The sequence below is a fragment of the Cynocephalus volans genome, chromosome 17 (assembly GCF_027409185.1).
Source record: "Cynocephalus volans isolate mCynVol1 chromosome 17, mCynVol1.pri, whole genome shotgun sequence".
Classification (NCBI taxonomy): Eukaryota; Metazoa; Chordata; class Mammalia; order Dermoptera; family Cynocephalidae; genus Cynocephalus; species Cynocephalus volans.
Window position 1 is genome coordinate 43370416 of NC_084476.1, and position 143545 is coordinate 43513960.

At 42.8% G+C, this 143545-nt stretch overlaps 3 protein-coding genes and 2 pseudogenes across 4 annotated transcripts in view; 3 read left to right on the top strand and 2 right to left on the bottom strand.

The window, feature by feature from the left end:
- The first annotated feature begins 28678 nt into the window (after window positions 1-28678).
- Window positions 28679-76019, top strand: B4GALT1 (beta-1,4-galactosyltransferase 1). Its single transcript, XM_063081822.1, has 6 exons — window positions 28679-29251; window positions 56588-56823; window positions 69132-69319; window positions 72066-72188; window positions 72883-72987; window positions 73209-76019. The coding sequence occupies exons 1-6, from the start codon at window positions 28840-28842 to the stop codon at window positions 73339-73341; spliced, it is 1197 nt and encodes a 398-aa protein (XP_062937892.1). The 5' UTR covers window positions 28679-28839; the 3' UTR covers window positions 73342-76019.
- Window positions 76020-85870: 9851 nt separating this feature from the next.
- LOC134365405 (protein FAM133B-like) lies at window positions 85871-86721 on the top strand (annotated as a pseudogene).
- Window positions 86722-100038: 13317 nt separating this feature from the next.
- On the top strand, window positions 100039-125944 carry SMU1 (SMU1 DNA replication regulator and spliceosomal factor). The gene is made up of 12 exons (XM_063082093.1): window positions 100039-100149; window positions 104005-104215; window positions 105561-105713; window positions 106888-106998; window positions 112726-112854; window positions 114696-114815; window positions 116472-116588; window positions 117196-117323; window positions 117923-118049; window positions 120518-120685; window positions 124375-124527; window positions 125323-125944. Exons 1-12 carry the CDS (start codon window positions 100124-100126, stop codon window positions 125419-125421), a joined length of 1542 nt encoding a protein of 513 aa, XP_062938163.1. The 5' UTR covers window positions 100039-100123; the 3' UTR covers window positions 125422-125944.
- On the bottom strand, window positions 102907-103234 carry LOC134366237 (large ribosomal subunit protein eL33-like; annotated as a pseudogene).
- A 5628-nt stretch (window positions 125945-131572) lies between the features above and the next one.
- The window catches only part of DNAJA1 (DnaJ heat shock protein family (Hsp40) member A1), a 12050-nt gene continuing 77 nt past the window's right edge, over window positions 131573-143545 (bottom strand). Inside the window, exons 1-10 of one of the 2 annotated variants that reach the window (XM_063081926.1) lie at window positions 143506-143545; window positions 142947-143067; window positions 142272-142413; window positions 141946-142123; window positions 139380-139484; window positions 138365-138592; window positions 135519-135633; window positions 133618-133733; window positions 133183-133283; window positions 131573-132205 (exon numbers count right to left, since the gene is read on the bottom strand). The exon at window positions 143506-143545 is cut by the window's right edge and continues 77 nt beyond it. In XM_063081926.1, the coding sequence (XP_062937996.1) occupies window positions 131987-132205; window positions 133183-133283; window positions 133618-133733; window positions 135519-135633; window positions 138365-138592; window positions 139380-139484; window positions 141946-142123; window positions 142272-142403 (1194 nt within the window). In that variant the 5' untranslated portion in view covers window positions 142404-142413; window positions 142947-143067; window positions 143506-143545 and the 3' untranslated portion in view covers window positions 131573-131986. The remainder of the gene's footprint in view (window positions 132206-133182; window positions 133284-133617; window positions 133734-135518; window positions 135634-138364; window positions 138593-139379; window positions 139485-141945; window positions 142124-142271; window positions 142414-142946; window positions 143068-143505) is intronic. The other variant, XM_063081925.1, reaches the window with a different exon arrangement.

The window sequence follows — 143545 nt, forward strand, 5'->3', positions numbered from 1 at the left end:
TTTCTCTTCTGTCTTCCCTGTCTTTGTGACTGGCACCATATTTACCCATCACCCAAGCTACTTGGGTGTCATTCTTGACTCCTTTTCTTCCCCTTTCATCCAATCTGTCACCCGTCCTCCTTTCTTCTGCTCATCTGATTAGTTAATAATTACTCATTGTTAAAGAGGCAGTGTAGGTACCTGTTGGGAAAATATAGGAAAATGGTCAGGGCCCCTCAAATGTTCAGAATCTTGCCGAGCATTTGATGTAAATAGGCACATGCGCCCAGGTGTTCCTTGGTTATTGTCTAATGTAATTGTGCATGTGCACCCAGGTATCCTGGGTTATAGACTTAAGTATAAAGGATGATTGGCTCCGATCCACGGTGCCCCCCACTCCTGGGATGCCTCTGGGGGGACCATAGGAAGGCCACTACTGCTGCCGGAGGCTGTTGCTGCTGCTGCTAGTGCCCCTGCGACCCTCCATGAGGCCAGCACCACCACCAGACCTGTAAGCTGCTACTGCCATTGCTGAGGACTGGGCTTGTGTCTGCCAACAGCTCCCGGGTTCTTTCCCAATTACCTAGCATGGACCTGCGTGTGACGGGTCTGGGGACCAAGTCTGTACAATGGGTTTGAAGGATCTGAACCCTAGCTCTGACAATATAAATAGAAAATTAGCATAACTAAAACAATGAAATATTTTGGCTTTAGCTATGATTTGCTTTACTTGACAACTGGCGTAGTCGTGTAGCTTTTTTTTTTTCTTATGAATGAATCTGTTTTACCCACCACCATTGGGGTCTTATTCACTCTAAATCCCCAGCACCTAGCATAGGGAACTAACTCATTAGTTGACAGATGGGAGGGAACAAGGCAGGTGGGAGAGAGTGAGAACTCAAGTTTGTAAGCCTCCACCTTAAGAAGAAGCACTTTGGGCCGGCCCGTGGCTCACTCGGGAGAGTGCGGTGCTGATAACACCAAGGCCCCGGGTTCGGATCCCATATAGGGATGGCCGGTTTGCTCACTGGCTGAGCGTGGTGCTGACAACACCAAGTCAAGGGTTAAGATCCCCTTACCGGTCATCTTTTTTAAAAAAAAAAAAAGAAGCACTCTAGGGCCACCCGTGGCTCACTTGGGAGACTGTGGTGCTGATAACAGCTAAGGCCATGGGTTAGGATCCCTATATAGGGATGGCCAGTTAGCTCACATGGGAGAGCGTGGTGCTGACAACAGCAAGTCAAGGGTTAAGATCCCCTTACGGATATCTTTAAAAAAAAAAAAAAAGAGGAAGAATTCCGAGATGGTGAGAAATACGTGTTTACTCCACCCTTGGTTCAGGTGGCTGGGAACTACATTTTATAATTGGCTCCAAAGCATCACTCACTCAAATATGACTTTAGACAAAGAATTCAAGCAGGACTTTGGTGCACACTCCAGCATTGCTCTGGATGCCTCTCTATTAAGGGAGCACTCCAGTTTTGACACTTGCCAGGAAACTAGAGTGACTGCCTCCTTAAATTCTGAGCACTAGGCACTGTACTCACCTCACTCTAATCCTGGCCTTGCCAGGCTAGGAATCTCTCACCAACTTGCTGGAAATCAGAAATTAATACCTGATGTAAAATAAATTTCCACTTAGGGGAGTATATTAGTTTCTTAGGGCCATAACAAAGTAACACAAACTGTGTGGCTTAAAACAATAGAAACTTGTTCACTCAGTTCAGGAGGCTAGATGTTTAAAATCAAGGTGTCAGCAGGTTGGTTCCTTTTGAAGGCTCTGAGGACAAACTGTCTCATGCCCATCTCCTAGCTTCTGGTGATGGCTGGCAATCCTTGGCATTTCCTAGCCTATAGATGCATCACTCTAATCTCTGGCTTCATCTTCACCTGGAGCCTCCCTGTGTCTCTGTGTCTTCATGTGGCCAGTCAGATTAGATTAGGGCCAAACCTACTCCAGTATAACCCATCTTAACTTAAGTAATTACACCTGTAATGACCCTATTTCCAGATAAGGTCCCATTCTGAAGTACTGAGGGTTAGGATTTCAACATATCTTTTTTGTGTGTATGGAATTAAACTCATTACAGGAAGAAAAACAGGATTTTATTTCACATCAATTTTGAGAGCTGCTTTGCTCTAATTAACCTTATTTTTTGTTTAAAAATCTTCATTGCTTTACCATCTTAGCCTCAGAACTATCCTGAGAGGCAAAACAAATGTGCTCCCATTTCACTGACTGGGCAACTGAGGTTCATAAAGTAAAAATGACCTGTCAGGATCACACAGTTGAAAGTAGTGGAGCCAGGGCTCCAGCCCAAGTCTCCAGCCTCCCAGTCCTGGGCTTGTCCACTGATCAGTTCCATATGTCCATGTACCCTGAAAGGGGACACTAAAAGGTCACAGTGGGCTCTCATGACCACCCTCCTGCCCCCATGTCATTGGCTAGATCTTCAGAGTAACAAATGCTAACATTCTTGAGTCTTACAGACCTTTAAAAACATGCATATTCCTGAGGGAAAAACTTTGTAGATATTTCTCCCAGAGAGAAGAAAGTATAATAATATGCTGTCCAAGCTAAGGACAATCTTGTTTTGAGCTTTGCCAAACTTTCCTTCTCCAAGTGTGCAAAAAAAGAAAAAAGAAGGAAAGAAAGAAAAAGAAAAGAAAAAAAGAGTAAATGGAACTAGGTGTGGAGCAACCTTCAACAAGGGGAAGGTCTCACTTAGGGGTGGAAGGGATCCCCCTTCCCAGATCCCCTGTTTGGAGAAGCTGTCTTCATAGAGAACAGTGGTTCTTAGACTTCCTTTTTGGTTGTTCTTTTGAGAATTGGATAATTGTTCTGGATCCTTTTCTTAGAAAATGCACTTACAAATGTAAGGGAATAGAGAAAAATTGCTGGATATTTTCTTTATGCTTAGCATTCTGAAATCTGATAATTAATCTGGGTGTAGATCTTTTTTTCTTTTTAGTTCATTCTTCTTGGTGTTTGGTGGGTCATTTCAATGTAAAAGCTTATGTATTTCTTTACCTCTAGGAAATAGTCTGTTATTTATTTCTTTATTTTTCCCTTCTACTTCCTCTGTTCCCTTAGGCTAGAATTCCTATTAAATAGGATGGTAGAATTTCTGGATTTATCCTCCATGCTTCCCAACTTCTCTTGTATACTTCCCACCTCTGTCTTGAGCTGCATTTCAGGAGAGTTTCTCAGCTTGATCTTTCAACTCTCTTATTCACTCCTCAGTCGAATCTGTTTTGTTATTCAGCCCATTGGACTTTTATTTAGAAAATCAAGTTCTGAATTTCCAAAATCTCTAGTTGATTTATCTAAATAGATGAAATATCCTTTCACACATCTTGTGAAGATACTATAATTACACTTAATCTAAAGCCTTGTCCTGTTAGTGCTTCTGTTTCTTGGGTGTTGGTTTTTCTGATGGTGGTGTAGGGAAGGCAAATTAATTTTTATAAGTTTTTCCTCAACCCTCATAAGTTCTTAGTTGGGATGGACTCCTGTAACAAACGGCAGATTAACAAGAGAAAAACAAACAGAAGTTTATTAACATGTATGTTTCATATATATCTGGGAGATACCAAGGGAGCAACTAATTCTCAGAGAGGTGGCTTTGAATTCCAGCTTATATAGTATCTTCAACAAATAACAGTAAATTTTTAGAGAAGTGACAAAACAAAGGAAAAGGGCTTTGAATCTCTAGGGGCAGCAAATTGTGGAAAGGCAAATAAATGACAGGTAAAGGCTAGTTAGTAAAGCTTCTTATAGAGGCCTCTGGCTCTACCTCCAGGCTGTTAAACTCTAAAGCTGTCTTCAGTGGTTAGTCTTTGTCCTTCTTGATAGAGGGGAGGAGGACACCTTTGTCTTTGTAAATCTATATCCTGCTTCTAGCCAAACAGGGGGAGTGCAGAGAGCTCTTCTTGCATCTGCTTCTTTTCAATAGACTCAAGTTCAGAATAATCCTTATGCTAAAGTAGCATATGACTATTTTGGAGTGTCATTCTGGTCTCCCATAGTGGATTTTGATGGCCTTATTCCATAGTGTTGATTTTACTCAAACGTTTAGTAATTCTAGACATAAGTTTGTTTGTCTTTTAATTGTGTATTCTTGTTCTTGTCTGTTGTTTTTATTGAGTCTGTGTGTAGTTTTGTGGGAGAAGTGGGATGTGCTGTTTGGGAGTATATATTGGGGAAGAAGAGGATCTCTCTTGTCTCCTTCCATGGTAATTCTCTTCCCTGTGTGGGGGTTGGTTGTTGCCTACGGCACTCACTGGATTGGTCTGGAGTAAATCCCACTGCAGCTGGCTGATTAGTGCAAGTGTCAGGAGGAGGAAAGGGGTGATTGCCTCAGATACTACAAATGTAGTTGCCCAATTAACCATCCCAGGGAATGGCCCAGGGCCCTCTTTTCTTTGTACTATTAATCTTGGTTTTAGAGTTCTTTCTTTCTACCTATGCAATAGTCTTCTGGTGCAAGTTTTTTTTTTTTGTTTTGTTTTTAACTAGTGTCAATCTTTTCATTATTATCTGTCTTTGGTGTTAAACTTAGAATGGTCTTCTGTACTCCCCCTCCCTTCCAAAATTATAAATATTCACCCATTTTCTTCCTTTACTATTTTTATGATTTCATGTTTTACATTGAAATCTTTAAGCCATCTGGAATTTATTCTAATGTCAGCCATGACTGGTGGTTCTAACTTAATTTTTTTTCCTAATGGTGAGTCAGTTGTACCCACCCACCATGTTTCCATGTGTGGGCTTTTTTTTTTTTTTTTTTTAAAGATGACTGGTAAGGGGATCTTAACCCTTGACTTGGTGTTGTCAGCACCACGCTTACCCAGTGAGCTAACCGGCCATCCCTACATGGGATCTGAACCTGTGGCCTTGGTGTTATCAGCACCGCACTCTCCCGAGTGAGCCACAGGCCGGCCCTCCATGTGTGGGCTTTTAAAAGGCAGCTCAACCCTCAGAGCTACATAAAAGCCTAGGAGTTAAGAATAGAAAAGCTAGGACTACCACTCAGTCAGCTCCTAATTTTTGCTCCTTTACTGCTCACTCTGGGATTTGGGCAAATCAGCAGTGCTCCTTAGGGAAAAGGCTGTGACCAATGATTGAAGGTTGGGAGGGCTGAAGCAGAGAGAGGAGGATTTGCAGAGAACCCTCTAGAGGAAGATAATAGTTGCTGTGTCCCTGCCACTCGGCATGGCCTCATGGGAAAGAGTCACTTGGCCTTACAAGAAGCTACAGGGGCCCAAGCTCTATTCTTTAACTGCATATTCTTTCTTCACCCCTCATGTCCTTTCCCTACTGATCACTCAATGTCCAGCTCCAAATCAGTGAGGCTTAGATGTTTCTCCTCTTGGATTCCTACTGCATTTAGCACATATCTTTAGAGCTATTTTTTGGTTGTTTGTTGACATGTCTGTCACGGATGAATAAATTAGTAGATAAAGTTATCAGGCATGAAGGATGCTATCTGCCAGGTGCAGGGAGGAAAAACACACCAAGGGTATGGAGTTGCTGCAGCCCCTGTAGACATGCTCATCTGTGTCATTTGCTGAGGCTCCAGGTGTTTGTGGCACAGTGGTTGGCAATCCACAGTGGCTGTGACTCTCAACACATTTTATCTCAGTTAATCCTCACAAAAACAGGTGGCATTATTGGTTCCATTTGTAGATGAGGAGGGGAAATGATTTACCTAACGTCACAAAGCAGAAGGCACCATCTGAAGCCCAGGTAAAGGAAGGAGTTAACTTCAGAGAGCAGGAGGATCTAATCTTTGGCCAGTCTGTATTCCCTCTGTTGGAAAACCTCAAGATTAAAAATTATTTTGTGCTTATGCAGCGCCTCTGTGGCTAACTGTGCTTATCTGCCAAGGCCCCCAGAATTCAGGCCAGTTAGAAATCAGCTGCCTGCTCAAGTCACGTGAATTCGGAGAAACCGAAACTTAAAGAGCCCACCTAATCTGCCTATAAAAAGCCTTGTAAGATCCAGGGCAGGGTCCCAGGATTTCAGAACAGGAGTTTGCCTGGGTCCTGCTGTGTAATAAACTTCCTGACTCTCCTTCCCCCTGAGTGTCTGGCGCTTCCTTGCCGAGTCTGTTCCATAACACCTCCTCAGGGCCTTTGCTCTTGCAGTTTCCTCCGCCTGAAATGCCCTTCACAGCCCTTCTGTTCTAGTGAAATCTTAGCTTTCCATTTCAGGCCAGCTCCAATGTCCTGTCCCTGGTGCAGCCTCTTCCCCTTCCTTCTCCCCCTCCCAGGGCTCCTGTAGCCCCTCAGACAAGGGTCTAGACTAGCCCCTGGGTTCAAGTTCATATCACCTCCAGGGCCCTGCTTTCTCCCAGGCTGTTGCTCCTGGAGGAGAGAGACAAACTTGACCTTTTTTTCCATATCCAGGGCCTCATACAGGGTCTGGCACACATGCTTGTCAGATAAGCGTAGGAGGAAAACCAACATTTTTTGGAAACAGTAAATGTGTCAGTCTCAGAGCTTGCACTGGTCAGAATCTATCCCTCTGAATCCTCACCTGAAGAGTATGTGGGATGTAGCCAAGAATCATAAAAATGCCCACTCCTTTGGCTTGTCTTTTCATTATTTCCTTGGAAACCAACATTTTTTTATTATTATTATTTTTTATTTTTATTTTTTTGTCTTTTTCGTGACTGGCACTCAGCCAGTGAGTGCACGGCCATTCCTATATAGGATCCGAACCCGCGGCGGGAGCATCGCCGCGCTCCCAGCGCCGCACTCTCCCGACGCCGCACTCTCCCGACGCCGCACTCTCCCGAGTGCGCCATCGGCTCGGCCCATACCAACATTTTTTTAAAAAGATATTTTGCACTTTGAGAATTAATTGAGAGAGAAGTTCTTAATTTCCACTGTAGTTAAAAAAAAGTAGTAAAATACACATAACACAAAATTTATCATCTCAATAATTTCCATGTGTACAGTTCAGAACTGTTTAGTATATTTATATTGTTCTGTAAACAATCTCCAGAATTTTTTCATCTTGTAAAACTAAAACTCTGTACCCATTAAATAATAACTCCTCACTACCCACTATCCCCAACCCCTGGCAACCACCATCCCACTTTCTGTTTCTGTGAATTTGACTACTTTAAGTACCTCATATACATGGAATCATACAGTATTTGTCTCTTTGTGACTGGCTTATTTTACTTAGTGTAATGCTCTCAAGGTTCATCAGTGTTGTTGCATGTGTCAAAATCCCCCCCCCCTTTTTTTAAAGGCTGAATAATATTCTATCCAGGTGTAGTTTTTGTTTTAATTTTCAACTTTTCTATTATTTTTCAGTTTCTATTTTTGCTATTACTTTCTAGTTTTAGTGCATTGTGATCAGAGAATGTTATCTGTACTCTACTTTTTGAAATGTATTGCAATTTTTGTCTTTTGTTCATTTTTTGTTTTCTGTGGTCTTAACATGTGGTCATTTCTAAATGATCCATGGGCACTTACCTAGTATATTCTATGTTTTCAAGTTATGGAGTTTGATAGCTTTTAGTTCAATCTACCTTACTAATTAACAAATAATCAAGTTCTCTATATCCTTATTAATTGTATGGTTTATTGATTAGCCATGGTCTAAGAGAGGTGAATTAAAATTTCCTATTATTATTGTATTTCTGTCCATTTCTCCATGTATTTCCTGTCATCGCTTTTTCTGTTGCCTTGTGAATTCTGATGCTATATTTTGTGCATAAATATTTACGACACATTTTCATTGTAGCTCTCAACCTTTATCATTATAAATTGTTCTTCTATATCTTGTTTTCTGATATTTTGTTAATTTAACCATGTGTGACATTAATATTGTAACCTGTTTTCTTGTTGCTTGTATTTGCAGGTATGGCATTTGTTTTTGTTTTCTATTTTTTCCTACCCTTTTACTTTTGATCTTTCTGTTGACCACCATTTTAGATGTGTCTCTTGCCCAAGGCACTAGTTGCATTTTATTTTGTGACTCTGTCAAGCTCTGGCTCTTGTTGGAATTCTGCTGACATCGCCAATTGTAGATCTCTTAATCCTGTTCATGATGCCACTTGTCTAGCTACATGAACACGCCAGTTGCCAGCCTCTTTTACTTGCCCATAATCCCGCACCAACTGGGCCAATTGTTGAGCTAGGGCTCGGTCTGGAGCTCACAGACCCCTCAAGCCCATCGTCCAGACTGGGTCACAAACCCTTCACATGCCATGCTGGGTCCCCAGATCCCTCACACGCCAGATTGGGTCACCAGACCTCTCACACGCATGTCTATGAGCTAGGTAACCTGTAAACAGGTCCTTGGAAGTTGGAAAGCATGGCTACACAGAGCAGTTGCCCGAGGCAGAGAGGCAGACTCCAGGCAACTTGCAACACCTTGCATGTGCACTAACTCCACCCCCCCACACACAATTTGTTTACTGAACCATCCCCAACCAGCCCTAAGGTGAGCAGAGCCTGATTGAATTTTTCTATTTTCCCAGCAGACTCCATGAGCTATTTCTAAAGAGTGAGATTGTTGGGTCAAAAGTTTAAAAAAACTTTTGTAGCTCTTGATCTTCATGACCAAATAAATTGTTTTTTATAGGTTGGACCGCTATATTTTATTACCTGCCATTTAGTAGAAGCAAATCATTTCCCCTCCACTCCCAGCATGGCTATTATACTATTGCTTAAATTTTTAATAGGTAGAAATGGGACTTCAATGTTCTTTCATCTGCTTTTCTTGGCTTCATAAAATTCTACTTTAAGCAAATTATGATAGAAGAAAGATTAAGTCAAAATGAAATGTCTCTTTTCAGATCTCTCCAATGAGATTGATGGGTGGTGGGGTTTCTTATTTCTATTCCCATGGTGACATTGGATCAATCACTTCCCACAGGCTCCTCAGCCCAGCCCTTGGATTGTCCCAGGAGGAATTATCTATGTCCCTTCCTCATAGCCCTACACCTTGCTTTGTTTCCTTTTGCAGTGAATAGGCAATATAACACAATAGGAAGATATAGAGTCTGGAGGTAGATTGAATGGATTCAAATCCTGGCTCCATCTCTGCCTAGTCATTTACTAGCTAGTCATTTATTAAATCCTAGCCATTGGGTAATCTATGCCAGTTACTTAACCCTCTCTGTGTGCTGGTTTCCTGAGGTAATAATTCCCAAGGGTAATAAAGATTACAATAGTAATACCTATTGGAGTTGAGCAAATACTTAACATACGCAAAGGACTCAGGGCTAGTATTGTTGGCTCTGCCTCTGGAAAACACTCCTTTTCCCACTCCAACTAAGACATTTTGGTGGAAGCTATTTCCTTCTTACATGACCCTGCTTCCTTAGCTGCTGTGTTTAATCTTAGGCCAGGGGTAGGCTCCCGACACAAGCAGAGCCAATCAGAGCCCTTTCCTGGGATCTTTGACATTGGGACATGAGAAAGGAAGACTTTGGTACCTCTCTGGTGGGAGGCTCTCAGATGTGAGACCCATGCTGCTGGCAGCCATGTTTCCAGCCTGTGAAGGAGGCCAGGCTGCAAGAATCAGGTTGAAGTGTGGTGAGAGAAGCAGACATTAGAGATGGAAAGAGAATCTGGCATTGCCGGAATCCCTGGTTCCAGCTGTCCCTAAATGCATCTTATGAGTCAATTAACATCTCATTTTCTCCAGGCTCGCTTCTGTTGAATTTCTGTCACTTGCAATCATAAAAGAGCTTTAATACACCTCTTAAGGCACCTTAGGACAGAACAGACTATGAGGTCTCCCATCCATCTGTCCATTGCTCTCTTTAAAAGCCAAAAGCTCTTGCAAGCCCCTCCCTAATGCACACACACGCACACACACACAGTGACTTCCCACTCCAACTGAGGTGAGCTGCGGTTCCTTCCTGCACGCGCTGCCTGCACCTGCCTCTACTTCTCCACACACACCAAAAGACAGCTGTATTAATGCCCAGGCCTTAGGAACCACACTTGCTAAACAGGATGTTATCCTGGAAATCTGTGCCCTTCTCTGTACACCCCTTGTCCTTTTCTCATTGCCCTATTCAGTAACTCCTCAAATATATAATGAGCACCTGCCAAGAACCATGTCAGGCCTGGGGCCCCAGAGAGGCAGCAAAGAGTCCCTGCTGACAAGGAACCTGCAGGCTCATGGGCCGTCAGGCTGTCAAAAGTGTTGAACAGGTGTTTTTGCCAAGTGCTGCAGAAGCTTGGAGGAGGCTTCCTCAGTTGTTGCCTGGGACAGTCGTCTGCCTGGTCTACCCGCCTCTAGCTTCTCCCACCCCAGCCTGCCCTGCACGCTGCTGCCAGAATGTCTTCCTAAACACAGCTGTGCAAGTTTCTCTCCCCCTGCATGCCTGAACCCACATTCCTTAGCCTGGCAAAATCCTACTGTAGATATTGCCTCAACCTACTTTCTCAGCCACCGTTCCCCATTCACAAACCTTACCCACAAGTCTAACCAGCCCCCTCAGCTTCACCATATGCATTCAGCATTTCTCCCACCGTGCCTCTCCTCCCCCTGTTCCCTTTGCCTCCCATCCCTGCATGTGTCAATTGTACACACCTTCCAAGGTGTAGGATGGCAAATGGATTTCATTCTCATGGGACGACTCTGATCATCTGGCTGGAGTGTTATGTTGAGAAGAATTCCATGAATGTGCCTGGGTTCAGTGAAAGAGTAAAGGGATCAGTTTGGAAAATCTGCAAGGGACACCCAATTCAGTGTGTGTAGGAGGAACAGCACACTTGGGATGCATTCGTAGACCTTGTTCCAGGTCTAGAATGTCTCCCCATCCCCATGAAAACTTCCTTGTTCTTCCAAGTGAAATTGACCTCTTCCTTTTCTGAACGTTCATAACCCTCTCTCTACACCTCTGTGAGAGCACAGATTGCTCCTACCTTTTTACGGGTGTGCATGTTTTTTTGTTTTTTCTGTTTGAGGAGACAGATGGCATCCAATGGAGTGTGGTACAAGGTAGGGATTCAAAAGCTGTTTACTGAATAGATGTAACCATACGAAACACTGTTCGCCATTCAGCAGGATGGGTGCACAGCTGCTGAAGCGCCTCACGGTTCCCGGTGTGATGAGCCAGCTTTCCCTACAGGCCTTTGCCCAGCACTGCCTGTGGCCATGTTTTCGCTTCTGAATCCATATCCTGCATTGTTACCTGTCTGACCCATCATTTGTTGTCTTCTTGTGAATCTGTGACCATTGAAATTACACATTCAGTGGTCTGAGATCCCAGCCTCTCTCATTTATTCCTTTACTCAGGAAACCATTATTGATGCCTCCTTGGTGGCCAGTTCCATGCTCACTGTTAGTGACATAAGAATGATGTCCTGCCTTCAAACTGATCCCTGACTTGGGGAGAGTGGGGAAGAGGTGGAGGAAAGACAGACAGGAGACACAGGACATAAGGAGAAGCAATGAGAGTGCTGAGGGGGCACAGCAGGAGGCTTGGGGGTTGTTGAGAAAATAGAATAATTTAATCAGGCCCCTTCACCTCAGGGCAGGTTGGGGGTGGTGCATTCTTTATGGGCAGGTTGTGTGAGGGCGGAGTTAGTGGCTGGAGTTTACTACCTCGGGCTGCTGAGCCGTGAATGGCCGTGCTTTCCAACCTACAGCTTCCAAGGACCTGTTTGTGGGTTACCTAGCTCATAGACCTGCATGTAAAGGGTCTGGTGACCCAACCTGGCATGTGAGGGGTCTGGGGACCCAGCCTGGCATGTGAAGGGTTTGTGACCCAGTCTGGACAATGGGCTTGAGGGGTCTGTGAGCTCCAGACTGAGCCCTAGCTCGACAAGTGGCCCAGTTGGGGCAGGAGTACGGGCAGGTGAAAGAGCTCCACAATTGGCATCACAAACAGGATTAAGAGTGCTATGATTGGCGATGTCGGCAGGATTCCGACATTAGCCAGAGTGCCACAGGGGTGGGGAGCAACAGTAGAGTGGAGGTTGTTGACACATCCACCCGCAACCCCGCTAAATGTCCTCTTCCTCTACACTCCTCAGCACCTCACATCTGGGCCCTCTGATGGCCACAGCTGCAAGCTCTGTCCTTCCCAGTTCCAGGACCTGTGCTGATGGAATCAGGAAACATTTAAATGGCCTCAGTACATCTCACCAGCCCCTGCTCATACCCCATCCCACACAAACATGCAAACCTCAAGAGCTCAGCATTAGCAATCCTCCCAGACCTGGGATCCAAATGCTACCCACTGAACTCCTTTGAATCTCCTTTGCTGCAGTTCGTACCTGAGACTCTGGGCCTAGGTAACCTCCTGGGCTCCTGAGCTGTGTGGTGGCCCTAGTTCTTCTGTTCCCAGGTCTGGGTGACTACCATGGGCATCTGTGATGTCCCTAAATTATTACAGGGGCTACAGAACTATTGGCTGATTCACTAAGGCTGTCTGCCCCTCTGTCTCTCTGGGTTCTGGTCCCACCCTAGGCACTTCCCCTCTCCCCTCTCCCCAAACATGTTTAGGCTGCCAGACCCAGCTGGGGAGCTGTATAGTGCTATTGGCAGGAGACACGCTGGCTCCAGAGATTAGGCTGGAGGGGAATGCAGCAGATCACATTTCTTCAGCTCTTGCCAAATATTATTCAGACGTAGCTTTTCAGACAGACACAAATTGCTCATCCAATAAACACAGAAGGGCTAATCCCAGGACATTTATCAACGTGGGGAAAGATGAGAGAAAGGACAGTCACAAGAGACATTTGGAAGCCTGCCGGTGTGGCTGGCCTGAGGGGAGGTGGTGAGACCTCTGTGTACTCCTGGGGTTTTCTCCTTAGAGAACCTGAAACCCAGCACCAGGGCTTTGGGATTCACTGTCATCATGACATACAAAGCCCGTGTTGGAGTATACATTTCCCTGTGGTGAACAGTGATGAGGCAATCCACAGGGAATAGGCTGCCTTTGTGGGCAGACAGACCTCACCTGCAGATGACAATGGTCAATTGGGATAGCTGGCTGCACAGACACCATGAGCTGCCCCCACCATACATACGCAAAATGTGTTCATGCCTCTTCTGTATTTGCTGAGTTCTCAAGGGACAGTTCCCCCTGGCCTGGAACTTTTGACTTCTGGCTGACAGGTGTAAGAGCACGGCTGCTGAGAAAGCATGCTGAGGAACCAGGCCAACCACAGGGGCAGGGGACCAGAGACATAGGGTCCTCGGTCTACACCGGAGAGCTGGCCAAGTCACTGAAGTACTTTGCCTGTCCCTTTCCTGCTAGGCCCTTCTAACTGGCCCAAGGAGCTTTCCCCTCCAGGGACTCAGCCCAGAAATGAGAGAAATCAAGCCAACCTGTGGTCTAATCTGTGGAGGCCAAACAGAGGGAGGAGTAGGTGAAGCCAGGGTCCTCCTACTGCCCTGTGCCAGGGTCTGTGTCATGCCACTGGCACTCTGAAGTATACCCAGTGGACATGGCCCCCCACTGGGAAGAGGAGGCAATGCCAGATCAGGGTGTAAGTCTGAAAATAATCACCAACTTTAATATTGTGGGAATATTTTGGAAATTATAGCTGAGAGAACAAAACTCTGTGCAGGCGTAAACTATAATCTCTGGTGGCAATAAAGCAGAAACAGTGTGGTCCCCAGAGCTTGGTGGGAAAAAGGTGCCTCTGGCTTGGGTGGTCCTCACCCTATCAGGAGGGCTGAGGGGAATTCAAAGCAGTGTGAGGTAGGTGTACTATGTTTAATATTACATTTCAGATAAGGCTCTGAGAAGTTAGATAACTCGCCCAAAGCCACCTAGTTAATAAATGGGAGGCTTTAGAATCTTTTGTTTGTTTCTTTGTTTCAATACCTGGAGGTTTGAAGATGAATCTGTGCTCTTAATCTGACTATACTGCCTGCCTACAGGCCTATGGAGAGAGAGGGTAGTTTCAGAAACCAGTGTCAAAAGTATCCAGTTCTTTGGGAATCCTTAGGAAAGGGAGTTTGGAGGTCTGGTGTCCCAAGGCTTGGGATGACACCTTCAGGGTGCAATGCTCAGGTAGGTGTCCATGGAGGACCTGCCCATTGCCTCTACCTTATATAGAATCCTATCGTTTTCTCCTTTGCATTTTTGGTTGGGGCCTTGCTTACTCAAAGTGTGACAGACCAGCATCATTGGTATTGCCTAAGAGCTTAGAACTGCAAATCTACTCAAGCAGTAGCTGTATAACAGTTCCCCCCCACCCCCGTGATTCACATTAAAGTTTCCTAAGTGCTTGGAGGCAAGTGCTTGGAGGGGATGCTTATCTTATCTCTCCTACTAAATTGAAAATCCTGGTGGCAAGGATTCTATTCAGTAAAAAGTCAATTGTACACTTTCTATGTGCACAGAACCTTGCTTTGTCTTGCAGGGGACAGAATTCATCAAATGAGTTAGGAGGGGATTTGAAGCTCAGAATAGAGGTTAAACAGGATAAAGTAATTATATGGTATCTGAGCTTTGCTTTAAAACAATCCTGCAGAAGGTGGAGGGAAGTTGGGGATATAGACAAAGCAAATATGGCTATATGTTGATATTTTCTAAAGTGGGGTGATGGGAACTTGGGGATTTATACTATTCTCTCTACTTTTGTGTATTTTTGAATTTTTCCATAACAAAATTAAAAGAAAAGAATAATGGTTGAAAACCTTGTAACAGATCATCTAGCTGCTTGAAATAAATTTATTTCCTAGCCAAATGAAGTAAATCCAAGGCACTAAGAGAACTTACAAATGAAATTGTTCAAACCCTGTCGGAGATTTTTTGGGGGATGACTGCAATAAGGAGAAGTTCGGAACACTGGTCATGTGCAAATGATTTTCTAATTTTGCAAAAACAGGAGTGACGGTAAGTTTCTTTCTGTTACTTCAAACCAACTAAGGGAAAATGGGGAGAAGGAATTTGCCAGTCCAGGGGGAGTCAGCTATAGTACACAAGGTGCTATGGTTTGAATGTATCCCCCAAAACTCATGTGTTGGAAACTTAATCCCCATTGTAAGGGTATTAAGAGGTGTGGCCTTTAAGAGGTGATTAGATTAATGCCATTATTGCAGGAGTGGGCTCTTGGTAAAAGGATAAGTTTGGCCCACATCTGCTCACTCTTCTTGTGTGCTGGCTCCTTCCTTCTTTCTGCCATGGGATAATGCTCACCAGATGCCAGTGCTGTGCTCTTGGACTTCCCAGCCTCCAGAATTGTGAGCCAAATAAACTTCTATTGTTTATAAATTACCTAGTCTCAGATATTCTGTTATAGCAACCCAAAATGGATTAAGACACTAGAGCACCCTCTTGCTTCCTTGTTGGCTTCTCAGGTGGGCTCTTTCCACACGATGGCTATAGTGGGTTTAATAGTGTACCAAATTCATGTCTATCCAAAATCTCAGAATTGACCTCATTTGGAAACAAGGTCTTTGCAGATGTAATTAGTTAAGTCAAGATGAGGTCCTAGTGGATTAGGGTGGGCCCTAAATCCAGTGATTGGTGTCCTTATATGAAGAGGAGAGGACACATCAACAGGAGAGAATCATACACAGAGAGAAGGTCATGTGAAAACTGGAGGCCAGGATTAGAGTGATGCAGCTACAAGCCAAGGAATGTCAAGGATTGCTGGGAGCCACCAGAAGCTAGAAGAGGGAGGGAAGCATTCTACCTTGGAGCTTTCGGAAGGAGCATGGCCCTGCTTACACCTTGATTTTTGGACATTTAGCCTCCAGAACTGTGAGAGAATAAATTTCTGTTATTTTAAGAAACTAAGTCTGTGGCAATTTGTTACAGGAGTCCTAGAAAACTAATACAATACTCCCACTAACTCCAGGCTGGCAACTCCAGAGGAAAGGAAGAGGTTTTTTCTCAATAATTGAAGCAGAAGTCCTGGGGGAAGAGAGAACATTGCTCATTAGTCCTCCTTGGGCCAGGTGTTGTTTCCCGAGTCAATCACTGTGGCCAGAGGAATACAGTGCTCTGACTGGCCAGCTGTAAGTCCATTGAGAAGCCCACAGTTAGCCTGTTCCAACCACACTGGGAAAAATGGGAGTCTCCTACCAGGAGTAGTGAATACAAGGCAGACAAAATCAGCACTTGTCCATCACAGGGATAAAAAGATTCTGCAAACTACACTCTTATCCAAGAATATACTTTTAAGGATACAAAGAAAGTGGAGATTTCTCAGAACAAGCCATGGCAACAACAATCAAATTTCCATTTTTAACAGGTCCCTGAACTGACAGATCACAAAGCTGCATTTGATAGTCTGTTGGCAAATTGGGTCTTCAGCAAGGCCTTTAACAATCTCTGGCATGCTATTCTTGTGGATAAAATGGAAAATATGGGTTGCATGATAGTACAATTAAGAGGAAAAGCAAACTGCTAAATGAATGGAGTGAACCTTTGTTATTTGTCTACTCGGCATGCAACCCCTCATCTTATTTTGGAAGAATTTGGAAATTTTCCAAATTCCCAGTGAATATAGTATTGGAGGGCTGCAGTGCCCTGGCTCCCACCATGGAAACACAAAGGGCAAGATTCTTCCCTACCTGAGAGTTAGGGTTCAAACATGTGAACTGGGCTCAGCCACTCCCACTGAGGACTTTGAATTCTTAGAGGGTGATGCTAAGGGGTAGGATGGGTGTAGACATTATTCAAGGCAGCAGCATGAAGAGTCCTGAAGTGGTGGCATTGAGCAATCCCCAGCAGTGGTGGCCATGACAGAGAAGTATTGTAATTGACTGTTTTTGCAGACAAAAACCTTAATTGGTACAATAACTTTATTTATAGGATTCAAGTCAACTTATAGGTGTGTTTCCACTGTTCCAGGACTCTGCCTTCAGCCCTGTATTTTAGTTTAACACAAACATTAAAAAATGAATGTTGTTTTAGAAGGCATTGGTGACAGAATGATATTTGGAACTATGGAGGTGATGGTCATGCTCTATTCTGTTGCTCAAACCCCAGCTGTAATGCTGTATTCAGTCCTGGACACTACCAAATTCCCAGATAGTCAAAGTCTAATCAAAGGAAAATGATCAGGACAGGGAAGGAACTCAATTATGAAACATGAAGAACAGTAGAAGTGATAGATATTTGTCAGCCTAAAGAGGGGTTATCTTCAGATTGGGAGAAGGCACATGGTTGATCTTTTTAAATAACTGAAAGACTGTCAGGTGGAAGAGGATTCAGTTTATTTTCTGGCTCCACGGATCAGATCTGGTATTACTGGTAGAAGTTATAGGGATGGATTTCACCTTAATAGAAGACGATTTAACAGTTGGGTCCATGATACTCACAATGGAGCAGGCTGTCACCTGATATAGTGAGCTCCCTGTCACTGGAGGTATGCACACAAAGCTGGATGAACCCTCAGATGGTACATGTATATTGTGTGTGTGAATCCCTCATTGGAGAAGTACGGTTGGTATCTTTCCGTATTCCCGCTAATCCTACAATTTGAACAAGTCTATAGGGCACATTGGAAAGAGCAGGAAACTGAAGGTGGAGAATCCAGAGGTATTGCAAATTGTGAGCTGCTCTGGAGCACAATTCACAGCCATTATCCTAGCTCCAGCAAAAAAGTGTTATGGAGGATTGCACTATTCCCATTCTTCACCACTCCCCATATGCAGTTGCTTTGCCAAGTGACTTTGAAGTTTCTCCAACTAGAGACAGAATATAATTCCCTGCCCCATTAATGTTGGATTGCCCAAGCAACTTGTTTCGGCTTACAGAATGTGGGTGGAAGTGACCATTCCAACCACAGGCCTTACAAGGCATCAAGTATAGATGTTGCTGGGAATGAAGGGCCAAGGTCACTGAGTGGGGCCTGGACTCAGTGGTAGAGGCACCTTGTTGGGTTGGGGTAAAGGAGTAAGAGGAGGAAGCAGACCTCACTTCAGGCCATGGGAAGAAGGGTCAGCTGGGCACTCAGAACAAAGTGTGGCTGGGGGTAGCATCTTGGCAGGCAGTTTATTTGTGCCATAATGGATTAAATATAGCCACATATTCTTTGCCACATCTCTTATCAATATGTAGAGTCTATTTCCTCTCCCCTCAAATCTGGGCTGGCCTTGTGACTTATGCTGACGTATAGAATGCGGCGGATGTATCATTGTATAACTTCCAAGACTTGGCCTTATGAGATCTTCCACTCCCTCCTACGCATTTAGAATGCTCCTTCTAAGAACCTGTCTGCCATGTTGTGAGGAAGCCCAAGCAGCCATGCAGAGGTCCACATGGAGGAGAACTGAGAAACTGGCTAACAGTTTCAGGTGAGCTCCCAGCCAACTTTCACCAATGTGAATAAGCCATTTGTATGTACCTCCAGACATTTTATCACCCTAGCTAACACTATATAAAGCAGAAAACCATCTGGTTAATGCATAGAATTGTAAGAATTAATAAATTATTGTTGTTTTAAGAAACTAATTTTTGACTTCCAGTCAAGATGGCAGAATAGACAGTCCCCAGCATCACTCTCTCCCACAAATCAACCAATTACAACTATAAAAAAGCAATGACAGCCAAGCTGGGGCCGCTATAGCTCAGGGGAAGAGGAGGAGAGACCTATGGAGTGCATGAAGGTGGGAGAAGCCAAGAAGAGAGAAAGAAAATAACATTCTGACCGTTTTGAGCCCTGGCTGCATCTAGGCTGGAGCTGCTAAGTGTATGGAGCAGGAGCCAGCAAAAGCTGCAGCTGTGCCCTTTGGATGAAGTTGCTTGGAGGCAGCAGGGGAGAAGAGGGCCTTGGTGGCCCCCTGGCCAGCAAGACCACTAATAGGGTTCTCATGGACACACATAGGAGTGAGGAGCCACAACAACTGAAAAGCAGGAGCCACTCAGAGGCTGGTGAGTCATTGCAAGGAACTGGTGCATGGCCATCCCATGGGAAGTGTTTGGAGCACAGGTAGTGGGGAAGATCGGCCCACTGGGGGAACCCTGGGGCACAGCAAGGACAGCTGATCTGCCCCCCAATCAGCAAAGGACCACTCAGAGGAGACTTGTGAAGAATATAGAATTGCATGGGGTGCAGTTTGATGAAAAGACTCAGGCCCAGACCAGTGTCTACACAACCCAGGTGCACCAGATCTCTCGAGAGCTGGAAGTACCTATAAAGTCAACCATTAAAACCCGAGCTGCACAAAAAGCCTTATCCAGAGAATCAGCATTAAAGCAGCAATTTAGCTCAACCACAGAGCTCAAGTACTGGTCCCCACAGGAAATTCCCTTGTTTTAGAAGTAAGCAAAGGACAACAAATTAGATCCAGTACAGAGTTTAAGTAGTGGGAACAGCAAATAATTCAACACAGAACTGAAAGAAAAAACAAAGTACCTGAACCAGAGACAAAGTTTCATATTAACTAGTAAAGGTCTCATTTCACCAAAGAACATCTATAACACCTAGAAGGATGGGAAGTCCCCTAGGCTACCAAGCCAGAAAGGGGGGAGGGCCAGGGGCCTCAACAATGCCTCCCAACACCTGCAACCAATCCTGAGGATGGGGAAAGAGAGCCTTGGCCATGCCCCCCGACACACGCAGCCAGCCCAGTGATGACCACCAAGCTGCCGCAGGAAGCACCCCAGGCTCTCTCAGCTGGGATAGTGGAGGGCCCCAGGCCTTGGCCACCCCCCACCCCCCACATGCACAGCCAGCTCAGTGACAACCACTAAGCTGCCACAGGATGCGCCCTGGGCTCTCCCAAGCTGGGGTGGTGTCACCCTGACACCCGCTGTTGGGAAAACAATTTGGTCAGGTTCCCCTCACCTTTGAGCTGGTTCAGGGTCGTTCAGTAAACATTGTGTGTGTGGGTGGAGTAAGTGCACCTCCAAGGCAGTGCCACTTTGGCTGGTGTTTTACTGCCTCGGCACCTGCCCTGCATGGCCATGTTTTTTCCAGACCTGCAGCTTCCAAGGACCATGTGGCTGGTTGCCTAGCTTATAGACCTGCATGAAGGGGTCTGGTGACCCAGCCTGGCATGTGAAGGGTTTGTGACCCAGTCTGTGAATGGGCTTGAGGGGTCAGGGAGCTCCAGACCCAGCCCTAGCTCAACCCTCGGCCCAGTTGGTTACTGGCAGGTAAAAGAGCTGCTACAAATAGCGTGGTCACCTAGCTTTAGGTGGCGTCACAAACAGGATTAAGAACTAGACAATTGGTGCTGTGAGGACATTAGCCTTGCAGTAGCCCTTGTCGTAGCTAGACACCTGCAGCCAGCCCAGAGGTGACCACCGAGCTACCGCAGGAAGTGTCCCAGGCTCTCTCTAGCCAGGTTGGTGGTGGGGCCTCGGGCCTTGGCCACAGCCCCCAGACATGTGCAACCGGCCCAGTGACAACTACCAAGCCACAGCAAGAAGGGCCCCAGGTTCCTGAGCTGGGATGGTGGGGGGCGAGGGCTTTTGTCACACCCCTCTGACATCTGCACCCAGCCCAGCAATGACCAAGCCCCTGCTGGAAACTCCCTGGTCTCCCCTGTGGGAATGAGGGGGGTGCTACAGCCCTTAATCCCACACTTCCTCCTTCCTCCTTCTTCCAACCCATTTTCTTCTCCTTTCCCCTCTCCCCCTCCCAACTGCTCTGCAACAACATTCTAGAATGTAAAAAATAATATTAATGAAATGTCATTTTCTTTAAAAATAAAAACCAAACTCATTTTGGGGTAGGTTTTTTTTTTTTTCTTTTCTTTTTCATAGCAATAAATCAGGGGTTGGCAAACCTTTTCTGTAAAAGATCAGATAACATGGGCTGGCTGGTTAGCTCAGTTAGCTATAGCATAGCCTTGTAACGCCAAGGTCAAAGGTTCAGATCCCTATACCAGCCAGCTACCAAAAAAAAAAAAAAAAAAAAATCACATAGTAAATACTTCAGGCTTTGCAGACCATATGGTCTCCGTTGCAATGCTGCAATTATTTAACTCTGCCATTGTAGCATGAAAGCAACCACGATACACAAACAAAAGAACATAGCTGAATTCCAGTAAATTTTCATTTACAAAAACAGGTGGTGGGCTGGACTTGGTCCATGGGACCTGGTTTGCCAAACCCTGAAATAAAAAATTGAAACATAAATTGGTACCTGGAAGTGGGTTGCTTCCATAACAAAAACCTAAAACATAGAGTATTGACTCTGGGACAAGGAAGCTTTCAGAGTGTAGAAGGGTAGTGAGAGGATGCAAGCGCAGGAAGGAAATATTGTTACTGGAGGTTATTTGGTACTTTTTGTTTTTGTTTACATTTTTTTCTGCTGGAGGTTATTTGGAACCTAAGTTACACATTGGTAACATACAGTAACATAGATGAGAGAAAATGTAAGGAAATTGTTACTGCAGGATTTTTGGGACCTAAGTTACATACTGGTAACATGCAGTAACATAGAAGAGAGAAAATGTAAGGCAATTGTTACTGGAGGTTATTTGGGACATAAGTTATGTACTGGTAACATGCATTAATACAGACAAGAGAAAATGTATCAGTTGAACTTGTGGCCTTGGTGTGGAGATTTTCAGGCAAAATGTTCAAAGTTCCAACTGACTCCCTTTAGTTGCCTATGAAAATGTACAGGAAGAAGAAAGTATTTTGTTTCAGACAAAATCTGGAGGAGCTACAAATGGCCCAGGATAGTCTCTAAAGTCAGCAAAAGATGCTCAAAGTAAATTAAAACCTAGAGGGAACACTTAATTCTAGGACACTCCCAGTAAAATGTGGTCTCAGGATCAAGGATCTGACTATAAGACTCTTTAAGATATGGGAAGGATTTAAAGCAGTGCCTTCTAATCCTGTCATCTAGACAAAAGTGTGTCTAAAAATGTTAAGGATTTGTCACAGCACCCTGACTCACAACCTAAATGAGGAAAGGGCTTATCTTGAGATTTTGGGGGCTTGTTTTTTATCTAATGGAGTGAATGTCAATAAAATTCATGGAAAATCCACGGGGTTGTTTTTTTTTTCTTTTCCTAAGAGAATTGTATTTGGTATAAGCACCAGTGGCTTTGACTAAAACAGACAAAAATAGTTCAAAATGAAAAGAGAACACTAGGCACCCAATGAAGCATCTTGAACAAGTTACAAGGGCTAATTTTCATGGAAAGGGAGGAACGACTCAAAGAATGGAGCCAAGAGCCCAGAGGGCAGAAATAAAGAGCCACAAAGAATCATATTTCCTACCCCTAGAGTAGGAAGAACTGGCCAGTGCATAATTGCTTCTCAGATTTGCTAATGACTGTTATGTGCCTCTTATTAACCCCCTTTCTAAATGGGAGTGTCTATTGTGGCTTTCCAGTCCCTGACTTCCCAGTATGTGTTGAATGTGTGGGGGAAAGATAACTTACAGAGAAGTTACGAGTTTAGTACAAATAATTTTGGACTATTTGAGAGTAAGTTTCTGACATGATGCCATATTACTCCCAAATCTTTTAGTGCATATTTCCAGTATAACTACAATATAACTATCAAAATCAGGAAATTAACATTGATCTATTGTTGTCATCTTATCCGTAGTCCCCATTCAAGTTTCACTGGTTGTCCCAATCATATTCTTTATAGCAGAAAGATCCAGTGTAGAATCACGTGTTGCATTTAGTTGTCATTTCTCTTTATTCTCCTTCAATTGGGATGGGAACAGTTCCTCAGCCTTCCTTGACTATCATGATCTTGATATTTTGGAAGATTTCTGGATGGTTATTTTATAGAACACCTCACAATTTGGATTTCTCTGTTTCCTACTGAAATTATTAGTATTTCATGGGCAGTACTCTGAAATTATATAAATATTCTGCTACTCATCAAACTTCCATTGATTTATTTACATCATTATGGACTCATGGTTTTCTATTTTGTTCCATTGCTCATAAATAGTTCCCATCAATCTTTATTTTCAGGCTCAAATTGTTCCATATTTGATCAATGGGAGCTCCTTCAAGTAGATTTCTGTATTCCTTTGGCATATCCTCATCATCCTTTGAGCTCTTTTTTACTTTCTGGCAGAAGATTTCCAGGCTCATCTTGTAATATCCCTGGGTCATCCCTAGAATCGGCTTTTTTTTCAAGAATATCTAGGTAATTTTATTGGAGAATGGTATTTAAAAACTAAGATTTGGGTGCTAGATATGCTCATTGCATTGGGAAATTTCTGCTCCCAGGCACATATATAAACATTCACACATACACTTACATCTATATTTATTTCATTATCTATCTTTATATTGAAAACCATGCATTCATAACAATTTCTCAAATTAAAATGAAGTATCAAATGGTTCATTTTAGTTTTCTTCCTTGTTATAGAATTGGACTTGGCAAGGAAGTGGCAGATACTCGGAAGGTTGGAGAGTCAGAAAGTTTATTACGCTAGTGGGTCCAGATGAGCTAGGGCTCTGAAGTTCTGGACCCTAAACAAAGGTTTCACAAGGCCTTTTATAGGCAGGCCCTTTAAGTTTCAGTTTCTAAGCATATATCTTAAATAGGTAGTTGCTGGTTTCGGCTTCGAATTCACATGACTTGAGCAAGCATGTAAGCGAGATTACAGAAGCGAGGAATGCAGGCAGCTAATTATTAAGTGGGCTGATTTCTGGGGCCCCTGGTAGATAAGCACAGTTAGCCACAGAGGTACTGCATAAGCACAAAATAATTTTTAATTTTGAGTATTTCCAACACCCTGTCCATGTAAGTAACTCCCTTCTCTGACAGTCAGAAACTTGGGTAACTCTCACTGTCCATATATAGAGAGAGACTTCTAAAAATATTCAACAATCTCCTCATCTCACTTGGGTTCCAACACCCTGTACTGGGCTTCCCTCCTTCACAGAAGCACTCTATCATGCTCAGGTCCTGATACTCCATGGATGCCTTTTTACCCTGCTTGGGCTTTGACACTCTATGCTGGGCTACTCCCCTTTCCACCCCTGTCCCCACCCCTCCTCCTCATCCTGGCTGGGCTTTGACAACCTGTCTACCTTACTCAACCCTACCTAGTGGCTTTGGGACTGAATTACTCAGTGTAGGGAAAATATAGGAAAATGGTCAGGGCCCTTCAGGTGTTCAGAATCTTGCTGAGCATTTGATGTAAATGTCCACGTACACCCAGGTGATCCTTGGCTATTGACTAATGTAATTGCGCATGTGCACCCAGGTGTCCTGGGTTATGGACTTAAGTGTAAAGGACTAATGGCTCTGATACAGGAGGCCGCCGCCTCCTTGGAACACTTGGGAGGCTACTAGGGTGGCTGCTCTGAGCTCTGAATAAAGCCTGTTAATTTTTTACCCATGGCTCCCAGGATTTTTTCCTATTACCTAGTGACCCAGTCTGTACAATAGGCTTGAAGGGTTTGTGAACCCTAAGCCCTAGCTTGACACTCAGGAAGAGGGAAAAGAAGAGGAAGAGAAAGAAGGTTGTAAAGCTATGGGACTACGTCAATTGTCGGATTACAGCCAATAGCTATAGCTAATTGTATTGCTAAAGCAATTCACAGCTTAAGCCAAAATGTTTCATTATTCTAGTTATACTAAGTTTCCATTTGTATTGTTAGGGCTAGAAGTTAGGGCCCACAGATACTTCAAACCGGTTGTACAGACTAGGTCACAGACCCTTCACATGCCAGGCTGGGTCACCAGATCCCTCACACACAGGTCCACGCTAGGTAACTGGGAAAGATCCCAGGAGCCATTGGCAGACGACATGAGTTCAGTCCTTAGCAGCAGCGGTGATCATAGCCTCCCAGGGCAGGGGACGAGGGGGGGGGGGGGGCGCTGTGGATCAGAGCTGCTCCTCCTTTATACTTAAGTCATAACCCCAGACACCTGGGTGCACATGCGCAATTACATTAATAGCCAAGGAACACCTGGGTCCACATGCATATTTACATCAAATGCTCCACAAGATTCTGAACACCTGAAGGGCCCTGACCATTTTCCTATATTTTCCCAACAGAAGGTAACTGTTTTTATAACTCACAGGTCCCTGAACCTGAGGAACCATATGAGGGTACTTCAGAAAGTTTACGGAAAGGTTCATATTATCTTTTAATTCTATTTTTCCATGAATTTTTGAAGTACTTATATCTAGTCCTGATTTAGGTGATAAGATTCTGGACCTGAAGGCTTGATTGGATGATTGGGGTATCTTGGTAGGAGATTAATGTATTTTACCTATGGGAAGAATCCAAATAATTTGTGGCCACTGGGCAAAGATGCCTGCCAATTCATTGCCCCTCTGCCCATCAAGAGGTAGAGTCTGTTTTTACTCCTCTTGAATCTGGATGCCCCTGTAACTTGTTTTAACCAAAGGAATGCCTACAGAAGTGATGCTTAAGGCTGGACCTTAAGGGATCTGCATCTTCTGACCTTGTTTTTGAAATGCTCCTTTGTAGAATGCATCCTCCAGTTTGTGAGGAAACCCATGCAGCCAAGTAGAGAGAACTTTGTGGAGAGGTCCACATGGAGAATGAAGGCCCCATGACCCACAACCCATTCTGAGCTCCCAGCCCCCAGCCAGCTTCAACTGCCAGCCCTGTGAGTGAGGCCATTTTGCAATTTCCAACTCTGCTAGTGCCCCAGGTGATACCATGTGAGGCAGAACTGCCCAACTATGAGAAGTTGTTGTTGTTTTACTACACCAAGTTTTGGGGTGGTGTATTATGCTGCAATGGATAACTAAAATAACTGTCTACCATGTGCCAGGCACTATTCTATGCTCTTCTAATCTACCAGGGTAAAACAGAAATGTGGACAGGTGCAGAAAAGGGCACTGTGAGTGGGCAGAGGAAAGGCCACTAACCTGTCTAAGGCAAGCTGCAGGGAGAAGCAGAGAGCTGGTGATTCTGGGCAGATGAGCACTGATGGGCCAACTGGCAAACCCAAATCCCAGCTCTTGACCAGTCAGCACTGCAACTTCTTTCTCCAGGTATTTCACCTGATGGGATTAATTTTTCACCTGACAAAGTCCAGTGTGGAAAGAGCTGAAGACAGTGGAGAAGAAGGTTGTCTGCACCTGTCTGTCTCTCTCTGATACCAGTTCATGTTCAGACAGTGGGACAATATTGTCCTGAAGGTTTCTGGACCTTTTTGAAGCAAGAAATTTACTGATTCTGGTACCTTTGGATCAGGGACTGATGCAGCTGGTTCTCAGGCCTCAGTGGACTCTGCATGTTTCTGAGGGATAGACAAATAGCAAATGTGGTTGCTTTTCCTTGGTTTCTGCCCAAGGGTCCTGGGACAGGTCTGTGACCCTTAACCTCCCCTTAGTCCTGTCTCCTGCCCTATGGAAGACACATCTCCATTCCCCCCCCCCGCCTTCATTTTACAGATGGGGGACTAATCTGACCCATCCTCACTCATTGGCCAGGCAGAGTTTTCCCTTAGGCATAGGATGTTGGAGTCAGCTTCACCTTTACCAACTTCTTGGAGAATGACTCTTGACTTTGTGTCCTAAAATAGCTTAGCAATAATTTCTCCCTTCTTCCCTTTCCACAGTATTAAGATGATCATAACTATTCATTTATCAAGTATTTTAACAAATATTTATTCAGTGCCAACTATAGGCCAGGCTTATTTCTAGGGGTTGAGGACACAGTAGTAAATAAGAGAGAAAGTTTCTGTTGTCATGGAGCTGAGCTTCTAGTGAGGGAGACAAGACAACAGAAAATAAATGCATAATGTTGGGTAGTGATACACACTCTGAAAAAAATCAAGCAGATTTGGGCAGAAGACTATTCTACATAGGGTACTCTGAGAAGGTCTCTGTCATAAGATGACATTTGAGAGACCTGAATGAAATATGGGGGAAGAGTGTTTCAGGCTAAGGGAAAATCAAGTTCCTGAGGCAGGAAGAAATATGGCAAGTTCAAGGAATAGCCATTAGGTTAGTGTGGCTAAAGCAGATCCAGCATGGTAAATAGAGAGTGACTGGAGATGAGGGTGGGAAGGGAGATAGGAACGAGTTTAGAGAGGGCTTCTATTGATTTGGGCCTGTTTTTTTTTTTTTTTGTTTGTTTGTTTGTTTTGTTTTGTGGCTGGCCGGCATAGGGATTCGAACCCTTGACCTTGGTGTTACCGGATTTGGATTTTGTTCCGAATAAAATAGCATGATCTGATTTATGCTTACAAAGATCTTCCTGCATTCCCGGTGGAGGATGGATTTAGGTGGGCTCATGGCAGAGGTGGAAGCGCAGTGACCGGTTAGGAGGCTGTCATAGAACCCAGGCCAAGATGACAGTGGCGTGGTCCAGGGTGTCACAGCAGAGTTAGCCAGTGGTGAATTCTGGTGTTTTGAAGGAAGCACTGACAAGTCTTGCTGAGGAATTGGAAATGGCATTTGAGAGTAAGGCACATCAGGACACCTTTTAGGTTTTGGTTTGGGGGAACAATGGTATCGTCTCTGTGGGAGGTAAGAATGTGAATGCAGTGTAGGGAGAAGGTTGTTGGTAAAATAGGCAGTTGAATATATGAATCCAGAGGTCGGGAAGAGATCTAGGCTGGAGATAGAAATTTTGGACTCATCATCATACAGGTACTTATAAATCACTCCCAGGGAGTGAGCGTAGACAGAAAAGCATCATGGACTATGGTCTGGGGACTTCAACAACTGGAGAGAAGTCTAAAAAGTGGACATAAGATGTGGCTAGTAAAGTGAGGAAGATCAGAAGGATCTAATGTCCAGGAAGTTAAGTGAAGAAAGTAGATTCTGCATGATCACAACCAAGTGTCAACTCCTGAGCCTCAGTTTTCTCATCCGTGAAATGGGGACAGTAACAACGCCCACTTCATGGCATATAGTAAACTCTCAAAACACGGTAGCTATTGTTATTCCCCATTTCAGAGTAACAAAACGGGGACAATTTCTACTTCATGGGATTGTGTCTAGCCCAGTGTAAATTGTAAAGGTTGCTCTCCTGCATGCTAGCGGGGAGTTACTGAGGCTCCCATTGCGAGGTAGGATGCACTGGAAGGGTGCCTCTTCCAGTGCATCCCACCCCGCAATGGGAGCCTCAGTAACTTCCTTCACCCTCCCACCCCCACGAACGGAGCTGGGCTGGCCTCTGAGATACCCTAGCCCGGGCTCCATGACAGTGAGAGGAGAGGAAGGGCACTTCGTGCACTTCCCTTGCAGCAGGACCTCCACATAGCCTACCGTGGCCCAGCCAGGCGGGCAGGAGGGGGTGGGGTCCGAACCCGCCAGAGAATCCTTCCGCTGCCGTCCACCCTTCACCTGCATCGAAGCCTGTTGCCCGGGCAACCTTTCTCCGCCCCGCTTCCTCACCCCCGGGACAACCAAGACCCGCCGGCTGAAACGCCGCGGCGGCCCCCGACCCCTCCAGACCACGACCCCCTTGCTCTCCTCTCCGCCTTCTCTGCCGCCGCGCTGCAGCCCCGGGCCCGCACCCCAGTCCTTGTGCACCCCAGGAAGTGGCGGGGCCTCTCGAGAGCAGCGTGGAAGAGGAAGCGCAGGCGCGGCTTGGTAGCGACCGAAGCCCCACGGCGAAGGCTCGGGAGGAGGACGGTGCGCGGCGGTCGCCGCAACCGGAGCCGGCCTGGGGCACCCGCGCCGGCGGCCGACAGGGCCCGCCCCCGCGCCGCTCCGTCCCGCCCCAGACGGCCCCGCCCCGCGATCCGGCGCCCCGGAGGACCCGCCCTCCCCCTCCCTTCCCCGAAGCCCGCTCCCGGCCCCGCCTCCGCCGGCCGCCCCGCCCCGCCCGCGCCTCGGGCGCTCTTCTCGTTGCTCCCGGGTCCGGCCGGCCGGAGTCTCGGCGTCCCGCCGCCCGCCCCCCCGCCGGTGCGGCGCTCCCAGCAACCCTTCCCCCCATCGCCGTGGTCGGGCCGCGCCTGGCCGGTGGCCCGCGGGCGGGCCGCCCACCCCGCCTGTGGCCCACACCCCTCTTAAAGCGGCGGCGGGAAGATGAGGTTTCGCGAGCCTCTCCTGGGCGGCAGCGCCGCGATGCCGGGCGCCTCCCTGCAGCGGGCCTGCCGCCTGCTCGTGGCCGTCTGCGCGCTGCACCTTGCCGTCACCCTCGTCTACTACCTGGCCGGCCGCGACCTCAGACGCCTGCCCCAGCTGGTCGGAGTCCCCACGCCGCTGCAGAGCAGCTCGAACGGCGCCGCCGCCATCGGGCAGTTCTCCGGGGAGCCCCCGCACGGAAGGGCCCGTCCGCCGCCTGTGTTAGACGACGCGTCCGAGCCGCGCCCGGCTCGCGACTCCAGCCTTGCGGCGGATTCTGGCGCCGGCTCCGCAAGCAACTTGACTTCGGTCCCAGGGCTCTCCACCACGTTACTGTCGCTGCCCGCTTGCCCTGAGGAGTCCCCGCGGCTCGGTAAGGACTTGGCGCCAGTCCGAGGGCTGGGACTACACCGGATTTACCCAAAGCGTTCTCGGGACGTTTCTCCATGCCCTCTTCCACAACAGCCAGCCTCCCTATTCCGGGTCAGAGCCCTTAATCCCAAACAGAAGCTCCGGGCTGGATGGGAGAGACAGGTCGGGAGGTGGGTCCCTTTGCGGACGGTTGGAGGCTGGGGCCTGGACCTATAGAGAAGCCCGCAGGTCCCTCTGGCCCCCAAACCAGAGAAGGCCTTGGAGACTTCCTGCTCTGAACCGAGACTCAGGAAGTTTTGGAGTTTGCGTCTGCTTAGGGCTTGGAGCAGGCTTACTCTGCTAACTCCGGTAGGGACCTCGAGACAGCGCAGAGTAACCCACTCCCGTCTGGGGGACTGACGATGAGGCCCTCAGTGGGAAAGGAAGCTGACCTCTCAGTTCACATCTGTCTTCCCATAGAGCCAGTCTCCAGAGAGTGGGTTATTTTTTCTCTTGAGCCTTTGAGCAAGTGACTTAACTTCTTTCTACACCTCCAGTTTCTCTTCTGGTAAATAGGGATAATATATAGTACCTATTTCAAGGGGTTGTTTGGAAGATTAAATGAAATATCGTAAGGGTTTAATTAATGATGGTAAACCCTCAATAAGTTGTTACGTTCATTTTACGTTCATATTGCGTTCATTTCCTCCTCTGTGTAGTTCTCTGGCCTTGGGCCTTCCCCCCTCGCTTCCTCTCTGCATAGGTTCCCAGAACTGAAGAGCAGGGCCCTTCCAGGGACAGAGGGCATGTGTATCCTGGAGGCTGGAGGGCTAAAATATAACCAGTCAACATGGGGATACCCTTTCTTGGTACTTTTGGTATCAGCCACCGGATTCTCAGTTATTTTGCCCAGTTGGGCTGAACCCTGGCCTCTGTCCTGTTTCAGTGTACAAGTGGAGCTTGGGCAGGTGGGTTTGTATTCTTTATGGCAGGAGGAGGCTGAGCCCAGCCTGGACCTCTCCTTGAGCTATGACCCACAAGCCCGCAGGCCCAAGGCAGCCTCAGAATGCTTCCAAGGTTACTGGACAGGTGGCTGCTCATTCCTAACGCCAGGTTTTAGAGAACATTGTTCTGAGTGAGGGGCTCTGGCAGGCGGGCAGGCATCCTGCCAGCAGGAGCTCCGTCACTTTCCCTCAGACCCTGGCAGAGCAGGCCTTCCTATGCGCTCTTGCTCAGTTTCTCCAAGAATTACTTCAGTATTTTCATATCGAGTTTGGGAGGAACTTCTTGGAATTGGTCAGACATGAACTGTGGTAATGAGAGGAACTTTTTTTTAAGATCAGAAAGTTGAATTCCTTTACATTTGATGGTTAGTCTGGGAAGCAGACTAGCTCTATAAAATGTAGACTCTTTGCCCTACTGCTAAGTGTCTGACTTCAGGTGTGATACAGAGTTTCTTAGAGGTTCTTGTGTGTAAAATGGGGTTGAAAATGCTTACCTTACAGGGTTATTTTTAGGATTTAGTGAGATGTGTATATTAAGTATGTGGCACATAGTAGTACATAGCAGCAAATAATAATATAGTAATAATATATATATATATTTTTTTGTCTTTTTCGTGACCGGCACTCAGCCAGTGAGTGCACTGGCCATTCCTATATAGGATCCGAACCAGCGGTGGGAGCGTCACCGCGCTCCCAGCGCCGCACTCTCCCGAGTGCGCCATGGGCTTGGCCCATAATAATATTTTTTTAGGGGCTTGAAGTTCCATTTTCTCAGACTCCCATGGAGATGGTTGTGAACAGTAGAGAGAAGGGGGGAGACAGCGCATCCCTAGACCACAGAGAGGCCGGGTTTTTCTCTGTGGGTTTTGTGTGTGTGTGTGTGTGTGTGTGTGTGTGTGTGTGTGTGTGTGTGTGTGTGTGTGTGTGTGTGGCCACAGGGATCAAACCCTGGACCTTGGTGTTATCAGCGCCATGCTCTAACCAACTAACCAGCTAGCTTTGCTTTTGTTTTTAATTGCTGCCTGGATGTTGTGCAGAAAGAAAGAGAAATTAACTAGCAAATTAAAGTACCCCAAAGTTAATTAGATTGGTGTTTGAGGTATAGGGTCTTCTCACTGAAGCATGACAGACACGGTGGTGACCACAGCTCTGCTTTGTTTCATTTTGTAATGGTGTTACTGATGATCAGCTTGTCACCAGTTACTGGTGTTTCTAAAGTGACTCTGAACTGGCCGCAGGAGAAGACTTCCTGAGAGAGAATGTTTTAGAGGGGAGGAGAGAGGGCCTTTTCTAGCTTGGCTGCCCTCATGTGACATGCATGAGACCTGCATGCCTGATGTTTAGGCTGCTGCTGAGGCATCCCCAGAAATGAGGCTCATTTTAGTTGAGCCTTTAGATTTGAATGGTTGGGTGCAGCTCTTGGAGTGGAGACTTCTGGCTAGAAGGGCCCTTGAGAAAGCAGAAAGTCTCCCTAGGAGTGTGTGGGTTGGTGGAGGTCGAGCCCATCTGTTCATGGGCAGGTGTCAGCCAAAGCCCTTGTGGGGTGGTTTTGAGGTTGGTGGGAGAAACCATCTATGGGGTTTAGAGTTGTGGCCTTTTCACTACTTGCATTTCCTTTCCCCGACTTGGCTCTACTTTCTGGTGTCCAGGGGTCTGGCCAGATGCTGAGATCCCTCTCAGCTGCTAGGTGGTAGGTTATGGGCTAGCCCTTCCATGGAGGAAGTAAAACACCAGACTGGGCTGCTGATGGGTCATAGTTTGATCTGTCACTAGGTTGTCAGATAGACTTGGGTTAGAATCCTGCCTCTGTCTACACTATCTGTGTCACATGGGCAGGTTACAATGTTTGGCGCCATAGTAGGCCCTGTCCTGGTGCCCTCCTCTTCCCCATGGGCTAGTGTTAGGCCTCCTGGATCGAGTGCTGCTGGGGAGAGGTGGGCCTTTCTGGAGGATTCCTACAACTTTCCCCAGGGAGTTCTCCCAGGTAGTTTAGACCTTCAAGTGCCATCCTCTCAGCCCTGTGTCAGGCCCTCAGGGGGGCCATGTAGCATCCACTCCACTGACCCTGGCAGTAAGGTTCCCTTTTCTGGCCACCTGGGTGTTTGCCTGAGATGGGAGGAGCAGTGGCCTTGCATTTCTTTTCTTGGAATGTTTATCTCTGCTCAGGTTTGGTGGCAGCTCAAAGTGACTTGACTGGCTATGGCACTGCCAATCCAGAGAAGGATATAAGGCTGAACTAGTTAGCCAGCAGAGCTGGCTGGGGATTCAGCTGGGACCTGGTGAAGTTGGTACAGTCCTGTCTGTACCAGTGGGGGGTAGGGGTGGGGTTCTGGACTGCTTAAACCCCAGAGACCCCTCTTGCCCAGCTGTGCTTTGAGGAGATACTCTTCATTTGTTGGATTGAAGGGAAGATTCTGATCTAGAGGTGGGCACCTGAGCCAGCAAACAATAGCTGCTGGTAGCCAAGGCCCCCAGAGAGTACTTGTCCACGAATCAGTTTTCCTGGTTTTTATGGGGTCTTTCCTTCTGAGCCTCTGCCACAGTTTGTGCCCTAGCACTTGCTAGATCTCTGCTGGGCTCTTGGCTCTCAATTGTTTCTCTACCAGCATGCTTTCCCCCCTTCCCCCATGTGTACACATGTGGACACAAGCAGGTCACCTGGGACAGACTGTACTTTGAGGCTTGAGAAAGGGCTTTTTTGTCCCTTGGGATTGGGGGAGGCACAAGGAGCCTCACCTGTGTCTAGATCTTGAAGCTTAGGCTTAGGTAACTAATCCTTTAAACTAGTTTTGTCCTGTTGTTGTTTTCCGGGGAAAATAATTTACTGACATACACACATGCACTCTTTGTCCAACAGTGTGAGATTGAGAAATACCCTCCATGACTGTCTGACTCGTTTTCATGGTGAAGCACGGTTGCTTTCTCCCACACAGTCAGACAGTCCCTCCCTGTTGTAATTCATTCCAGACTCAGCAAGCGCAGGAGCTGTGTCCTTCTGCAGTAGGGCCTCTGATGAACCAAATGGAAACTCTATGGGGTATGGGGAGCACGTGCCAAATGTGGTATTGGTTTCAAACTACAGCTTCTTGGAACCATAGCTTCCCAGGACGGGACCATCCAGTATTCTTCCCTGAGGAGCCCAGTAGACTCCTAGTGCAGAGACTCAGGGGTAGCCTGATGTGGCCTGGAGTTTGGGAAGAAGATCCTTGTAAGGTGTGTCTGTGGGTCCATCAGAAATGTCTTGTATGGTGGTCTTATATGGATGTCTTTGATGGTTGAGGCATCTGGTAACTTTATTCATTCAATTCTGACAATGTGTCTGTACTGTGCCGGGCACTAGAGCTACAGAGAAGACAATATGCCTTCCCAGTAGCAATTCGCCATTTAGGCAGGGGAGGTGTAATTAAACAGTGCTGATGTCATTTAGGGACACCAAAGTGTGTGTGTTTGTTTTTTCCTCTCCCTTTCTCCTCCCTCCCTTCCTTTTTTCCTTTCTTCTTTCAGAAACCTAGAATTGATGTCAAAGTTCTCCAGTCCTAGTTTTATTCGATTGTGTGAAAATTTTCCTCTAATTTCTGAAGCTACGCATTAGCTCTGTTGGGTAATCTTTAACTTGCTACTTTGTAATGATTATAATGAGACATCAACAGCCATATGCCTGGATGTTTTGGTCTTTGGGTAGCAGCAGGGTAGGGATTTCCAGGCTAGAACTAGGCTAATTCATGGGTTGGGAATGATGGGGCAGTTAATGCCAAAGCAGTCCATGCCTTTCCACAGATTCCACCCTGGGGTCCATCCAGACTCTGGGAGCGGGGTCGGCTGGCTCATCCTCTTTGGGCTCAGCTGGACTATGGATATGTATGAAAGAGGCCCAGTTATTCTGTAGTTAAATGTGCTGATTTCTCCACTGCACATGTACCCAGTGCCTCCTCTACCTTTTCCCCACTCTTTGTTCCCTGCCTGTTCCTGCCGAGAATCAGAGACTAGAATTCTGCTTGACTCCATGTCCACCTGGAAATTCCAGTTTTTCTTATCCAGTAAAGCAGTAATCCAGTTGTCTTAGGACAAATGGTCTACCCTTGTAGTTTAAATCTTTGAGGGCCTGGCACTGTGACAATTTTACATTTGGCTCTGGCACAGCCTGGTGTGGTCTCTAGGCAGTGAGTTCACCGTAAAGGCCAGCCAACCAGACCCTGACTCCCAGGGGAGTTAAAAAGGCCCAGAATTGGACTCAGTGACCTTCACAGGCTCCTTCCTGTCCCTAAACTTCATGAGGGTTTTTGGGATCCAAACTGCAGCTGGATTGTAAAGACTTCAGTTGTGGAGGCCTCTGTGTTTGTCTGGGCCTATGCAGGGTGAGGTGAGGTGGTCACCAGCTTGAGGAGAGTCCTCAGGATCCTGTTTTAAAAGTCAGAGACCTCCAGGTTGGAGGGTTGTGGTAGCTTAGGGGTGGGGGACAGGGTTTGGCTGGGAGCTGGTTCTGGGTGAACGTGGCCTAAAGGGATTTGTCCTTAGAAGACAGCCGGGTGAGTCACACGTTCAGTGTTTCAGGTTCCACTTCCCAGCTTTGCCTCAGCCCACCCCTTCCCGACACAAATGAAGGCCAGGGGCTATGTAATTGGCTGTTGCTGAATTCTTTGGCAGTGATTTTAATGCCTGGTCTGGGTGTGTTATGTAGCTGCTTCTTTATCCCCACCCCACCGCCTCTCCAAAGCCCCTCACAAAACCCAGAGAGAGAAGAGAATGATTTGCCTCAAAGTGATGCTGGGAGCTAGGGCTTTTGCCTTTTTTTTTTTTTTTTTTTAAAGATGACCAGTAAGGGGATCTTAACCCTTGACTTGGTGTTGTCAGCACCACGCTCTCCCAAGTGAGCCACGGGCCGGTCCTGCCTTTTTGTTTTTGAGGAGAGGTAATCTCTTCCTCCTTTTTGTAAAAAGTAATGCAGGCTCATTGAAAATAATTTGAAAAGTTTAAAGAGATAGAAAAGCACATCCATAGTCCTATCACCTAAAAGAAACATATTGGCATGTTTCCTCCTAGTTTTTAAAAAATACATGTTTAAGGATATAGCTGATATCTTTGTAGATGGACAGATGGACTGACGTGGTTCATGTAGATGGCCTGGTGTTCAGCATTTTTCATTTAAGATTCTGTCAAACTCAGTCCTATACCTCTAAAAATCACAAAGGCAGTATCATTCTGTCCACTGAATATGCTGTAACTTTCTTTATCATTCAACTGTTGTTGAACACACATACATACACATATGAGTTTTAGTTTTTGTTTTTTCTTGGTGGTGTGGTGAAGCTTGTATGCACTTTTTGGGTGGTTTCTGTAGGAGAGCTTTATAAAAAGGAAAAAAAGGAGTGAATGCTTTTTGAGAAGGGCTAACTTTTTAAGCCAGTTTTACAAAGGGATAGACCCATCTGAAATGACAGGTTTGCTTAGTGCTGGCAGATGAGTATCGCTTATTGCTGAATGATGTGTCTAGAATTCTGATTCAAAAGGAAACGAGGTCCAGGAAGTGCCTGTGGCAGGGGCAGAGGGCCAGGCTGCATGATAGGCTCTTAAGGTCTGGCTAAACAGATATCTGCTGTGAACAGGATCAGTAGGGGTGATGCTTTCTCAGTAACTTCTCCATTTGTTTCCTGAGCAGCCAGATCCCAGGTTAAGCTTACGTGGACTGCTGTGACTCTGGGGCCATGGTGCTGTGGGAACACTAGGTAGCATCACTGAGGTGTGACACACAAAAGGGGGGAACAAGCTAGCAAATCAGATTCTTAAATGTATAGAACAACTGTCCCACCTCCAGGTGGTCCTGAGATCTGGGGAGGAGCCATGGAATGAAAACTTTGTGGTTTCCAGGGGCCAGGCTTCTCTTAGCGAGAAGTGTCAGAGACCAGAGCCTGGATCTCAGTTGGGGCTTGTTCAGGTGGGTTAGATCAATAAAGCCTTGGTCCAATGTACAAATCTCTTCTCAAGTAGTATATTTTGGAGTTATTTCATTTCGAATGTCCTCAGTGGAGCTAAATTCTCTTCTGAAGGACAGTTTGGTGTTGGGAATCTGCCAGGGGTCATTTGGCACAGAGCCTGGGGAGCTAGGGTGAGGCTGCTCTGAGGGAATGGGCAGCATGACCAATGTGGTGTGAGGTCAGGCTCCTTCCTGCCCTACCACATGGGCCTAGAGGTCATAGGTAGGGGTGCTGACAGGGGATTCAATAATCACTTGGCTGCAAGACATGGTGCATTCTAACAATGCCTTTAAAAGTTTCTTCTGTTTTGCATAATGTCCTTTTGCCTTTGACATCCTGAAACCACAGAGCTGTCGTTGGTGTTGCAAGGCACTGCTAGCTTGAGAAAACAAACAAACAAAAAAAACAAAACAGGGAAGGGTGTCGAGTTAAAGGGGACCTAGGGAAACTGATATTTGTGTTATAGGAGCACAGGACTTGGCATTGAGGTGTTAGGTAGCTTGTGGTATTCAGATAAGCACTTCAGGCAGCCTGGGCAGAGTCCCTGCCTGGCCAAGAATGGTCCACCTATTCACACTAAAATCAGGAGGGGGCCCAAGAAAGGGAATGAATTTGGTTCATTTGCTCATTCAGCAAACTTATTGGTAACTACACTATATGAAGCATGAGAGATAGACATGAACAAGGGCTGGCCCCAATTCTTAGGGAGCCCCTTAGCAGTAGACAGACTATGGCAATATGATGTGATCAAAGAGAGAGGAAACCTGGGTGCTCAGAGGGCACTGAGGAGGTACACGGAGCCAAATAGGTAGTGTGGGCCAGGGCCAGAGCCAGAATGAGGGGCCTCTCTTCCAAACACTGATTTTAGTATTCCTGTCTCAGCGTGTTTGAACAGTTCCCCAGGTTGGAAAGGGGAAGGGTTTACTGCTGACAGTAGCCTGTGATTTCCTCTAGTTGCTGTCACATGAGGAGAACATTATAGCTGAAGTCCCAGCCTTTGCATGCAGTTACCAGCAGGGCAGGAGAGGAAAGGAAATGGAGGAAGAGTGAGCAGAGATGATAAAAGAGAAAGAAGGTGGTATAGTTGGGAATGTTCTGGACAGTGGATGGCTGAGGATAGACTAAAGGGAAGAAGATGGAGGGAAAGAGAGCTTCATGGTATGCAGAGGGTAGGGACGAGCCTCGAAGGCCACTGCAGTGAGGATTCCAAGTTCTGGTTCTTATTCTTTTCCTAGTTCATTTCATCAAAGGCATGTCCTAATTCCTTTGGTCTGTGTTGCCTTTCTGAAATTCGAGTGGGCTGGGCCTGTTGGTCTACCCTTCCTTCTCTACCACCTAGATTCTAGTTTGCTCTGTGTGGGGAATCCTGGTTATGTCTGCAACATGAAAACTGAAATTCCTTGGGAAGCTCACTTCCCCCGACCCAGTTCAGGGCTGTTGTGAGGCTTCTACTGAGGATTTTGTCATGTCTGTCTAAGCAGGCATAAAGATTTTAGCAGGTGGATGACTCTTAGAAATGGCACAAAACACAAAAAATGTTTCTATCACACTGGCTAGCTGTTTGATTTGAGAAACATGTTATCCTCTCTGTGCCGCAGTCTTCTCACCTGTAAAATGGGGATAATAATAGTATCTACCTCGTAGATACTGTGAAGTTTAGGTAGTAGCTGTGAAAGGGCTTAAAACAGTACCTAACACAGAATAAGCTCTGAATGTGTTTTATTTATTTTTGGTACTAGTACTAGTTTTTTATTTGTGAAAATTTTGGCTTTGCCTTTATAGGATTGCTGCTGCTGCTTTTTTTAAGTTGAAAATACAACGTTATTACATTAAATGTTAAAAAAAACTCTACCTACCATTGTAACTAAACGTGATTCTACCACTGTAACAAAATTGCTATTACTTCCCAAATGTATACATATTTTATACTGTTGCTATCATGGAGTGAAACTATTTGCATTCAGCTATTTTTGTCCAACATTATCTTATAAAATGTTATGTTGTTTATAATTATCTTAATTATCTCTTGGTGCAGCTGTCTAGTATCCTTATAGATATTCCTTAGCATTTACCATTTCAAGTTTGACTATCATAGATAATCTTGAGATGAATATTTTTGCAGTGTGTAGCTCAGTTGAATGACTTCCTTAGGATAAATTCCTAGAGAGGAATTTCTAGGTCAGAGGATACCACACTGGTTCACATAGCCACATTGCTTTCCAAGAGGTTTGGGATCATTCACAGGCCCTAAATTAGAAATTCCTGGCTTTTAAAGAATGTGAATTCCAAAAGAGAGTCAGATCTGGAGCCTCACACATTCCCAGCCTCTGTGTGTGGGGGGTGTGGGGGGTGTGGGGGTGGGTGGGTGTGAGAGTGAGAGAGAGAGAGAGAGATCCCTATGCATGGTACTGTGTGGCCTCTCTGTACATAAGGCTTTTCCAGTAAGTGATTGCCTCTGGGCAGTTCCTGTTTTGGTCACTTAGTGTCCCTGAAAGGAACCTTATTGTGGCTCTTTCAACACCTCACCTACCTTTGCTAGAGTTGATTTACACAAAGTAAGAACTTTCTTTCCTGGGCCGAGCCCGTGGCGCACTTGGTAGAGTGCTGCGCTCCCGCTCCTGCCGCGGGTTCGGATCCTATATAGGACTGACCGGTGCACTCACTGGCTGAGTGCCGGTCACGAAAAAATGACCAAAAAAAAAAAAAAAAAAAAAAGATGACCCAGGGTTAATGGGTTTATTAAAAAAAAAAAAAAAAAAAAAGAACTTTCTTTCCTTCTTCCTTTACATGTGGAGCCAAACCTGTAGAATAGGGACAGACCTTGGCGTTAAAAACTTGATTGAAAAATGGCATTGATCTAAAACTTTGTGAGTGCTCTGTTAGGTTCTGATGGGCTAACCTGGGTGCCTAATCATTTAACCCATGTGTAAGAACTCTGATCTGATGGCCCTGGTTTGTGGTAAACAGGGCCCAAAAGAAGAAAGGCTTTTAAATTATATTGGATAAAAATAAGTTGATCCCATAGCCCAAAGTCTGCAAATATGAATTGCTAGTTCATTCCCTGTAGTCACCTCCCCACCCTCCTGTACACAACTCTTTTGTAGACTAACAGGAGCTTGCTGAATTGTGTAAGTGATAAAATGAATTTAGAGCTAGTGATTTCAGTGACCAAAAGTTCACTCAACTTGTGACAGCCATTCCCTTCATCTTATAGCCACTTCATATGTCCTCTCATCTGCTGCACTCCACGTCCATTGAATCAGGTCAGAGCTGCTTTTGAACATATTATTTCTGGGGACTCAAGGCAAGATTTTCTTCCTGTGCAAAAGTGGGGGGATTATTTCTTACTTCCAGAGGTTGACAGAAGGATTGAATGAGATGAGGTATATGGTAATATTAGTACTCTGAGTGTCTTTTGATCAATGCCTAACCCATCCCCTTGGGCACAGAAGGCATACATTGAGCACCGGAGGCTACATATAAAATTTCTTCTAAATACAGTGTCTTCATCTGCCCTGGAGCAGAGTCAGGAGAAGCAAGAGGAAGAGGTGTGAGGATGTGACCACAGCTTAGGGACATGGTATAGCCCAGAACCAATATCTAGTGAAAACTGTAGCCTGGCCTGTATGGACAGAACTACCCCTGGCCACAAGGAGAAGGCCTCTATCTTGTTGAATCCACAATACTGAGAATTGGGCTATGTGTTGCTGTGTGTCAGATATGCGAGGATTTTGTGGCTGTCCATTGTTGTCTCTTCTTCAGGTGGATGTTGTTTGTCAGTATGCTGGGGAGAGGCCATCACAGACCACAAATAGCTGAGTGGCTAGGAAAGGAGCTAGAAGGGAGCTTGGATGTTTGGTGGAGTCTCAGGAGGTGAGAAGGTATGTGTTTTAAAAAATGGGGGGTGGATGTAGGTGGGCCCAGTCTGGTGTGTACCTGGTGTGTTGGTAGAAAAACTAAGCACAAGGTTGCAGGTGGATTGCTTTACTCCACCTTGGGGCTGGTGTTGGAATCCAGGATGCCAAGCCCTAAAATCCAGATTTGTTGCCAATCTACTGAGTGGTCTCTCTGGGTCTCAGTTTACCCATCTATGAAATGAAATGAAGGGTTGACTTGGATGCTCTCTGGGAGTCTCTTTGTGCCTGGGAATTCTGGTGTAGCTATGCACTCATGCTCAGTATGGCTAAATGACTTTGTTGTAAGACAGTTGAGTGCTGCCTCTGCTAGGGTCATCCATGAAGAGCTGGGGTGGCTGTCAGTGGGACCTGAGAGCCGGATTGAGTCTTAGTGGAGAAATCCACACTCACCTAAACTTTAGACCCTTCTAGCAATTCCAGTGTCTAAGCAGGAAATCAAGTCAGGCAAATGAGGAGATAAGTTGTTCATCGTGAAACCCAATCAGTGGTAGCCACTGTGAATGCAGTGTCCTGGGCTCCAGCAACAACCATATCAACCATCCCTGCAACAGATAATGCTTATCTATCTGTCTCTCTGTCTGTCTGTCTATCTATCTATCTATCTATCTATCTATCTATCTATCTATCTATCTATCTATCTATCTATCTATCTATCTATCTATCTATCTATCTACCTACCTACCTACCTACCTACCTATCTATCTATCTGCATTTATTTTTCTGAATTTATTCTTGAGCCATAAGTTTTTGTTTCTTCAGTTTCTTCTGGGATATCTTTTTCTTCTGTGCAACCTTCTCTTCTGGTTTAGGAACAATTTGTTCCTTCTCAGTAAGGATCATCTCAGTGTGGCGGGGGGAGATCATCTATGGGTTAATCTGACCCTGAGCTCTGTAAGTGTTGCTGTGCATCTTTGGTGCTTTGGTCACTTTGATCTGCCCAATGACTGGAGAATCTACTTCTAAACCCTTCAGTTCAGCATTTCTCTGCATTTTAAAGCACATGTAGCAAAAATTCAGCTCTCTTTTTGGGCCACTGATCCTGTGTCCAACCCCACTGTTTGGCCTGGGCACACCTACCAACTCCACCATTGTAATGCCTGAATGGTATACGTTGCTTCTGTAAGGTGATATCCTTCAGATACTTGGTGGCTTTATGGATATGCATACCCTTGATGGCCTGAACACGAAAATTTGAACCTTTTGAGCTGCATGATTTTGTGGAGTTTTCTAGGTCAAGCGAATAGCGAACCATTTTCAAAGATCACCTTAGGCCGTTCACTGAAAGAGCCAGATAATGCTTATTTAGGACTTATTACGTGCCAAGCCTGGAAAAAGTAATTCATATGTGTTATCTTTTTTTTTTTTTTTAAGATGACTGGTAAGGGGATGTTAACCCTTGACTTGGTGTTGTCAGCACCACGCTCTCAAAGTCAGCTAACCAACCATCCCCATATAGGGATCTGAACCTGTTGCCTTGGTGTTATCAGCACCACAGTCTCCCAAGTGAGCCACGGGCCTGGCCCTATATATGTTATCTTCATTAACCCTCACAGCAGCTCTTTTCCTTGCCTAATTTCTCTAGTCAGAGCCTCCAGTACCATGTTAAATAGATGTTCGTAAGAGAGGACGTAAGAATATTCTTCTTTAGGTGGAAAACATTCAGTCTTTCACTGTTAAGAATGGTGTGTCCAGTGGGTTTCTTGTAGATGCCCTTTATCAGGCTGAGGAAGTTTCCTTCTATTCCTAGCTTGTTGAATGTTTTTATCATGAAAAAGTGATGGGTGCTGTCAAATGCTTTTCTGTGTCTCTTCAGACGATCACGTGGTTTTTGTCATTTATTGTATTGATATGATTTATTATACATTGATTTTCAGATATTAACTCAATCTTGCATACCTTAGATAAATCCCATTTGGTCATGGTATATAATTGTTTTCATTTGTTGCTGGATTGATTTTGTTGATTTTTATTCGTAAGAGATATTGGTCTGTAGTTTTCTTTCTGTTTTTTTTTTTTTTTAAAAGATGACCAATAAGGGGATCTTAACCCTTGATTTGGTGTTGTCAGCACCACGCTCTCCCAAGTGAGCTAACCAGCTATATAGGGATCTGAACCTGTGGCCTTGGTGTTATCAGCACCATACCCTCCCAAGTGAGCCACAGGCCAGCCCTATGTAGTTTTCTTTCTTTGTGATATCTTTGTCTGGATTTGGTATCAGAGTAATACTGCCTCAAAGAATGAGCAGGGAAGTGTTCCGTCCTCTTCTATTTTTTTAGAAGTGTTTGTGGTGGATTTGTATTAATTCTTTAAATGTCTGGTGGAATTCACCAGTGATGCCATCTGGGTCTGACTGTTTCTCTGTGGGAAACTTTTTAATTACTAATTCAATCTCTTTACTTGTTATAGGTCTATTCAGATTTTGTATTTATTCTTGAGTCAGTTTTGTAGTTTGTGTCATAGGAGTTTGTCCACTTCATCTAAGTCACCTAATTTGTTGGCATACAGTTCATAGTGTTTCCTTATGATCCTTTTTATTTCTGTTAAGGTTGGAAGAGATGTTCCTTCTTTCATTCCTGATACAAGTAATTTGAGTTTTCTCTTTTTCTGTCAGTCTAGACAAAAGTTTGTCAGTTTTGTTGATCTTTTCAAAGAACCAACTTTTGATTCATTGATTTTTCTCTGTGGTTTTTCTATTCTCTATCTCATTAATTTTTTTTTTTTTTTTTTTTTTTTTTTTTGTCGTTTTTTCGTGACCGGCACTCAGCCAGTGAGTGCACCGGTCATTCCTATATAGGATCCGAACCCGCGGCGGGAGCGTCGCCGCGCTCCCAGCACAGCACTCTACCAAGTGCGCCACAGGCTCGGCCCTATCTCATTAATTTCTGCTCTAATCTTTATTTCCTTCATTCTGCTTGCTTTAGTTTGCTCTTTTTCCAGTGTCTTTTGGTGGAAGGTTAGGTTATTGATTTGAGATCAAAAGATCATGCACTTTTAGCATTTTGATAGATAACTGTCAAATTGCCCTCCAATTTATAGTCATAGCGGTGTATGAGAGTGTGTAATTTCCCATACTCATGCCAGCACTGGATGTTATCAGTCTCTACACATTTGCCAGTGTGATAGTCAAATGTGGTATCTTGTTTTAATTTGTTTCTCTGGTTACTTAGAAGTTGTACAAACTTTCATGTGTTTGTTGGCTATTTGTATTTCTTATGTAAATTACTTGTTCATATTTTTTACCCATTTTTCTGTTCGATATTTTATATGTTTGTAGTTTTTGATACTATGTATACTACTCCTTTATTGCATATTTTTTGCAAATATGGTCTTTTCATCTGTCACCTGTCTTTTAACTTTATCTCTGGTATCTTTGGCCATGCAGAAGTTTTGGATTTTTATGTATTTAAATCTGTCTTTTCTTTATGACTTCAGGTTGTTTTTGCACTTTAGCAAAGTCTTCAACATCCCAAGATTATGAAATTTTTCTTCTGTAGTTTCTTCTAGGTTGGTTCTTTTACATTTTAGTACTTGTCCCTGACAGTAAAAGATGAACAGAATTGCTGTTTAATCCTCATGTGTTGCAAAAAGCCATCTGTCATACCATAGGAACCCTTTGAGATATCAGACTCTTCTTCCAAATGCTAGTGGAACAGAGTAGAAATGTGCAATTTTAGCTACTTGTGTTGATAGAGCTGTGATAATCTGTAAGCTTTTGATGTTCTAGGAAGTCAGGGGAGAAAGTGAGGTAACATTTATTGAATATCTGTCAGTGCCAAGCACTGTGATATGTATGTATATGTGTTATCTCACACACCACCTGAAAGAAAGACATAATTATCCCCACCCTTGGAGAAGGAAATTGGAGCTGGTTGCATTTAAAGTGGTTATGATACCAGAGAGGTACTGAGAAAAGTGCGAAGCTGGCTGACTGCCCAGATGGCCTATGGGGGTAGTAGTAGGCTTTTTACAGTCCACAGTCTGATTCTAGATGGAGAGAGAAGGATGATCAGCGTTGCAGGTCCAGAAATTCCATCAGGGCTCCAGGACTGATCCTATGTGTAGCCTTGGAAGGACACATCCAGTTCCATCCTCCATCACTTCCTTATTTATTTCCTTCCTTTCTTCCTTCTTTCTTTCATTTCCATCTAGCTGTCAAACCTCATCTCATGACCTATTGTCATCATTGGTCTACTCATAGACCCTCTTGCCTTAGTTCTTTATTTGTTCTATTTTATTCTCATTCCTACTTCCATTTCCCAACTCCACCCTAGGCAACCACTCTAGAATGTTTATAGTGTATATGTTTCTCCTTTTGCCAACTGGAAGTTGCTGCTTTATATATACATATTTTTAATTTTAAAAAGTTTTGTTTTTTAGGTTAACATACAGTAAAATTGGCTTTTTTGGTGTATAGTTTCATGAATTTTAACACGTGTATATTTGTGTGATGACCACTGCAGTCAGGATACAGAACAGTTCCATCACCTCAAAAAATCCCTCTTGTAGGGCCAGCCTGTGGCTCACTCGGGAGAGTGCGGTGCTGATAACACCAAGGCCTCGGGTTCGGATCCCATATACGGATGGCCGGTTCGCTCACTGGCTGAGCGTGGTGCTCACAACACCAAGTCAAGGGTTAAGATCCCCTTACCAGTCATCTTTAAAAAAAAAAAAAAAAAAAAATCCCCCTTGTAGTAACATTCTCCTTTCACCCTTAACCCTGGGCAACCACTAATCTGTTCTCCATGACTATTGTTTTGTCTTTTGGAGGATGTCATGTATAATGGAATCATATAGTATATGTACATGTATTTTTAACATATGTAAATGATATATTATGGCTCATTTTGATGGTAATTTTTCATCCAGTTCTGTTTCTTTTCTTTAACTTTTAACAAGTTTGATGTAACTTCAAACTTAGAAAAGTTGCTAGACTAATACAAAGAATTTCTGGATATCCTCTGGATTCCCTAAATGTTAATATTTTACTATATCTACTTTTTCCTTCTCTCTGTCTGTGTATACACACACACGTATGTATTTAAAAGGATACTGCTTAACATATATATGTATATATTCTTTTACCCCTAAATATTCAGTATTACAAGTATTTCCTAAAAACAAGATTTTTGAATTTATTTTATTTTATTTTTTTTAACATAACAATAGTATAATTACCAATCAGGAAATCAGCACTGAAACATTTCTATTATCTCATCTACAGGCCTTATGAAGATTTTGACAGTTGTCCCAGTAATGTTCTTTATAGTTAAAGAAAATTGAAGACCATGCATTATATTCAGTTTTCATGTCTCTTAGCGTCCCTTAATCTGGAACAATTCTCAAGTCTGTCTTTGTATTTCATGACAGTGACATTGTTGAAGAGTCCATCAGTGTAGGTATGTCTGATGTTTCCTCATGATTAGGCTCAGGTTATGCACTTTTGAGGGGAATACCAGTGAAATGATGCTGAGTTCTTCCCAGTACAATCACATCAAGAGATGCATACTGCCCATTTGTTCTTTGCTGGCAATATGAACTTTGATCATTTCATTATAATGCGTCTAACTTGACTCCGTTATAAAGGTACTGTCTTATTAAAGTATTTTTTTACGGGCATATACTTTGAGATTATGTAAATATCCTGTTATTTCTCAAACTATCATTGACTGGTTTTTAGCATTATTGATGATTTTTGCCTGCATTAATTATTTTGGTGGTTGGTGATTTTCTAATTCCATTATTCCACCTATTAGTTGGCATTCTCCTGTAAGGAAGAGCTTTCCTTTCTCCTATATTAATTAATTCATGCTTCAGTGCAGATTTAGAATTCTTGCTTTATTCAACAGGTTATAATCCTTCACTATATTTATTCTGATGCTCAGATTGTCCCAGATTTGGCCAATGGAATCAGGCCCACTCCTGTGTCGTTTTGACATATCCTATCATTCTTTGAGCACTTTCTTACTTTTGCCACAAAAAGATGTTCCGTTGTTCTTTCCCTGACTCAGTCCTGGAATCAGCCATGTCTCCAAGGAGCCCTAGTTCTCTTTAGTAGAGAATGGTATTTAGAAACCAAGAATTGTTTGCCAGGTGCTCACCTTTGTTTTTAAGGTCCATCCATGTTGCTATGTAGACATCTAGTGTGTTGGTTCTAACTGCCAAATAATATTCCATAGTGTTGATTCTTCCCAGTTTTTCTCTCTCCCTTCTGTAATGAGAGATTCCTTCCCATTTTTTTGCCAAACTAATAGATGCACATGCTTGGATAACTCTTTTTGTTTAAACTGGATTTTCTTTGATTACTAATGATCTTGAGCATCTCTTCATATGCTTGATGGCCTTTAGGATTCTTCTTTGATAAATCACTTATTCTTAATAATCTTTTGCGTGTTTTTCACTGAGGTTCTTTTATTTTTCTTGCTGTTATGCAGGAATTCTTTATACATCCTGGATATATCCCTTGCTAGTCTCAGACACTTGAAGATATCTTCTCTGAATGTGTTATTTATCTGTTCAATTTGTCCGTGTTATATTTTGTTTGAACATAAGACTTTTTTCCCTTTTGTTTTTTACAGCCTCTCACCAGTACTCTTCATTTTTCTGTAACTATGTTAACACCCTTTGCTCCTCCATGTTTTAGGTATGCTGGCATAGCTGAACTCAGCTTACTCTCCTCAGCAAATAGTCTAATCTTTTATAATACCTTAACCTCTATTGAATTCTATTAAGAATGACGTGTCTGCTTCTTAATGTGTAAGTCCTGCATGCAAGTGTTATTCATATGTTTATTCAGCAAATATATGTTGAAGGCCCATGCTATCACCAACAAGGTTCCAAGAGATTAGGAAATTTGCCCATGGATTTTCAGAGATGGAGCAGCAATTTGATCGCTGATCTATGACTTCTTCCTCCTATGCTGCTTCTCTTGGAAATTGTGTTTGGTTCCTGTAGACTGTCAAATGTCTACATCTCTCCTAACAAATGGCCTAAGGAGGTGCCAAGCAAAGCAAGGCATCCTCCTCAGCATCCTGGCTTGGCAGTGGGGTGTGGGGGCCCTCAAAGAGGGGTCGGGGTAAATGTTCCAGTGTTCTCAAAGTGGCAGGCCCTTGGCTACCTGCTGGTGACCGGCTCCAGGCTGAGAGATGAAGGCCCAGAGGAGGCAGAGGCACTATCCCAGCCTGAGGGCAAAGGTCTTCAAACCAGGTGCCTATACCATTCTAATCCTTTCTGAGAAGCTCAGTCCATCCCTTCTGGGAGTGCTCTAGTACTAAGAGGAGAGATGTGCAGCAAGATCGTCCTGGAGCTAACATGGAGCATCCAGGCAGTTTGGCCTCCTGAGGCTTTTTCTGGTAGTGATAACTATGGGCAGGTGTGGTTCCCACAAATTCATTCCAGCCAATGGAGTGAGAAGGAGGAATCTGCCTTTGGGCCAGGACTAAACAAAGCAGAAATTCCTCCTGGGACTTTTCCCCCCAGAAGTCAAACATTGGGGAGCCTATTTACTGGGTATTAAAAGCTTATAACCCCCTGGTACTGCTTCTTGACCCCAGGGCCTTGAATGTCTGGGGTTTCTAGCTGGTGTAAACCTTTTTGGTTTACCCCAGGACAGAAATAAACTCTCATGCCCCAGTTCTGGGGTCTCCCAGACAGTTCTCTATGCTCTCTCCTTGCTTACACTGTCCCACTGAATTTGGAAGCAGTGACCATGTATGGTAGAGAAATATACTTGGAAAGGGTTTAGATCAGTGATGTCAAATAAGATTCACTTTTATGCCACCTTGATCAGTTCTTAGTGGCTCTCTGGAACCCTAGACTGAGAAAGATCCTGAGACAGAATCCCATGGGCACAGCATAGGGACAGTAGAGGCATGTGCTGCGATTTACTATCCACTGTGTAGATGCATCTGTGAACATCAGAACACTAAAGGATTATTAAAGGAAAGATAAGGACAGCCTTTTTTTTTTTTTTTTGGCCAATTAAGAGTGTTCATGAGGAAGTCTGTTGACCTCCCTGGCCTTCAGTTTCCTTCATGTGTACCCCTGGGACTGAAACATAATTCTCAAGGCTTCTCTAGCCCTCGTCTGCCAGGATTCTTTAGGGACTGGTTGGAGGTGGATACTGACCCTTTGAGGTGATGGAATGTGACCATAGCTTTGCTTCCTTAGATTTAGGCCTGGTACTTTTGGTGACAGCATCCTGGACTGAGTGACCACCCAAGGCTTCTCTGCTGATTTCATGACCCATGTCAGATTTTGAGCTTTGTGGTTATTCTTTCAAGGAAGGAGTAGCATTTGGTGAAAAGGCTCTTTGGTGTGGCCATGTGAGGCTTAGGGGAGGAAATGCAGCATTTTCATTAGGAAGTTAGGCCATCCATTCACAAAGTCCCAAATTGTAGGCCTAGAGCCTGGAGGAAATTTTATTTATTTATTTATTTATTTATTTAAAAAGATGACCAGTAAGGGGATCTTAACCCTTGACTTGGTGTTGTCAGCACCATGCTCACCCAGTGAGCAACCGGCCATCCCTATATGGGATCTGAACCCGTGGCCTTGGTGTTATCAGAACCACACTCTCCCAAGTGAGCCACAGGCCGGTCCCTTAAAATTGAGGGTGGGGATGTACGTGTAGCTCATGAAGCAAGTGCTATACCTGGAAACAAAAGGCATCTTTAGAGCCCCCAAATAAGAGTGTTTTTGTCCCCACCTTGGTTGTAGATGTGGAATTAGGTCAAAAATCTTAGATTCTAAAACATCAAAGGCAAGATAGTTCCCTGCCCTGTTAGCTCAGCTTCTTAATTAAGAGTTGCTATGTGGTCAGTGCATGTCTGCTGATCCTTCTCTCCCAAGAACTGTCTCAAACATAGAAAGGAAAGGGACACAATCCCTGTCCTCAAGGAAATGTGTAGCCCTGCAGTGGGTTTAGAGACTTTACAAACCTCTCACTCAGGCTTGCAAAGGGTGTTTTAGGTATATGGAGCAGGGACTGATTGGCCACAGGGGCTTGGGGAAAGCTTTGAAGAGAGGACCACATTTGGTTTGAACTTTGAAAGACTGTTAAATTACATCTTTTACAAAAGTTCTTGAAGTCCATAAAAAGGACCAATATAATACAATTAAATCAGGAAAAGAGAAAATGGAACTTAGAAAGTTAAGACTGAGGAAGAGTTAAAATGTAGATATTCAGACTGTGAGTCCCAACATAATAATTGCATCTGATCCTTTGCAAAAGCCAAAAGCAAAACATTTTCTGTTATATAATATACATTGTCAGAGAGGAGAAATACGTAGTAGTTCCTGAGTGTAAGTTGTTTTTCTTGGTACCTTTCTCTAAAGGAGCTTCATGAGGGTGGAAGGGAGGTGATAGTTAATGAATGAACCTGTAAACCGTGTATCTCAATAAACAGTTTAGGAACTTGCATTAGAATTACCTAGAGTGCTTGTTAAAGTGCAGATTCCTGGGTCCCAGCCCCAGGGTTATCAAATCAGAATCTCTGGTGAGTAGGACCCAGGAATCTGCAGCTGCGTGGCTTCCCCAGATGATTCTTCTTGCACGTCACAATCTGAAAGCCACTGCAGTAGGTGGGAACCTCATCAGCATTTCGAAAGCAAGCTAGAGTGCTTGGCCTTTAAAGTTTGGGTGGGACTCCAACGAGTTAGAGAGCAAGGCATGAGAAATAACAGTTCCACTGAGGTTGGCAGTTTGTTGCTGGCAAGGTCACTTTTGGGTCATATTTTGGAAGACCTACAAGATGTAGGCATGTGGTGAGGCTGCAGAGCACAGAGATGGACAGAGGAGCAACTGGCCCCACTGTGCCTGATTGGTCCAGCTTCCCACATGGACACTTAGGCTTTGCTCTGTAGACCTCCTCTGGCAAGTGTCTTTATTTTTTGAGCACACACTTTGTTTTTCTCTATGTCCCCAAATGCAGAGTTCCGAGAGCACAGGTATGTTCTGTTTCCTTTTGAAAAAGTGTTTCTTTCCCTGGGGTCTAATAGTGGCTTGGATGGTGAGTTGGCACAAAGAACAGTAGGCATAGGGTATTGAACTTGTGTTCTCTGTGCAGTGTGCCTAAGACATATTAGGAATATGATTATTCCTTTTTTTATTAGGAGTAGATTATTCCTGTTTTCTGGTCACTGAGTTGTATGTTTTGAAATCTTTATTTTGAAAGATGCTTTCTTATTGGGAATGGGACTAAAAGGAGGAGGTCACCTTTTCCTTCTTTGGGTTATATTTTTAAATGTTTATTGTTCAATTTTTAAGATATACCCAAAAGTATAAAGAAAAATACCATGAACATCTGATGTAAGAAACAAATCATTTCCATTATCTTTAAAGCCTTCATGACTTAGATTTTAAAACTCAGTGAGAAATGATAATGTGGGGAATTCAGAATCCCTTGTAGGGGCTCTCGGTCCCATACTCTTCCATCAAGTTTTCTCCTAGGTTTATTACCTCTTTGTTGCTTGTGCCAGTGACAGAGAAGCAGGGAGGATAGCTGTGCACCCTCTACTCAGCTGAGATTTGTTGGTGCATTCCATGTCCGTGGCAGCCAAGGGAGCTCGCTGACAAGTGGACACAACTCTGGGTGATGAATTCTCCCTGAGAGGAGCTGAGGGGCCCAGCTGAGGTAACTGCTTCTGCAAAGCTTTCCATGACTCTCTTCCCTGGCGCTGAAGTTGATTCCTCTTCCTTTGTGGTAGTTCAACTTGTTCTCAACACTGTCACAGGCATCACTGGTGTTTGCTTTGTTGGTCTCCCTTCCGCCTGAGGGCAAAGACCTCTCCTTAACCTAGCCCCACCTCTGCCTGCCTGGCACCACCTGGCCTTGGTATGTACTAGCTGGGTGCAAGCTGGAATGGATGTGGTGCTGTGAGTACTTTGGGGATGTGGACGAAGAGTAAGAACCAACCTTGAGTGGTCTGGGAAGGCTTCCTAGGGAAGGTGGTGTTTGAGCCAAGGCCAGGTAGCTATTGGCTTTGGTAATATTGAAGTCCTTGGAGACCTCTAGAGAGCATATCCTCCTCCCCAAAGGACTGAAAAGAAGATTTGGAATGAGCCCCATGCAGCAGATAGTGCTTTTCATGTCTAGTTTAAGGGCTCACCAGGGGCAGCACGAGTTCACAGGACCACTGTAAGCCCATCTTTCTCTAGCCTAGGAATTTGGCAGTATTGTCTGGATCACCTTCTGGTGCATGCCTGGCCTTTGGAAGATTGGTACAGAGAGAAATGGCTCACCCACATGAGCCTTTGGAACAACACTATAGTGGGGGAGAGGTTTTGAGGAGGGACTATGCAACATACTGTCAGGTCTGAGATCCAGGTAGACATTCCAACACCCCAACTTTTAGAACCACAAAGTTCTGGGCACTGCCTAGTTTCACATGTTCCCAAATATTTCCCAAGTGTTTGGATTTCTTGCCCAGGAAATTTTCAAAAGAAACTTAGGGGCCTGACCCATGGCTGCTAAGGAACGTTTTTTTAAAAAAATTAAATAAAAAAAAAAAAAACCCATCTAGCATCAAAATCTACCATGGTCATTTCATAAAAGAAAGGACATTTTAACATTTAAAGAATAAGAAGCATTTAATCTTGGAAAAAGGGCATTCTTATATGTTGATTACATTTAGCTTGATGAAAACACCCCCATGGTCTTTACTTTTATTGTTTCATCTGGGCTGGTGAAACATTGTCACAACTCAGCATTAGGCCAAGGACTGTGTCTTGAACCACAGGCCAATCAGTTAGAAAGCAGTGACTAGATGTTTCAGCCTGTTTGCTGAGGCTAGAGGATTTGAACTAGTGGTTCAACCAGCATAAAAGCAAGGCAGGAGTCCATGCTGGGGTTGGCTTAGATTAGCAGGAGTTTTGATGAGGGGCATATGTGTGTTTGGGTTTGCCATGCCGGGCAAGGGAACAGTGGAATTTGTCTGAGTTGCACTCACATATTGAAGTTATTGAGTGACTTACACGCAAGGCCGTGACCTGGACTCCCAGCTGAGAGGCCCACGTGGCAGAGCTTGAGCGGGGGGAGCCGAGGACAGCTCACATCTGCTCATCTGCTTACGTAACCCAACTTCCCAGCTCCCAGAGCCAAGAAAACACACAAGCCAGCCCAGCAGGGTTGACGGCCTGTGGTAGCATACACGATGCGCCGCACAGCAAGGGCGCCTTGGCCTGGCCTGAGGACTGTCATGAAGCTCTCTGCCTCCTCCTGCAAAGCTTCTCCCTGTTGCCTGGGCAGTGGCTCTGAGACCTGGCAGCAGGTCTGTGTGATTCCGAACAGAGCTGGTTGTTGCCCTCCTGGAGTCTGAGCTCTCTGGATTTTCTCACTGGGACAGAGCCAGGTGTGCAGCAGAGGATGGTCCCTGCAGCATGGCAGAAGGTGTGCAGGCCACTCGGGGAGGTCTCCTGGCTAGCACTGGACCCAAGAAAGCATTCAACTCTGGGTCTGGGACTGCTGTGTGCTGTCCAGTCTCAGAGGAGTGAGCTGCAGGATTCTCAGAGTTGTGGAGGCTTTAGAGAGAGAAGGTGGGGAAAGAATTGCTGGATTGTGGTCAGGGTGCTCTCAATGGTTTGGAGACCTGATGGGGCATTGTGAGAGGGAGCAGGAGGGTGAGAAGAGGCTGTTCAGTGATAAAGCTCTGCACAGAGCTGTTGAGGAGCAAGTTCCTTGGCCAGCCTTCAACCAGGCTAATTTTCATTTAGGTTCTGCCACATGCTCAGCAGGGAGCTCCTGGAAGGCAGGAACTGTCTTGTGCATCCTCCCTCTCTATCTCAACCCACCCACCTTGACTGACACAAACTTGGCACACTTTCTTGGTGCCCAGAAAGTATTGATTGAAACAAATTGAAAGTGGTCTTTACACATATTACAGGGAGAATTTGCATTAAACAAACATTTCAGAATAAAGACTCTGGTTTGTTACTTGGTAGACTCCCATAGATTGTCAGCATACTGTTGACACCTGTGTGTGAGTGAGCGAGTGAATGTGCATACGTTTGTATGTTGGGGTGAGAGAAAGGAGGAGGAATAGAAGGGGGACCACCCAGGTATCAGCTCTTGTACTGGGTGGAGAGCAGTGTCAATTGCTGAGGGAACCCTGGAGGAGAAGCGGGTTTGGCAGTAGATGGTGATGGTGGAGGGGTTGAATGAGAGTTCATTTGTGGCAGGTTGAGTTGAAGGTGTCTGTGGCATATAGCTAGCCATGTCCTGTTGGCTGTGGGGTTGTGAGAGAGATTTGGGATGGAGACAGAGGTTTGGTAACTGTCATGTACTTAAACCAAAGACCTGGGTGAGAGTGAGAAGGGAGAGTGAGAAGAGAGGGAGCAAAGATGGACATCAAGGAAAGAGGCTGAGAAAACCTGGGTAGTGAGGTAGGTCATTGTGATGCTTGGTGATCAAGGCTACTTTCTATCTCTCCCATCCAGGGCACTCATTTCTTCCTGTCTGTTTGGTCATTCATGCTCTCCCAGGGACAGGAAAGGTGAGATCAAGGATTTATCAGAAGATCTGGTTTTGAGTCCCTGTTCTCCTTCTGGTTTACCAAGTATCTCTGGGTATGTCAGGGCTTTCTGAGACCTTAGGGATCATCCAGTCCAGTGCTTGTAATTTACAAGTGGGGAAACCAGTATCCTGAGAGTGGGTAGTACTTGCCCCAAGATCATCCAGCAAGTCACTGGTAGAGCTAGACCAGGGCCCGGGCATCCCTTCTCTTGTTTGTGGCTTTTTAATCTCAGGACCACCTTTCTCAACCCCCTGACGGGGCAACACCAGGACACTTTCCAGCTTGCAGGTGTCTGCTCTGGGGAAGCTAGGCAGGCCATGGGTGAATTCCTGGGTTGGTTTCCGAAGGTGTGAACAAGTTGGTAGGGTGATAGCCCAAATGCTTCTTGGGTTCCCGAAAATGGAGATATGTTTAGTAGTATCTTCAGAAAGGTGGGAGTGGGAGGGTTGGAGAAGTGTGGGTCCCTCTGAAGTGAGAAGAGCCCAGTGACAGATCTTCTTTTCCTGTTTTTCACAAGTTCATTGTGCAGCAGTGCCTCCCAGAGGGCTTTACCCAGGGTTGGGGAGTTGAGTAGCCCAGGTTTGGTGGACCTTGTTGGGAAAGGTATAAGTGGTAAGAAGCCCTGAGTACCCTCCTTGTCTGAAAACCCCAAGGCTTGTGAAGGTGGGCCATCCAGCTCCCTATTTCCCCCTTACCATCACCTGGGCTCCCTGTTACTTATCCACTAAGGTTCTTCCCAAGATCTGCTGAGACAGACTTTAGGGGAGGGGCCTGAGATTCTATATTTGGATTAATTGTCTCAGGTGATTCTGATGAAAGGTTTGGGAAAAACTGGGCCAGGGTTAACACTGACTTAGCCCTGGTGCCTGCTCACCTGAGGGCACCCTGGGAGATTGGAACTGGGTAAGGGACTGTTCTGTGAGGCCCCTGTCCTGCCAGGGAGGAAGGTGCATGGCCAGGGAGGGAGCAGGGCTTTTGGAGCCCCAAGAATCCCCTTCCCTGCTCCAGGGGGCCTGCTGTCTCAGCTCTGTGGTCAGGAAGAGAACAAAAATTCTAGACTGAGGCTTTGACTTTGAGATTCTGGCCTGTGTGTCAGTGCAAAAGTTTGCCTATTCAAAGAGAGAAGGAAAGGCATTTCCGGCAAAGGGAAAAGTGTGGAGATAGGCTTAGTTTCTAGGAATAGGGAGGGAGGTAGACAGAGCTGAGACCGAAGGCCTTGTTGACAAGCTAAGGGGTTTGGCCTCACCTTGTACAAGGCCATACAGCCTTAGAGACAGACGTTGGAGGCTTTTAGCTGGAAAGTGATATGATTACAGCTCTGTCTCAGAGGAAAATGAACTAATGGGAACAGGCCTTGTGATGATGGAAGTGGGTCAGTGAAGGGGGAGGGAAGGTGTGAGGAGTGGAATGTACTGGCGAAGGGAGAGGAGGATGCAGCTGTCAGGCAGGAGAAGCAAGACTCACAGCTTCCTTTTCTCAGGCTGTTTCATTTCGGGAGGATGAGTGATCCCTGGGAACTAGGGGTGCTTGGGGAGCCACATTTTACTGATAAACAGGGCAAGTCTGCACACAGGGCCCAGGGGTGGGGTGTTCACCAGTATGTTTCAGATGGACTTTGATCTGAGCTTGTGGCCATTGTTTCCATCTCTGTTGTGTAGGTTCCTTCCTTTGTTCTTATGTCTGGTCTGCTTCACAGGTGAACCTGGTTACTCCAGAGTAACAGTTCCCAAAGTGACAAAATGGTTCTTTGGCCAAATACATTTGGGAAATGGTGGGTTAAGTAAAGTGAAGGGAGTTTCTTGACTACACAACTTTTCAGGGCCTTCGATGTGCGTCATTACTTTCCAAAAACAGCATTCAGTATGCGGCGTTCCCACCCTTATTTGACATGTTTTTCCATTGAGCATCTTGCTTGGTCTAACGTTTTGTGGAGCCCATTTCGAAGAAGTCTGAAGTGCGGGGAATACTGGGAGCCTGGGTTCGAGTCTTGGCTCTGTCCCTGGTTCCCTGTGTGTGTGCCTGACCTCACCATGGGTGCCACATGCTCTGCATCTGGATCTTGACCTTTCCCCTTTCTCTCTACTCCTAACCTGCCACTACCTCAAAAACTACTGTCTGCATCTCATCAATTTTTCTGCTGAGCCAAGAGCTCTCTTACTGACTTACTTCTCTCATCTGGATTCTTGTTCTTCCAGACCAGAAACTTTGGCATCACCCCTGACTCTTCCTCCCTTCTTCATCCCCTTGGTTACTTTATCCTCTACTGTGTATGCATTCTTCTTTGATGTTCTTTCCAGCTGTTTCTTTTCTTTCCCTCAGTCTCCTCTGGGGACTCATTGCCTCCATCCCTCCCCACTGAGTTTGGTTCACCTGTACATCAAGTCCCTTCCTGAGATATGGTCACTCACACCACTTCCTGCTGCTTTCTGATTTGAAGATAATTTCCTCCACGCTGACCTCTCCAGCACACACGCATGCACACACACCCCCATGCGCACACACACATTTATACACACATACATCCCTTTTCCCAATTAGGCTAGGTTTAGAGAGATGATGTCAGTCATATGTCCAAGGCCACATAGCCAGGCACACTGATCCTTACAAGAGCCTGTCAGGAAGTCTGAGCAGGAATTATTTCCATTTTACAGTGGCGTCTGAGAGGGGAGGGTCCTGGGCAGGTGAGTGCTTCAAAGGGTGACCAACTGTCTGGGTTTGTCCAGCACTGAGGGGTTTCCTGGGACATAGGGATTTCCTGGGACATAAAACTTTTAGCACTGAGGCGTTTCCTGGGATGGTTGGTCATCCTAGTGCTGGGCACAAGTGCCCTTTCCATGGCCACACTGCTTCCCAGACGGAGATGTCTCCTCTGCACCTGCAGCCTAGCCATCTGATGCGGCCTGTGGAGCAGAGAGTCCTGTGGCCTGCTAACTTCTCCTTCCCTCCACCTCTGTAGTTGGCCCCATAACGATCGAATTTAACATACCTGTGGACCTGGAGCTTGTGGCGAAGCAGAACCCGCAGGTGAAGGTGGGCGGCCGATATACCCCCAAGGACTGTGTCTCTCCTCACAAGGTGGCCATCATTATTCCATTCCGCAACCGGCAGGAACATCTCAGGTACTGGCTGTATTATTTGCACCCAATCCTGCAGCGCCAGCAGTTGGACTATGGCGTCTATGTTATCAACCAGGTGAGGTCTGGGAAGATGGAGTGAGGGAGGGGAGTGTGTGTCTTTGCAAATGTGTACATAGTGAGGGGTGAGGGGATGGCAGTGATTTCATAGATACCTGGCATTTTACAGTGAGGAGCCAACCCCACCACCACCACCATCCTTATTTATTTATTTTTGTGGGGTGGCTGGCAAGTAACAGGGATTGAACCCTGGACCTTGGTGTTATCAGCACCATGCTCCAACCAACTAAGCTAACTGAGCTAACTGGCCAGTCCTGTCCTTATTTTAAACAGTGCAGATAAGCTAAATTCCAAACAATGTGCTTGCTTGTTGCTATCAACTCTGTTAGCCAAGGGAAATTGCTGGTTTCTTTTTCTTATTCTTTTTTTTTAAGTAGCCTTCCAGCAAAATTGAGACAACCCTAATTATCCCAAAGTAAAGCACTGATTATTTCCTGTCTTTGGGTAGCTGTGTATTTTCCTTTTAAAAAAAACAAAATTACCATTTACATGTCAGAGATTTAGGCAACTTCAAAGTTTACCCAGTCAGCCTTATAACACTAAGGTCAAGAGTTCTGTTCCCTGTACTGTCCAGCCGTCAAAACAACGACAACAAAAAACCCAAAGTTTACAGTCAGACTGTATCTTCTGGGGCAATTGCAGGAGAGAGTGTGCTTAGTTCAGGCTGCATGCCCACATGCCAGCCCCTGATGAAATGTCTGGTGAAGTTTGATTGGTGGGTTGAGTGAGAGGCACATGGACTGAGCCAGGTCTGAGAAGAGTTTCTCACTGCATATCTGATCTCTGTGTGTGGGGTGTGTGTGTGTGTGTGTGTTGGGCTTTAGCCCTGCTTAGGAAACTAATGCTAAAGATGTGTCAGCCTTCATCACCTCTACCTGGATAATCAGATTGATCTAAGAGGCATTTTTATTGAAATAACTTTATTTTTAGTTTGTTTGAGGAGCATTATTATTTTTTCAAGAATATAACTTTGGCATTGCAGATTTATCCCAAATACTTAAATTCATATCTTTAGACTGTAACCTCCAAGGTGCAGTGGCACATCTAACTTATCTATGTACTACATTTCACTAAAATTCATTTGAAGAGACAGAGTATGCCCATTTCTACAAGGCCCAATCAATGTCCATTTCATTTCACGAAAAATTCTGGGTGTGTTTGAGGTAGTGAGATAGTTGTCAGTTTACAACTTCCATCAAAGTTTAGGGACTTTGTGTACCTTCCCTTGGACCGGGAGAGAAGCTGGAAACAGCAGTCTGTCCATCAAGCATTTCTGAGGGCTGCCGTGGCATAGTGCTGCATCAGTTGCTGCAGGGAGATTCTAAAGAAGTATAAGGTCTCAGTCCTATGTGTCCTAAAGCTTCCAATCCACTTATGGCAAGAGGAACCCTCCCAGAGAACAATTTGTTAACAACCCCAAATAGCTTGTGATTGGATGGTGGCTGCCAAATGCTTTGAAAGCTCAGAAGAAGGACAGAAAGCAATAGCCTAGAAGAACCAGGATGTAAACTAGATTCTAAAGGCTTGGGGCAGAGATAGCCATCTCAGCTGGAGCCAGTGAATGGGGACCTCAAGCCAGAAAGGAGGCTTACATGTTCCTGGAGATTGAGATGACCATTGGGGTAGGAAAGCACCAGAGACTCTGGGGCCCGGCATCAGAGCTGAGCCTGTCAGGCAGGAATTGCAGAACAAGCCCTGTTACAAGGAAACTGAAGCTCAAAGTAGGAGAACAGGGGGTAGGCAAACCCCTCAAGGCTGTTTGAGTCCTTGGCCAAGTGAGGTATAGACCAGGGTCTTATGAAAACATAGAGAATGTAAGAGAGAACAGGTAGGTATCCTGCAGAATGCAGGTCACTTCAATCGAAACCCAAGTATTTGTTAAGAAAAGCCTTGTCATCAAGAAACACTTGTTTGATGCCAAGGACCACGTGTTGACCATGTTAAGACACAGGAGCCTGTTATTAAAGCAATGGCAGTGAATACCTGGAAGAGGAAGCCACCATCCTTAGGAGCCAGCAGGGATCACTAAGAACAAGCCATGCCAGCTACAACTCCCTTCTCTCTTGATAGTTCTTCTGGCATAGATGAGTGATATACTGTAGACGCAATGTTGTCAGATCTTATTCAGCAAGGCATCTAATGCCTTCCCATAAATCTGCCAGAGCAGAAGATAGACAACTGTGGTCTGGATGGCATATAGTTCGATTAAATATGTACTTGGGTAAAGAGGATAAAATAGGCTTAGTGATGATGCTGAATTTTTGAATTTAGGTGACTATGGTAAAGGAAGACTGGAGGGGAAGATGCCATGTTTAGATATGTTGTGTTTTAGGTGAAGTGAGACTTTCTGTTCAATTATGAAGTCAAAACAAATGTTGGACCAGTGAAATTTAGCCACCAGCTTAAGCTCCTGTGACACGATTTATATAGATATTCTCCAGGCTTCAAACAACAGATTTCTGAGTGTTCTGCACCTGCTGCAACATGATCCTGCCTGCCTCAACTGAGTTGGTGGAACAACTAACCATGCCACTTGGACCAATGGCATCACTGTGCTGGTTAACGCTGGGCACTGCCTAAGATGGCACTCCCCACAACATGTGCTTTCCAGAATGGAGTCACACATATCTGAGGAATGCTGGGTTAAACCATGTGGGGCAGGTCTCATTCCTGCAAAACCTTCAATGCACTGGTGTACATTGTGACCTCCAGAAGTGTTTCCTGAGCTTGTCTAACCAGAGAACTGATTTCCAAGAATCATCTCAGGTGATGACTGTTTCATGAATCGCTCTTTGGGGGAAGCAGTCCTAAATTCACATCTCCCCGCCACCTCCTCGGTTGCCTTAGGATACTCCCCATTTTCCCTCCTCCTTCTTTCTTTTTCCCACTTGCCACTTAGCATCAGAAATGTTTTGTTTTTCAAACATACATACATTTTTTTCCTCTAGTCTTGTCAGTATCATCTTTTCCCCCCCTCATACATGTTGTTGTTGTTGTTGTTTTGACTCTTCATCTTTTCCTTCTCTTCCAAGGGTTAACTTTCCATCTGAGGAGAATCTTTTTCTCTTTTTCTCTGTTGTCCCCAGCTAATCTCATATCTTCCACTCTAACTCCACCCTAATGATCTTTTCGGGAAAATATGGTCAGAGTTCAGATAACCAAGTCAGGAAAAACTTTTCAGTTTTTCTACCTCGCTTTCCAGTAAAGAATATTATCTAATATGTAATAAAGCGGTAATAGGAAACCTGGACCTTGAAATGAAAGGCGGAAGGAGAAACATTTGGAGCATGCCCTATCTCCAAATTAGGAACTTACTGTGTTCACTGTTGTATAGTTACTTTCTAGAAGAAGAAGAAAGGGCTCTGGTCTTTGTGCATTCCTTGTTGATCAAATAAATGCCTCATTAGAGCCTCTCAGCTTCTCCCTGCTGTCATTTTGACTCTTCATGTACTCCCCCTGTCCTGCCCCCCATTTAAGATTAGAGAGAAGAATGCTTAAAATAGGTGGGGCCTCTGAAACACCTAGTCCAGGGGTTCCCAAACAGATTTTTCAGTACAAAACTTCTTTCTGCACCATTGAAATGCTATGCACCCTCCATTCACAGCAGGTCATCATGGTGCAACTTTACTTAAGTGGGGGTCATGTCCCCATCTCCACCTCCTTAGCTTCCCCTTCAGTCTTTGCTAGGATTTCCTCAGACCCCTGAGGCCAGACAGTGTGAAAACTTCTGCTCTGTGTCACGTGTGAGGAAATCGAGACTCAGAGAAAGTGACTGGTAGAAAGTCAAATAACAGTAGGGCTGCAGCTCAAACCTTGGCCCCTGACTCCATGTTTAGTGCCCTCTCACTGCATCGCAGTAATCTCCTCAAGGCTATTTAGGCCTCCTCCTCAACCCCCACCCAAGTGTCTCTTAAAGCTTGGAATCCAGAGCTGGGAGTGGGCTCTGTGCTCAGACTGCCTGAATTCAGTCCTGGCTCCATCTCTTCCCAGTGACCTTAGGCGAGCTATTTAAGCTCTTCAGACCTCAGTTTCCTCCTTGATGGGAGAGGAAGGATTTAGTATCTACTTCACAGGCTGTGAAGCCCCTGGCACGTGGTAATCTTACACGATAAATATTAGTTGCTACTCTCATGGTTTGTCTTGCCCCCCCCCATTCTTCCTGCCTGTTTCCTCTGCCTGGTACTATGGGGAAAACTGTTTACTGCTCTCCCTGCCTCCGGCTTCACCCCTACTTAGTACCAGCATCTGGACCCTTCCTCATTTTAGTTGTATACTCCATGGGGTCAGAGGGTAATGGATAATGGGCTGACAGAATCTCAGAGGACTCAGGGACTGTGTCATGCCTATAAGCTTCTTCAGAGTAGGGTTGTGTCTCAGGCTCCACATGCAGACTGAACTTTCGCAGGTTTTTTATAGCTCCTACTCTGTCCATAGTAAGCTGTTAACTACCCTGTTTCAATTTAGGCCCCTCCGATCACCATAACAACTTATATCTCAAAATAAGTATGTTGGAAGGGTGAGTGGAAGAGGCTTTACCAGTTGAGATGGAGAAGAACAGGTGGTTCTTTGTCCTCAGGGTCTCCACCCCCCCACCCCCCTTAGCTCACCAGTGTGTGAGGATCCCGTTAGGGTCCCAGCATGTCCTGCTCTTGGAGCCAAGGGTGCTGTTCTGAGACACAGGTGTCCTACTTGAAGTCCAGGACCCAGACCTTGGTGTGGAGGTAGATATGAAGATGATATAGCAAATGGGGGATGCACACCGCACTTCCTCATACTTCACTCGGGAGGGGAAACTAAAACCACCCAAGGTGAAGAGGAAGGAAGTTGCCACCTGGCAGCACTAGCCCTGAATAAAGAGTGTAGGATGTTTGTGGGATTACCCATCGTGAAAATTACAAAACTCATGAGGAATGCAGGTGCAGCTGGCCAGGTGGGGGTATTGTAACCATAGCGGCCCTTTGCCCTGGAGTGGAGCCAGCACCCAGAACTGGTCTCTCCAATTCCATTTGTGTGTGCCCTGGCACCTCCAGTCTCCTCACTCAGCTGCCCGAGATCTTCTAGTTCTGACCATGTCACTCTCTTGCTTTAAACCCTTCGGCATGTCCCCACTGCCCACAGGCAAAGGTCTAAATGGTCTGAAGCCCTGAGCTTAGCTTCTGAGACTATCTGCGGTCTAGCCTGACCTACCTCTAGCCATGTCCTCCTCATCCACCCTTCACACACTTTGTGCCACAGCTGCATTGGCCTCTCCATCTTCACCCAGACACCTCTGTCCTGCCCTCTCTGGGCCTTTGCTCATGCTGTCCCCTCTGCCCTGAATGCCTCCCTAATGACTCTTTTTCTCGCCGTCTCCTAAGCTCCCTCCCCCAGCCTCTTTAGCTCCATGGAGCCCCTGGCGTGGAGCTGACTTCTCCCTCCCTGCTACTCCCAGACCACTTGGTGCTTTCTAGCAAGGGATGATTCTCTGTATTTGTTCCTCACCCGGCCCCTGGACTCCTGGTTGCTCAAGTCTGAGTCCCTTCTGCTTGTGGGTGGATTTGGAGAAGCCCTTTGTACCCTCAGTGAGTGAGAGCATCTGACACCACACTTCAGCAGCTTATCTCTGTTGCTGGTCCAGGCAGCTGGTTCCTACACTAGGTCCAGGTCAATTGGGGTGAAGCAGACTCATGAGTCCACCCCACTACTGAGGACAGCTGCCTGGACTTGTGGTCCCCACTGGTTTGGTTTCTGTCTCAATCGTCTCTGTGTATCACTCCCATCCCTGCCTTCCCTGTTTTCCCAGAGCTGTCAGCGCCCAGATGGATGAGTGTGGGGATGGGGCTCAGGAGTGGGTGGGCTGCTGCTGGCCTGCAGCCTCCCCTTCCTTTGTCATTTGGGCCTTTTGAAGCCTTAGGGTGGAGGGGGGCGTGGGGATGAGGGTGGCAGGCTGGGAAGGGTCTGTGTGTCACCACCATTTGAGCAGTACCTCTGCTGTGTTCCCCCTCTCCATCCATGGCTCTGCCCATTCTGCTGGGGAATGTGTTGAAGCACTTACAGGTACTTGTATTGCTGGTGAATTGCCTCCCTGCCTCCCTGGACCTTGTTCTGGGAAATGGCATTTTTTTTTCTGCTCACCCTTGACTCCGTGACAGGGAATGACAACTTATTAGGAATTTGCCTTTGGCCTGGAACAAGGGTGGTCAGAATGGCCTCCTTTTTCTCTGTAGCCTTGACATTTGCTGCTCTCTCCCTTGCATCCATCCTTTCTTTTCTTCTTCTTCTTCTTTTTTTTTTCTTCTAGTGGGGGCCTTTTGCCTTTACTTGTTAATCCTGTTTGTAGCAAAGCAAGCTGAAGGAGGAGTTCTCTGTGGTCTGCTTCTTACTCTGCACCTACCTTCTCTTCTCTACTCTTCGCCTCCTATAGAGAGAGAGAGAGGAATGCCGACCTAACTACCGCTGCCACCCTAACTACCTACTGCTGCCACTGCTGCTGCCACCACCGCTGCTGCCACCACCACCCTGGTAATGTCCACACGCCCTAAAATCAAACCCTGAGCCATGGCCCTGCTGGTCAAGGGGAAGTTATGTAAATAATCTATGAAAGTGCCACCCTGAGGCCCTGGAGTCTCCCAGGCAAGGCCAGGGCCTCTGTGGGCTCACTCAGAAATACCAAGGTTGCAGGAAGCCAGCCCACTGTGCAGAGGTCTGAGAGACTTCGCCTCCTTTAAGTTCAACCACAGTTTCGGTCCCTGTACCGGCTAGCTACACACACACACACACACAAATAATAATAAAAATAAATTAAACCGTTGAGCTCATACTGTATGTATATAAACTTTGTATCCTGCTTTTTGCTTAAACTTTGTGTCATCAGCATCTCCACATGTTATTTCGTACTCTTCATAGTCATTACTTTCCATTCCTTCATATTAGTTGATCAAAGAGTTCTACCATAATTAACTTAGCCTTTCCTCTATTAGAAGATGTTTAGATAATTTCCACTTCTTCAGTAGTGTAAATAATACTGTAATTACCATCTTTGTGTCTGAAGTTTAATCTTTGTTGGCTTCTTTCATTTTTAGGATCATTTTCCCAGGCTAGATTTTCAGATGTGGGATTATGGGCTCAGAAACAGTTTACACATTTTTATAGTTCTTAATACAAATGGCCAAATTGCTTTCTGAAAGATGTCTTTATTTTCTAAAGTATTTTCCTCCAACTCGTATCTTAAACATCCTGAAAGTGCTTAGTGCCACTCTCAATGTATTCTGCAGAAAGATGTATTATTATTATTTTTTTTGGTCTCAGTGCCCCAGGATTAGGGCAAGAGGCAAGAGTGGGACGTTAAAACTGTCTCCCTGCTGGGCTGTTCTGTGAACTCAGTTCTCTCTGAAGGCTGCCTTATGGCTCTGACCTGTGTTCCTGTATGGCAGGGGTCAAGGATGTGCTCATTCTTGTGAGTGATTACTTTGGCCAACAGAGAACCACTCTCTCAGCCTGGTCCCTGACCCTGAAGGATACATTTCTTTCATTCACTGGTTGAAGAGCTTAAGACTCAGAGCCAGGTTTTGTTGAGGGCCCTGTACAAGCTCTGGACTACCATACTATTATGGTTGAAAACCAGAGTGCAATTGCTGTGAACTCATGGGTGAGTGGACATTAGCCCTCCACAAACTCAGCATTTGTATAATCCCAGGCTCTTCCCAATAATTCCCTGGGGATCACTTCCCAGCCTGCCTGCTATTCCAGGATCCATACTTAGGCCTGCAGGAATGCCCAGCAGAGCTCTTCTGCCCCGTTCTATTAACTGCTTTCCTGCAACCCGCTCAGCCTAGTTCCTTTATCTTGGTGACTGAGTGGGCACAGAAGCACTCGCAGACAGTGTTTCAGCAAATATTGCCACTGGGTGCAGACCTGCCTGTGGTTATGGACTATTGGGAGCCTGAGGGTAACTGTGTGCATGGGGGGTGGGGGGGTTGCTTTGTGATGGGCCAGAGCATGTCTGTGGGGGCAACAGTGTCTCTCCCATCATAGAAATGCTAATTCATTGATAGTCTTGGCTCTGGGTTGGTGTTTCTAACCTCATTGCTACTATGTCTTTGGTGGAGGTGTGGACAGTCCTCAAGTCATCGTGGTCTGGGGATATGTCTGATGGTATACACACTGGGCCTGACATCCAGGGAAGATAGGGTGGTTGGACAGAAAGAACTTCTAGAGACTGTTAGGACTTGGACAAGGGGGAGGGGGGCATGGCTTGCTGTAGTTGGTCATTTGTCCCCTATTGCGATCAGGGGAAGGCCACTCTTGCTTTGCTTAACCGCAGATGGGATTTTCCTGGGGATTGCACCAGACTCTGCTGTCTGTCCTGAGATCCCCAACAGGGCTGCATGCAAGTGCAGTGCCCATGCCCAGGGAACAGGTGAGGCATGAATGGGGAAGTGGGACCTCTGCCTTTAGTCCTTGTGGGGAGGCATTCCCTACTGACCCACCATTAGTGCCTAATCTCCCATGTCTCTCACACAAATGGTACAAAAGCTTCCTAACTGGCCTCTCTGCCTTCAGTTGGATTGGAGCACAAATCCCTCCTTGATGTGTAAAATGTAGTTTAAGGCTCCGTGTGGCCTAAATAAAAGATAAAGCCTAAGTATCTTAGCAAGCACCCAGCCGTCCTTTCTCCCTCATGATTTGGTCTACCTCTATCTTCACGTCTCATTCTGGCGTCACCCATTTTGAATCTCTTCTAGTTCCTCAAATGTTCTCTTTTCCTTGCAACCTTCACAAGTGTTCCCACCATGCAGTACCTTTCTCTGCCTCTGCTTCTAGAACTGTCTTCTCTTCCACTACTGTCTCCAGAGTGTGTCTGGTCTGGTACTGCCTGCTCTTTTGGTCCCCCTCTTGTAATAGCCTCTGCTCAGTCATTTGGGGATTTTATATATTTTTTGGCCTCTCTCCTTTCTTCCTGTGTTCTCCCTCTTAGAGCAGGCATTTGCCCTAGAAAAAAGGGATAACTGTAACTTTATCTTCCAACATAAGATGAAGCCCACACTTAAAAAGCTGGGTCTTTCAAAGGGACACTTGCTCCCAGGGTTCTGGCTCCTCTTCACCGAATGGGACTTTCCATGCATTTCATAGGTCTCTAAAGGTCTCTGTGACTTTCTTCCACTGCTAGAGACTCTAATCATGTAAGCCACAGGCTAATACACTTGAGCCTTAATCCTTTTTAGAAATTCCCCGTCTGTCAGAGAAGCAGGATTTGGGAGGAATTTTGAAGCTAATTGGGAAAGACACAGCAAGCAGTACAAAAGGCGGAGTCTCCACATTGTCCCTGAGAGACATTTTGAAAGGTCTGACTGTTCAAGATGGAAGGGAAAACCTATTCCTGTGATACTGACACTAGCTAACATTTGTTGCCAGGCAGTGTGCTAAGGTCTTTTCACCCATTGTATCATCTAATACAGCATACCTGTTATTATCTCCATGACACAAGAGAGGAAACTGAGGCCTAGAGATGTGATTTGCCCAAAGTCACATAGCTAATAAAGAAGCTGGCATTCCTGGGATAAAAATGCATGTGTCTGTCACCACTGTGTGTTTGGCCTGACCTCACAGTAGGTGCTTGATAAATGTTTACTTGAGTGAGTGAAGCAACAGATGGACAGGATGAACGTGACCGGATGAACGTGTTCAGTGGCAAAGAGCAGGGGTGAGGGCTGGAGAAGAGCCAGCACCTCCTGTTGGGCTTGCCAGGGCCTATCTTTCTTATCAGGAAAGGTGAGTACTTAAGGTGTTACAGCATTTCACGCAAAGAAGCCTAGAACATGCTTCGCTTTTCTGTAATCCCAGGGAAGGAGGAGGAAGACACATTTCTCTCCTTTACCATTCTGCTGGTCTGGTGTTCCTGGGGGCCCTGGCAGGTAATAATATCTGCTAAAATGTACCATGTGCTTCTCCTCTCCCTGGATCACGGGTGAGGTAGGCTGGAAGGGGGAATGTGAGAAGTGATGCGTAGTTCAGATTAGTTTGGAAAACTGCCTGATTAGTTCTAAGTGTGGGCCAGACACCGGGTATCTTACTGAGTTGAAGGAGCTGTTGCCCCACCCACAGGGAAAGGGGTAGAACCAGGTCTGCTGCTTGGGCTTCTCCTCCAGGCTGCTGTTTGTGGGCCTTGGCTCAAGAGGTGCCCATTCATTGTTCCAAATTTCTAATTCCTGGGAGAGGAAAAAGCTTAGTTCAATTTCAGTCAGGCATCTGCTTAGATCAGACAGTTGTGGCCAGCAGGCCAGGTCCTGTCATACAGACATGGCCACTACGAGCCCCCTGCCCCAGTTATTGGAAAGTGTACCAAGAGAAAGGAGCACTGTCATGAGCACTCTCAGGGGGTCTACTACACAGGTGGAAAAAGGCTTTGTTGCAACACCTGCCTTTCGCTTGGGAATGTGTTTAGTGGGGCTGAATTGTGTACGGAAATATAAGTCTGGGTTGGGGTGAGGGTTTGTTACAAGATTGTCAAGATGATTAAATGGCATGCCGCGCATGTAAAAATGCTTATCCCGTGCCTCGTATATGATATTCCCGCAATGAATACTAGCAATGTGTTGCTATAATAATAATAATTCTAACAACTTCATAGTTTTCATATGCAATTTCTAAACTTTGAACTTCCCTATGACTTACACAGAATTAGCTGAACACGTAATTCCAAAGAACACAATGTGCCCTTGGGTATAGCCTTCTCCTTTCACCATGCTTGGTAAGAAAGCTTTGTCAGGGGCTAAAGAAAGGAGTGCTTGTATGTAAGGTGTTTTCTTAATTCATTTACTGTTCTCTTGGCTGCTTTTTCTGACTTCCTGGTACCTGTCTTTCTCTAAGTGGTTTGCTTCCCTGAGCCACCCACCTGAGGCTTGATAGCTGTGCCGCCTCTGTGCTCTGTACACACAAGCAGCCTCCAGGAGCGCCAGTTTCCAAGTCCACCTTCAGGGGCATGAAGAGGGAACTTTGCACATCCTACTTTTGAGAACGTGTACCAATTGCATGCCCTTGTGGGACATGTTTTCCATAAAAGGGCTCAGATCTTGTTGATCCTTAGAGATGTGGGAAAGAGCACTGAGTGAGGATTCCAAGGTGTTAGGCCTTAGTTTCTTCATGGCGGTGGTGTGAGGACTCCAATCAGGGTGAGAGCATGTGTGCCGAAGGGCTCTGAACTGCTGAGTGTGTGCGTGCGTGCGTGCGTGCGTGTGTGTGTGTGTGTGTGTGTGTGGTGTGTGTGTGTGTGGTGGGGCAGGGAGTGGTGTCAGTGCTGAGACTGCTCTTACTAACCTGGGGCCATGAGAGTTGGTAATTGCATAGCCCCCTACCTCTTGTTAGAGCCCTTTGGTTGGAGCTTCCCAGAAGGGGTTGCCATCTGCCATTGTATGTTGAAACCCATCCATCTGTTCATTCATTCATTCATTAATTCAGCCAGCCAGCCACTATTTATTGAGCTCTTATTATATGACAGGCAGTGTTCAAGGCACTGGGTAAATAAAAAATAAAGAATCCCAGCCTTCATTGAGCTTATCTTCCAGTGGGGGAAATTGAAATTAAACAAGATAAGTAAATAAAATATGAAGTACCTTTGCACCAGCAGACTTGGTTCTTTGGGCCCCAGTAGTTGGCACCCTGGAGCAGGTATCCCTCTTCTTTATATACCCTGTTTCTGTCATGATGTGTATCACGCTGCTTCCCACCCTACACTGTGAGGGCAGAGATTGAGTTGGGTTCACCATTTTCTCTGGTGCTTAGTTTGTGCCTGACAGACACATGGAAGGCACTCAATGTGGGTAATCAAACCATAGCCAACCATATGGAGAGGGTAGAAGTGAAAAGACCCATATGCACTCGACTACTGTCATCAGTTTTATTTATATATATATAAATAAAACTGTGTATGCTTAAATGCCATTTTCACCTTTCCTTTTAGAGCTTTCTTAATTTTTTTCAACAGCTCAATTTCACTGTATGGATGTACCATGACTTATTTAACTGGTTCTCTAGGGATGCTTCTGTTGTTGTTTGCAATTGTTTGCTATGATGAACACTCCACAGTGAACAACATTGTTTGTATCATTTGCACATGTGCATGTTCTTCTGCAGGATAAATTACTAGAAGTGGGATTGCTGATTCAGAGGGTATGACTCTCAGTATTGATTTGTAAAGTGAGGGCTGAAAAATGAGGCCTAAGAGTTGACTAATGGCCATAATGTAGTGGAAAAGTCACCAGTCCCTGTAAGATTTCTGCCCAAAGGTCTTAAGGCATCTGACATCATTTTTTTTGGTTTTTACACCAGGCTGGAGAATCTATGTTCAATCGCGCTAAGCTCCTCAATGTTGGCTTTCAAGAATCCTTAAAGGACTATGACTACAACTGCTTTGTGTTTAGCGATGTGGACCTCATTCCAATGAATGACCATAACGCCTACAGATGTTTTTCACAGCCGCGGCACATTTCTGTTGCAATGGATAAGTTTGGATTTAGGTAAGAGATGTTCAGCCAGAGTCTGCAGTAAACATGTTTTTCTCTTATATGTTGACTAGGAAATGCAGTTTCTCCGGGCCAGGAGTGTCTCTTTAGGCTCTGGAGGAGAATGTCTCCTCTGAGAAATGGGTGCTTTTTAAGTCCAAAGTCGGTTATTATTTGAGAAGGAAAGAGGAGTCCAGAAATGCCTGTAATCTCTGCACCTCCAGATGAGAACAGTTTTTAATGTTTGGGATGGCTGTCATCATCTTTAAGCTCCAAAGAGATACTGTATTTCCTCGCTCTATTCTTTCCCCAGCCCCACACAGTTTGGGAAGCAAACTGGAATACTTTTTCCCCACTGAAATCTTGCACTTAGATACCTCGGCAGATGTTCCTTGGCACTTTAAGAAGAACCATGATTCTGTTACCCAGCAGAGCACAGGCCTGCTTAACGTGGAGCCCAAACTTTTCCACCAAAATGCCCTTAGTGAAGAGGCCAGCTGATACCTGTCCCCAGAGGCAAGGGTATAATCCAAAGCATACAAGGTGTCTTCAGAAAGTTCATGGAAAGATTCACATTACCTTTTAGTTCCATTTTTCCATGAACTTTCTGAAGTACCCTTGTGTTGTCATAAGTGGAAAAATGGCTGTGTGGTCCATTATTTTATCTTAAAAGTAAGTAGTTAAATCAGTTTGCATTTTGTTCTATTATTTATCCATGTTTGAATTAACGTAAAATTGTTTTAAATTTTCTGTCAGTTGAATAACACAACCTTTCCCTTCCTTGCTTTAAGTAAACTTGAAGCTCCAGGAACCTTGGCTTACAGGTACCCTGTGTGTTAGGTACCCTGGGGTAAGGCTGAATACCACAGGTGCAGTTGGCCTCTGCAGACAGCAGGCCATTTGTTTTGATACAACTACTTTCTTATCAGACTCCTTTTATTCTCATCATTTCTTCCTGTCCTCTCTTGCTGGGGCATGAGGGCTGTGAGGTGAATATAGGAATGTATGAAGGCCTTCCCCCACATCAAAGATATCCAGGCCCTAAACTTGCTATCTTAGAGGGGGAAAAATTTGATAGTAACATCACTTTTAGACTTTTGGAAATCACTCTGTACCCTCCTGTCTTCCTTGCCTTCCTCTCTGTTTGTGTGTCTTTTCCTCTGAGTAATACACAGTTCATTTCAAAAGGAGAGAACACAACTGAGACCATCAGAGGTGGGAAAGGGGGATTAGCAAGAAATTGGTAAAGGTCCACAAAAAATGATCACATTGTTTAATGTTGAATATATTAATTATCCTGATTTGAGCATCACATATTGCACACAGGTATTGGTATTCAACACTGTACCCCACAGATATGTACAATTATTTTTCAATTTTTAAAAAAGTAAATTTAAAAAATAGGAAAACAAAATAAAACCAACCAAGTTCATATCCTGACCCCTCTTAATTTCCATCTTGAAGCACGGTGGTGAGCTAGGATGGGACCCAAGTGGTCATCTAATTCTTTACCCCACAGCACCATGTTTGTTTTACAGAGAACTGGTCAGGGTTGGGAGATGGGGCAGGTAGGTAAGAAAAAGCAGCAGAGACAGCAAAATCATGCATATCTTGTCAACTTAACATGTACTTCCCCTTGAAGTGGCTAAGAATTCATTTCTGTAAAAACACTGATAATCAAAAAACCTTATTTGCCTGGCCACCTCTGGTTCCAACCCTCACATTCAAAGTTTAGACTTGGCATCTAGGTAGTGATACCTAATTACAAATAGATTATGTTGGACTCATTAAGGCAGGCACCCAGGGATCTTTGCTTGTGGACTTGCAGACAGAATTACTCAATGTATTTAAAAATAATAATGCATCTTTATTTTCTTCTGTTCTATATGGCTTGGCTCACTTCCCCCTCCAAATCTGAGTAAGAGTTATCCTTCGTTTATGTCATGGGTTTTAGTATTTCTGGATACCAGTAAGACCCTCAGTGTAGTTTGGAGCTGCACTCAGAGTCAGTACTAAACAGTAGCCCTTAGTGTACCTACAGGAAGGCCTTTCTGATTCTTGACATTTCTCATGGCTGCTTACTCTGTATCCCTCAGGAGCCCACAATTCATAACCATTGAAATTCAAAAAGGTTTGGAAAGATGGGAGTCCAGATGCCCTACTACCTGGGAACATGTAAAAAAAATTCAGTATTATACACTTTGCCAAGTCAGGATAAAGTAAAAATTTCAAAGAAAACTATTTTAGCAAATTTCCAGAAATGCTGCCTCAACTGTTAGGGTCAGTGTTCAGGCTGGTGTGCCTCTGGAGGATTGAAAGCTTAATTGGTAGGTGGGATAGGGGTGGAAAAGGAGTGCATGACAGGTGGGCACAGGGAAACTAAAACAATCTCAGATTTCAGGACCTACTGGATAAGGACTTGTTTGCAGTAGCAGGACATGTGGGAAGCAGGTTCCTGAGGTACTGTGGAAGAACTGGGCTTATGCCCACTTTTGTCACTGACTGATTTTCTAGATAACCATGGAAACAGCACTGTATTCTTGGAAAGAGGAAGATTCTACTTTGTGACGTCTGTGTCTTCTCTAAGATAATTTGAGCCTTGATATGGGAGCAAAATAAACAAAGAAAACCCACATAAACCCCCATCAAAAAGTTTCAGAGAATAATGAATAACTTTAAAAGTGTTTGGTTTCAGCAAGCTTTATTTCAGGGATGTCAAAACTTACTAACCACTGGTCCTCTGTGTATGTTTTTTCCCCAGCCTACCTTATGTTCAGTATTTTGGAGGTGTCTCTGCTCTAAGTAAACAACAGTTTCTCTCTATCAATGGATTTCCTAATAATTATTGGGGCTGGGGAGGAGAAGATGATGACATTTTTAACAGGTAATGGTCACAACTTAGATCTCTTTCTACCCTGTTACCCTTCACTTCCAGTTTTTGAATTTGTGCTTGATTATTCTGCAAATATTGACCCTCGGAAGGGATGCAGACCCCACACAGCCTAAATATTTAGCTTTGTCCTCCTGTAGGTCCTATAGGTGCTGAAGAGGGTCTTTGGGAAAATGAGTTTCTGAGATTTTTGGATTAGCCTTGGAAAATGTAAAAATGGAACCAAGTAAAGGGGAGTGGATTTACTTTGACTAGCCAAATGCCATTTTGTACTGAAGGAGTACACATATGTCCTTACGGCCGGCCTGTGGCTCTCTCGGGAGAGCATGGTGCTGATAACACCAAGGGCATGGGTTCGGATCCCACATAGGGATGGCCAGTTAGCTCACTGGGTGAGTGTGGTGCTGACAACACCAAGTCAAGGGTTAAGATCCCCTTACTGGTCATCTTTAAAAAAAAAAAAAAATGTCCTTTGTTAAAATTCATCATCTGATTATGGTCTCTTTTCAGAGTGAAACAAGTTTCCTAGGGCAGAATCCTAACTTTCTTCACAGAAACTTTGTGCTATATTTTTACTTTGGAGTATTTTTAACATACACAGAATGGATAGAAAAGTATAATGAACCTTTGGGACCCACAGGCCTTGTGGCAGCTCTGTGGTAATGACTTGTCCATTTACTCTTTGCAGAATAGTTTTTAGAGGCATGTCTGTATCTCGCCCGAATGCTGTGGTTGGAAGGTGTCGCATGATCCGCCACTCAAGAGACAAGAAAAATGAACCCAATCCTCAGAGGTGCATTCTGTGTTCATACATATTCCTTCTTCTGTCCTTTCAGCATGGGGCAGGCTGCAGGTTGGGTCTCTCAAGAGAGCTCTGTGCCTCGAGGGAAATGGCAGTGTTTGGTCTGTGGGGCAGGGGTGGAGTGGGAGGGAAGGTGGGGGGGATGAAGTACAAACATTTAGTAGTTCCTTCTTAGGTGTTTGTTTTGACACTTGTCCTTTTTTTCCTTGTAGGTTTGACCGAATTGCACACACAAAGGAGACAATGTTCTCTGATGGTTTGAACTCACTCACCTACCAGGTGTTGGACATAGAGAGATACCCATTGTATACCAAAATCACAGTGGACATCGGGACCCCGAGCTAGCATTTTGGTACACTAATAAGAGACCTGAAAATGGCCAGGGACCTCTGCTGTGTGTCTCTGCCAATCTGCTGGGCTGGCCCCTCTCATTTTTACCAATCTGGATGACAGGTCCCCATCACTCGTCATTCAGATGCCTTTCCAGATGACCAGGATGAGTGGGATATTTTTTCCCCAACTTGGCTCAGCATGTGACTTCTTAGCTCTACAAGGTGTTTGTCAGTGTAGAAACTGTCAGCCTTTGGGAGATTCTTCACATGTTCACAGTGTCATCCCAAAATGTCAGAACTGTATGCAGCCCAAAATTTGGTGACTGTGGGACTCATTCCCAGCGGTACAACTGCTAAATTGTTGTGAAATAGGTAAGAATTTTGCTTTAAATTGTGGTGTTCTTATTGCTTCATGGAAAATTGGAGTGATGCTGAAATTGGATCGGTGTGATATTTTTTGGTTGTCATATTCTGACAGAAAAACACAAAATTTCAACCATTCTCATTTTATGCCCCCCCCCCCCATATGCAACTATTACAATCACTGTGTGTGTGTGTCTTAGCAAAAGAATTTTAAAACTTGAGCTTTGGACCTTTTGTCTTGCTAATGTGTGAATTCCAAGGCAACTTCAGCCATCAGAGCAAAAGCCTTGGGTGTTCTCACATTCAGTGGCCTATCTCCAGATTGTCTGATTTCTGAATGTAAAGATTTTTTAAAAAAATAGCAGTTTGTAGTATTTTAAAGAACAAATCAAGTTCTAATTATGATCTAGCTTGATTTTTGTGTTGATCCAAATTTGCATAGCTGTTTAGTGTTAATTCATGACAATTTATTTTTCTGGGCATGCTATGTAAACTTGAATTTCCTATGTATTTTTATTGTGGTGTTTTAAATGTAGGGAGGGGATTGAGCATTTTTTAGGGAAAAAAATATAATGTGTGCTGTAGTGGCCACAACTGGGCCTCTGATTTAGCTGGCAGGCCGGGTTTTATGAAGAACAAAATCACCTTCTGGTCAATTGATGAGGACAAGGCCTCCCAGTCAGCACTATCCTGCCAGACCTCTGGGCAGGGTGGAAGGAACCTCAACCACCTTGGACCACCCCTCAGGACCCTAGGCTGTGGGGTTGTCAAAAACAGCTATCAGGTCATATACCAGCCCATCGCGCCTCCCCAGGTGGAAAGGGTGGGGACCTCTGTTCTGGCAGGGGCTGCCTTCAGGAGCTCTGCCAGCCACACTCCCTGACCCATCCTGCATTACCAGTTCTTCTTTCTCCCCCTTCTTCTCTTTCCCTGCCTTTCTCCTTCCTTCCTCTCTCTCTTTTTGTTCCTTTGCCTCGTGCCTGTTCCCTAAAACTTGCCTGTGGCACTCAGGGTCAACCAGACTATTCATTCTCCATCATGAATGTGCCTTCTAATTAGAGATCTAGAAATAAGTTCAGCTGAATGCACACCCTGACTCCCTTCTGAGAACTGTGGTGCCTAATGCCTCCCATTCCCCCTCAGGTTTTTAACAGGTGCTCCCACCCTAGTGAGGCTAACCCACCTCTGCTGGGAGATGTTGCCACTTGGGGTGAAATGGCTGAGGTGCTTCCTACAACTGAGCGCCTTTGCCAGGTCCAGCCTGGGCTGAGGTCCTAAGATTCAGCTGCCCAACCCCAGGATTGAGCCCTTTGCTTGTAGCAGCCTGGACCCCAACCACTGCCTCCTGGGCACTAGCCTTCAGTGTGGAGGCTGAGCTAGTGCCCAGCCCCAATCTTATCTGTGCCTTTATCACTTTGAGCTTCTCAGATGCTAACTTGGTTCTTTTTCCAGAAGCCTTTGTATTGGTTAAAATTATTTTCCACTATAGAAGCAGCTGGACTATGCAAAGAGTATTTCCTCTGTCAGTTACCTGCTCCTTAATAATGATGTTATTAAAACTAGGAATGACTGCACTGAGAAGGAGTTTTGAGAAATGCAAAGAATGAAGGACTCTCTTTCTGTCCCCAGGTTCTGACTTTTCCAAAGTGCCTTAAAAGATAGGAGACAAATGCCTTGGGCGGCAACTTCTTTGTTACTTTACTCTTAAAATAAAATTCTGCCTTTTTTCTTTCATTTTTTCCTGTTACATTTTCATTCATGTGAAGTACATGGTTCATTCGCAGAACCAGGGGGAACACTGCTTCACCTGCTCCCCCCATTTGCTGATCTTCCAGTGCTCTCATGGGGCCCACCTAGGCCCATGGCACAGTTAGGCCTGGACGTTTGCCTGATTCACGAGATGCTGCAGGTCCTGTTCCTCATGGGGGATTCCAGGGCTGAGGGTTCAGGGAGCATTTCCTTTACCTGGGAGTTATGTCCATGTAGTGGTCATCCCTTTGCTCGTGACCTTGTGTGAAATGGCATACGAGAAAGAGCAGAGGTGGTGGCATGGGAGGGTAAAGGAAATGCTGTGCCAGCCCTCAGACTGGGCAGGTCTCTGTCAACAACTGAGCTAGGTGTGGGGAGCCCACACAGCCAGGACGACAGCTTTCCTGTCCTAGAGACCTGTTGTGCTATGTATTTTGATTCCCTGTGTATGCAAATGTATGTATTTACCATTGTAAGGGGGGAATGTGTGTCTGACTTTGTTGTTCAAAACAGATAAAACTGTATTTTTGCCTTTAAAATCCAGTAATATAACATGAATAAATGGCCCTATCTTTGTAACCACAGGTGGTTCCTCTTTTTATTTAAGGGGTGTATTAGTCCATTTCTGTTGCTTATAACAAAATATTTGGAACTGGGTAATTTATAAAGAAAACAAAATGTAACGCTTACAGTTTTGGAGGCTGGGAAATCCAAAGTCCAGGAAACACATTTGGTGAAGAAGGCCTTTGTGGTGATGACAGTGACCCAGGGGTCTCACATGGCAGAAAATGGTAGAGCAGAGAGAGACTCACATGCTCTCCTTTTAAATCCCTCAGAACCATGCTCCTGACCACCATTATTAATCCATTCACTATGGCATGGTCCTACAATCTGATCACCTCTTCAAGGCCCCACCTTTCAATTACCATAATGGGATTTCCCACCCTCAACCATTACAGTAGGGGCCAAATTTCCAGTACCTGGAACTTTGGGGGATACAAATTGAGCTTCAATGAGTTTGTGGGGGAGATTTAATCCACACCAAGGGATTTGGTTTGGGCTTTCCCAGAGCTGGGGCTGCCTGCTAGGAGGATCTGAGGAAAACAGAGATCTGCTTCTTCCTGTGCCCGGCTCAAGGGGTGTCATGGCTGCGGGGTCGGGTGAGGGAGATGAGATGAGGTCTCCCCAGCCATGCTCCACACAAGTACACACCCCTCCCTGGAATCAGACATTTCCCCATCTGAGCCTCATCTTCTTATCTGTAAAATGGGAATAATAACACATAGAAATTTTTGAAGCTTAAAAGAGATGATATATCTAAAACAATAACCAACACCTCACAGGTACACTCACTAGATATTAACTAGTGCCATTTCAAAGTAGGATTTTCCCTAGCATTTCTCTGGCTATATCCTGCTATTTTCAACAAATGGCAGGATCGTTTAGGTACAGATCTCAGAGACATTTGCACAAGGTGTTCACAGTGTCTTAAATGGTATTATCTAAAATAAGTTTTCTTTTTAGTCCTAAGAAATTTAACCCCAGTGCTCTTACTTGCTGTACATCCTCCTCAGTGGTCCTGGGTCAGGCACAGGCAGCCTCTCATGATCTGGTTGGATTGAATTGGCACTCCGAAGAAATGGGCCAGAGGAAACCAGTTTGCACAAGAGGTCGCCCCTGCTGTCCTCAGGTTTGATTAAATTGCTAGGGTGGTTCACAGAACTCAGAGAAACACCACACTTATGTTTACCAGTTTATTATAAAGAATATTACATAGGATACAGATGAACAATTGGATGGAAGATATATATAGGGCAAGGCATGTGGGAAGGGGAGTGAAGCCTCCAAGCCTTCTCCGCATGTGCCACCCTCCAGGCACCTGCATGTGTTCAGCTATTCAGAAGTTCTTTTAAACCCTGTCCTTCTGGGTTTTCATGAGGACTTCATCACACAGACATGGTTGATTACATCTTTGGCCATTGGTGATCAACTCAACCTTCAGCCCCTCCCTTCTCTGGAGGATGAGGGATGGGGCTGAAAGTTCCAAGCTTCTAAATGTGGCTTGATCTTTTTAGTGACCAGCCCCCATTCAGGAGACCATCAAGAGTTACCTCATTAGAACAAAAGACACTCCTATCACCCAGGAAATTCCAAGGGATTAGGAGCTCTCTGTAAGGAACCAGAGTCAAAGACCAAATATTAGAACAAAATATTCTCTGAGCACCCCTATTGCTCAGGAAATTATAAGAGTTTTAGGAGTTCTGTACCAGGAACTGGTGCAGAGACTGAATATACATTAATTATACCACAGTATCACACAGGACTTTGCAAGCTATAAAGTTTGGGTTAAGTGGAGAACATGAGTGAAAAAAAGTAAGTTCACCCTTCCCACCCCAAAGACAGATACATACAGTTGCATACATATGGACATGCAAAACACACCTGACATGTGTCTGTAAGAAGCCAGAACACCTGGGTTCAAATCCTACTGCTGCCTCTTTCTAGGTCCATGACCTTGAGCAAATGACTTGTTCTCTCTGTGCCTCAGTTTCTTGATCTGTGTAGTGGGAGTAATAACAGTACCTATTTCATAGGGTTATTATGAAGATTAAGTGAGTTAATATTTATAAAGCACTTAGAACATGCTTGGCTCATAATAAGCATTATAAGTATAAAATGCTTGTTAAATTTTTAAAAAATGCATGTGGGCACATGTTGACACGTACACACGATTGCCATGTACACATTACATACATACCCAAGTGCTGGGGATCTTTTTCCTCTTCTAGGGCACATGTCTGGAACTTTGCTATAAGGCAGTTGGGTGGGTGAACTTCAGGGTGAGTGACTGCTCCTCTTCTGGAGACACCCAGGATTTCACCAGGGTGTTTCTCCACTCCCCCATCCCACCTGAATGAAGCTGATTGAAAATGAAATGGCAGCCTTGGGGAGGGAGGGGGCTAAACACCCCTGGTGGGCTTCAAGGGAACAGAGAGGGAGATAGAAAGGAGAAAGGGGGCCAAGGACAGGCTCCTAGGCTTGACCATTACCTCCAGAAATGCCCTGTCTCTAGTCTCCCACTAAACACAGTCCCCAGAACCAAGTCTGAGCCAGGCAGAGCCCAGTAATCATGAGAGTGGATTTGGTGGGCACCAGATCTGCCATATACTACCTACCTCTTTTCCATGGGAGAGTGTGACTGGGTGCCAAATCAGTGATCTGCAGATGTTTTTAGGATGCAGGACTGTGGTGCCCAAGGAGGATGGTGCCCCTGGAGGTATATGAGTTGTGCCTCCGAAGGCAAGGAGTGTTCACTGTTCTTGACAGAGACAAGCTGTGTGTGGGAGGGTACGGGGAGAGGGTGAGGAAATGAGAAGATGACCACATTCTAGATGTTACCAAGTTCTGCTGCACACCCAGGCTCCCCTCCTCTTGTTTCTTCCAGGAGGTAGGGGTTCAGACATTCCTAGGGGCTGGTTTCTTCTTAGCACTGGAACTTCTTACCCCATCAGAAAGGAAATGAGGTTTGTCTGGCTCAGCCGGTCATGCCAGATGAGCCTCATTTCCTTCTCTGGCAGAGTCCCAGGCAGGGAATGTGGCTGCTGCTTTTGTCTGGGCTTCAGGACCTGAACCTGGGATGTGAGGCAGAGGAATCGGCAGGGAATGGTTGTCACGGGTTGATAGTGTCAATAGGCTGTAAGCCAGAGGAATGTGACATTCCCAGGACATCCAGACTTCAGCAAGATGTGTGCCAGGGTCACCAAGGGGGAACACAGGGCACAAAGAAGTCACATTATATTTGGAGAGAGTGGGTGCCAGGTCACGAGGCAGGGAGCCTGAGAAGATGGCCAGGAGAAGCCATACAATGATTATTACCTCTGGCTCTCTCTGCCTTCCCACTTGCTGTGTGACTCTGGGCAAGTCGGTTCCCCTCTCTGGGCCTCCGTTTGCTTTTTTGTTTTATGACTTGCTCTCAGAAGTCACCACCCTTGGTCTCCCCATAATTCTGCCCATCTCCAGTAGTAAGTGCCCTGGTCTTCGGTTTTCCTCTTATCCTTGAGGCTGACCTTTCCTGTGATCTTCATAGAAGTCACTTTATCTCTGAGTCTTCCTCTGTAAAAACAGCAGGATCCTCCCTACCTGCTCCCCTCGTGTCCTCCCAGGGCTTCCTTGAGCTTCACAGATTCAACTGTTGAAGTTCTACCCAGTGAGGGAGAGCTGGGGTGTTACTGCTGATGCCCCTCCAGGCTCGGGGTGGGCGCTTCCTGCCCATGCTTATTGCAGCCCCTCGGAAGCACTTCTTTGTGTCTGTTCTTCCTCCTCTCACCTGCTCTCCCTTAGGTTTTCAAAGCACCAGCTTCTTGATCATCCCTACCAAGCTCAGCAGGCTCGAGAGTACCCAGGGGACCTAAGGGAGAAGCACAGGGATGGGGGTGGGGTGACTGAACCTCTGCTCAGCTCCTGGGAGAAGGAGGTTGTAGCCAGTTTCCTTTCAGCTGGACCATCTGCCCTGCGACAGAGGGATCTGGGATTTCCTGACCTTAGAAAGGCTCCCAGTGGAATGTGAATGAAAACCACAAATGAGATACACCCATTAGAATGGCTATTATTTAAAAAACAAAGAATAAATAAATATTGGCAAAGATGTGCAGAAACTGGAAACAAAGATGTACATTGCTGGTGGGAATGTAAAATGGTGCAGCCCCTGTGGAAAGTGGTATGGCAGTTCCTCAACAAATTAAACACAGAATTACTATATGATTCAACAATTCCACTTCAGGGTATACACCCAAAAGAACTAAAAGCAAGGACTTGAACGGATATTTGTTCATAGCAGCATTATTCACAGTAGCCAAAAGGAAATAACTCGTGTCTGTGGATGGGTGAATGGATAAACAAAATGTGGCATATGCCTACTATGCTATTATTCATCCTGAAAGAGGAAGGAAATCCTGACATATACTGCAACGTGGATGAACCTTGAGGACATTATGCGAAGTAAAATAAGTCAGTCACAAAAGGACAAATATTGTATGAGTCTACTCACACGAGTTACCTAGAATAGTCAAACTCATAGAGATAGAAAGTAGAGTGGTGGTTGCCAGGACCTGGGGGGAGGAGAGAATGAGGAGCTAGTGTTGAATTTGCGTACAGAGTTTTAGTTGAGGAAGGTAAAGTTCTGGAGGTGGGTGGTGGTGATGATCACACAACAGCATGAATATAATTAATGCCACAGAACTAAACACTTAAAATGGTCAAAATGATAAATTTTATGTTATGTATATTTTACCACAATTAAAAAAATAATATAAGATACAATAAATAAAATGAAGCTTCCTGTGGTCAAGGCTTCACCTTGTCTGTTCTGCAGTGTAGGAGGCAGAATCTGGTGGTTAGCCCCAGCATGTACCTGGGGATCTGAGAGTGGGATGGGCTGGCCATGTGGGACCTGCCCCCTGAGGATTGGTAAGTCATGGAGGGGTACTCAGTGTGGTGGCTGAATCCAGTGTGGCTCTGTGCCCCAGGAGACTGGCTTTTCAGTTGCCACCTTTTCCCAAGACAAACGTTGTCCTTCGCTAGGGAGGCTAGGCTGTGACAGAGCTATGACATAGGTAAGCTAGGTGGGGTTTGAGTGGAGAAGGTGAACCCTGGACTCAGCCAGGAACTCAGATCTTTTTTTTTTTTTGGTGGCTGGCCAGTATGGGGATCTGAACCCTTAACCTTGGTGTTATATAACACTGCCCTCTAGCCAACTGAGCTAACTGGCCAGCCTTGCCAGGAGCTCAGGACTGGAGAGGAAAGAGGTGCTTATTCCCAGAGTGCCCACTTGGTTCCATTTTCTGTTGGCAGAAACGGGGGGTCGAGCTGGAGTCTGTTTAGAGGAAGAAACAACAAGCCGGGGCCAGATTATCTCTGGGAATGAAAACAGGGAGAATCACCCCAGCAAGTTCTGTCTACATGAAGATGAGAGCCCCATGGTATCTGAAAGGAGAGCCCAAGTTCTGTGTTAGACCCTGTGGTTTTGGAGGGTGGGAAGGATCCTCAGAGAGATGGAACCACGACTCGGTGTTGGCAAAGTTGCTGCCATATTTGTACAAACTTTCTGGGAGTGGACCGTAGAGAAGTAAATCTTAAAAGTGGACCATCCTTTGACCCCAAAATTCAGCATCTAGGAATTAATCCTAAGAAAATAATCAAATCCATGCCCCAAGATGTATGGGCAGCAGTGTTTACCCTAGTGTTGCTTGTAACCCTGGAACTTGAGAAGCCACCATCAACAGGGGACTGTGCTAAGTAAAATGAGGTACGTTCAGTTAAGTACTACGCAACCATTGAGCAGGATGAAGTGGATCTATATTTATCGATTGGAAAGAGGTCTAGGGGAAAAAAGCAAACTACAGAATGGTATTTCCATATATGGCAGGGAACTGTATGAATAATTTAATGCAGAAATTATTCTCTAATTGCTTGTAGGAACAGATGCATGAGTAAGAAGATGGAGACAATTTTCCCTTCTCTGCATAGGCTGGGGCCAGGTTCCTGTTCTGGGCACGCCATGAGGGGTAACAACCTTTAGTGTTTTAGGGGCTGCCTGAGGGCTGAGGTCTTTGTTAAGAGTATTGACCCCATTAAAAGAACAGTTAGGTCGTCCTGTAGAGGGGTTACTCTACAGGGACTTTTCCCTGAAAGTCCCCTAGACTTGGAAGGGAGATGGGGGCTTCCTCCCATGGGGGCATGGTAGAGGCCTGCCCCCTGTCCACATGTTGTGGGATGGGCATGGCTGTGGGAATGCCTGAGGAGGCTGATTGGGAGCTCAGTTTGGTCTGGGGGCTTCCAGCAATTTTCTCAGATTTAGAAAAATAAAGATATACATTTCTTGCCACTCTTTCCTGAGTGCAACTGAACATTCATGCCTGTCACACTTGTATAATAAAAACATTAAAGAACAGAAAGAATGGGGTGGGGAAAGAGCACTGTGCCCTGGCTCTGGAGGGGGGAGATTGGCCTGAGGTGCCTGATCATGGTTCTATTAGGAGTGGGAGCCCAGCGGGGAGTGAGGGGGACCCCAATGGCAGGGGATCTTTGTCCCTAAAATCCAGGAGTCCTGTTGCTGAGGGAGGCCTTGACATCTGGATTTTGACATAGTCCTGAGCCTGGAGCTGTTGGAGACTAATTTCCGGGCCAGATGTGAATGCTGGACAATTGGCCTATGCTCCTGGACTTGGTCCCTGCCTGGGAGGCATGTGCCAGGCAGTGACCAGTGAAAGTGCACACCTCTGTCTTTGAATACTATCTGGTGACATGCCAAGGGCTGTGTGCCCAGGCCTGCCCCACCCTGCTCAGTTCCATGGAGCCTGGCCAGCTGGAGCTTCCTGCATCAAGAGCTTTGGACAGGGTGAGCCACCGGAGGTTATCCAGCTAGGGCTGTTGGGCCATTGGCGGGGTCTTCAGAGTGCTCCTTGCCTGTGAAGGTGTCCTGTTGCTGTGGCCACAGTGACTTTGGCCTTCCATGATGATAGCAGCACAGGAGATAGGTCAGCTCCAAGGGCCCAGCTGTTTAGTTCCCAGCTTCACCAAAGACAGGCCCGTAGTGAGGGAGGGAAGGAGGGCACAGGTGGATTCAGTGAGCTGCTGCACAATTGTAATCCCTCACCTGGGTTCACCCCTTAATCAGCACACTCAACACTTTCCCACCTGCTCTGTGTTGCTCATTATATAATCCCTGTCTCAGGAAACTTAGGCTCAGGGAGGTCACGTGAATTGCCCGAGGTCACACAGAGTTAGTGTCTGACCCAGACCTCTGGTCCCTCCCTGGACCATGACCCAGCTCATCATCCAGCCTCACTAGGCCTCCCTCCACAGCACGGCGTGGGGGCTGGAGGCTGAGAGGCTGAGAGTGCCTTGCTCCTGCCAGGGAAGTCATGGCCCTCACACAGAGCCTGGCTTCAGCAGCATTACTGAGAAGTGCAGCCTAGATCCAGGGCTGGACCTAAGAGCATCTCTCGGGTGAGAACATTTGTGTTTTGTTTTGTTTTTCTTTTACAGTTTTAGAGAACTTGGGAACCTGGCAAGCTTGGCAGAGGCAACTCCCTCTACCAGGGCCATTGGTGGAGCCTCTATTTGGAGACATATGGGACTGGTTAACACTGAAATTATCCACAAGGATGCAAGAAGGCCTGAGGCATGGGGAAGAGGGAAGAAAGGGGTTCTCTGGCAGCTGAGGACCCATGTGGACCTGAAGAAATGGGGCTGTTTTCTGTCTCTGGAAGCATCACTCTGGGCAGCAACAACCAGTCCCTGTTTCACAGACAACACTGCTCCTTCATCCCTGAGCCAACACGTGGTGTCCAGGAGGGCTCAACACAGTATCTGTCCCAAGGCTGCGGGGACCCAAAGGAGCAGGAGGAGAGACAAGGCAGCTGGCTGAGGACTGGATCCCTGCTCAGCTCTCCCTTTCCCTCTGGGCACCTCTCCTCCCCCGCTATACACCCTCTTCCCAGAAGAGGGCAGTTGCTACCCTATTCCCAACCCCCCTGCACATTCTCAGCCAGAGGCATTTTCCAAAGTGATGTCAAGGGCTGTGGTTTTCTTTGATGACTCATGATTTTTAGACGGGCCGAACCAAGAGCTCTAAAAAGCAGGCTGTTGGGTTTAACTTCATCAACTCCAGACGTCAATAATTTGTGTTTCGTGTGGTTTGCTCTGGGTAGACGCTGACCTAGCCGCAATGAGACCATGGAACAGGGAGGGAACTGCGTGCCTGTATTGGGCTTACCCTATCTTGCAAGTTTACTGCCCACAACCTCCAGGAGACTGTTCCAGGGCTTTTCTTCATGGGAAACAAGGCCAGCCAGGCCTTTCCTTGGCCCCTCTCCAACCCTGAGGTGAGGACATATCCTAGTGCACTGCTGGAGATGCCTCACTTTGGGGGAGTGCAGGCAGTACAGGGAACTGAGGAAGCCCTGGACTGGGAGACCAGATTTGACTCCTGGGTGACTAAGGCCAGATCATCTCTCTCTGATCCCCATCTAGAAACTGGGTAGGGAGGTTGTGAGGGCCCTTCAGAGGCGCCAGCTTGTGATTCTAAGAAAACTCTTTGGGTGTTTTTCACTTTTATTCCTCTAGCCCTCCTGCCTGTTTCAGGTTGCTACTAGAGCACCTAAGGCAGGATATTCATCTTCACCTAAGGCCTCAAGACCAGAAACAAAGGTCTACTTTGTCAATTCAGGAAAACAGGGAAGGGAGGGAGGAAGGAAGGGCAGCCCCTGGCAGTTCTGAGGGACCCCCAGGTCATATTCTGAAGTCCATAAGGAACTAGGCCTTTGCTGCAAGTTTTCCTGGAAGGCCCTATTGCTTTTCCTTCTTCAGCCTGCCTCACCCCGTGGACTGAAGCTGCAAAAACACATAGTTCAGTTTACATAGTTAAACGCAAAACTTGTCCCGAGGGTCTGTGGTGGCCTAGCTCCTCCTTTTTCCCAAACACTGCCTGAGGCCGACCCCAAGGGAACCTGGGAGCATCAGCCCCTCATTGCCTCTGGGAGTCCTCCAGCCTTGTGCACCCGTGCTGCAAAGTCAGCTTCCTGCTCAGGTCCCTGCCAGAGCCAACCAGAGGGACACTCTTTTCCAATGGGACTTGGTGCTCAGGTGCCAGCTGCACTGTACAAGAGAGGAGGGGCATGCACCTGGGGCTTTAGGGCCATGGGCCAGGGCCACCCTGCTTACCTGAAGGTAGTAATCATCTCAGTGACCTCAGCCTTCCTCACAGGTGCTCACAGCACTTCCTGGGTCTCAAAGCACTTCCATAACTTGGGGGGCCTGTTGCTCTTGACAGCTTTGGGGGGTGACAGGGTGGTTGGCAGAGTGTAAAGGGTATGGACTTTAGAGCCAGGTACACTTGGGTTCAGAGACCTGGCTTCACCACATAGCCATTATGGGACTTTGGGCAAAACACTTTTTACCATACGGGTATCCATTATCCCAGTACCATTTATTGAAAAGGTGGTCATCCTTTCTCTACTCTTCTGTGGTGCCACCTTTGTCGTAAAGCAAGTGTCCATACCTGTGAAGGTCTGTTTCTGGACTCTATTCTAGTTCATTATTCTATTTATCTATCCTTGTGCCACTACCATACTGTATTAATTAGTGTACCTTCTTAATGAATCTTGTTCTTTTTCTTTATGAGTGTCTTAGCTCTTGCATTTCCATACAAACTTTATAATCAGCTTGTCAAGATCCACCCCCAAAAAAACCCACCACCACCACCGCCCTTATTGAGATTTTGATTGAAATGATGGTGAGTCTATGGATCACTATGGGGAGACCTGATATTTTAAAACATTGTGTCTTCAGGAGTTGCGGCGGGCCCGCTTCGGCCTCCGGTGCGGCCTGGTCTCTCCCTCAGGTTGGGACTGTGCGCTCAGCCGGGCACCATGGGGAAGCAGGTCAATCCGGTGGCCTACATGAACCCAATAGCAATGGCCAGATCAAGGGGTCCAATCCAGTCTTCAGGGCCAACGATTCAGGATTATCTGAATCAATCAAGGCCTACCTGGGAAGAAGTGAAAGAGCAACTAGAAAAGAAAAAGAAAGGCTCTAAAGCTTTGGCTGAATTTGAAGAAAAAAATGAATGAGAACTGGGAGAAAGAACTAGAAAAGCACAGGGAGAAATTGTTAAGTGGAAGTGAGAGCTCATCCAAAAAAAGAGAAAGAAAAAAGAAAAGAAGAAATCTGGTAGGTATTCTTCCTCCTCTGAAGATGAGGATAAGAAACAAGGGAAAAGGGACAAGTAAAAGAAGTACGTTTACATAAATCTTCTGAAAGCTCAGTGTCCGAAACAGAATCAGATGGTAAGGATAGTTTAGAGAAGAAAAAGAAGTCAAAGGATGCACCTAAGAAGGAAAAGGATGTCACAAGGCTCAGCAAAAAAAGAAAGATGGATCTTGAAGATAAACCTGTATCATCTGAGTCCTTGTCCAAATCAGAATATATTGAGGAGGTACGAGCAAAAAAGAAGAAAAGCAGTGAAGAGCAAGAAAAGCAACAGAAAAAAGAAAAAGAAGCAAAGAAACACAGTAAGAAGAAAAGGCTGCTGGGCCGAGCCTGTGGCGCACTCGGGAGAGTGCGGCGCTGGGAGCGCGGCGACGCCCCCGCCGCGGGTTCAGATCCTCTACAGGAATGGCGGGTGCACTCACTGGCTGACTGGCTGAGTGCCGGTCACGAAAACGACAAAAAAAAAAAAAAAAAAGAAAAGGCTGCTTGTTCAAGTTCTGACTCACCATAACATTAAGAAAAATCAGGATCCCCCTTTAAAGAATGTGCGATGGCTATGAAATTTCAAATGTGAAAATTATGGCATATTTACTAACATGCATGAATTTTATTGTTTTTACAGCTATCCCTGGACTATTCCGTAGCCACTCAGATGCCTCTATTTGCAAAGACTCTAGTTATTGGCTGCTGCTTGACCATCTATTTTTTCTCTTCCAGTGCTTGGTAACTCTGGAAGATTGTACACTGCAGTCGTACTAGTGGTTAAGCTATTTGGGAATAAAGTTTATAATTTTTGACTAGAAGGATCTAATGATAAAATCAACAGAAATCGAATCCGGAAACATCTTTAATATTGTAATCAGAAATGACCAGCTGACTAAGTAAAATTTTTAAAGTAGGGATTACATTGATATTTCAACACCCTTGTTCTGTAGATAAGCGTATGTTAATTTTTTCCCCTTCTTTACTTTTTTTTTTAACCTGGGGAATGAGCTTTTGGTGGGGTTGGGTTTGCTATCTCTTTAGCTAGCAGAGCAATGTGCCTTTGATGCTCACACATCCTATTTTTATGGACACAGTAGCCATGTTTCATGGGGAGGTCAGAGCTGGGTCCCAGCTGTCTTGCCCTTGCTGAGCTTAGTGATATCCTTGGACTCTGTCATATGCTGCTTTGAGTGAACCAGACAAACAGCCCTTTGCAGCATGAGAAATCCCCCAAAGCTCTGAGATTTACCACCACTTCAATAATACTCAATGTTTTTTAGCATTAGAATGTGTATGTCATTTGAACTAATTTTGATTACACTTTGGCTTTGAAGAAGAATTGTTTCAAATAGACACTGATATTTTTTCAACTTGATAGCTACAGATTCTAAAATGCATGTTTTGTATTGTTTCATTTTAACCAGGCAGGAAAATTTTATGTAACCAGTGATAGTTTATTTTTTGTATGAATTTTGTTTAAGCTACAATGTTTAGGTTTTGATAACTCCTTACTCTTGCTATCTTAAGTTTATTACTATTTTTAATGGTATACTTGCCAAGATATTTAGCATGTAAAAAGCAGGGTTTTGACTTTTTAACAAAAAATCAAAACAGCTTCATATTGAAGCTGAGATTTACCATAAACAAGTTGAGTGGCAAGCTTGGTATGCTGTGTCTTGTTACATATAACTGTTGCCAGGATTTTTGTAAATATAATGTTTTAAATGTTAAAAAAATAAAATAAAATAAAACATTGAGTCTTCAATCTTCAATCTTTAAACAAGATATAATTCTCTTTTGGTTTATAATTCTCTTCTTTAATTTCCTCATAAAAGTCTTATACATTTTTATTATTTTCCCCTATGTATTTCATATATTTATATAATTATACCATGCTCTAACCAGCTGAGATGACTGGCCAGCCCAACACAATTAATTTTTGTATATTGACCTTGTATTCAATCAAGTAACTTTGATAATAATTTTCTTTCTAATAATTTTCTCTAGATTCTTTTGAATTTTCAATGCATACTGTCCCATCATTTTTAAATGATGTTTCTTCCTTTCCAATCTCTTTATAATTTTTATTTCTTTAATAACTTTTATTTCTTGCCTTACTGTGTCTAGGATCTCCATTACAATGTTAAATAAAAGTAGTAGAGGCAGATATTCTTGCTTATTCTAAATCTAGATCTCTAGAGGAAAACGTTTAATATTTCACCATTAAGAATGATATTCGAAGTTAGCTCATTTGGTTAGAGTGTGGCATTGATAACACCAAGGTCTGGGGTTTGATCACTGTACCAGCCAACAACAACAACAACAAAAATTTTGATATAGTTTTATGAAGATAAAGTTCCCTTCTGTTCCTTGTTTGCTAAGAGCTGAGTTTTTTGTTTTGAACTGTTTTGTTTTAATTATGAATTGATGTTGAATTTTATTAAATACTTCTTTGGCATCTATTGGAATGATCATATGATTTTTCTCCCTTATTCTTTTAATAAGGAGAACTGGTTTTCAAATATTAAGCCAACTTTTCATTCCTAGTCATTATATATTAACCTTTTTATGGTTTGGTCAGCTAGTCTGTTATTTAGGATTTTTACACGTACATTCATGAGAGAGATTGGCAGGTAATTTTCCTTTCTCATGATAACCTCCTTAGTTGTTTTTTTTTTTTTGCTTTTTTGTGACCGGTAAGGGGATCGCAGCCCTTGGCTTGGTGTTGCCCGCACCGCGCTCAGCCAGTGAGCGCACCGGCCATCCCTACATAGGATCTGAACCCGCGGCGGGAGCGCAGCTGCGCTCCCAGCGCCGCACTCTCCCGAGTGAGCCACGGGGTCGGCCCCCTCCTTAGGTTTTCATATCTCTGAAAGAGTTATTTTTCCTTTTCATTTCAATCTCTTAAGTCTGTTCAAAGAAAAAAGGTTTTGGTTTTGATCTTCTCTATTTTATTGTATTTCCATTGCATTAATTTCTGATCTAATTTTAATAATTTCTTTCCTTGTAATTCATTTGAATTTAATTTGCTTTTATTCTCTTAATGCCTTGAGATGAAAGCTTAGCTCTTACTATATATTTAAATATATTCATTTAAAGCTATAAATTTCTCTGTAAGCACATCTTTAACTGCATTTCACAAATTTTGTGTGTCATGTTTATTACTGTTTAGTTTGAAATATTTTCTAATTTTAATTGTGATTTTTTTTCTTTGATTCAGTGGTAATGTAGAAGTATATTGTTAACATTTCTGACCATATGTGGGTTTTCAAATTATTATTATTTTTTTGTTATTGGCTTTCTAGATTAATTGGATTGAAATCAGAAAGCATCCTCAGTATGATTTCAACTCTTTGAAAATGCTGAGACTTGCTTTGTGGCCCAGCATATATTTGGTCAACTAAGTGGTTTGTATGTATGAAAATAATATATAATCAAAATTTTGGGGAACAGTGTTCTATGTATGCCCATTAAGTAAAACTTGCTAATTGTATTGTTCAAATCTTCTCTAACCTTTGCTTGTTGAAAATTTCCCACTATGATTGTGGGTTTTTCTGTTTCTCTTTGTAGTTCTATCAGTTCTCACTTTTTTTTTTGTTTTGAGGCTATGTTATTAGGAGCTTATAAATTTAGAATTGTTGTATCTTCATTTGAGGATTTTTGCCTTAAAGTAAACTTTACCTAGGAATTATGTAGTAGTGATGATTGTACAATCTTATTACTATACTAAAAAATACATAAATAAATAATTTAATTGTATATGTAAAAAGGAATGAGAAAACCAACTTTCTCTTATGTTAATATAGCTATACCAGCTTTCTTTTGGTTAGAATCTTTCCATTCTAAATTTTCCAATCCTTTTACTTTTGATTTTTCTGTATCCTTATGTTTTATCTGTGTCTCTGGTAAACAGCATATTGTTACTTGTTTTTTAAATCCAGTCTAACGATCTTTATATTAACAGTAGAATTTTTTCCATTTATAGTCACTATAATTATTGCTATATTTCAGTCTAAATATATAATTTTATTAAGTGCTTTCTATTTGTCTCATATGTGCTATATTCATTTTTCTTTCCTTTCTTGCCTTCTTTTGAATTGATTATGTATTTTTAATTTTTCTAGTTTTTCTCTTTACAGGCTTGGAAATTATACAGTCTTTTACTATTCTTTTAATGATACTGCAGGGATTACCATATCTATCTTTGACTTATTAAAGTCTAATAGGAATTTACCTTCTTCCAGAACAATGCAAGAACCTTGGAACACTTTTACTCCATTTACTGTGTTGGCTTCTATGTCATTATTGTTATTCAAATTTTTTCCTTTTTTTTTTTTAAAGATGACGGGTAAGGGGATCTTTACCCTTGACTTGGTGTTGTCAGAACCACACTCTCCCAAGTGAGCCACGGGCCAGGCCTATTGTTATTCATTTTGATTTCACATATATTTTAAACCTCACAATACATTATTATTATTATTATTACTTTATATAGAAGTATCAGTCCAGTATACACATATTTACCTTTTTTATTGCTCTTCATTCTTTCTGCATTTTTCAAGTTCCTATCTGTCATCATTTTCCTTTTGCCTAAAGGACATTTTTTAGTGTGGCTCAACTGATGACAGGTTTTTCTCATTTTTTATTTGTCTGAAAATGTCTTTTTTTCCCTTTTTTTGGTGGCTGGCCAGTATGGGAATCTGAACTGAAAATGTCTTCATTTAATCTTCTAAGTGGAGAAAAGAAACTCAGTTTCTCCCACTGTACTATCACAACTCTCTCTGACACCAGATTTACGGGGATTTCTCTCCACCAACACAAGCAATCAATTCTGCAGCAATACCAGCTGGGTGTTTTTAAATTCTTCAATTCTAGTGTTATCTACCTGGAATAGCATCAGACGCCACAGGTTGAGAGATCAGTCCCAAAAGACTTCCCCCACTTCAGACACCAATTGCAAGTTTGGGCCTCTAGAACTTCACGTTGAGGTTCCCAGAACCCCTTCTTTAAGCTTGATTAATTTGATAGAGCAGCTCACAAAACTTAGGGAAACACATTTACCAGTTTATATAAAGGATATTTTAAAGGGTAAGAATAAATAGCCATGGGCCCACTTCTTGCCAGCTCTAGCCAGCCCTTTTGTCACATCCACAGTCACTTCCATTTCTTTCTTTCTCGACTCCTACCTCATTGTTGGCCCTAGACCAAACCTCCATCCCCTCTTACCTAATCTGATGTCTAGGACCTCCATTACAATGTTGAATAAAAGCTTCCTGCCATCAGGGCCACTAGTTGCCAGCCCCTTCTGCATCAAGCTACGAGAGCCATCAATATTTATCATGTGCCAGGCACTATTCTAGGTGTTGGGAGCTCTAAAGTGGAAATTTAAACATGTCACTCACTTAATAATACCTCTTAGCCCCCCATTTTTTCTGGCTGAAGCTTTAGTTTCTAACCCATCTCTCTAGACTCAGCCCTCTCACCCATGAATCCCCCTCCCCAGCAGACTGCTGTGTGGGGTAAGGCTGGCCTGTCTGGGAAACAGATGCTTGGGTTGGGGATGGTGGTGGCTCTGGGTGTCAGAGCTTGTCTGCTTAGTCTGAGTCAGCTGTCCCAATGGCACCCTGTGCCTGGGCAGGCCCTGTTTCCCTTGGCTGGGAGCCTCTGGGGCAGCATTTATGCCAGCACTCCAGTTCCAGGGAGACAAAGGTAGGAGCAAATATCCTGGACTGGTGAGCCAGGTTGGGGCTGTGCCAGGGCCTTTGTTTCCAACTTGGGAGTAGCTTCAGGTTTCTGCCCTTTTTCTAAGAACTGCAGATGTGCCACGCGGGTACCCAGTAGCCAGAGTCAACAAGAAAAACAATACCCGGGGGAAAATCTTACTCCCTAAGTCACAGGATCGTGTGGTGTGTGTGTGTGTGTCAAAGTTTCCGTGTCTGTCACTTGACTGTATGTCTCTATATACGTATTTCACACCTGTGTATGTGCATGTCCCTGTGTGTGTAGCTCTTTGTGTTGCATGCTGGGAGGGAGAAGAGGGAAGGATCTGTATTCCAGATTGGTTCCTTTCACTTAGTAATATGCATTTAAGGTTTCTGTATATCTTTTTGTGGCTTGATAGCTTATTTCTTTTTATCACTGAATAATATTCCATTGTCTGGGTATGCCACAGTTTATGTATTTATTCACTTACTGAAGGACATCTAAGTGTCCTGTATCCATGGATTTGCGTATGCCTGCCTGAGCTCTGTGCCTATATGTATCTGATGTCTGTGTTCTGTCTGGGTATATTTGATATGTTTGTGTGTGTTTCTAAGCTTACACGTTTATATGAATTTAGCCCCGGAATTCCATGATGTCCTCCAGTCTAACATTTTCCCTTCACTCTACTTCAGCCACTCTTTCTTGTGGTCAGGTCCTGAATCTTGTCATTAGTAAGAAGGACTCCACCTCAGAAGTTTCAAAATCCAGCTGGCTGGTTAGCCTAATTGATTAGAGCATGGTGCTGATAACATCAAGGTCAGGGTTCGATCCCTGTACCAGCCTCCTGGGGGTGGTAGGCAGGGGAGGGGAGTCTCAAAATCCAGTGTTTCAGATTCTAACGTATCCTTCTCTCTCTTCAGTTCTCTCACATTCTGACTCTCACCAAACCTGTCTTTCACCTCATTGAGGCTTCCAGCCTTTCCTGGCTCCCCATCCCCTTCATCCTTGACCTTCAGGTCTATCACTTCAACAGTTCTCTCTTCAGCACCCTCTAGGTCCTAACCTCCTCGCACTATTGCCCCACCCAGCTAATCCCCAACAATGCAGGTGAGCCTTGCTGGAGAAAAATCATACACAGCAAGGTGGATGGGTCCACCTGACATTCATCACCTGTAAACACAGCTGGGGATTCCTCCACCTGATACAAGTGGCCTTCCCTCTCCTATTTACAGCTATTCCTTTTTCCAGCTGCACCCTCTTTCCGCACCCCAAGTGCTGTGTGGATCTCAATACAAAGACCTTGACTCATACCTCCTCACAGAAAAAAACCTGAGGTTAATGCCCATGAATTTGCTCCATTTCCTGCCCTTCCCACCCCCAAATATGTCTAACTTCTCCCATCCCCACTTCCTTTCCTGTATCTAGGTGTCCTTCCTCACATCCAAGGCTAGACCCTCCAGAAAGAAACATTTCAGTTGTCTTTTGTCAGTACTCTTATGATCAAATGTCATAGAATTTCAACCCAAACCTGTTTAAGGAGACAAAAAGGGATCCTTTCCCAGCTTACAGTTAGGATGCCCAAAGTCATACTCTTTTTAGGAACAGCTAGATTCGGGAGCTCATGTGATGCTATCCAGAGAGCATCTCAATTCTGCACCTCAGTTTCCTCATCTGTAAAATGGGATATTAATCGTTCCTAGAACTTGGAGTTTTTGTGAGGAAGAGAAACAGTCAGAAACCCAAAGAGTACTGTTGGTGGCTGTCTTCTGTCTTCTTCTCTACCCAGCTGGCTTCATTTCTTTCTCTGCAGCATGGCTTTCTCTGCTTCCCAGTCATGTAATAGAAAGTGACCTACAACTCCTCAGCATATCAGGCCAGTTACAATTTAAATATTTTGGTTCAAATTCTTAATACCCAGGAGATAGAATCCAATCAGCTTACTTTGGGTCAGTGCCCACCACTGGGCCATTCAGGTGTGGTGGGAAGAGAACTACCTGATAAAAAGTGGCTGTTGAGGCCTCCTCCTGGGTGGTTGGGGCACCATAGGGAGAAAGAGGAATTGTGAGCTTGCCAGACACCCCCAAAAACTGTCCACTGTAATTAGAGAATGGAGAATCCCAGGCTGCTCTATGGGTGGGGATGCTAGAACTTTCCCCTCGACCTAATTAAAGGAAGGCCAAGCATTCCAGGTATACAAGTTTAGGACTTATTCTGTGCCCTACAGTCTCTGGAAGCTGTAGGAAAATAGTCTGGGTAAGGACATCAGGGATGCCATGTAAGAAAAAGGACAACAGTGGGAAATCCCTGTGGCGAAAGTACAGGAAGCTGCTGGGTTTTGTCTTGGCCTGGCCCTGAGGATTCTGTTCGCACAGATCCCAGATTAAGGGAAGCCTCTGGAAACCACAAGTGCTAACAAGTCATGGTATGGGGAACTGGCCTCCTATCCTAGCCCCAGCCTTGCTGGAAGGACTCTCTAGGTAAACAAAGGAGATGCTGGCCACACACTTAATTGTGGCTTTGTGTCAGAGAGGCTGAGTTGGCCAGCAAGACACAGATGGGGATTCTAGGGGTCAAGACAAAGTGGAGGATTACAGCAGGACCATCCAGCTACCACCTGGTGGCACATGAGCAGGGTACAAGCCCATTTGTGAGAGCAGCATCACACAAAGAGGAGAGTCACTCCAAAACTGACCAGTTTTACCAACTTCTTAGAGTGACAAAAAACAAAATAAAACACACACACTCAAAAAATCCCAAACACAAAACTGACCAGTTTTAGACTTTATTTTGACTTATAGCATTTATTTTGTTATTGTGTTGAGAAACACAAATAACAGAAGGGCTTTGCCTTCTTAGTATATAATGATAGCAAACAGTTATTCAGGGCTCACAGTATGCCAGACACTGTTCTAAGTGTTTTATATGTATTAACTCATTCAATCTTCAAACATTTGAGGTAGGTACTATCATTGTCCTCATTTTACAGCTGAGGGGACCAAGGTACAGATAAGTTAAGCAATTTGCCTAAAGTCACACAGCTGGTAAATAGCATAGCTAGGATTCCGACCCAGGCAATATATGATCTTAACTACTCAGTACTGCTGCTCTCATTCCAATGGTTTGTATTGCTTAGGCTCTTTTGGAAGCAAAACACAGGGCTTCCACAAGCTACTTTAAGGAAAAGAAGGATTACTGAAGGATAGAAGTGGGGCTGAAAGAAACAGATGGAAGGCTGTGGAAATCTAAAAATAGGCACCATGGCACACCAGGCCTTTAGGAGCTTGGAAATGAGGTTCTCTAGGGCTCAAAGTTTGCTCCAACATCCTCAGCAGCAAGGTGGAGTTTAAGGCTCCCCACTCCAGTGTGCCTCTATTAATACCACTCAGTATATTTCAGGTGTCTGCTCCATGCTCGCCTTATATATTCTCTGGCTTTCCTTCCGTCAGCTCTGTATCTTCTCTCTCTCTCAGCTAAAGCTGCCTCGTGCTTCTATCTTACTTGTCTCATGGCCTCTGATCTCCCTCCACGTAAGGACCTTTCAGCTCCTGCTTCTATGTGCCTTGATATCCCCACATTGTAAAGGTCATAATTCTGAGACAGAGAGAAAAACTGACTGGCTCAAGTCATCTTTCTGAGCCAGTTCAGGTCATAAGATGCTGGTCAGCGTATGGTTCATCTGCTCTTGGGTCTCGTATCCACCTCTAGTCCTGTCATGTGGGACTGGGGTGGGGATTGCAGTCACATGGTATAAAAACACGGTTGCCTATGGTTGCCTTTTCAGGTGGTGCTGTGGGTGAGATGGTTTCCTTCAAAGGTGCCTCTGTGATAGGCACGTATTGCTCAGGTCCTGTCCGAGCATCATATCCTCAGGCTAGAACTATTCTCAGTGACCCAAGTCAGTCCATTTCCTTGCCCTCCTAGGAAGGCCTCTTTACCCTCTGCTTCTCTTCAGGCCTATGAGCCCGGGTACCTTCCACCTACTTGGCTAGTCCAGTGAGGACAGCATCCATAGCTATTGATGCGGACACTGGTCAAAGAAGGAAGGGAAGGGACAGGAGTTGACAGAACTGGGTTTTGACAAGCTTGGGACTCCCTCACTGTGAGATTTGGGGGGACTTTCAGCCCCTTCTTTCTACTTTCTTGTCTGTATGATTGACTCTTCAGTGCCTCCTACCTGCCTCACACACCAAACCATGCAGACAGTCATTCCATCAGCTGCATCTTTTCTTCTTTGAGGATGATCTGCGATTGTGTTTGGATGTTCAGGAAAGCAGTCCCTTCACAGCCCCAAGAGGTGCATGTTTGTCCGTGTTCAGGCCAACCATGATAATTCCATTCCCCTTGCCGGTGATGGCCTCAGTTTGACCATGCTCATATGATGCTGCCTTGGACAATGTATCAGCTGAAGTGGGAGGGGCTTCTGGGAAAGGTTTTTATTTCTGATAAAAATTGATCCATGAGGAAGAACTCCTCTTTTTTCTTTGGGACCAGGGCCACATTGCAATCTCTGAAGGGAACAGGCTTGTTCCTTGGGAGTTATAGGAAAGCATATTTTGTTCCAACTTGGAACAGGTGGCTTTCATCCACGTAGATATACTAAAAAGATGAGGATTCTTTGTCAGGAATGATTCAGGGATTCCTGCCCTGGAGTGGGAAGTGGGGAGTAAAATGAGGGAGGATGAATTAGAAGACCTCTAAGCCATGTCCTGCCATAAGCAGGTAGAATCGAGTGATAATTTTTCTTTCGACTTTGCCTTATTATCCCGCTAGATAAAATTGGTCTAGTTTAATAAGTACAGCTAAGCTTTTGTCCCATTTTGGCACTCAAATATTGACCATGCCTTCTACTCCTTTGCCCATGGGACCAAGGACCTCTCTCCCCTCTACCTATTCTCCTTAATCAGACACCTGGAGGCCGGGTTTACAATGGTAGTTTTTCTGTGGCCATTCTGCCCTCTGCTGGATTGATGAGATGGACTGAGGATGTGTGGACTTTCGGGAAGGCCATTTTTTTGCCAACTTTCCAGAAGGGGGACATGATCAGGAGACCGGATTTCCCTCAGGATCACTCTAGGCCATTTGTTTGTTTACTAAAAATCAGGTCTAGGAAGCTGTGAACTAGCCTGAGTATGTGGTGAAAGATTCCTGGTGAACAAAACTGCCTGTTTTGGAGGTTAGAAGTTATCTCTGTGTGTGCCTGCTTGAGTTTCTTTATCCATATGTGGATGGAGAGATGTGAAAGAGAGGACTCATTTGTTCAGTGTTAAAAACAAAATTTCTTAGAAAAATTGGTCTTTAACCATTGGCAAAGTTTATGAACTTGCTAACAAGGAATCAGCAAGCTGACAAAAGCTCATGCTTTAGGGTATGAAAAGGGTAGAGAAATTGATGGATTATATAGCTGAGATACAAAAGACTTACATAAGCAACTAGTTTAGAGGGTGCTATGGATTGAATATCTCCCCAAAACTCATTGAAACTTGATCCCCGTTGTAACAGTGCTAAGAGGGTGGGAAATCCAATTATGGTATTTGAAAGGTCGGACCTTTAAGAGGTGATTGGATTGTGATGATTATACCCTCCTGAACAGATTAATCCATTCATGGAGTGATGGGTTAATGGTTTAATGGATTATCATTATGGGTGAAGACTGGTGACTTTATAAGGAGAGTACATGAAAGAGCTCTTACCATTTTGTCACCATGTGATACCATGCATCACCATGGGACTCTGTATACAGAGTCCCCACCGAGAAGGCCCTCACCACGTGCTCCCAGGACCTTGAACTTCCCGGTCTCCAAAACTGTTAAAAAATAAATTCCTTCTTTTCATAAATTACCCAGTTTCAGGTATTCTGTTTTAAGTGACAGAAAATGGACTAATATGGGTGTGGGGGCGACTTTCTCTAACTATGTAGATTGTAATTTCATTACATCTGGTAACAAAAATGTCATATTCCACTTTGTGGTGCCAGGGGCACTGGTTGACAATCAGAGATTAAAAATCCAATACACCTAAGAAGCAAAGGATGAGGATACATCTGTGGTTGCTAACTATAATGATAAAGTTTCTTTCCTTAACAATGGTGTTGATGATGTGATTGACATGAATGCATAAACCACAGGCACAGCTGCAAACAAGTTCAGACTTGAAACAGCCCACTAGGCACCAGAAATTTTCTCAAGCCACCACCGGTAGTGCAGACCGGATACAGTTTTTAAACCCCTCCCTGCCTTTTCTTTCTTTCTTTCATTTTATTTTATTTTTTTTAGCCTAGAGGTAAATTTTTTCTCTGAAATTAGAATTGTCAGCGACTGGATTTTCCACATAAGCTAATTTTTCAGATAACTGACATTTGCACCTTTAAGTACTGTAACTTTTCTTAAATCTTTTGTGTTTTTTTGCGGGGGGGGGGGGGGGGGAGGGGCGGGACAGTGCTGCTGGCCGGTATGGGGATCCGAACCCTTGACCTTGGTGTTACAAGGCTGTTTATTAAATTTTTAAAAAAGTTTGTTTTTATATGGTCATAACAAAGAATTTTTAAAATTATTATTGCAAAAGAAACTTGCATCAATTTATTCTAGTGAAATTCAATACCATGACTCTCCCTCTCTCTTGGCCCACTAGCATTTGTGGCCCCTTCTATGGGACCAATAGAGAGGAACATTATGTACGCAGGGCTGGGAGAAGACGGCAGGAGGCAACAGAGCTGTGCCATGTGTGCACACTTGTTGTATAATAAAGAATTTTAATGATGGAGAAAATAAACAGAATTGAATGTTAGTCCAAATCCCACTGCCCAGGTGATGTTAGGTGAACAAATGGCCCTTATGTATACATACAAATAGGAGATTAGATAGATAGGTACACAGATACATAGAACAGGTTCATTGCCCTTAGCATTTCAGTTAGTAAAAAAAAATAAAAAAAGAAAAAGAAAAAAGGAGAACAAGTTCACAATTCTCTTACTGAATGTCTTGAGGCTAGATGTTTTGGAATTTGGAATTTTTTTATATTTTGAAAAAATAATATATGTGCTGATGTGCTGTATATCTTATAACATCTCACAGCAGGGTCTAGGGCAGTACTTGATGACCAAATACATTTACATTTGTGCATGTGAATATTCACACTAAGAGATGTTTAAAAGACTACAAATAGCCTGACTTACATTCAGGACAGATTTTGCTGCCAAATGACTTTTTAGATCTTTGTTGATATAGTGGTGAGAAAAAAAAAGAGAAAAATACCTTTTTAGATTTCAGAATTGCAGATAAGGAATTGTGGACCTGTGCTTTCATAATATAGGATCATATAATAACATGTTTTTTAGACAAAACTAATCAATTTTATTGTACCTGTAATTGAAAAAGAAAATGAGGTGAAACCAAAAGAACTACTGAACTTCACATAAATGCTTCTTTATCACAAGAGATTTTATTTTCCAAAAGGTCTAAGGTTAAAAAAAGAGAGTAAGAAAAATATTAAGATTGGAGTTATGTTGAAACCATCTCTGATACAGATCTCTCCAACATGTTCTCAGAATTATTAGGCTCAAGGCCTCCCAAATATTTTGTAATATTCCCTTTAGTATTCTGAAATTCTTAAATAATATAATCTATTTACGCAGATAATGAAAAAAATCAGTATAATGCCTAATGTACAGGGAAAAAAATTATTTGCTATGAAATACAGTAATATGTATTTCAATATTGAAATCCTTGGGCATTACCACTAAAGACATAATGAAGTAATAAGATGCTTACATCTGTATTTAATAAACACTTTCTTTATCCAGTCATCCGTTGACAGACATTTAGGTTGGTTCCGTATCTTGGCCATTGTGACTAGAGCTGCGATAAACATGGGAGTGCAGGTATACCCTGGACATGTAGATTTCCTTCGTTCCTGTTTTTAAATCTCATAAACTAATTGCGTCAGATGAAACCAAAATTTCTAAAGGCAGCGATCCTAAGCCGAAGTTTTCCTCCTCCAAGACCGAAAAGCTTTTTTCTGGAGGAGCATATACCCCGACCTTCCGCAGCCAGCGGCCCGACACCCCGCCCCTGCGCGCTCCACACCCCTCCTTCCGGTTTACTCCGCCTTCCGGGCGGACGTGCGACGCCGAGCGGAAGTGACAGAAAGCGGCCGCCGGAGGTGTCGCTAGTGTGTTGCGCTACTGGGCCTGAGAGTGGAGAGGGGCCTGCGCCCGGAAAGATATCGCTATGTCGATCGAAATCGAGTCTTCGGAGTGAGTCCTGCCGTGGCGGGGGCCGGGAGGTTAAGGGTGTGGGGTGGACGGTACTCAGAGGGAGGCGTCCGAGGGGCTAGGCGGTGGAGGGACGTTTCCTTGCTCACAAAGAAGCTTCTTGGATCTGGCTGTCTCCGAGGCGGGCCCGCTAGAAAGTAGCAGCTCTCGGAGGTAAAGCCCAGATCCCCGCGGGAGGCGGCGCGGGGCTGGAGGAAAGACGTACCTGGCAGAGCCGACTCCTGGCGCCCTCTGTGACTGAGCAAATTACCGATCCGCTCTATTCTCCAGTCTAATTATCTGCACAAGGGGTTTGTATTTTCTAAGCCTTGCTTCTTTTCCTCCCTAACCCACTCTTTAGGGAGCGTGATTCTTTTCCTCTTCTGTGCTTACACGGTCCCTTTGCTTTTCTCTGCTCAGCACTTATCACACAGCCTACTAGCCTGTGGCGGCGCCTAGGGACTCCTTTTCCTTACAGTCCCAGCATCCAGCACACCACAGGTGCTCAGTTACTGCTTTTGGAATGAACGAACGACTAGCTATTTTATCAGGCCCGATCTGGCGCTGAATTTGGTTTGTCTGTGAGCTCTGTGTAGCCACAAAGGGGAGACAGAATCTAGAGACTGGGCCAGAAGAATGATAGTTTATGGGGGTGGGGGGTGGGCAGGGAACGAATGAGTGACTAAAGGTGGTCTTTACTGGACTTTTCCAGGACTCCACCCCCCCCCCCCGCCTGTGTTTTCCAACACTTAAGTTAGCAGACAACATTTGTGTTATGAGTGTAAGGGAGGGAGAGGAACTGTCCTGAAGATCTGCCATAGGAGGAAAGTAGGTTTATTCAACAGATATTGAAGTCTACAATGCGCTGTTCTAGACTCTGGAAATACAGTAGTGAACAAAACAGACAGAAATCCCTGCCTTGATAGAATGTACGCTGTGATTGGGGAAGGCAAACGATAGACAAAAACAATAGTAAAATATGAAGTGTAACAGATGGTGATAAATGTTGTGGAGAAAAATGAAGCAAAGATAGATGATAGAGAGTGCTGGAGGTAAAGATAACTAAGTCAGGCAGGAGTTGGAAAGGATTCTGTACTTTGAAGTCTGAATGAGAATGTAATGACCATTCTCCGAGCTTTGAAGACCCTAGCTGTAGCAGCAGTGGCTGCCGCATGTTTTTATTATCAGTAAAGACTACTATTTACTAAGTACTTTCTATGCTAAGCATGGTATAAGTGTCACAGTCAAACCTTTTACCAATCCTATAGAGTAGGTATTTTTCTTAAAAGATGAGGAGAAACAGCCACAGAGATGTTACTGGACTTGCCCAAGGTCACAGTTAGTAATTTGAATTCTGATTCAAATCCCAGCCTATCCAAAGCTATTAGCTGTTTGTGTATTATATTGTGTTTGAAGGTAGTGAATTTGATTTTGGCTGTGTCAAATAGGAGGTCTTTGGAGGAGAGGTGTATTAGTCCATTTTTGTTGCTTATAACATAATACCTGAAACCGGCAAAATTTGTAAAGAAATGAAATTTATTTCTTACAGTTTCAGGGCTGGGAAGTCCAAAGTCCAGGGAACACATCTGGTGAGGGCCTTCTTTTGCAGCAGTGCAGAGTGTAACATGGTGAGAAATGCTATGAGCAAGGGAGAGAGCTAACCTGCTCACTTGCTCCCCTTTTAATTAATTAATACATTACTCTATGAATGTATTAATCCACTCACAACCTAATTACCTCTTAAAGGCCCCATCTTTCAATTATCACAATAGAATTTCCCACCTTCTTAACACTATTATAGTGGGGGTTAAGTTTTAATGAGTTTTGGGAGGTCAGTCAATCTACAGCAGAAGGGGCGTCTCATTGTGGGAGAGAAATGAAAGTCAGTAGAAGTGTTGAGGAAGTTAGTACTGTACTAGAATAGCAGGGGTTTAAGCCTGGGTACCTTGTAAAGGGGCCATGAGAGAAAAAGATGACTGCAAGTAGCAGTAATCAGTTCGCTTTTGCAGACTTTTTTTTTTTTTTTTGGCAACTGGCTGGTAACAGGAATCAAACCCTTGTCCTGGTGTTGTCAATACCATGCTGTAACAATTGAGCTAACCAGCCAGCCCTTGCAGACATTTTTAAGAGAGTGTTTGCTTTTCTGTCAGGGATGTACTCTCAAGAGCTACAGTGGCTGTTTAAATCCTCATTTTTCCACTTATTATCTGTTATTTGTTTAAATCCTCATCTGTAAATTGGAGATAATAGTAATACCTCATAGGGTTGTTTTGAGAAATAAATGATTCATTTTGTCTAAAATGCTTAGAGCAGTACCTAGTATATAGCAAACACATAATAAGTGTTGGTTATTGTTTTATGATTATTATTCTATGGGAAAGGGAATTGTGTAAATTCCATTCTGAAGTCCCTTACAGCCAGGATAGTCTGACTCTCTATACTAGTGCTGTCCAGTAGAAATACAGTGCGAGCCACGTATATACTTTCTTTTTTGGTTTGGTTTTTTGCTGGCTGGCAGGTATGGAGATCTGGAGATCCGAACCCTTGACCATGGTGTAAGCCAGATATATACTTTAAATGAAGAGAAGGAAAAAGTGTATCACAGCAACGTCTAGTGAATTTGTGCAGTCTGTATGGACAGATTCATCATCAGACTTCATTATTAAGCCCAAGATCAAGAAGTTTTAACTATAAATAACTATATATATGTAATTATTATTTTTTTTATAAGAATACAAATACACTTTATTTTTCATTAGTTTAAATCCTTGAGGGGTATAGCATCACACAGATTCTGTCCAATTGCCTTAGTAGGAAGATTGCTTTGGAATTTGGCATGAACCAACGCACTATTTCCATGGGCACGAGTTATCCTTCCCCGGATTACTCTAGGTTTGTTTGGTTTGCCACCAGGAGTCACTATGTTGTTCTTTGCTTTGTATACATAAGCACGTCTCTTGCCCAAGTAAAATTCAGTTTCTCTCGGTCATAAACACCTTCAATCTTATGAAGAGCTGTGTGCTCTCTGGTTCTGGAGACACTGCTTATGGCCAGCAAAAATGGCCTTGGACCACAGCCTTACAGACATATTGTCTTTTAGAAGTCCTGTTCCTATCAGGCCTCCACAGGCTCCAAAATGGCAGAAAGAGGTATATTTACTTATAAATAACTATAAAAAACTTATAAGTTTTCTGTCACAAGTTAAAAATGGTTGTTTATTCTCAATCATTGGAAATTGTCTGGGTTCTCTTTTCCTTGGGAAACTGAATCCACAATGTTTTTATTTCACTTATCCTGAAAATTTGGTAATAAAGGCGGTGGGTGTGTGTTATTTTTGCAAATGAAGCATAACTTTGTTTTGCTTTTACATACAGTACAGCTCTACTTATTTGTATTCAACAAATCCCTATTAAAAGAGTCTCAATTTGTATTTTTTTGTTTCTCATTTAAAAATGAACCAATCATTCCACAATCATTTAGATTTCATATCAATGACTTGAGTAGTTTAAAATATTTCACTAAAGTGTGCAACAACATAATCATAAAAATTAATAAGAAATTGGGCTCTGGTCTAGAAAATAAGAGAGTCACCTTGGTACCAAGTCCCTTTCTAGCTAATTGTGAGACATTGGGCCATTGATTTCCCTTCTCTGAACCCCAGTCTGTCTCTGAGATAGGTGGGAGTCCCTTGAAAGTTTAATTCTGTGATTATTGGAAAGTTTTGCTCACATGATAAAGAAATGGAAAGTAGGTAGTGAAAGGAGGATGACTGAATATGAGAAATAAGCTGGGGTGGCCTTTATTTTGTGCCCTCTGGTGAGTTAGTAACCCTGAGCTGAATAACTTGCTTTCTTTCAGTGTGATCCGCCTCATCATGCAGTACCTGAAGGAGAACAGTTTACATCGGGCATTAGCCACCTTACAGGAGGAGACTACTGTGTCTCTGAATACCGTGGACAGCATTGAGAGTTTTGTGGCTGACATTAATAGTGGCCATTGGGATACTGTTTTACAGGCTATACAGTCTCTGAAATTGCCAGACAAAACCCTCATTGACCTCTATGAACAGGTAAGAGTGGTGGTGATGGTGATCCCTGTGGATTGGTTTATTGATGACCCCTGACTGGGAAGCATCAAAGAGCATTCATTAAAGCGCTATAGGGCTGCAACAGCCCTTAAAACCTTTTCTCTCTTCTTGGAAAAGCCAAGATTTTCCCAAATTTAAGTTATTTTAAGTTCTCATTGAATGAACCATTCTGACATCAACTGTTTCAATACCTGTTGGTATACTGCAATTCTGTTCTGGCACTAACCACCTGGAGTTAGCGCAGACACCAAAAGTTAAAGGCTCAGTCCTCCACAAGACTGTACTTCACATACCAGCCTTACTTTTGGAGTTCTCCAGGACACCTACACTTTTGACCAATGGGCTACAAATTTGGGGGTTCCCATGACTCACTCAGGTTTGATAATTTGTTAGAATGACTCTCAGTACTCAGGAAAGTGCTATAGTTACTATTACAGTTTTATTATAAAGGATACAGAGTAGGAGTAGCCAAATGAAGAGACACACAGGGCAAGGTCCGAGAGGTCCTGAATGCAAAGCTTCCATGCTCTCCCTATGGAATCAGGGTGTGCTACCTACCTGGCACATCAGGTGTTCACCAACCAGGAAGTGCCATTGAGGATTTTATTAGGGTTTCATTACTAAGGCATGATTGATAATTCAATCTCTAAACCCCCTCTACCCCCACCCTTACTTCCGCCTCCTTGGAGGTCTGGTTGGCTCAAAGCCTCAACCTTCTAATCACATGGTTGATCTCTCTGGTATCCAGCTCCTATTCTGAGCCATCTCCTTGGCACAAACTCAGGTGTGATTAAAGAGGCTCATGAATAACAAAGATACTTTTATCACTGGTGGAATTCCAAGGGTTTTAGAAGCTGTGAGCCAGGAACCTGGGACAAAGATGAGGCAGATTATTTATTATAAAACAGAACAAGGTGGACTTCCTGGAAATAACATTGTAGTGTTGTTTGAAGTAAAAATAGGGATGTTGGTTTGTTTTTTTACAATCCACATGAGTTCAGTATTTCCCCGAAGGAAATTTAGGTAACTGGAGAAAGGTTTCTCTGGAGCTCATGAAGGTAATCCCATCTTTAGTTTTCTCCAGCATCTACATTCTGAACAAGAGGCCTCTGAGGAGGAGAGGTTGGTAGATAAAAATGAAGGATGGAGTTTGAAGGATTGAAGTTATTTATAATTACTTCAGTTGTCCACCTAAAATTTCTAGTAAAAAGAAAAATTTCCACTATTGGAAATCACTTTGGCAGACCATAATTGTGTCAAATTCTACCGAAAAAGAAATATTAATAAAAGAATGCATTAAAACATCCATTTTCTTTCCATCGTTCAGGTTGTTCTGGAATTGATAGAGCTCCGTGAGTTGGGTGCTGCCAGGTCACTTCTGAGACAGACTGACCCCATGATCATGTTAAAACAAACGCAGCCAGAGCGGTATATTCATCTGGAGAACCTCTTGGCCAGGTCTTATTTTGATCCTCGTGAGGTATGACTGCAGAATGAAAAGAAACTTATGTTAACTTTGAAAATATGCAATGTGACCTGTTTTACCATTTTATTGGATACTTTGTGATTTTGATTTAATTTTTGAGAATGATGCTTTTCTATTTATGTTGGCTAAACTTTGCATATGTTAAACAGGATAATTGTGTTCAGTTTTCTGAACGTTTGAGGATCATCTTTCTTATGCATACCCATTTTAGAGGATTGTGTGTTGGTTAGTAAAACAGAAAATTTTATTCTGATGTTATTTCCACTTTAGCCAAAGTACTATCTGGCCCTGGAATGCTGCCCAGCTGCTGGTGTGTTCACTGAGCATTGTGTCCCTTGCCCCTGACAATTGCAGTTTCCCTCCAGCCCTTTTAGTCCCTAGAAGCTTGTGCTTTTCCTTCTCAGCTGATGATGCTTACTAGTAGGACACGGTGACTGATATTCTTTTATTCTTCTTTTTTTTTTTTTTTTTTGTCCTTTTTTTCGTGACCGGCACTCAGCCAGTGAGTGCACCGGCCAGTCCTATATAGGATCCGAACCCGCGGCCGGAGCGTCGCAGCGCTCCCAGCGCCGCACTCTACCAAGTGCGCCACAGGCTCGGCCCTCTTTTATTCTTCTTAAGTCTTATTATATCTATAGTTTCATTCTTTCCCACCCAGCCTTTTGCTTGAGGCTTGTCAAAACAGGATGAAGAATTTAATAGGCACTGAATAATAGAAAGTTAAAGTAAATTTACAAAAACCATGAGGATAAAGGAAAAGAGTTTGGATTACCTGGATAGGATTTAAGTTAGAGGTGGTGAAGGACGACTGAGTTGGGAATCACTGGGCTGAAAGAAATTACCAAAGAATATAAAAGAATACTTGGGTTTGCAGATTTTTCAGAAACTGGGGAAACAACTCTGGCTTTGATATGGTTTACTTGGACTCTTAGAAATAGCAGGGTGGATTGGCTGACCTCAGTTCTCTCTCAGCTCATACTTTTGAAATGCAAGTGGGCAGATTTGGGAAATCGTTTTTAAAAACTAAATTGGTTTAGTGAATCCCCTGTTTAACTGGGTAGTTTTTTTCACTCTTTGAATGTTTCTGTTTGTCTGTTTGTTTTAAATAAGCACACTCATATCTTGTAGTTGCTTCTTGGAAATGATGCTACCTACTCTCCTTTTTAAGGCATATCCAGATGGAAGTAGCAAAGAGAAGAGAAGAGCAGCAATTGCCCAGGCCTTAGCTGGGGAAGTCAGTGTGGTGCCTCCATCTCGTCTCATGGCATTGCTGGGACAGGTAATTAAAAACTTGTAGAACTGAAATTACCCCAAACTCCTCGTACGATTTCCTGTATATAAACTATATGTCTGAGCTAAAGAAATCAGACATCCTTAGAATTGGCGACTGCCTGTGGAGCTGCTTATACCAACAACTGTGCCATGGCATCCTCCCTCTTTCCTGGGAAAGGCAATATAGATTAGTGGTTAAGAGCATAAGCTGTAGAGATGGCTAGTTAGAATTAGGGTGACCATAGAATTTATAATCTCATCTGGGATATCTTTGAGGGCACTGTTGATCATCATGCCAGGTGCAAATGGGAACTGTCCCAGGCAGATTGGAACAAATGTTCACCCTAGTTAGAATCCATGCTCTTTCACTGACCAGCTGTATGGTCTTGTCAGGTTATTTAACTTTTTGAGCCCACTTATTCATTTTGTTGTAGTAAGGATTAAATGATATAATGCTCATAAAGCACTTCATACATTGCCTGACACCTTGTAAACATTACATGGTGGCTGCTGGTGAGGATTCTTTTTTTAAATTAGTAGTGGTATTGCTAGCATTGTCATTATTATTATGAAGCTACTTAGAGTAATAGATGTTTTATAAATAGCAAAGGGCACAGGTGATTGATAGGATGTAAATAGAATTTTGGCACTAAATCTGCATTTAGAAAAGGACCAAGAAACTATTTGTTGCAGGCTTGCAGTGATTCTGAGATTCAAAATCAAGCTGCTTTTTTCTGAATTTACTTTTTATTTTTTATCAAAATGATAGATATGCATGGTTTAAGTAGTACCTCAGGGCTTATGATGAAAAGTAGTCCCGTGTGCTTCCCTTCTCCACCTCTGATTCTAACTTTCCACAGTCATTTCTTACTGTCCTGGCATTTACCTCCATAGCTGAATACAATGTTTGTACTCATATTACTTGATTTTTTTTTCTTTTTTTTGACATTAGCTATTGACTTTCTTCAATGGAAGATGATTTATTTATTTGTTTTTTGGGTTTTTTGTTTCTTTGGTAGATGATTTATTTCATACTCTCCGCAACACACACATTCTTCTTTCTCCAGATTTTCAGTATAGTTATATCACACCTTTTAGTTAAATCAATATTTAGTGCTTATATAATTATCTTTATGTAAATATTGCCTGCAGCTAGAAAATAATTACACTTAATTTCTTGCATAGTTTTTATGATTCCTTGTGATAACTACTTTTTTTTTCTTTTGCCTAGTTGTTTTATATATACCCCTCTACTAATTCAGCATGCATCTTTCTACCAGAACTGTAGAAAGTCCTTTTTTTCCCCTTTGCTGATATTCTCCCTGAAGCTTTTCTCTTTTTGTTCCCATCAGGACTAATTCTCTTGGATTGCTGCACAGTTATTGTACAGGGACTTCTTTCATCTTTATACTGGGAATTTTTGGCTTCTTGTGTTGGGTCATAGATTTTAGATCCCTTATTTTCCCTTGTTTTGATGGAGCACTTAGTCTGGTAACTTCTGAGAAAGGGTTCATAGATGTAAATTTTTGAGATTTTTACTTCTGTCTGTAATATCTTGTATCTCTTTCTCTCTATTTGAGCTTTAAAATTTTTGTTTTCCTTCCTGTGTTGTCCCTGTATTGTCCCTGTTTTCTGTGAATTCTCTCCTGCCATTTGTTTTGTTGCCTATGTGTAGAAGCTTTCCTCAAATATTTAGTGATTCCTGGCTGTTCAAATATAAGCATGAAACACTAAAAAGCTGTTTGGAAGCTATATGTTGTGTTGAGGTAGAAGGAGTAGTTTGGGAGCTGATAGGATTCAGCCTGGAATGATGCATTGGGGATCTTCATGTGTCGTCTACAGAAATATTCTCTTGGATTGGTCAGCTTTTCTAGAGAGTAGGCCTCCCTGCTTGGGGGAGGAATAAACCATACTCTGGGAGTCAGAGTTGGGAGGATACTGGTGGAGGTGGAAGGTAGAAAAATCTCATTGTTTAGCATACCAGTTTGCACCAGATCCCCCTGTTTTCATTGTGGCTTCTCACCTACACCCTGCCCTCAGCTCTACCCAGAGCCCAGGACCTCAACCTTTTCAGAAGATAAATCACCTGACTTCTATTTAGGCTAGGCTGAGGCAGTTACCTGTTGCATAGAATTAGCAGAGGTCCTGGGAGCTAATTGCTCCTTATGCAGACTTTATTACTGCCTGTGTTTTCAGCCTTATGCTGTGCCTTGTCTTTGAAGGGTATATTATATTCATCTAATTCCTAAGTCTTCTTGGAGTAGTGCAAGGTACTTTGCCTTGCTCCTTGTGGCTTTCCCATCCCCACCTTGTGTAAGTAGGTTTCAGTTTTCTTTGTTCTTGGTTACCACTGGTCCATTCACTTTTCAGCTTCTGAAGTTTAACTACCATTTCTTTTTTACTGTTAACTCTTTTTCCATTCTCTTTGTCTTTTTGAGTATGTACCTTTTTTATTCCTTTATTATCATCACTTTAGTGGGTTTTCTAGGGGGAGTGGAAATAAAAGTCATGTATTCTTCCACATTTAATTGGTTAGATGTGAGGAAAGAGTGGTGCTTTGACTCTGGGTTGCCCTTCAGGTTTCTGGCTTGAGTGACTTGGTAGAGAATATAAGAAGGGCAGATTTTGGGGGGATGGTGAGTAGAGATGGGATGGGGCAAATGATCTGTTTTTGGATGTGCTAATTTTCATGTTCCTATGAGACATACAAGTGGAAATGTCCAGTATAGGCACTGGGGTTTGAGAATCTGGACCTTAACCTAGAGGTTTTTGCTAGAATTATGGATTTGGAAATTGTAGTAGTAGTTGAAACTATAGATGTAAATGTGATTACCCAGGGAAAGCATGTAGAATTAGAAAAGTAAAAATTTGAGAGGGAAGCCATAGGGAACACTTATAAAGTCAACAGCGCAAACAGAGAAAGGAAACAGAGAAAAGAAAAGCCAGAGAGGGAAAAAGGAAACTAGAGAGAATGGGGTAAGAGAAACCAAGACAGTTTTAAGTAGAAGAGTGGTATCAAGGTCAAAAGCAATAGAGAACATGATGAGGGTTTTGGCCATTGGGATATCTGAGATGCACTACCAGTGGCAAGGTGGGGACAGAAGCTATATTGCAGTGGGTTAAGGTGTGAATTTAACTGAGAAGTGAACACAGTGAATTTAGATGGCTCTTGAAGCTTGGTGGTTAAGGGAAGGAGATATGGGGCCAATGGGGAGGGAAGAGGGCAATAGAAGCTACAGAAGAATACAGGGTAAAACATGGTTTTTTTCTTTTAAAGATGGTAGTGATTTGTAATTGTTACAGGCTAAGCATAAAGAAAGAGCCAGTAGAGTGCCGATTGATTGGAGAGTGGTCCTTGGAGATGCAGGTTCTCGAGTTATTTCAGTAAAACATGAAAAATAAATAAGATATGAATTTTGGAAAGAAATAAACAAAATTAATATATTTAGAAGCATTAAATATTTCAACTATAATAATCTTAGAATTAATTTAAATTTTGGTAAAGTTGCCAGATACAAAATGTACAAAAGTCGATTGCATTCCTTTATATATCAGTTACGTATTATATATTCCTATATATCAGTAGCCAGTTAGAAAATTCAGTGAAAAAAGTCTTGTTTATAGCAAAAACGTACAATATAAAATCTAGCACTAACCTTTGTGGGAAATAGATGATTTCCATTATTAAAAAGGCAAAAAATCCTTCAAAATTTATAAGAGAAATGTCTTGAGTATATGGTGAATCATTGATTTTCCTGGTTAAGCCTGACAGTTCTTCTCAGATTTAAAGCAATTATAATAAACATCAAAATAGTGTTAGAACTATTTACCAAAAGAATTTTAGCATCTGTCTGGAAAAATAAAGTTGAAAGTATATTCATCAAAGAAATTTTGAACAGGAAGCAAGTTGACAGCATACTAGCCCTGGAAATATTGAAGCATTTAATAAAGGTACATAATTTGAATCCTTTTGGTACTTGGCATGAGAATATCTGTTGCAATCAGGGCAACATTTATAATAATTAGATGAAAATAGGAACATCAAAAAACCTAGGAACAGTAGAAGAATTATTCAGTATATGGTGTTGGGACACTTTAGAATGGGGGAAAAGGTCAAATCAAAGACTCCTCTCATATTTTATACAGCATAATTTTAGATACATTGAAAGTTACTTATTTTAAGAAAATAGGCAAGCTAGAAGATAATTTCATCTATCAAACTTTATGATAGGTAAAGACTTCCTAAGCTTACAGAGTAAACAACAAGGAAAAGTTAGACAAATTTCATGACTTGTGAATGCATCCTAAGTTCAAAAGAAACCTGTAAAGCTATAATCAAAAGTAGGCAGATGGGAAAAAGATTCTTTTTAACAAATGTAACAACAAATACCTTTATCACGTTACAAGCAAATTGATAAGAAAAATAGTAAGACTACAAATAAATGAGCAAAGAACATGAATAAACAGTTAACAGAAGAGGAAGCATATCTAATTAATAAATGCAAAGGTACTGCTAAAAGCTCATAGAGATTCTTATTATCGTTCAATTCTATTTTTCCATGAACTTTTTGAAGTACTGTCGAATGGGGAAAAGTTCAAACTCATTAATCAGAGAACTGACTAAAGCAGGGTATTGTAACTCTCCAGTCATTAAATTAGCTAAAATTTTTAATTGATACCCAAAATTGTTGAGTTTTCTTGATACAACAAAGGGGAAAAGGAGTAAACGTTGATTATGAGCTTGTGCCTGTTATAGGCTTTATATACATTACTTTGTTTTATCCTTTCAGCAGCTTTAGGAATTAGTATTTTTTCCTGACATTTTCAGTTGGCAAAATTGGTATATGTGCTGCCGAAGCGAGCACTTCAGTTGGCAAAATTGGAAGTCAAAATGACACATTTGGTGAATGACCTTCCCTAGGACCATCTGTCTTCAAAGTCCAAGATTTTTCCATCCCTTTCATAATGCAATTGTGAACACTGTTGCAATTGCAGCTTTTTTGGAAAACAGGTCTTTTGGAAAACAGTTTGGCAGTATATATATCAAGAGTCTTAACTATTCATGTTCTATTTTGGATTCAGTAATTCCTCTTCTAGGAATATACTCTAAGGGGGAATATCCCCCCAATAGAAAAAGTGTTATGTCCAGAGATGTTCATTGCAGCATTATTTAGATGAGTGAAGAATTGGAAGCTGTGTCTGCTAATACAAGTATACTCATTAAATTGTTAAACATCCACAAGGTGGGATATATTTTACAGTCATTAAAATGATAAGTTATGTCATAGCATGATCTGGTGATAGGTGAAAACAGGAAAATATAAAATTTTACATATAGTATAATTACAACTAGGTCAATTAAACACTTTAGAGGAAAAAAGACTAGAAAGTAGTATATAAAATGTTAACAGTGGCTGTGTTTGGGTACTGGAGCTATGGGAAATTTCTGTTTTCCAAATTTTACTTATAGTAAAAGCCACACGTATAAGAAAATAGATGTGGGGTAGTTATACTTATTGGCTCTCAAGAATTCCCTCTCACTCTGAGATCAGCCTGTATTCTTGGACACACAGAGAAGCACAGATTATGTTGCATTTGGATGGCCAAAAGTGGTTGGGATTTGGATGGCTCAGTTTCCTCTGAACCTCATCCTTTCAGGCTTGGTTTTATCTGAGCAGTCATGACCAGATCTTAAAAGCACCTGAGAAGATTGCTGTATTTTCCTTTCTCATAGGCACTGAAGTGGCAGCAGCACCAAGGGTTGCTTCCTCCTGGTATGACCATAGATTTGTTTCGAGGCAAAGCAGCTGTCAAGGATGTGGAAGAAGAAAAGTTTCCTACACAGCTGAGCAGGCATATTAAGGTAGTATCCTTAGATACTCAGCCAGTCAGTAACCATTTGCTGAAGATTAATCATGGGCTCAGTCAGTCCCTATGTCAGGAGCTTGTGCACTTGGGTGGAGAACTCATTCTCCATCCCTGACAGCATTTAAAGTTGCTTCTGGTGTCCACTGGGATTCTGCTGTGGCCTGGCAGTAGCACACCTCAGATGTATAACCACTGGACATATATTTGACATGGCCCTTGCACTTCCTACAAAGAAGCCTCCACTTGGAGAATGGTTTGCTTTTCTTTGGTTAAGCCTGGGACTAAATGTGATCTTCCAGTGTATGAGGGTACTTCAAAAAGTTTGTGGAAAAATAGAATTAAAAGATAATACAGGGCCGGCCCTGTGGCTCACTCGGGAGAGTGCGGCGCTGGTAGCGCTGAGGCCGCGGGTTCAGATCCTATATAGGGATGGCCGGTGTGCTCACTGGCTGAGCGTGGTGCAGACAACACCGAGCCAGGGGTTACGATTCCCTTACCCAAAGATAATACAAATCTTTCCATGAACTTTTTGAAGTATCCTTGTGCTTATCCTGTTCAACATTTGTGTTTTTGCCCACTATGTGTTAGGCAAAGTGCAGTGCCAGTCATGGATTGTAAAGTGATGTTTGAGGAAAATTATTTTATCATCTTATGGCTGATTCTTGTCTTTTTTTTTAAGTGAGACTTTTCTAGGAAAAAGCACAATCAGGTAATTGCTGCAGTTCCCCAGATTACAAGTATATTTGCTACTTTAGCATCTCAATACTACAGTTTCTCTCTGGGTGCTCTGATTGAATTTCTGGATTTAAAATATTATGTATTCTTCAAATCTTTGACTTGGCTCAGTGTTTTGGATTTTGTCTTTTCTGGATTATATGTTCTAGCTTGCATGTAAAGATATTTATGAGCAGAAGCCTGGAGACGGATAGAAGTCCATTAAAATTATGCTGCTGGGTTAAGATTTTTCTGTTATAAATACTTTCCCTTTTTGGCATTTATTTGTTTTATTTATTTGTTTTTTAAGATGTTTGGTAAGGGGATCTTAACCCTTGGCTTGGTGTTGTCAGCACCACTCTCAGCCAGTGAGTGAACCGGCCATCCCTATATAGGATCCGAACCCGTGGCCTTGGTGTTATCAGCACCACACTCTCCCGAGTGAGCCACAGGCCAGCCCCTTTTTGGCATTTAAAATGAAATCCACAGTAGCACTTTTCTCTCTTCTTCCCATCTGGCTAGTTTTCATCTGTTGTTGGGAGTAGCATCACTGGTAAATGCTCAAGATGTCACCTATAATTAGTTCTCCTAGATTTGGTCAGCCACACTTTATCACTTGATTAAATAAAGTTTGTGAAACAGTGAAGGTAAATTTATTTACAAAATAGTGTAGGAAAACATACATTCATTTTGAAAAAAAAAAAAAAGGTTTTTCCTCCCCAGATACACAACAGGAACATGTGAGGCCATATTAAGTTGAGTGTGAAAGTGATGCTAACAGTGGCTGATTCTAACAAAAATTTATGGTCTGAGATAACAGGATTATTTATATTAAATCTCATGTTAAAATAGTTTTTTTCCCTTTTCTTTGGGAATGTCAATCTCACATTCAAAAAACTAGTTTAACTGAGTTTAAAAAACTAGTTAAACTAGGTATAAAACTGGTCAGAGAAATACATCCACAAGCTCCCTGTGTCTAGGTACAGAAACGTCCCTCCAATACTCCATAATATGGGCCAACTAAGAGTATGCTAGTGCAGGGTTTCTCAAAAGGTTAAAATAGTAATTGTTTTAAGTCCACTAGATAAAAATGCATCTGTTTCATTGTTTCATTTGAAACAGTTTGGTCAGAAATCACATGTGGAGTGTGCTCGATTTTCTCCAGATGGTCAGTATCTAGTCACTGGGTCTGTTGATGGATTCATTGAAGTATGGAACTTTACTACTGGAAAAATAAGGAAGGTAAAGTATTTTAAATATATTGACTTTTCTAGTGGAAGAATTACTGACTTTGAATTACTTATCTGTGCCTTATCTCTAAGTCAGATTAGTTGAGGAAGGATATGTATGTAATGAACATGTATTACTTTTGTGATTTAAAAACCCATTTAAAACTATTTTAAATTAAATTCTGAATTTGTTATTAACCAAGGAAGGATCTTTATATCTTTTTTATTATTTATTTTTACAAATTAAATTTATTTTTTGCATGAGTAAATATGTACATCTGATACAACATTAAAAAAATAGAAAAAGTTATTTAAGTAAAGAATTTTGTTCCTCCCCACCCCTCACCCTCCTTGTCCCTTAGCCTGTCAGTTCCCTTTCTTGGGCCAGCCAGGGTTACCAGTTCCTTATATAACTTTCCTGGAATATTCTGTTAGTGCAAGTCGTTACTTATTATGTATCCTTTTCAGATTTTTTTATACAGATGGTAGCATAATATGTACCCTATAATGCTCCTTAGTTTTCCCTTTATAGTATATCTTGGAGATCACTGCTGTATTTTATTCCACTGTGTGGGTTGAACCATGGTATATTTAAACGGTCACTTTATTTAAGATTGTTTCCAGTCTAATGTAATTGTAGTACTAATTGTATTTCTCTTATTATAAATGAAGTTGAACATCTTTTTATATATGAAAAGCCACCAATATTTCCTGCTCTGTGAAGTCTGTTAATATTCTTTGCCCATTTTTCTATTGCATTGTTTTTTATTGATTTTTATTGATTATAAAGGAAATCATCCTTTACAATATACACTGCAAATACTTTTCAATTTTGACTTTCATCTTTTGACTTTGCATATATGTTTTACTTTTTGACTTAAACATTTTTTTTTTTTTTGGTATCAGATTTATCCATCTTTTCTCCCACAATTACTTCTAGTACTTTTGTGTTTAATTTTATGTTTAACTTTTGATCCATCTGGAATTTGTTTAGGGGAATAAAGTTGGTGTACATTTAACTTAATTTTTCTTCTAAGTAGTTATTTATGACTATCTTTTATCCACTGATTTAAAATTTAATTTTTATCATAAAGTACTAAATTCTACTCCATGGGTAGAATTTATGAGTGATATCACATTCTGCTTTCTATATTTTGGTATAGTTTGTGGGTTTTTTTTCGTTGTTTAAGTTTTCTAATCGTGAAGCAGTCTCACTTTATAATTAGAAAAAAAAGATAATTCCATTTGAACAATAATGGATGATAAAAGAAGCATCACAAATAGTCAATATGGCTTTAGGAAAAGTAGCAGACAATTTGGAAAAAATATTAGTTTCTCACATCATACTCTGAAATAAATAAATTCATAATTATTAAAGATATAATATGAAACTGTAGAGAAATTTTGCCTAGAAAATATCAGTAAGCAAAAGGTCTAGGGTATTAATGTTGGCATTATTTACAATACTAATTTGAATTCTGTAAAATTATTTACTCTCAGCTATATCAGTTGTTCATTAGGAACACATATGCAGGCACTTCTGTTTGCTTTGGAGGTTAGTAGCAGGCACAATCCATTCTGCTGCTTTTAATGAGTTGTATAGATCAGGGGCTACTGGGGCCTTGGCTTTTGTTTTATTTTGATAACTACTAACTATTGCTTCCTTTAGGATCTTAAGTACCAGGCCCAGGATAACTTTATGATGATGGATGATGCTGTCCTCTGCATGTGTTTCAGCAGAGATACAGAAATGTTAGCAACTGGGGCTCAAGATGGGAAAATCAAGGTATGGATTAATGACATGAGCTCTTGTTTGCAGACTTTGTGAGACTTCTGTAATGGGGTGGTGCTCTACACACAATAAACAGCATAATAATAGCTAATAGTTTCTGTTGAGCATCAACTTTATGCTAATCACTTTACTTTTCCTTGTTTAATCCTATTAATAATTCTGCTTGGATGGTCCAATAATGGGTTTAAGATCACACTGTTGGTAAGTGATCTGGGACTTCCGTCCAGATCTGCTTGTGCCCTTTCTGTTGTACCACCCTGGCTTATTGTATATGCTGTTTTGTACTTTGATTGGGGGGTGGTCTACAGCCGATTAGCTGTGGTTTGTATTTAATTGCTGGTACACACCCTGAGCTAGATAAAATACAGAAATAGTCTCTGCTAAGTGAACTTAGATCTAAATTTTTGTTTTAATTTATAAGGAAAGAGTTTTAAGTGTCAAAAGATTCAACTATCGTTGTACTATGTGGACCAGACATATCATGTTCAGCTATTAGCATGCATTTTTAATGCTGTTTTAGTACATTAGGGAGCATCTTACTTGGCTCTGTGGGCTCTAGTGGGACACTCTACAACTTTTTATTATTTTTTTTTTAATAAAGGTATGGAAGATTCAGAGTGGACAGTGTTTAAGAAGATTTGAAAGGGCACACAGTAAAGGTGTCACCTGTCTAAGCTTTTCTAAGGATAGCAGTCAGATCCTTAGTGCCTCTTTTGACCAGACAATTAGGTAAGTATGAATCCCCAAACTGCCCTCACTTGGGTTTGATATAAGGTGGCTCTGGAGGGAGGTACTAGTGATTCTTTATGCTTTCACCAAGACAGTGTGATACAGAGAGTGAGGGTACATGAGACCCTGTTTCCCCAAAGTATAGCGATACAGTGCTGTTCTTCAGTTCATTTGAAGTTTTTACCCAGAAGAGATTAGAAAGGGATTATAGCAGTGTATCATGTTTCTCAAAGTGTGGTCTGTGGACCCACCTTAATCCTAATGACCTTAGAAAGTCTATTACGGGTTCCTGGGACTCAGCTGAGACCTGCTGATTCTGAATCTCTCGTTGACTAGTTTTTTAGAGGTCCATCCCTGAACTGAAGCATTATTGGCGTATTTTCTTCCAGTCTTGTTCTGTGCAAAGCTTTTGTTTTGGTTTTATTTCATCGTTTGATATCATGAAAATTATACTGCAAACACAATTGCATAGTCCTTTTTCTTCACTTAATATTATAACATGAGCTTCTATAATTCATCTTAAATGCATTCCACACTTGATCCCAACCATAATATATAGCATATTAATTGTTCTTTTTATTTGCTTTCATTTGTGATAGAATTCATGGTCTAAAATCTGGGAAAACCCTGAAGGAATTTCGTGGCCACTCCTCCTTTGTTAACGAAGCAACATTTACACAAGATGGACATTATATTATTAGTGCATCCTCAGATGGCACTGTAAAGGTTAAGTATTTGCTACTGGTTTATTTTGGTGCTGTCCCATCTTTGTCCTTCGAGGAGTTTTCAGTGGTGATGATGTGGTGATTGTGGTGGAGTAACCTTCTTTACCACCTATTTTAACCATAACTGAAGTGAGTATAAGACAACAGTAATATTCTGTGGGTAATCCCCATTGTGTCCTAGAGACCCAAAATCTCAAATCTCTACAATTCAGTTTGTGGAGTCCTAAACTTAATTCATCCCTCATTTACAGATACACATAGTGGTTAAATCTGTCTTGCTGTAGATATGGTCCATCGCCTAATAGTCAGATTGACAAAAGGGCTCAGTGGCCAAATAGATCTCTTTTTGTTGTACAGCCTCACCCCACCCCAGGTCCCCGAATATAGGGCCTTCCTAACAGCATGTATAGAGTAGTAGAAGAGGTGTAGAGTAGAATTAAGCCCTCTCTTAGATACTTATTTACTGCCCTCAGCTGTAAGTAATGGATCTTCACTACCTTAAATGATTTATTTATTGGGCCGGCCCCGTGGCGCACTTGGGAGAGTGCAGCACTGGGAGCGCAGCACCGCTCCAGCTGTGAGTTCGGATCCTCTATAGGACTGGCCAGTGCGCTCACTGGCTGAGCGTGGTGCGGTGACACCACGCCAAGGGTTGCGATCCCCTTACCAGTCACGAAAAAGACAAAAAAAAAAAAAAAAAGTTATTTGGGGGCTAGCTTTACTGTTGCTGCCCCCCTTATGCATAAGTCTGTCTCCTCTTAATAAAGTGTTGCTTGCTGTACTGCTGGGTACATTGTTCATTTTTATGATTTTGGAATCTGAGAGCCTAATTTAATCACTGGCAAAAATTGGAAAGCTTTGGGCACCAGAGAAGATTCTAGCCGCAAGAGGCAAGTGGCCACTGGGACTATTTTGCTCCCATGTCTCTGCTGCTGGTAGATGTCTCCTGGAGTCCCTGGCCTAAATTCTGATAAGGCAGTGCCTTATTCTCTTTACCTGTCTCTGATTTTCTGAGCCCTCTTCTGTTTGGTTGGATTGTATCCACTACTATGTAGGTGTCCCCTGGAGGACTCCTGGCTATGCTTTGTTTCTCTGTTTTAAATCTAGTCAATACTTTTCTTCTTTATGCTGAAAACAGTGGGGAGAACTGCTTTTATCAATTACTGCCAGTGGAATAGGTTGGCCCTGCCATCTGGGACTAGGGTAAACTGGACCCCACTGCTCCTTTTTTCTCTTTGTTTCTTTGCTTGGTTAGACATTTAGTTGAGTACTGGTAATCTGAATAAACCTTGCAGTCTTTTTACCAAAAAAGAAAAAAAAAAGATTTAGTTATTTGAAGAGAGGGCCTCATTTCCTAGGAAAGATATGAGAAACCCGAATAGAAAATTGCTGGAGATCTTTGAGGCACTCCATTTACTTTCTGGACCTGCTTATATTAAATTGATTAATATAAGTGAGTGTTTTGTGACAGTGATCTAGAAATTTTAACATGAAAACCTAAAAGTCAGACCACTCTCTGAAATTGCTTTTGGTTGGGAATTCAACCAGAAACCTAAAGGCAAGAGGTATACTCTCCCTTGGGATGGACGGGGAAACACACACAGCTCTTAGTACATTAGTCATGGGATTTGCCCTCTTTGTACTGTGCATATGGGTCTCACAACTTGTAAATGCCATTGGGAAGTGGATTGTCTAGGCCTCTTTATTTTGTGGTCTTTCCTATAGTTCTGCACTGAGTAGGTAAAGCATCTCACTGACCTTTTGGTTCATCCCTTCTTAACGCACATCTCAGACTTCTCTGTTGTCTGATTTAATCACTTTAGTTCATAAGAAACCCAGAAGGACAAGGTGAAAAGCATTAGGGTGGAGAACTATTAACAGAAGGGATGTTGGACTGAGAGAAGTAATACAAGTGACCATGATGGGCTTTCACTTTATGGATCCTTATGTGTGTGTGCTAACATTGTGACTTTTTAGTCTTTATCAGTACAAGCCGTACATTAGAACCATTTGTGGAACTTTTTAAAAATGTCCATGTCTGTGCCTCACTCCAGACCTACTGAATCAGAATCTCAGGAAGGGTCCCAAGCTAAAAGGCCCTCATTTGGTTTTGATGTTCAGACAAGGGTAGCTTCTGGTTGTTTATGGTGGTAGCAGTGTTGACAGATAGCTAATTTCAAACATAGGTAGCTCTGTTAGCGAAAGAAGAATGTGTAAGAAAAGATTATAGATTTTAAAAGGTTTTTATTACTTAGTTTGTGACTTTTATTTTGTTTATGCCAATTAATCAACAAATATATATATGGCAATGCTAGGTATTTGATTAGACCTAAAATCAAGTAAGAAGTTTTTTTTCTAAGACTGTTTTACTCTTTTTTAGTAACCTAATATTTAATTTTTTTAAACCCTAAGTTTTTAGAAATTCTTATACCCTCTAAAATGTTTATGCCTTAAATTTTTGTGTGGTAGATCTGGAATATGAAGACCACAGAATGTTCAAATACCTTTAAATCCCTGGGCAGCACTGCGGGGACAGACATTACTGTTAACAGTGTGATCCTCCTTCCTAAAAACCCAGAGCACTTTGTGGTGTGCAACAGATCAAACACAGTGGTCATCATGAACATGCAGGGGCAGGTGAGTATTCTGAAAGTACCTTCGCACAGGGCCTGTGGGCCATTTGCAAATCAGCATGTCCTGGTCCTGGCTCTGTCAGTATCCAAATATGGGTTCACCACTCTGGAAACTGTATAAAATGTATTTATTTTCAGACACTTATTTAAACTATAGCTCTACAAAAACCTCTTTGGTGGTTCAAAAGCTATCTCCTTTTCCCTGGCTGTTTGTATTTTGTGCTCTTTCTTCATCCTTTGGATAATTGAGGCTCTGATCTGTCTTTAAGCCTCCTTCAGAACCTCATTGAAGATTTTCAGATAACAATCTTTGTCTGAGTTAGGGAGATACAGTGTGGTGTGGATTACCAACTTGGGACATCTCCTAGTTACCACATGATCCAAAAGGGGAACACTAATAGGAGAAAGACAGTAGTGTCCTTATGATGTGTATTTGTAATCAGGACACCTGCAACTTCCTAAGGAATCTCACTTTTGTGGACAGTGAGATAGCATTGAGGCATTAGAGCATCAAGGTTGAGGTCTCAAGCCCTGGGCATGTGTCATGGTACCACTGGAATGTTGGCCTAGACACTTAGGGATCCTGCTGAGCATGGAGAAGACCCAGGGGCTGGTGTGTGATGCTCTCTGTCGATCTTGTGAGTCCTACAACTGATGAAGTTCAGAACCCATGGCTGAGATGGCTGGTCTGCAGTATCTGTTGGGCCACTGCATAATAGCCACAGCTGCCCAGAGCATCTATTGAGCACACTTCATAGTTCTCTACTTGACTTTTCAAAGATTTTTGTTTGAAAAGTTAATTGTAGATTCACACAGAAGTTGCAAAAATAGTACAGAGAATTTCTGTGTACCCTTCTCCTAGCTTCTCCCAGTGATAACATCTTACATAGTACAATCATTAAATTGCAAAATTGATATTGGTCCAGTACTGTTAACACAATTATAGACCTTATTTGGATTTCATCAGTTTTTATATATTCATTTTTTTCTGAGGCAGGGATATAATAGTTCTATGAGGTTTCATCACATATGTAGATTCATGTAACCACCACCACAATCAGAGTACAGAACTATTTTATCACCCCAAGGAAACTGATGCTACACCTTTAGAGTCACAGCCTTCCCATAACCCTAACCCTTAGCAACCACTGATCTGTTTTTCCATTGTTATAATTTTGAGATTTAAAAAAATAGATTTTATTTTTTAGAGCAGTTTTAGGTTTTCAGCAAAATTGAGCCGGAGACAACAGTTTATCCATATACCCTCTTGACCCCACACATACATAGCCTTCCCCATTATTAACATCCTCCATCAGAGTGGTACATGTGTTACAGTTGATGAACCAACATTGACACATCATTGTCACCCGAAGGCCATAGTTTACATTAAGGCTCACTTTTGGTGGTGTACGTTCTATTGGTTTGGACAAATGTATAATGGCATGTGTCCATTGTTACAGTGTCATTCAGAGTAGTTTTACTGCCCATTAGATTCTCTGTGTTCTTCCTATTTATCCCTTCCTTTCGCCTAACTTCTGGCCATTACTGATTTTCTTCTTTCTTTGTTTTTTTACTATCTCCATAATTTTGCCTTTTCCAGAAAATCATGTTTGGGATCAAACAGTATGTAACTTTTTCAGATTGACTTTTTTCACTTAATAATATACATTTAAATTTCCTCATTTTTTCATCACTTGAGAGCGTATTTCTTTTTAGTGCTGAATAATAAATATTCCATTGTCTGGATTACCACAGTATATTTATTCATTCACCTACTGAAGAACATCTTGGTTGCTTCCAAGTTTTGGTAGTTATGGATAAAGCTGCTATAAACATCTATGTGTAGGCTTTCATGTGAACATAGATTTCAGCTCCTTTGGGTTTATACCAAGTAGTGTGATTGCTAGATTATATGGTAAAGTATGTTTAGTTTTGTAAGAAACTACCAGATTGCTTTCCAGAGTGGCTGCATCATTTTGTATTCCTACCAGCAATGAATGAGAGTTCCTGTTGCTCAACATCCTGTCCAGCATTGGGTGTTGCCAGTGTTCTGGATATTGGCTGTTTTAATAGGTGTCTAGTGGTATCTAATTGTTTTAATTTACATATTCCTAATGATATAAGATGTGGAGTATCTTTTCGTATGCTTCTTTGCTATCTGTATACCTTTGGTGAAGTGTCTGTTAAGGTCTTTGATCCATTTTTCTTTTGGGTTGTTTGTTTTCCTACTATTGGGTTTTAAGAGTTCTTTGTATATTTTGGATAAGTCCTTTATCAAATAGGTTTTTCGCAGATATTTTCTCCCAGTGTGTGGCTTTTCATTCTCTTGACAGTGGCTCTCACAGAGCCAAAATTTTTAATTTTAATGAAGTCCAATTTATTAATTCCTTTTTTCATTGATTGTGCCCTTGGTGTTGTATCCAAAAAGTTATCACCAAACCCAAGATTACCTAGATTTTCTCCTGTGTTATTTTCTAGGAATTTGATAGTTTTGAATTTTATATTTAGGTCTGTGACCCATGTTGAGTTAATGTTTGTGAAGAGTGTAAGGTCTGTGTCTAGATCCATTTTTTGCATGTCCAGTTGTTCCAGCACCATTTGTTGAAAAGGCTGTTTTTTCTTCATTGTGTTGCTTTTGCTCTTTTGCCAAAGATCACTTGACTATATTCATATGGGTCTATTTTTAGACTCTCTATTCTGTTCCATTGATCTTTTTCTATTCTTTCACCAGTACTACACTGTTGTCTTGATTACTGTAGCTTTATAATATGCCTTGAAGTTGGGTAGTGTCAGTCCTCCAACTTTGTCCTTCCTCTTCAATATTGAGTGGACTATTGTGGGTCTTTTGCCTCTCCTTATAAACTTTATTTATTTAATTATTATTATTATTTTTGTCTGCTGGCTGGTGTGGGGATCCAAACCCTTGACCTTGGTGTTATAACACTGCACTGTAACCAACTGAGCTAACCAGCCAGCCATTATATGAACTTTAGAATAAGTTTGTCGATAGCCACAAAATAACTTTAGGATTTTGATTGGAATTGCATTGAATCTATAGATGAAGTTGGGAACTGACATATTGATCATATTGAGTCTTCCTATTTATTCATGAACATGGAATATCTCTCGGTTTATTTAGTTCTTTGAAATCTTTTATCAGAGTTTTGTAGTTTTCCTCATATAAATCTTGTATGTGTATTGTTAGATTTATACCTAATTCTTTTTGGGGGGCTGCTAATGTAAATAGTATTGTGCTTTTAATTTCCAATTAATTTATTTCAAACCCTAACCTCTGGCAATCACTGATCTGTTTTCCATTATAATTTTGTCATTTTGAGAATGGTGTAAAAATGGAATCTTATAGTATGTAACCTTTTAGTCTTTGAGATTGGTTTCCCTCAGCTTTATTTATGATGATTTTAATGTTTAGTAGACTAAAAAGCAGGATTGGTGACTTGGGCTATATATAAATTCTAAATTTCTGTCTGCCACTTACTTTAGATAGCTTATCCATTGAATGCTTCCCAGGCAAGAGGATTTAGCATGTGAATGGAACTGAAGATCTAATTATAAATGATAGTAAATCAAAGTGCAAAATAACAATGTAAGAATGTCAGTTTAAAATTCTGCATATGGGTGAGCTGCTGCTAATCCAGGTGTTTTGTTTTTGTCTTGGGGTGTGGTGTGCTCTAGATTGTCAGAAGCTTCAGCTCTGGTAAAAGAGAAGGTGGTGACTTTGTTTGCTGTGCCCTCTCTCCCCGTGGTGAATGGATCTACTGTGTGGGAGAGGACTTTGTGCTCTACTGTTTCAGCACAGTCACTGGCAAACTGGAGAGAACTTTGACAGTGAGTATTACTGACTAAGGTCATCTAAAGAAATTATGGTAATGCTTGTGTCTTTCTGAACTCTGAAGTACATACTTTTCCAGACTGACTGCTGTCAATGTAAACCTTAGTATAAAAAACATAATGGAGGCATTTTATCACTAAATAAAATAAAGTGTCCATAAATAATTGTATGAAATTACTTCCTCTATCAGGAAAAGTTGTCCTTCAGCTTCAGGTGGATAGAATTGGGTGTACATAAAGCAGAGAAGAAGGAAGGAAACATACTCGTCTAGCTAGCTAGATTAACCAGTTCTTTCACATTGGGGTTGGAGAATGACAGATAAGTACTTCGCTCCATGTCCTTTTGGAGGCAGATTACTTGTACACCATCCTATCAAACCGAGTAAGATGTTTTAAAATCTTTCAGCTCCATATTATTAGTCAGTACAAGGAGTAATTAATATCAGCAGCAAGGACTGGCTGGTTAGCTCAGTTGGTTAGAGTGTGGTGCTAATAATCCCAAGGTCCAGGGTTCAGTGTCTTTACTACTTAGCTTCTCTGTACTGGCCATCTGCCAAACAAACGAACAAATGAACCAATGAACAATGCCAGCAGCTGTAACAGACAATCCCCAAATCTCAGTGGCTTTACACAGTAAAAGTTTATTTCTTCTTATGTCACTTTTTTAGCTGTGCCATTTGGAATATGTGGCCTCCTAAGATCTCTTCTCTCCTTCCACCCAGCTCTGGAAGCCTCTTCAGAGTGATTTGTTGTAGACCTGTACACTCAAACCCTGTGCTTTCCCTGTTCCAGGTTCACGAGAAGGATGTGATTGGTATTGCGCATCACCCTCATCAGAACCTGATTGCTACCTACAGTGAAGATGGACTCCTAAAGCTCTGGAAACCCTAATGCAACTTTTCTTTTTTGTTTTCTTTTTTGGAGGCTGGCAGGGTATGGGGATCTGAACCCTTGACCTTGCTGTTATCAGCACCACACTCTTCCAAGTGAGCTAACTGGCCAACACCAACTTTTCTTTTTAAATTAGTTTGAAAGCATGTACTTAAATGAAGACATATTGATGTGTTGCTTTTTTTTAGGTCAGCTTTTCTAAGCAAACGGATTGTCTGAATTAGCCACAGAATACTTTTGTGAAAATTCATGTTTACATAGTAGTTACCTTTTTAAGTATATTTTAGAGGTATTAGTTTATCTGCTTCTAACTAGAGCAGTCACTTAATGTTTCATTAATCTTCTACCTGGAGAGTGAAATACTGATATTTCTAGAAAAAACCTGTACTCCTTTGATTTGAAATGCTGAATAAAATGTGCCTCCCATAGTAAAACTTGTAAATAAGGAAGGAACTGTCCCATATTCGGTAGCTGTGTTTCATTTTTTTTTAAAAGATGTCAATAAACTTTACACCTTTCTGGAGACTTTGTTTTTAAATGTGAATAAGTGCTCATCTTGTTACCGTATTTACTTAGAATCAGGTGGAGGGAAGAAGTTAACATTATCCCTGAATCTCAAGTCCAACAGGAAATCAATTCCTGGGATAGTAGGATAGACTGACATGTAAAAAAGCCAGGTGATGCATAGGATCTCATATCAATGTCCTTACTCTTCCACTCATTCTGAGTTGCACTTCTTACATGTTCATGCCAGTTCCAGGATATATTGTCTTCATCTTCGGGGTGGAATTAGTTGCAGGATCCGTTTTGAGAATTCAGAGTTTTGGCATCTCCCTTTTGTATGTGGAGGAAAGTTTGGCATTGAAAATGTGCTGTTCTGAGGAAAAATTAGAAAAGGACCCAAGAATTGTCTCTTTCTCACTGTGCATCATTACCTGTTAGATAAAGAAGACTTAAAAACTAACAAAACCCTTGAAAATATTTTGCACGTTTGTCATGTTTCAACTAAAGATGAACACCTGTGATGATGTATGAAGATATTGTGCTAGGCACCATTTTGAGAAAGTGGATTCTTATTCTGAAGGCCTTTTATGCTCCCTTTTAGTATTAGCATTTGTTAGGTACAAATTGGGGGAAAGTTTTAAAGAAGTTTTGCAGTCTTGTAATTTACCTTTGATTGTGACTTGACATGCAGCCTGATTCTGTGCCTGGCACTTAGTAATTCTCAATATTGGCTGAATTAATTGTGAGCAGCATTAAGAAATCCCTCTTTCCCATTTGCATCCTATAACTTAATTCCCCTTTGCCACAAAACCTGTAGGTTTTTGGCCTAGGTAATGTCATTCGTTGCCATTTTGGTGTTTTAAAAACACTAGTGGGAATTGAACATAGTTCAGGATTCATGTGTATGTAGCCTGCCATCCCAGTAGAAAGAGGCATTTATTTATGTAAAAGAAGTGGATGTTGGGAAAATAGAATAATTTAATCGGACCCCCTCACCTCGGGGGGCAGGTTGGCTGGTGCATTCTTTGTGGGCAGGTTGTGCGTGGGTGGAGTTAGTGCGCCTGCGCTGCGCCATCACCTTGGCTGGACTTTACCGCTCGGGTGGCCGCAGCCGCACGGAGCCACCATGCTTTCCAATCTACGGCTCCAAGGACTTGTTTGCCAGTTACGTAGCTCACAGACCTGCGTGTAAGGGGTCTGGGGACCCAGCCTGGAACGGGCTTGAGGGGATCTGTGAGCTCCAGACCCAGCCCTAGCTCAACAATTGGCCCAGTCGGTGCAGAATTAAGGGCAGGTAAAAGAGCCTGGCAACTGGCGTGGTCGCCTAGCTTTACAGCTGGTGTCACAAACAGGATTAAGAGCCGAGCGTTGCAGTCGGAAAGAGGAAACAGCTTATGATAAAATTCTTTAGAAAAACCTCTGAGAAGGATTTTTGATTTAGCCCTTGACCTCCTGAGCTGGCAGTTGCGAAATGCATAGGAACTTAATGCAGATCAAGAATTGTCAACACATGTTCACTTATTCCTTCTAGGCATTTTTAAGGAACACTTCTGTTCTGGCAGCAAGTGCAGAGGAAAGTTAAAAAAGACTAATTTCTGCCTTAGGTTAGGGAAGTAAAGAAGTTAAAAATAGTTTTAAGTGTTTTTTTTAAGAGAAAAGATTGAGCTGCGTTTTTGATAATGGGTGGACAGGCACCTAACCCAGCCTGACAGGGTTAGGAAAGACTTCCTGGAGGAGGTGACCATAAAAGGACCAGGAGGAAGTTGTAAGTAAAGGTGTTTGGCAATCTATGTTAGCAGAGGGAATCCTTCCGGGAACCGTAGTGGCATAATGGCAAGGTGCATGCTGGATAAATGGTGGTGTCTGGGGAGACCGGCGCCGGCAAAGAGGACTGGATTGGGAGCCGTTAAATATATATTTTTCTTTTTAATAAAGTAATGCATCGGGTGTAACAAGTAAATGCAAAGTTGAAAATGAATCTTCTGCCTTTCCCAGGTAACCTTTGTTAGTCTTTCTACAATGTCCTTCATTTTGTACAAACCTGAAAAGTGTTTCTGTTAAAATATGGGAACGTACTTTCCACGTTACTGTATGGCTAGCTTTCCTCGAGCGCGTGGGGCCAAAGTGTGGTGGAAGAGATGGAGGCGGGGCAGGCCTGTGCGTGTGCGGGGCTGACGGCCAGGGCCGGCCAGGAATGCCCCTTACCCGGGCTGGGGGGGAGGGGGGCGCTGCGAGACATCTGGTGGTGCTGTTGGGCTTTCACTTTACAGAACTGGTAATCAGCAATGGTGTTCTGAGCCGGTGGCAGAGGCTAAGTGAAAGGAAGTTGGATGATGGCATCAGTGCTCGCTCACTTCTGAAATTGTGTGGAGTCAGGTCCCCTGGGAACCACTCTGCTGCAGCCCGCTGGATTTAGCTGATAGCCAGTCCTCTCTAGCATTTAAAACCTAAAATACGTGGCATTAAAATTAATTCCAGGAGCATAAGGACATTTGTCCTATATCCCCTCTCAGTTGAATTAACACTGGAAAACATTGAACGACCTGACAAAGGTATTTATCCCAACTTTTTTTAAAAAAGCAAATGACATAAACCTCAGACACAATTCAGTACCTTCTTCACTTGTTTTTAAAGTGTCAGCTAGATTGTTTGAAAGGCAAATTCTCAAGTCCTACCACAGACATACAGGATCAGAAACTAGTGGTGGAGCCCAGCAAGTATGCTCAAATTTGAGAGCTGGTAGATTTTTAGAAGGTAGTTCGCTCATATATAAAGTAGGTATTTTAATATTGCTCAGTCTCAAAAGGTTGCGGATAGCCAAATTTAAATGATAAAGGTGAATGACAAACTCTTGAAACAGCATTTTGTATTGCTGCAGCTTGCTAGCATTCATTGTGCTTTTAGAGCTCCGTTTCTATTTCAAGAAAAGAAATTGCCATGAAGTGTATGTCCAAGTTCAGAAGTTCCCCTAGTCTGAGCTTGTTTAAAATTAGCAATAGTAAGGGGTGCCATTATTTGATTTTTCACAATTCCCCTAACAGGAGTATCACTCTGTCCCAGGTGGTTAATATACCTATGTCCCCATGTTGGTGGTTTTCAACCTTGGCCACATATAATCATCCTGATGCTTAGGCTACACGCAGCACAATTATACCAAAATCCCTGGAAGGTGGACTTCATCGATGTTTTAAGTTTCCAGGTTGAGAACCAGTTTCATACGTTAAAAAACAAAACAAAAAAAAAAACTTGTGAATACTACAATCATGTCTGCAGAAAAGGAAAAAGAAAAAAAAAAAAAAAAAAAACTTGTGAGGCTAATTTCACATATAGGAAGATCTGCCACTGTTTTCCAAGGACACCTTCTGGGGATGTTCTCAGCCTCTACTGCTATTTCCTACAAGTAAGAATAGGCAAAAGCATCACAGGGTAAATAGTGCTGGGGCCACGGAACCAGTACTTTGGTGGATGACCATCTTGGTCAACATTCAAAAAGGTTTTGCTTTTCACAGACTACATAGGCAAACCTGTCAGTTTTTGCCTCTCCAGAATATTAACTATATTACTATTTTTAGTGTCCTTAGGATTTTTTATTGTTAGGACATATGTAACAGAATTTACTATGTTAAGTTTTTAAGTGTACAACTCAGTGGCATTAATCACATTTACAATGTTGTACAACCATCATGATTTTCAAGACTCACTCCTCACCCCAAAGGAAATCAACCATTATGAGTTAATTTCCACTGCCTCCTCCCACAAGCCTAGAAGATCTCATTCTACTTTCTGGCTCTATCAATTTGCCTAGATAGCTCACTGAAGTGGAATCATACATCATTTTGTGTCTGGCTTGTTTCACTTGCATGTTTTCCTAGGTTCATCCATGTTGTAGCATGTATCAAAACTATTTTGTGATGGCTGAATACTGAAACATACAACTTAACACATTTTGTTTAACCACTCATTTGTTGGACACACAAGTTGTTTCACTTTGACTACTGTGGATAATGCTGCAATAGACACTGACATGCAAGTTACTGAGCTCCTGTTCTCACCTCCGTTGACATAAATCCAGGAGTGTAATTGCTGGGTCACTGGTAATTCTTAGCTTTTTGAGGAACTACCACACTTTGCTATTAGCAGCTGCCGACATTTTACATTCTCTATCCATATATAGGGTTCCAAATTCTCTACATTCTAACACTTATTTTCCATTTTGTGGTTTGAGCTATCCTAGTAGGTATGAAGTATCTCACTGTGGTTTTGATGTCCTTTCCTCATGACTGATGTTTATGAAAACCTCTGAGGATTATAAAAATTTTAAAGTGTCTTAAAAAATATTCTTAAATGCATCACAAGTTCACTGTAGATATTTTCTGAATTTGTAAATACCCAGTAAAAATTAAAATCTCTTGAAACAAGTATTATTTTGAACATGTTGATCAATTACCCTTTCCTGAACATCTACTTCACATGCATTAAATATATTAGGGTAGCTGTCTGGCAAAGACTAAACAAAATTCATAAGGAGATGAAGTGAAGAAGTTGTCAATTAGGAATTGACTTAACTATGACAAGAAACACTGAAGATTTGGGAACTATCCCCCCTGCATTTTAGTTTCTCCTTTTCAATTAAAGTACTATCTAGAGGGGAACTTAGGACATAGGCCACTTCCAAGTTGGAAATGTTTAAGCTTCCTGATTATAGCAGATACAGCAGAACCAGTGGCAGATTATATCGACAAAAAAGTTCTCTCATACACACCAGTGTTTGCAAAGTTTTCTGAGCCCCCTTTTTTCTTGGTTCTTTATTCAAGCCCTCCACTTTAACTCCTCATCCTTGTTTAATTTTAAACATTTAACTATAATTCAATCAGTAAACTTTTTTTTTTTGGAGGCTGGCCAGTATGGGTAATAGTATTGTTTTTTTATTACTCATTTGAACTGGTTAAAATGAAGAGTTACATATCTTAATTAGTTAAAAGTCAATGCTTTGACGGTCTGGGAAAAAAAAGCCTGTAGTGACACACACTGGAAATGCTTTGTAATCAGTGTATTAAGGACACATTCATACATTTCAAGAATTGCTTAAATTCTGATACCTAGATTTAAGCATGTGAACATATGATGAATTTTAAAACATACAAGTAGAGCTACTCATCATAATTTGCTATACTACCAATATTAAATTACAATTACTTTGAAGCATAACTCAAATGGTTTAGAGTAAGCCTGTAACATACCTAAGGAACACCTTCTTATACTATACATGCAAATTACTTCTCCATGTAAAGGTCTCTTCACTTTAATTTCTAAGTTACCCAGGTCTGGAAATCACTATACCTCAGGGGCTTATGGTCCAAAGGGGAAAAAATGTAACCAGGACTGGTCAACGTTGTATTATATATATATATATATATATATATAAAAGAAAAAAAAAAAAAAAAAAGGCACAACAGAAGGGAATGCAATTCCAGAAGTACAAGCCCTCAAGATTATGATAAACCCCTTCTTTAGAAAGGTATCACCTTCTATCACTGACACCACAGGCTAAATTATATATTATGCGATCTTCAAGGAGAGGCAATAAGAATAAATGCAGAGGCATCACAATGAATCCCACAATACAAATAACTATACAGACCAACACTTTTCTACAAATTTTTTTTTTGATTGCCAGTTAAATATAGAGTTTTAATTTCGTAGCTTAACAATGACGGGTCATACATCAATTCAATATATATATCCTTAGCACTTCAGTCTAAGCTCGTCCATGTACACAGCTGAAACCAATTACAAGGTGTGGCCAAACAGATGCTAGAACTTCTTAAAAAGTATTTTTCACAAGTATTAAACTTCATCTTGCACACTGAAGTCATACATACAGGGCAAAGTCAGAGCTTTTATATTTGCGTTTATTCTTCATTTAACTTTTAAAACCCTACTATAGTTGAGTATTAAAACAAAAACAATAGCAAGTAGTAAGCATATTATGATTATAGTCCTTCACTCATTCACTACTGCATATAAAATGCCAGCAGTGAGTGTTATTCACTGGCCTCATTTAAGAGGTCTGACACTGAACGCCACCTCTGGGATGATGTTCATCATCCTCATAAGCTTCTCCATTGTAATGGCGCCGTCTTTCCTGATTTGGATCAAAGTCCACCAGTTCTACCTGATCCATTTCATCAGTCTCTTCTACTTCCTTCCTTTCAGGTAGAAGTTTTTCCAGCAAAGAGAGTTTATCAGGAGAGAGAAAGCCATTCTCAGGAAAGTTTACCTATAAAAAACAAGTTTCCACTATAAGTTCAATTTGACTTCATCATTAGCTGCTTGGACAAATTATCATGCACTTATTTTCTCCAGAAAAACACAGGTAACCACATATAATCTTTACGTGCTTCTACCAATCCCAGGTTAGAATACATGTTCTAAAGGGCATAGTATCTGGCACTCTGAACTAGAGTTTAGGGATTATGACAAAGGTTAGGTCTTTGTACTTTAACAACTATTGTTCTACTCAGCAACTACTTACTTTGGTGGCTGGCCAGTGTAGCAATCCAAACCCTTAACCTTGGTGTTATCAGTACCATGCTCTAACCAAATGAGAAAACCGGCCAGCCCAATTATTATTTTTTTTTTTTGACTTTTTAATACAAGAAACCATCCTGAAAAAATCTAATCCTTTTAAAGAGGTAATTCAAACAAAGCTATTCTTATTCAAAAGGTAGTCTCTTACCCAAAGACATTTTAATTATTGTATTTGTGGGTGAGAGGACAATTTAAGACCGAGGGCCGGCCCGTGGCTCACTCGGGAGAGTGTGGTGCTGATAACACCAAGGCCATGGGTTTGGATCCTATATAGGGATGGCCGGTTGGCTCACTGGCTGAGAGTGGTGCTGACACCACCAAGCCAAGGGTTGAGATCCCCTTACTGGTCATCTTAAAAAAAAAAAAAAAAAAAGACTGAGGAAAATGGTTGGGGTGCTTTATGAATCATACTATTAACAAAACAAGCTTTACAGTATTTTGCCAAGCCCCAGTCCATCCTTAAACAGCCAGTTAATGAAGCAAATAAACCCACACCCAATTTGTTAACAAGGAAAGCTCAACACAACTGTAGATCAGATCAATGTTATTTCTTCCTGGACAAGAGGGAATATAAATTTGAGAATGCTCAGCATGCAGAAAATGTAATTCTATCAGTTCCTGGTAAACTAATCATTCACAAATATTCTTGAGTACTTTATAGCTTACCTTAAATTCGATGATTAGGCGACCCTTCTCATATGGTCTACGATAAATCGGCATGCCTTCATTTAGCACGCACTTAATATCTCCATGTTTGACAATCTGACCTAAAAACATCAAAACGAAGTTCTTGCTTAAGTATGGTTACATTTTTATGAGGCAGTGGGGTGGGGGGGTGGGGGAGGAAACTAAGAACAGAGAAATGTCCTAGCTCACTGACAGGAGGAAATCTATGTGGTGAAACAGTCCTGTTACCTTTCATTTATGGGTTTTCCAGGAGCTGCCAAAAAAGAACCAAGATCTTAAGACTTCATTTCAGCCCAGAGAAGGATATATTACCAAGGAAGAAAAACACTTGTTTTCTTTCAGTGCCTATACTACTTAGTTATCAGGAGATAGGGGAAAACATTAGAATAAAAAGAGATCATCTAGTTACCATACCTGGATGAGAGGTGATGACTATGGTTCGGTTGTCAAGAGTGGATATTGGCTTTTGGAAGCCACACAGTGCTTCAACCAGCTGTATGTCCATACACATGAAAAGGTCTTCTCCTCGTCTGTATGAATGCAAATATGGCGTATATTTACCTTTTTCAAATCACCAATGATTAGAAGTACCACAATAGACAACTGTTTTCTTCTTTCCCAACAGCAAGAGTGTCTTTCACAAAGATGTCCCTTCTTCCCCCATTCTAAAAATCTAACAGAGCTGAAAACTGGAAACAGTAAATATTTGGAACCTGCCAGTCAGGTTTCAAAGGTCAAGAATCCTTTCCCTCTGAAATCCTTCTACACACTCTTGGCAGTTTCTACCACTTACTATCCTTACTATCCCCCAAATTACCTAATCTTCAATCTGGTTTCTCAAAGGATGAAGAAAACAATTCTGACAAGAGGCTTAAAGAAAGCGAACATATGTTAGGGATAGTGGATGTTATGGTGTAAGTTTAACAGGCTTGTGCTGGGTCATGGACTATTTAGGCTCTATTAAATTAAATAGTGAGGATATGACCAATTTCAAGAGACAGCAAGAATTTTTTGGAATGAAAAAAGGCAGTGCCTGGAATTTTGTGAGCAAACATAGTATTTTCTATTTAATAACAGCCCACTTCCTCCTTCTAATGCTTAGACTTTCCTTTTTTCCAATCCATATTAATAACACATCTTTAGGGCTGAGCCCGTGGCGCACTCGGTAGCGTGCTGCGCTAGCAGCGCGGTGACGCTCCCGCCGCCGCGGGTTCGGATCCTATATACGGATGACCGGTGCACTCCCTGGCTGAGCGCCGGTCACGGAAAAAAAAAAAAAAAAACAAAAAAAAACAAAAAACACATCTTTAATCAGACAAATATTCCCTGGGAAAAACTCTTGTGGATTCACCTCAAATGATAGCACAAAAATCCTAAGCTTGACAGCAGTTCCCATTATTTTTCAGGCACTTGTGAAATATTCCTTTATAATTAATTCTAAGCCAGTTCCTCCAAGGTTTTGTCCCCAACCTACATCTACTCCATTATGTTTTGAAACTAGCTACGGATATATTTAACACAAACATTCACTGTTAACCACTAATTTTTCTTGTGCTTCAGTATAAATTCACCATAAACTCAGTATTAAACATTTCATAGCAGTAGATCTGAATTTATATATACTTAATATTGAGTCCTAAGTTTAGTTTCATAAAGAGATGGTTTTGGATATTTACAATTAAAAGTAACTCAATTTAAGGGCCAGCCTGTGGCTCACTTGGGAGAATGTGGTGCTGACAACACCAAGGCAACAGGTTCGGATCTCTATATAGGGATGGCCGGTTAGCTCACTTGGGAGAGCGTGGTGCTGACAACACCAAGTCAAGGGTTAAGATCCCCTTACTGGTCATCTTTTATAAAAAGAAAAAAAAAAAAGTAATTAAATTCATCATGAATTCAGGATTGAAAACTGGTAAAAGCTTTAGGGCACTTACTTTTAACTGTTTAACTGACTGAGGGCAAAATTTTGTCTAGCAATGTTTCCCCCAGCCACTTGCTACCTGTTTATGGTCATATAAAACATCTCCTAATTGAAATATATGTTTCAAGTTCCAGATTAGGTAGTAACTCATTTTCAGACAAAAAGCTAAAATATGATCCTATTTGTTTTCAGCCTCTTTTATGATTGAAATGCTAATGGTTAACAACCTTTTACAAGATACATATAATGTAACTCAACTCTCCTATACTTTTCTCGGTTATTTCCAGGAAATATGTACTAAAAGTAATGGAAAGCTCACTTAAATAAAAAAAAAAAAGAAGAAAAAGACCAAATATGCAAGATATCAGTTTAAGTGGTTGATTAAAGTCTTTACCGGGTAAAAACAGCATGGTCCTTCTGATCTAACACAATGATAATATCTCCTGGCTCCAGTCCTGGTTCTTGGTCTCCTTCACCATGGAATGTTATCTTCTGGCCATCTTTCATGCCTGAAAGATTAATTTTATACTCCTACTGAATACCCAACTAAGGTCAGAATCACAAAGTCTGCCAAGAGACAGATTTGTTTGTGTATGAAAAGTAAAATGTTAAAGCCTTTGTGGATGCTAAATATCACAGAAATGACTAAGAAAGCCCACTTAATTAGTTCAGTGCAATATGCTATTAAAGAAATCTATCACAGCGGAGAACACAAACTGTAGCGGTAAACAGACCAGACTTCAAATCTCAGAGCTGCTATTTACTGACCGAATTACCCTGGGGAAGCAAGTTGCATAACCTTCTTAAGTCTCAACTTTCCCACAGAGACCCCTACCTCGTTAGGCTGTTGACAGGATCTATCCTGGCACCAAATCAGTGACTGGCAAACTAATAAATGCTAACTATTTCATTTATAAGAACCTATATCAACTAATTTCTGTTAAGTCCAATAGCAGTGCAAATCAAGAGCTTCTTCTCTCATTACAGTACTAGTATCTACATATAGAAAACCTACGCAAGGGCCAGCCAGTGGCTCACTTGGGAGAGTGTGGTGCTGACAACACCAAGTCAAGGGTAGAGATTCCCTTACTGGTCATCTTAAAAAAAAAAAAAAAAAAAAGGAAAAAAAAAGAAAACCTACACATAAACCTACTAAAAAAACCCTTAAAAATCCATAAATCATTTTGTTTAAGAACCAGTTTAGTCCCTGTATAGAAGGATAATTAGTGCTGGGTACTCCCTAAGCACATGTGGTCAATGTTGAAAGTACAGGGAGAAGAGTATTTTCGAACAAAACAATTTTAAAAGGCCAACATTTTTTTACTGAGACTCCCTCCCCCTCCTATCTCTGCTCCACATATTTTTGTTCAGTTAGGGATTGGACATCTCTTTAAACACAACTCATGTTAAGAAAACCTGTGCTTGTAGGTCATTCCACTGTGACAATACCTCTTATTTCCTGAACAAATGATCACTGAGGTTGCCTAACATAAAAATTTTGTTTCACTTTTTAGTATAAAAAATAAGTCTGTATAAACACGGTACCATAAATTCCTATCTATCAATCTAGATTCAGTAGTTAACTCGTGTTTAATATTTCATGTTTTATAACCTCCATGTCCCCCCAACTTACTTCAAAGCAAAACCCAACCATATCCATTAATCCACAAATACTTCAATACATACTTCTTAAATAAGGACTTAAAAGCACAACATCAGTATCATACACTAACAAAATTAAAGTCTGTTTTTAATCATGTATGAGACAAAGTAACTGTCTTGCTGAACACTAGCGAAGCAATTAAACTCAGCTAGGTTTTTCTGGTTGTTCGGTATTACCGTAGGAGCACGGGCAAGCACAGCATAAATGGCTTCACTTACAATTGGTCCCCTCATATATACATGCTGTTGGTAGCAAGAGGGGACATCTTACCAGAGGGGGAAAAATCCTCTGTACAAATCCTATTAAACATGTGCCAATTAAGGGGAAAACATAGATTTGTTAAATTCAACAACTGGCCAGGAATTTTTTTTTACTTTTCAATATATATCATGGGAGTGGGGGGCCAGCAGTATCACGATTCACATGGCAGAATACTATTGCAGCCACTTAAATTAATGGAGGTAGGTATATGGCTGGTGGCTCACTGGGGAGAGTGTGGTTCTGATAAGACCAAGGCCACGGGTTCAGATCCCTATATAGGGATGGCCGGTTAGCTCACTTGGGAGAGCGTGGTGGTGACAACACCAAGTCAAGGGTTAAGATTCCCTTACTGGTCATCTTATTAAAAAAAAAAAAAAAGAAAAAGAAAAAAGAAAAAAAGTAGGTGTATGAACTAATATGGAAAGATATTCATAATATTAACACTTCCAGATTGGTATGCACTGTATAATGCTAGTTTCATTTGAAAATAGCAAAGTCTAAAAAATCTCTGCCATAATGTTGACTATTTCAGAACAGAATTAGGTTTTAACTTTCTCTGGGTTACATACATTTCTAAAATTTCTACAACTAACAACCCAACACTATTATATAATAATACATTTAAAAACATTTTTATAAATTGATAAAAGTAATTGACAAAATAATCAAACCCTAAGAATATGAACAGGAAACATTTATTTATAACTTAGAGCCCAACAGGTAGAAACTGACTGGTCTACAGCCTATTAAAAACAACAACAAAAAGAATAAAAGTAACTTCTTACAAGTTAATTAAGAAATAGAACATTTTAACACAATAACAGGCAGATGAGCCAATTAAAAAGTGGACTAATAAGCATATTTAAACAGTTAAAAAAAATATTTTTCTTCACCTAAATCCCCCTCAAAATATCTAAAAGTATGCATATCCTTTAATCTAATATTTCCTAAGGATATTAAGAATGTGAACAGAGTTTAATTGTAATTTTAAAAAATATGGAAGAACTATGGTTTAACAGGAGAGAATTAAGTTTGTAACACTACTGAATCATTTACAATGCCACTGATGTCAGAATCATGACCCTGTTATACATATTAATCGAGGAGATCCCTAAAGTATTCTTGTGTAATATAATACAGATATGCAAAATAAGTCTGGCTGGAAGAACATTATTTACCATGTAGCATAATTATTTCTGGGTGACAGAATCAGACACATAATTAAGGACAGTTTTTTGAAAAGGTTATAAAATGTAGCGTTAATACACTTGCCATGGCATTCAAGACTTCATAATGAGAAGTGGCTTAGAACTCACCTTTGTCAATATGAACTTCTAGAATCTTCTTCTCTCGAACTATCTTTCTTCCATTGCAGCTTTTACATCTATCTTTAGGACTAATCCGTTCCCCATGGCCCTGACACTCCATGCACACAGACTGAATTTGCTGAACCATTCCAGGTCCTATCTGATGAATTCTTATTTGCATTCCAGTGCCTCGGCAATTGGGACAGCACTCTACTGCTCCTTTCTTACCACCTCGGCCTAAATAGTTTAAAAGAAAGATTACATGCAAATTTAGTAGCAGATACAGTGATGAATGTTTTAATAGGACAGTTCCTAAAATACTATACTTTTCTTAATATTTTCAAGGCCTGATGGAATGCTGCCCTAAAAATAATAAGGAGCCATCTCAGAATCTTGAATATGTTCCCAAAGCAAAATTCTTAGAACTACTTCATCTGTGAGATAAAACCATTTTAAAGATTTTATTTTCTTTAGAAGGTACCATAGTCCAACAAATAACTTGTACTTATAAAAAGAGAATACCAAATTAATTTGATTCCAAACAGCATTTAAAATATACACATAAGGAGCTGGCCAGTGAGCTCAGCTGATTAGAGTGCAGCCTTGTAACACCCAGGTCATGGGTTCAGATCCCCACACAGACCAGCTGCCACAAATAAATAAAATCACTTATATTTATTTAAAAAAAAAAAAAAAAGCTGGCTGTAGGATCCTTGTACTGGCCAGTGCCATTAAAAAACAAACAAACAAAAACATCAAAACCCAAAACACACACACATAGAAGAAAGTGCTGATATTTTGCTAGTATTTCTCTAGGTGGTAGGTTCAGGTGGTTTTCTTCACACTGTACTCTTAAAGATTTAAAATATTATTTATTTACTTATCATTTTTGAGCAGTTGGCTTGTATGGGGATCCCAACCCTTGACCTTCAAAATTTAGACAGTGTACATTTATCAGTTTTATATATCCAGAAAGTCTTCGGCTTCATTTTGTTATTGCATGAGAGATGTTAAAATACCGTACCTTCACATTTGTCACAAATCACATTCTTCTGCAGAGCCAGTTTTCTTGTTGCACCATTATATAAATCTTCTAAGGTTACTGACAGCTGATGTACAACATTTTTACCTAGAACAAAATACTGACCATTAAAAATGTGTCTAAGATACTGCCATCTTATTTGTGTCAAAGGTACTATTAAAAATGGTAAAGGATAATGACAAATGAGCCTCACAGAGTACATCTGTTGGGCATCTACAATAACAGAATGTTCATCACATTATCACATATGAACCTCAAATGGTGATGTAATCACAGATGAGGGAAACTGGGTCAGAGATTAAGTAATTTGCCTAAGGACGGATGTGGCTCTTAGAAATATGGCAATCAAAAACATTACCTACAAAAGACCTTGAGATAACCAATGTTATTTAAATAGGCATATTTCACAATAATCCAAACATACATTTCTGTCCCAATATATTCTTTGAAGCTTTCACTTGGTTTGGTACTGAGCAACATGGCCAATTACTTCATCCAAAAATTCTTTAGCACAATAGATTCATAATTAAGTCTGGTTGGTGAAGTTGATGTATTTATTGAATCACCACAGAAAAATATCAATTCCTACTTATTCCTGCTTCAGTAGGAATGGCTCATTTACTGCTGGGCCAGCAATGGTTATTTTAAAGGCTAAATTTCATACTCTATGAAGACTAAAGAACTGTATCTTTATTTTTGTTTTAAATTAATATAAATTTAAAGAGCCACACATGCCTGGTGGCTACAAAGGAACGCTACCATGCTTCACTTAAATCTTAGAACAGGAAGTGGAAGTTTGAGATCACATAAGCATACTGAGAATAAATAAAGTCACGTGCCAACCCTTAAGTTAATAAGTTCTTAGCTAGTGATCCTTCCATGAGGACTTTATCCACCACAAAAACCTTACACCTAACTGAAAAAAGTTCTCAAGTCTCCTTTCCGCACAATGGGCCCTATGAACATTCTTTCTGCACGCTGAAAGCTGCCCTTCTCACTTTAACTATACATAGAACAAAAACAAAGCTTTTGGGGTTTGTTAAAGCACAATTTCCAAAAAGTGATTTCTCAATGATCTAGGCCATACAGGAGAGTTTGCACTGACAACTTTCAGGTCAATTCTTTACTTAAAAATAAATTTAAATACAAAGAAAAAAGGGGAAAAAAAAAGAAAAAAATCACCATTACTCTTCTGTGGGATAAATCATCCTAACAATTTACTAATAAGCAAGTGATCTGGATTACAGATTTTATTTTTAAGGTAAATTCCTTAAAAATAAATAACAATCCTTTACTTCATTGAAGTTCTTTCAAGAAAGACTGAGTGAACAATTTCCAAAGCCTTTCTGAACCTTAAAAAAGCTCAAAGTAGGGGCTGGCCCATGGCTCACTTGGGAGAGTGAGGTGCTGATAACACCAAGGCCACGGGTTTGGATCCCTATATAGGGATGGCTGGTTAGCTTACTTCGGAGAATGTGGTGCTGACAACACCAAGTCAAGGGTTAAGATTCCCTTACTGCTCATCTTTAAAAAAAAAAGACAAAAAACAACTCAAAGTAAAATTTCATGGCTTGCCCGTTTATTCTAAAACTGGGTCTACTCATCAGCTCTTGTTTGTCTGTATAAAACTATACTGGGCACAAAGTGATACTGACTTCTCTTCACTGGAACATGGTACTCCTATGAACAAGATTTCTACAGTCTGTAGGCCACTTTTCTGCTAAATATTAAATGCAGTCAACCCTCAATACTCACGGGTTAGGTTCCATGAGTTAATCAACTGAGGATTGAAAATACTCTGGATCAAAAATATTCAGAAAAAAAAGAAAAAATTATAACACACACACACACAAACAGTATGACTATGTAGTATCTACATTGCATGAGGCATTGTGAGTAATTTAGATATGATTTAAAGCATACAGGAGTAAGTGCATATATTATATGAAATACTACACCATTTAACATAAGGGACTTGAGCATCTGCAGATTTTGGTATCTGAGGGGGCTCCTGGGACCAATTCCCAGCGGATACTGACTATATTTTGATATAATAAAGCTGAAGCAAGATTACACAGGTAGCAGGCTATTTGGAGGCAATGAATCTATTTTCAGGCCTGGCTCTCCTGCTGTTGGCTTGCTATAAGAGCTTGAGGAAGTAACACACTCTCGATTGAAAAAGGCCACTGTACTCACCACTAGGTTTCTTGGGGTGGGGGTGGAAAAAAGGTCAAATAAGATCTGTAAAAAGGGCTTTGAAAATTACATTTCTATACTTTGTTCCCTTAATTAGTGTTCGATAACCTATTAAGTTGGATATATCCAAGAGGTTTAGAAATACATTCCTTACCACTTGACTGGCCTATTTTTAGGTACATCAAAATCTCATTTCTAATAACTACACCATAAATTGAGCAGAGGCAGCCTATGGTCAGTTTGTAACATTATACCAACATACAAACAACAATTTAAAATGGGTGAATTCTCAAAAATTTGCTTTGACCAACCGCTACTTTAATTTGCTGTGAGTGGACTAGATTATTCTTACCTCTCCTTTCTCTCTGCATCCTTCCTCCTCCTCCAAAAAACATATCAAAGATGTCCATGGGGGAGCCAAAACCGCCACCGGCTCCACCCTCTTTAATTGCCTGCTCTCCTCCTTTGTCATATAATTCCCTTTTCTTTGCATCAGAAAGAACTTCGTAAGCTTGAGAAATCTGTTTAAACTGTTTAGGGGGAATAAATTTCATTTTTTAAAAAACAATTGTTGCAAAGCATAGCCATCATATTATATACTCTCAACTTCAGGCAGTAATAGAAAAACACTGTACATCTGACAAAGAACTATTCAGATATGTTTAAGAGTATACTTACCTTCTCTCCTTCATTTGGATTCTTATCAGGGTGGTACTTCAAGGCCAGTTTCCTATAAGCCTTCTTCAATTCCTCCTGGGTGGCATTGGGTTTAACCCCCAAAACATCATAGTAAGTGGTTTCTTTCACCATTTTCTACAGCCTGAAACGAGAAAATGTAATTTTAGCTGGCTTTCAACTGGTGGTTTTAATTAGAAAACTCAAAGCTAAGGCAGAGCAATCTGTTCTTTGCCAAATCCACCTCTCTGAAACTTCACAAAAAAGGTAACAATTCCTGCGATAACTCAGCTATAAATTCTAATAGACTAAATATAAGCTATTAATAATTATCAGGGAATAATTCTGAAGCCTCTTTCTAGCAGCTGGTTCCCAGTCTCCCACACCAAAGCTTCCAAACATGACATACACGATCATATGGATTCTTCCTGTTCCCCTTCCCCAAAAATGCTAACAGCAGGAATCAAAAGGAGCATTAATAGGTTCAGTCCATTGGCTGCTACGTTATCACTGTCTTTGGTAAATCCGAGAAACGCCACACACTCGCCAGAAAAAAAGACATTAGGGCACACGGGGCTGGGGGAGTGGTTTATTACCTTGGTTATGAACACCAGCTGCATAGAGGAAGCCCCCCCGCGCCCCAATCCTTAGGAGTGTTTTTTCAACCCCACAGCTTACAGCTTCTCCGCTTTCACGGCCGAGCCCCTCGCGCTTTCAGGCCGGCGCCGTTTACACGTCGTTAGGCTTCCCCCGTACTTGGCACCGACCATTAAGGTTTCCTTTCTTTCTCCCTCCCACACTGGATCGAAGAGGTGGAAGGGGAAGCCCGGCCCTCAACAAAGAGAGGGAGGGGAGACAGAAGCGAAAGCCGCAGCCTCCGCCCTGCTCCTCCCGCAGCCCCTCGCCCCTGCCTCCCCGTGCGCGTGCGCGCAGGGTCGTCCACCCCGAGCGAGCGCGGGCGGAGGAGAAGCCCAAGGCAGCAGTTCCTGGGCGATCTTAGGCGGCGTGGGGACCGGGGGAGGACCAGGCAGGCTAACGGGCTCGCTCGCTGCGTGCCAGGGACGGGATGCTGGGGCACCACACCGGCCCACCAAAAAGGGAATCGTGGTTCTGGGAACCAACAACCCTCCCGCCCACGAGGAGCCAACTGCCTTCCCACCAGGGCTCCATCCGGCATCCGGGCGCCGCCAATGGCGCCCGCCGGGGGAGAAGAGGAAGCGCGAGGGCTAAAACTCACCGGTGAGCGGGCTGAGGCCGGTGAGGGAGAGCGGGAAGGA

Bases quoted from the DNA above. Each gene is read 5' to 3' on its own strand.
- SMU1 (XM_063082093.1), top strand. From the start codon at position 100,124: ATGTCGATCGAAATCGAGTCTTCGGA. The intron at 114,816-116,471 runs GTAAAGTATTTT...TGCTTCCTTTAG, and splicing joins CTACTGGAAAAATAAGGAAG to GATCTTAAGTACCAGGCCCA. The intron at 117,324-117,922 runs GTAAGTATGAAT...CATTTGTGATAG, and splicing joins TCTTTTGACCAGACAATTAG to AATTCATGGTCTAAAATCTG.
- B4GALT1 (XM_063081822.1), top strand. From the start codon at position 28,840: ATGAGGTTTCGCGAGCCTCTCCTGGGCGGCAGCGCCGCGATGCCGGGC. The intron at 69,320-72,065 runs GTAAGAGATGTT...TTTTTTCCCCAG, and splicing joins ATGGATAAGTTTGGATTTAG to CCTACCTTATGTTCAGTATT. The intron at 72,988-73,208 runs GTGCATTCTGTG...TTTTCCTTGTAG, and splicing joins AATGAACCCAATCCTCAGAG to GTTTGACCGAATTGCACACA.